The sequence below is a fragment of the Petromyzon marinus genome, unplaced genomic scaffold (assembly GCF_048934315.1).
Source record: "Petromyzon marinus isolate PM22_M1 ecotype Great Lakes invasive population unplaced genomic scaffold, UKy_Petmar_22M1.pri1.0 PM_G_Scaffold_56, whole genome shotgun sequence".
NCBI lineage: Eukaryota > Metazoa > Chordata > Hyperoartia > Petromyzontiformes > Petromyzontidae > Petromyzon > Petromyzon marinus.
In genome coordinates, this window is record NW_027423009.1 from 750,845 (window position 1) to 895,023 (window position 144,179).

Here is a 144,179-nt window from a genome sequence, read left to right on the forward strand (position 1 = left end):
CACACACTTACACACATACACACACACGTACACACACGCGTCACTATCTGCCAAATTCCGTGTCGTTAAGAATCCCTCCACCAGCCGACAAAAGGAATGAAGTGGCCTCGCTCACGATGACGTTTGGTGTCGTCTTCACCGCACCCCGCACAGGGAGAGCGCGGGGAGAGACGCGTGGAGGTGGTGGAGGTGGTGGAGGTGGTGCAGCTGGAGGAGAGAGACGAGAAGGAGGTGGAGAAGGAGGTGGAGGAGGAGGTTGAGAAGGAGGTGGAGGAGGAGGTAGAGGAGGTGGAGGAGGAGGAGGAGGAGAGAGACGAGGAGGAGGTGGAGAAGGAGGTGGAGGAGGAGGTGGAGGATGAGAGAGACGAGGAGGAGGTGGAGAAGGAGGTGGAGGAGGAGGTGGAGGAGGAGAGAGACGAGGAGGAGGTGAAGGAGGTGGAGGAGGTGGAGGTGGTGGAGCTGGAGGAGAGAAATGAGGAGGAGGAGGTGGAGAAGGAGGTGGAGAAGGAGGTGGAGGAAGAGAGAGACGAGGAGGAGGTGAAGGAGGTGGAGAAGGAGGTGGAGGTGGTGGAGGTGGAGAAGGAGGTGGAGAAGGAGGTGGAGGAGGTGGTGGTGAGGTTCCAGCAGCCAGGGCAAGGTGCGAGTCGTCGTCGCTGGAGACGGGCCTGGCTCATCCCCAAGGTGTCCGTGCCCGAGAATGACCGCGGGCCCTTCCCCAAGCTGCTGGTGCAGGTGCGCTGTGTGACGGACGTGGCGCGTTCTCATTCTTATTGTCGTATAACCTCATCCTAGCCCTAACCTACCCCTAACATAACCCTCAACTAGCCCTAACCTAACCATTAACTAACTCTAAAGTAGCCCTCAACTAACCCTAAACTAACCCTAACATGACCCTCAACTAACCCTAACCTAACCATTAACTAACTCTAACCTAACCCTAACTTAACCCTAAACTAACCCTCAACTAACCCTAACCTAACCATGAACTAACTCTTAAACTAACCCTAAACTAACCCTAACCTAACCCTAACCTACCCCTAACATAACCCTCAACTAGCCCTAACCTAACCATTAACTAACTCTAAACTAGCCCTCAACTAACCCTAAACTAACCCTAACCTAACCATGAACTAACTCTATACTAACCCTAACCTAACCCTTAACTAACCCTAAACTAACCCTAAACTAACCCTAACCTAACCATTAACTAACCTAACCCTAACTTAACCCTAAACTAACCCTCAACTAACCCTAACCTAACCATAAACTAACCCTAAACTAACCCTGAACTAGCCCTTAACTATCCTTTAACTAGCCCTAAACTAACCCTAACCTAACCATTAACTAACCTAACCCTAACTTAACCCTAAACTAACCCTCAACTAACCCTAACCTAACCATAAACTAACCCTAAACTAACCCTGAACTAGCCCTTAACTAGCCCTTAACTAGCCCTAAACTAACCCTAGCCTAAGGTTAGGACGCGTGGAGAAGGTGGAGGTGGTGGAGCTGGACCAGAGAGACGAGGAGGAGGAGGTAGAGGAGGAGGAGGGGGAGGAGGAGGAATCCGTAGAGCCGGGAAGCTCTTTTCTGCCACGCTCAGTAGGGGGCACGGTGGGGGGTGACAGAAACGCTTCTGGCGGTGGCGCAGAGTCCAGGGAAAGGTCAACGAATCGACGAGACGCGGACAGCCGAGACATCCGCACGCCGCCGTGGGAGATCTGTGGGGCATTGTCGAGAGTCGAGGGTGAGGAGAGCGTGAGAGCGCTGGAAGAAGTCCAGCGTAGGAGCGGCCGTCACAGCATCATCGCCGCCCCCACGTTCGTCATGGCACCCCAACAGGTGAAGTCCGACACCGCCGGGGTGGACATCCGCTACGCCTTGCTGGGGGACGGCGCCGACCAGCATCCCGTGGGGTTGTTCGTCATGGACACCGTGACGGGGAGAGTCTCAGTCACCAGGAGCCTGGACCGGGAGGTGATCGCTCAGTATCGGGTACGGACCACTCACGCTACACTACACTATGCACTACTACACCATATACTATACACTACACTACTACACCATACACTACACTACTACACTACACTACTACACTACACTATACACTACACTATACACTACACCATACACTACACTATACACTACACTACTATACATTACACTATACACTACACTACTATGCTACACTATACACTACACCATACACTACACTACTACACTACACTATACACTACACTATACACTACACCATACACTACACTATACACTACACTATACACTACTACACTATACACTACTACACTATACACTACACTATACCCTACACTATACACTACACTATACACTACACTATACTACACTACACTACACACTACACTATACACTACACTATACACTACACTATACACTACACTATACACTACACTATACACTACACTATACTACACTACACTACACACTACACTATACACTACTACACTACACTATACACTACACTACTACACTATACACTACACTATACACTACTACACTATACACTACACTATACACTACACTACTACACTATACACTACTCTATACACTACACTACTACACTAATACACTATACACTACTACACTATGCACTACACTATACACTACACTATACACTACTACACTATACACTACTACACTATACACTACACTATACACTACTACACTATACACTACTACACTATACACTACACTATACACTACTACACTATACACCACTACACTATACACTACTACACTATACACTACTACACTATACACTACTACACTATATACACGACTACACTATACACTACTACACTATACACTACTATACTATACACTACTACACTATACTACACTATACACTACTACACTATACACTACTACACTATACACTACTACACTATACACTACTACACTATACACTACTACACTATACACTACTACACTATACACTACTACACTATACACTACTACACTATACACTACTACACTATATACACTACACTATATACACTACACTATACACTACACTACTATACACTACTACACTATACACTACTACACTATACACTACTATACTATACACTACTACACTACACTATACTACACTATACACTACTACACTATACACTACACTATACACTACTACACTATACACTACTACACTATACACTACTACACTATACACTACTACACTATACACTACTACACTATACACTACTACACTATACACTACTACACTATACACTACTACACTATACACTACTACACTATACACTACTACACTATACACTACTACACCACAGTGTTGTGACTGCAGCTCAAGTGCTACGCTGTGGACACGAGTGGGCGTCATCTGGAGAAGCCTGTGGACCTCGTCGTTGATGTCATTGACGTCAACGACAACCGTCCCACGTTCGCCAAGAAAGTCTTTCACAGCAGCGTCGTCGAAGGATCCCCGCGAGGTGCGCTGACGATGATGACGATGATGACGATGATGACGATGATGTTGATGATGATGATGATGACGATGATGACGATGATGACGACGATCATGACGATGACGATGATGACGATGATGATGATGATGACGATGATGGTGATGACGATGATGACGATGATGACGACGATCATGACGATGACGATGATGACGATGATGATGACGACGATGATGATGATGATGACGATGATGACGATGACGATGATAACGATGATGATGACGACGATGATGATGACGATGGCGACGATGATGATGATGATGACGATGACGATGATGACGATGATAACGATGACGACGATGATGATGACGATGATGACGATGGCGATGATGATGATGATGATGACGATGATGATGACGACGACGATGGCGAGGATGATGACGATGATGTCGCCATGGCAACCACTCACTCACACACTCACTCATGCACTCACTCACACATACACTCACTAACTCATACACTCACTCATACACTCACTCATACACTCACTAACTCATACACTCACTCACACACTCACTCACTCATACACTCACTCACACACTCACTCACTCATACACTCACTTACTCATACACTCACTCATACACTCACTCATACACTCACTCACTCATACACTCACTCACACACTCACTCACACACTTACTCATACACTCACTCATACACTCACTCATACACTCACACACTCACTCATACACTCACTCATACACTCACTAACTCATACACTCACTCATACACTCATACACTCACTCATACACTCACACACTCACTCATACACTCAGTCATACACTCACTCATACACTCACTCATACACTTATACACTCACTCATACACTCACTCATACACTCACTCACTCATACACTCACACACTCACTCATACACTCACTCATACACTCACACACACACTCACTCATACACTCACTCACTCACACACTCACTCATGCACTCACTCACTCGTATACTCACTCACTCATACACTCACACACACTCACTCATACACTCACTCACACACTCACAGGTACACACACACAGACACACTCACTCACACAACAACCGCCATTCGCCACTAAGTGGCGGTGACGTCACCACGACGCTTGTGCCAGGCTATGTGCACCCTGAGGCCATGTGAAGTGTCGAACGCCCGCTGGCAGGAGGTCACGGGGCAGACCTAGATGTCACAGGTCGACTGACTGAGATGACTGGCTGATGCACCACCTGTGCCCCCTACTGTGCCAAACTGCTGTGCTTTAGCCACCCGGCGCTCTGCTCGTTGTTGTGAGTGTCGCTCCTCCGCCCTCCGTTGTTGTTGGAGGGCAACTACCTCCAACTGCCCAATAGCATCCTTCACGAGCCTCCTCCACAGAGGCCTATCTTGACACCGCTGGTACCAGTCATCGGCAAGTCCACTCAGCTCCACGTCCTCCTGTACCACATCACTCCATCTCTTCTCTAGCCCATGCCGCGTCCGCTTAACCCCCTCAATCCGGCCAAACAAAAGCTGTTTCGGCATGCGGTGGCTGGGCATGCGGGCTACATGACCCAGCCATCGTGCCCGCCGGAGGAGCTCACCGATGGGACCTTGCCCAGATCTTTCAAGGATTTGTGAGCTCCTCACACAATTCAGCCTGGTTAAACCCAGGATGGATCGTAGACAGGCTAGCCTAAATGTTTCTAACCGGCGAAGATGTTTCAATAGGGGGGTCCACGTTTCGCAAGCGTAGAGAAGGGAGGGAATGACCGTGGCCGAGAAGACCTGAAGCTTAGTGCGGAGCAACAGACCAGGTAGCTTCCACACAGCGTTACGCAACCGATGAAAAGATATTGCCGCTCGACTGATTGAGTGAGACCTCTGCTGTTAAACTGGAGCCGGTCATAAGCACACTGCCGAGGTATGGGAAACTCCGCTCGCTCCACAACTGCCCCATCACCGATTGGGAGTTGTGGGGGTGTAGTGTCCGATGGTACAAAATACCCAGGCAGGTGCTTAGTTATGGTGGGGCTGATGGTAAGGCCCCACCTCTTAGTGGCACGCTCCAGTCTCAGCAGCAGCGTCTCCAACTCCTCCTCTGAATGAGCAGCTATTACCAAATCATCAGCATACATAACGTGGTTGAGCAATAGGGAGCCATCCCTTGACCGCACCCGGGCATCGATCAGCCTCCCATTATATCTGTACCATATGGAGATTCCCCCGGTATAGCTATTGAAGGCTTCACGAACTACGTGGTCAAAATAGATGTTAAATAATGTGGGAGCCAGAGGACATCCCTGTCGCACCCCAAGGTGTACAGGGAATGGCTCTGACTCCCGGCCATGTAGTTTTACCCGGGCCCGCTCACCATCATGAAGGTCCTTAATGATTGTGAGCAGAGGGTCAGGTACTCCAAAAGCACGAAGAACAACCGAGAGCCCAGGCCTACTGATGGTATCATAGGCCTTGACCAGGTCAATAAAGCAGAGATGTAGGTCTTTTTGGAATTCCCTACACCTCTGCTGTAGCAGACGGACAGAAAATATGGCATCTGTGCAGGACCGCCCTTTCCTGAAACCGCATTTGGGCTCCGCAAGCCTCTCCTCAGCGTGCCTGGCAAGGCGATGCTGAATAATCCTTGCCAGGACCTTTCCCGGCACACTGAGGAGTGAAATGCCCCTGTAGTTGTTACAGTCTGTGCAGTCCCCCTTCTTAAAAAGGGGGACCACCAGGGCATCCTTCCAATCCTGCGGAACCCGTCCAGTGGTCCAGACTGTTGTTATGATGTCATATAGGGCAGTCTGTGCACAAACGCTCCCCTCCCTCAGCATTTCGCTTGGGAGATCATCTCTGCCCGTTGCCCTTCCTGGTCTCAGACTCCGGATCGGCCTCAGTACTTCCTCAACAGATGGCACCTCAGCCAGCCACTCACAGGGGGTGACTTCTTCCAATATTTGAGGCACCGCAGCCTCAGCAGGGTCATCCTTACTTTGTGCCACGATGTTTTTCTGGCTGAGGGATTTTCCCTCCCCCAGGACCTCACAGAAATGCTCAGCAAATCTGCAAACCTGTTCCTGGGGGTCGGAGATTGGATCACCGTTTTTTCCCCTAATGATGGTAATAGGTGTGGCGCTGCAGGTTACTTTTTTGATGGAGTTAAATAGAGATTTGTGATCACGGGCCACTGAGGCAGACTCCATCTCCTCAGCAACCCGCGACCACCACCCATCCTTGCAGCGCCTCACGGCTCTCCGAACCTCCGAGCGAAGGCTGCGGTAAGCTTCCTCATTCTCTGACGTGGGATTCTATAGCCGATGACAGTGGGCCTGTCGCTTTTTCTCAACCATCCTGAACACCTCCTCTGTCAGCCAGGGTCTCTGGGGAGGTCTGGACCGCATACCCAAAGCAGCCATTGCAGCTGCATGAGTCACAGTCCTAAACCTCACCCATTTACCCTCGACATCAGAAGGAGTCGGGGACGATGCCAATCCCAGCCGCAAGCGATGATGAAATTCTCGCTTGCAGCTTTCATCAGATAACTGAGACCAGGCCACTTTAGGTTGGAATGGGGTCCTGGGTGTACACCCACCACCGGAGTGGAAGAATGGCAGGCGCATCTTACAGATGACTAGTCGATGGTCAGAGGGCAGATCAGCTCCACTGTAGGTCCTGGTGTCAAGGACATGGGCTCGCATCCGCTGGTCCGTCACTATGTAGTCCAGCAGATGTTCTTGCGTGGACCCGGCATGCATCCATGATGTTGTGTGGATGCGCCGATGCCGGAACAGCGTGTTGGTAATTACAAGCCCATGGGCTGCACACAAATCTAGCAGCCTCCTACCGATGTTATTGAGCTGATCTGGCCCATGCCCTCCAATCACTCCAGACCAGGTGCCAGCATCATGACCAACTCGGGCATTGAAGTCACCTATCATGATGACTCTATCCCGAGGGGCCACTTTAGCCAGCACCTGTGACAGGAGGTCATAGAAGGCATCTGACTCATCGGCTTTGCCTGCATCCTTCCACGGATGTTCATCTTCGGTGGGGGCATAAGTAACCACGACCACCATTCCTCCCCTCCGGTTGATGGGAAGGCGAGCCCAAAGTAGCCTGGGGCTTACAGCTTCCCACACCTCACCGCCACGTTCCCACGCCCCCTTCATTCTTTTGTTCAAAAGAATAGCCACACCCTGTTGTTTGGCAGTCTGCTGCCCCGAGTAGAGGACTGTCCAACCCTCATGGTGGCAGAACCGGTCCACCGGACCTCCTGAATGCCACATAGATCCAGGCGGTACCGGCCCAGCTCCCGACAGAGGAGTGGCAGCCTCTCCTCCGCAGTGAGCGTTCGAACATTCCACGTGGTCACTCCTGGCTCCGCCAATTGGGGTTTGGCCAGGAGACGTCATAGACGCCTGGCCCCCCGGGGCCTCCGGCACAAGCTTATTAGTTATATTTTTCAGTTGTAGTTTAGTGGTAATTAATTGAAGGTGGAGAGGTTACCAGCCCCTCGCACCCGTCCAGAGCCCCCGTTTAGCCCCTGTGGTGGACACAGACGCCATGAGGGGAGGAGCCAATCGGAATTGGACCTCCCCCCACAGCACTGTCCACGACAGAGTTGCCCGTCCGGCACATACACACACATACACACTCACACATACACACTCACACACTCATTCACACATACACACTCACACACTCACACATACACACTCAAACACTCACACACACATACACACTCACACATACACACATACACACTTACACACTCACACACTCACATACACTCACACATACACACAGATACACAAACTCACACATACACACATACACACTCACTCACACACACTCACACTCACACACTCACTCACACACTCACACACATACACACTCACACATACACACTCAAACACTCACACACACACATACACACTCAAACACTCACACATACACACTCACACATACACACATACACACTTACACACTCACTCACACTCACTCACACACTCACATACACTCACACATACACACAGATACACACACTCACACATACACACTCACACACTCACACACACACAAAGATAAAGATCCCCCGTATAGCCTTAACAGACTGTAGGGGCAAGTGCTGTTAGCGAGCACCTATGAAGGCCGGAACGGTACACGAGGGGGTGGGTGGCCAGCACCACGCCCGACCGCCTTTGTCTCCCCAGTGGCAATGTTTACACACCGCACCAGGTACTCATTTGAGGCTGAGTCGACCTAGGGGAGGCCCGGGACCGGTTCAGATAATCGTCACTGGTGTTGGCCGTGAGCGGGAATCGAACCCGGGTCGCCAGGTTCATAGCGCAGCGCGCTAACCGCTACACTATCGCTCCTCTCACACACACACTCACACATACACACTCACACACTCACACACTCACACATACACACTCACACACTCACACACACACTCACACATACACAGACACACTCACACATACACACTCACTCACACACTCACACATACACACTCACACACTCACACACACACTCACACATACACACATACACTCACACATACACACTCACTCACATACACACACATACACACTCACACACTCACACATACACACATACACAGACACACTCACACATACACACTCACTCACATACACACACATACACACTCACACACTCACACATACACACATACACACACTCACACATACACACTCACTCACACACACTCACACACTCACTCACACACTCACACACATACACACTCACACATACACACTCAAACACTCACACACACACATACACACTCAAACACTCACACATACACACTCACACACTTACACACTCACTCACACTCACTCACACACTCACATACACTCACACATACACACAGATACACACACTCACACATACACACTCACACACTCACACACACACTCACACACTCACACATACACACTCACACACTCACACACTCACACATACACACTCACACACTCACACACACACTCACACACTCACACATACACACATACACAGACACACTCACACATACACACTCACACACTCACACATACACACTCACACACTCACACACACACTCACACACTCACACATACACACATACACAGACACACTCACACATACACACTCACTCACATACACACACATACACACTCACACACTCACACATACACACATACACACACTCACACATACACACTCACTCACACTCACACACTCACACACTCACTCACTCACACACTCAAACACACACAGACACACACACACACAGACACACACACATACACACAGATACATTCACACACACTCACTCCTTCCCCTCCCTCTCCCTCCGGCCATGTCAGGCACTTTCGTGATGAGGGTGGTGGCGAGTGACATGGATGACCCCTTGACGCTCAACGGAGCGATTCGCTACCATATAGTGTTGCAGGTTCCCATGGTGACTGCACACCGCGTGTTCACCATCGACAGATTCACAGGCATCATCACCAATACTGTCCGGCTGGACCGAGAGGTGGGTATCACGTCTGTGTGTGTCTGTGTGTGTGTGTCTGTGTGTATGTCTGTGTGTGTGTCTGTGTGTGTGTGTGTCTGTGTGTGTCTATGTCTATGTGTGTGTCTGTGTGTGTGTGTGTTTGTCTCTAGTGTGTGTTTGTCTGTGTGTGTGTGTGTGTCTGTGTGTGTGTGTCTGTGTCTACCGCGTGTTCACCATCGACAGAGTCACAGGCATCATCACCAATACTGTCCGGCTGGACCGAGAGGTGGGTATCACGTCTGTGTGTGTCTGTGTGTGTGTCTGTGTGTGTGTGTGTGTCTGTGTGTTTGTCTCTAGTGTGTGTTTATCTGTGTGAGGTGTGTGTCTGCGTGTGTGTGTGTGTGTGTCTGTGTGTGTGTCTATGTGTGTGTCTGTGTGTTTGTCTCTACTGTGTGTGTCTGTGTGTCTCTGTGAGGTGTGTGTCTGTGTGAGTCTGTGTCTATGTGTGTGTCTGTGTGTTTGTCTCTACTGTGTGTTTGTCTGTGTGTGTGTCTGTGTGTTTGTCTCTACTGTGTGTGTGTGTCTGTGTGTGTGTGTCTGTGTGTGTGTCTGTGCGTGTGTGTCTATTTAACTACAAAAAAGTAATCTGCAGCGCCACACCTATTACCATCATTAGGGGAAAAAACGGTGACCCAATCACCAACCCCCAGGAACAGGTTTGCAGATTTGCTGAGCATTTCTGTGATGTCCTGGGGGAGGGAAAATCCCTCAGCCAGGAAAACATCGTGGCACAAAGTGAGGATGACCCTGCTGAGGCTGCGGTGCCTCAAATTTTGGAAGAGGTCACCCCCTGTGAGTGGCTGGCTGAGGTGCCATCTGTCGAGGAAGTACTGAAGGCGATCCGGAGTCTGAGACCAGGAAAGGCAGCGGGCAGAGATGATCTCCCAAGCGAAATGCTGAGGGAGGGCGGCGTTTGTGCACAGACTGCCCTATATGACATCATAACAACAGTCTGGACCACTGGACGGGTTCTCACTCTTCAGTGTGCCAGGAAAGGTCCTGGCAAGGATTATTCAACATCGCCTTGCCATGCACGCTGAGGAGAGGCTTGCGGAGCCCCAATGCGGTTTCAGGAAAGGGCGGTCCTGCACAGATGCCATATTTTCTGTCCGTCTGCTACAGCAGAGGTGTAGGGAATTCCAAAAAGACCTACATCTCTGCTTTATTGACCTGGTCAAGGCCTATGATACCATCAGTAGGCCTGGGCTCTGGGTTGTTCTTCGTGCTTTTGGAGTACCTGACCCTCTGCTCACGATCATTAAGGACCTTCATGATGGTGAGCGGGCCCGGGTAAAACTACGTGGCCGGGAGTCAGAGCCAGTCCCTGTTAACCTTGGGGTGCGACAGGGATGTCCTCTGGCTCCCACATTATTTAACATCTATTTTGACCACGTAGTTCGTGAAGCCTTCAATAGCTGTACCGGAGGAATCTCCATATGGTACAGATATAATGGGAGGCTGATCGACGCTCGGGTGCGGTCAAGGGATGGCTCCCGAATGTTCAACCACGTTATGTATGCTGATGATTTGGTAATAGCTGCTCATTCAGAGGAGGAGGTGGAGACGCTGCTGCTGAGACTGGAGCATGCCACTAAGAGGTGGGGCCTACCATCAGCCCCACCAAAACTAAGCACCTGTCTGCATATTTTGTACCATCGGACACTCCACCCCCACAACTCCCAATCGGTGATGGGGCAGTTGTGGAGAGAGTGGAGAGTTTCCCATACCTGGGCAGTGTGCTTATGACTGGCTCCAGTTTAACAGCAGAGGTCTCACTCCGAATCAGTCGAGCGGCAATATATTTTCATCGGTTGCGTAACGTTGTGTGCAAGCTACCTGATCTGTCGCTCCGCACTAAGCTTCAGGTCTTCTCGGCCACGGTCATTCCCTTCCTTCTCTACGCTTGCGAAACGTGGACACCCCTAATGGAACATCTTCGCCGGTTAGAAACATTTAGGCTGGCCTGCCTACGATCCATCCTGGGTTTAACCAGACTGGATTGTGTGAGGAGCTCACAAATCCTTGAGAGATCTGGGCAAGGTTCCATCGGTGAGCTCCTCCGGCGGGGAAGGCTGCGATGGCTGGGTCATGTAGCCGCATGCCCAGCCACCGCATGCCGAAACAGCTTTTGTTCGGCCGGATCGAGGGGGCTAAGCTAGCGCGGCACGGGCTAGAGAAGAGATGGAGTGATGTGGTACAGGAGGACGTGGAGCTGAGTTGACTTGCCGATGACTGGTACCAGCGGTGTCAAGATCAGCCTCTGTGGAGGAGGCTCGTGAAGGACGCTACTGGGCAGTTGGAGGTAGTCGCCCTCCAACAACAACGGAGGGCGGAGGAGCGACGCTCAGAATAACGAGCGGAGTGCCGGGTGGCTAAAGCACAGTAGGTTGGCACAGTAGGGGGCACAGGTGGTGCATCAGCCAGTCATCTCAGTCAGTCGACCCGTGGCACCTGGGTCTGCCTCGTGACCTCCTGCCAGCGGGCGTTCGACACTTCACGTAGCCTCAGGGTGCACATAGCCTGGCACAAGCCTCGTGGTGACGTCACCGCCACTTAGTGGCGAATGGCGGTTGTTGTTGTTGTTGTGTGTGTGTTTATCTCTACTGTGTGTGTCTCTGTGAGGTGTGTGTCTGTGTGTGTGTCTGTGTGTGTGTCTGTGTGTTTGTCTCTACTGTGTGTGTGTCTGTGTGTGTGTCTGTGTGTGTCTGTGTGTGTGTCTGTGTGTTTGTCTCTACTGTGTGTGTGTCTGTGTGTGTGTGTCTGTGTGTGGCTGTGTGTCTGTGTGTTTGTCTCTACTGTGTGTGTGTGTCTGTGTGAGGTGTGTGTCTGTGTGTGTCTGTGTCTGTGTGTGTCTGTGTCTAGAACATCTGACTGTTGTTGTATCTGTAAAGCAAAACAAATACGGTACATTTTGTGCACTGATGCAGTTTTCCGCATCGTTTAATCTGGCTTCTGCCGCACATCACGGACACAACGTTCGTGTGACGATTGTCTGAACTGGTCCCGGGCCCCCCTAGGTCGACTCGGCCTCAAATGAGTACCTGGTGCGGTGTGTAAACATTGCCACTAGGGAGACAAAGGCGGTCGTGCGTGGTGCTGGCCACCCACCCCCTCGTGTACCGTTCCAGCCTTCATAGGTGCTCGCTAACAGCACTTGCCCCTACAGTCTGTTAAGGCTATATGGGGGATCTTTGTCTGTGTCTATGTGTGTGTCTGTGTGTTTGTGTCTATGTGTGTGTCTGTGTGTTTGTCTCTACTGTGTGTGTGTGTCTGTGTGAGGTGTGTGTCTGTGTGTGTCTGTGTGTTTGTCTGTGTAAGGTGTGTGTCTGTGTGTGTCTGTGTGTGTTTGTGTGTGTCTGTGTGTATGTCTCTACTGTGTGTGTCTGTGTGTGTGTGTCTGTGTGTGTCTGTGTGTGTGTGTCTGTGTGTTTGTCTCTACTGTGTGTGTCTCTGTGAGGTGTTTGTCTGTGTGTGTGTGTGTCTGTGTGAGGTGTGTGTCTGTGTGTGTCTGTGTGTTTGTCTCTACTGTGTGTGTGTCTCTGTGAGGTGTGTGTCTGTGTGTGTCTGTGTGTGTGTGTGTGTGTCTGTGTGTGTGTGTGTTTGTCTCTATTGTGTGTGTGTGTGTCTCTGTGAGGTGTTTGTCTGTGTGTGTCTATGTCTGTGTGTGTGTCTGTGTGTGTGTCTGTGTGTGTCTGTGTGTCTGTGTCTATGTGTGTGTCTGTGTGTGTGTTTGTCTCTAGTGTGTGTTTGTCTGTGTGAGGTGTGTGTCTGTGTGTGTCTGTGTGTTTGTCTGTGTAAGGTGTGTGTCTGTGTGTGTCTGTGTGTGTGTCTGTGTGTGTCTGTGTGTGTGTCTGTGTGTGTCTCTGTCTCTCTGTGCACGCCATGTATAGCGGTTACCGCTCTACACTACAAACCCACTCCGTGCGTGTGCCGGGGGGTGACGGTGTGGGAGTGTCCGCTCTGTGTAGAGAGTGGCGCACTTTTCGCTGGTGGTGATGGCTTCAGACATGGAGGGAGACGCCAACATCGGACTCTCGACCACGGCCACCGCCATCGTCACCATCACCGACATCAATGACCACGCCCCCGAGTTCACGAGTAGAACCGTACGGCACGCCGGCACCACCACCGCCACCACCACACACCACCCACACTCACACCGTCACCACCACCCAACCTCAACACTGCACCATAGACTCAACACTGCACCATAGATTCAACACTGCACCATAGACTCAACACTGCACCATAGACCAAACACTGTACCATAGACTCAACACTGCACCATAGACTCAACACTGCACTATAGACTCAACACTGCACCATAGACTCAACATTGCCCTTAGACTCAACACTGCACGATAGACTCAACACTGCACCATAGACTCAACACTGCCCATAGACTCAACACTGCACCATAGACTCAGCACTGCACCATAGACTCAACACTGCACCATAGACTCAACACTGCACCATAGACTCAACACTGCACGATAGACCAAACACTGTACCATAGACCCAACACTGCACCATGGACTCAACACTGCACCATAGACTCAACACTGCACCACAGACTCAACACTGCCCTTAGACTCAACACTGCCCATAGACTCAACACTGCACCATAGACTCAGCACTGCACCATAGACTCAACACTGCACCATAGAATCAACACTGCACCATAGACCCAACACTGCACCATAGACTCAACACTGCACCATAGACTCAACACTGCCCATAGACTCAACACTGCACCATAGACTCAACACTGCACTATAGACTCAACACTGCACCATAGACTCAACACTGCACCATAGACTCAACACTGCACCATAGACCAAACACTGTACCATAGACTCAACACTGCACCATAGACTCAACACTGCACCATAGACTCAACACTGCACCATAGACTCAACACTGCCCTTAGACTCAACACTGCACCATAGACTCAACACTGCACCATAGACTCAACACTGCCCATAGACTCAACACTGCACCATAGACTCAGCACTGCACCATAGACTCAACACTGCACCATAGACTCAACACTGCACCATAGACTCAACACTGCACCATAGACTCAACACTGCACCATAGACTCAACACTGCCCATAGACTCAACACTGCACCATAGACTCAGCACTGCTCCATAGACTAAACACTGCACCATAGACTCAACACTACACCATAGACTCAACACTGCCCTTAGACTCAACAATGCACAATAGACTCAACACTGCACCATAGACTCAACACTGCCCATAGACTCAACACTGCCCTTAGACTCAACATTGCCCTTAGACTCAACACTGCACGATAGACTCAACACTGCACCATAGACTCAACACTGCACCATAGACTCAGCACTGCACCATAGACTCAACACTGCACCATAGACTCAACACTGCACCATAGACTCAAAACTGCCCATAGACTCAACACTGCACCATAGACTCAGCACTGCTCCATAGACTAAACACTGCACCATAGACTCAACACTGCACCATAGACTCAACACTGCCCTTAGACTCAACAATGCACAATAGACTCAACACTGCACCATAGACTCAACACTGCCCATAGACTCAACACTGCCCTTAGACTCAACACTGCACAATAGACTCAACACTGCACCATAGACTCAACACTGCCCATAGACTCAACACTGCACCATAGACTCAGCACTGCACCATAGACTCAACACTGCACCATAGAATCAACACTGCACCATAGACCCAACACTGCACCATAGACTCAACACTGCACCATAGACTCAACACTGCCCATAGACTCAACACTGCACCATAGACTCAACACTGCACTATAGACTCAACACTGCACCATAGACTCAACACTGCACCATAGACTCAAAACTGCACCATAGACCAAACACTGTACCATAGACTCAACACTGCACCATAGACTCAACACTGCACCATAGACTCAACACTGCACCATAGACTCAACACTGCCCTTAGACTCAACACTGCACGATAGACTCAACACTGCACCATAGACTCAACACTGCCCATAGACTCAACACTGCACCATAGACTCAGCACTGCACCATAGACTCAACACTGCACCATAGACTCAACACTGCACCATAGACTCAACACTGCACCATAGACTCAACACTGCACCATAGACTCAACACTGCCCATAGACTCAACACTGCACCATAGACTCAGCACTGCTCCATAGACTAAACACTGCACCATAGACTCAACACTGCACCATAGACTCAACACTGCCCTTAGACTCAACAATGCACAATAGACTCAACACTGCACCATAGACTCAACACTGCCCATAGACTCAACACTGCCCTTAGACTCAACATTGCCCTTAGACTCAACACTGCACGATAGACTCAACACTGCACCATAGACTCAACACTGCCCATAGACTCAACACTGCACCATAGACTCAGCACTGCACCATAGACTCAACACTGCACCATAGACTCAACACTGCACAATAGACTCAACACTGCACCATAGACTCAACACTGCACCATAGACTCAACACTGCACCATAGACGCAACACTGCACCATAGACTCAACACTGCGCCATAGACTCAACACTGCACCATAGACTCAGCACTGCTCCATAGACTAAACACTGCACCATAGACTCAACACTGCACCATAGACTCAACACTGCACCATAGACTCAACACTGCACCATAGACTCAACACTGTTCCATAGACTCAACACTGCACCATAGACTCAGCACTGCTCCATAGACTAAACACTGCACCATAGACTCAACACTGCCCATAGACTCAACACTGCACCATAGACTCAACACTGCACCATAGACTCAACACTGCTCCATAGACTCAACACTGCACCATAGACTCAGCACTGCTCCATAGACTAAACACTGCACCATAGACTCAACACTGCACCATAGACTCAACACTGCACCATAGACTCAACACTGCACCATAGACTCAACACTGCACCATAGACTCAACACTGCCCATAGACTCAACACTGCACCATAGACTCAACACTGCACTATAGACTCAACACTGCACCATAGACTCAACACTGCACCATAGACTCAACACTGCACCATAGACCAAACACTGCACCATAGACTCAACACTGCCCTTAGACTCAACACTGCACGATAGACTCAACACTGCACCATAGACTCAACACTGCCCATAGACTCAACACTGCACCATAGACTCAGAACTGTACCATAGACTCAACACTGCACCATAGACTCAACACTGCACCATAGACTCAACACTGCACCATAGACTCAACACTGCCCATAGACTCAACACTGCACCATAGACTCAGCACTGCTCCATAGACTAAACACTGCACCATAGACTCAACACTGCACCATAGACTCAACACTGCCCTTAGACTCAACAATGCACAATAGACTCAACACTGCACCATAGACTCAACACTGCCCATAGACTCAACACTGCCCTTAGACTCAACATTGCCCTTAGACTCAACACTGCACGATAGACTCAACACTGCACCATAGACTCAACACTGCCCATAGACTCAACACTGCACCATAGACTCAGCACTGCACCATAGACTCAACACTGCACCATAGACTCAACACTGCACAATAGACTCAACACTGCACCATAGACTCAACACTGCACCATAGACTCAACACTGCACCATAGACGCAACACTGCACCATAGACTCAACACTGCGCCATAGACTCAACACTGCACCATAGACTCAGCACTGCTCCATAGACTAAACACTGCACCATAGACTCAACACTGCACCATAGACTCAACACTGCACCATAGACTCAACACTGCACCATAGACTCAACACTGTTCCATAGACTCAACACTGCACCATAGACTCAGCACTGCTCCATAGACTAAACACTGCACCATAGACTCAACACTGCCCATAGACTCAACACTGCACCATAGACTCAACACTGCACCATAGACTCAACACTGCTCCATAGACTCAACACTGCACCATAGACTCAGCACTGCTCCATAGACTAAACACTGCACCATAGACTCAACACTGCACCATAGACTCAACACTGCACCATAGACTCAACACTGCACCATAGACTCAACACTGCACCATAGACTCAACACTGCCCATAGACTCAACACTGCACCATAGACTCAACACTGCACTATAGACTCAACACTGCACCATAGACTCAACACTGCACCATAGACTCAACACTGCACCATAGACCAAACACTGCACCATAGACTCAACACTGCCCTTAGACTCAACACTGCACGATAGACTCAACACTGCACCATAGACTCAACACTGCCCATAGACTCAACACTGCACCATAGACTCAGAACTGTACCATAGACTCAACACTGCACCATAGACTCAACACTGCACCATAGACTCAACACTGCACCATAGACTCAACACTGCACCATAGACTCAACACTGCACCATAGACTCAACACTGCACCATAGACTCAACACTGCACCAAAGACTCAACACTGCACCATAGACTCAACACTGCACCATAGACTCAACACTGCACCATAGACTCAAAACTGCACCATAGACTCAACACTGCACCATAGACTCAACACTGCACAATAGACTCAACACTGCACCATAGACTCAACAATGCACCATAGACTCAAAACTGCCCATAGACTCAACACTGCACCATAGACTCAGCACTGCTCCATAGACTAAACACTGCACCATAGACTCAACACTGCACCATAGACTCAACACTGCCCTTAGACTCAACAATGCACAATAGACTCAACACTGCACCATAGACTCAACACTGCCCATAGACTCAACACTGCCCTTAGACTCAACACTGCACAATAGACTCAACACTGCACCATAGACTCAACACTGCCCATAGACTCAACACTGCACCATAGACTCAGCACTGCACCATAGACTCAACACTGCACCATAGAATCAACACTGCACCATAGACCCAACACTGCACCATAGACTCAACACTGCACCATAGACTCAACACTGCCCATAGACTCAACACTGCACCATAGACTCAACACTGCACTATAGACTCAACACTGCACCATAGACTCAACACTGCACCATAGACTCAAAACTGCACCATAGACCAAACACTGTACCATAGACTCAACACTGCACCATAGACTCAACACTGCACCATAGACTCAACACTGCACCATAGACTCAACACTGCCCTTAGACTCAACACTGCACGATAGACTCAACACTGCACCATAGACTCAACACTGCCCATAGACTCAACACTGCACCATAGACTCAGCACTGCACCATAGACTCAACACTGCACCATAGACTCAACACTGCACCATAGACTCAACACTGCACCATAGACTCAACACTGCACAATAGACTCAACACTGCACCATAGACTCAACACTGCACCATAGACTCAACACTGCACCATAGACGCAACACTGCACCATAGACTCAACACTGCGCCATAGACTCAACACTGCACCATAGACTCAGCACTGCTCCATAGACTAAACACTGCACCATAGACTCAACACTGCACCATAGACTCAACACTGCACCATAGACTCAACACTGCACCATAGACTCAACACTGTTCCATAGACTCAACACTGCACCATAGACTCAGCACTGCTCCATAGACTAAACACTGCACCATAGACTCAACACTGCCCATAGACTCAACACTGCACCATAGACTCAACACTGCACCATAGACTCAACACTGCTCCATAGACTCAACACTGCACCATAGACTCAGCACTGCTCCATAGACTAAACACTGCACCATAGACTCAACACTGCACCATAGACTCAACACTGCACCATAGACTCAACACTGCACCATAGACTCAACACTGCACCATAGACTCAACACTGCCCATAGACTCAACACTGCACCATAGACTCAACACTGCACTATAGACTCAACACTGCACCATAGACTCAACACTGCACCATAGACTCAACACTGCACCATAGACCAAACACTGCACCATAGACTCAACACTGCCCTTAGACTCAACACTGCACGATAGACTCAACACTGCACCATAGACTCAACACTGCCCATAGACTCAACACTGCACCATAGACTCAGAACTGTACCATAGACTCAACACTGCACCATAGACTCAACACTGCACCATAGACTCAACACTGCACCATAGACTCAACACTGCCCATAGACTCAACACTGCACCATAGACTCAGCACTGCTCCATAGACTAAACACTGCACCATAGACTCAACACTGCACCATAGACTCAACACTGCCCTTAGACTCAACAATGCACAATAGACTCAACACTGCACCATAGACTCAACACTGCCCATAGACTCAACACTGCCCTTAGACTCAACATTGCCCTTAGACTCAACACTGCACGATAGACTCAACACTGCACCATAGACTCAACACTGCCCATAGACTCAACACTGCACCATAGACTCAGCACTGCACCATAGACTCAACACTGCACCATAGACTCAACACTGCACAATAGACTCAACACTGCACCATAGACTCAACACTGCACCATAGACTCAACACTGCACCATAGACGCAACACTGCACCATAGACTCAACACTGTGCCATAGACTCAACACTGCACCATAGACTCAGCACTGCTCCATAGACTAAACACTGCACCATAGACTCAACACTGCACCATAGACTCAACACTGCACCATAGACTCAACACTGCACCATAGACTCAACACTGTTCCATAGACTCAACACTGCACCATAGACTCAGCACTGCTCCATAGACTAAACACTGCACCATAGACTCAACACTGCCCATAGACTCAACACTGCACCATAGACTCAACACTGCACCATAGACTCAACACTGCTCCATAGACTCAACACTGCACCATAGACTCAGCACTGCTCCATAGACTAAACACTGCACCATAGACTCAACACTGCACCATAGACTCAACACTGCACCATAGACTCAACACTGCACCATAGACTCAACACTGCACCATAGACTCAACACTGCCCATAGACTCAACACTGCACCATAGACTCAACACTGCACTATAGACTCAACACTGCACCATAGACTCAACACTGCACCATAGACTCAACACTGCACCATAGACCAAACACTGCACCATAGACTCAACACTGCCCTTAGACTCAACACTGCACGATAGACTCAACACTGCACCATAGACTCAACACTGCCCATAGACTCAACACTGCACCATAGACTCAGAACTGTACCATAGACTCAACACTGCACCATAGACTCAACACTGCACCATAGACTCAACACTGCACCATAGACTCAACACTGCACCATAGACTCAACACTGCACCATAGACTCAACACTGCACCATAGACTCAACACTGCACCAAAGACTCAACACTGCACCATAGACTCAACACTGCACCATAGACTCAACACTGCACCATAGACTCAAAACTGCACCATAGACTCAACACTGCACCATAGACTCAACACTGCACAATAGACTCAACACTGCACCATAGACTCAACAATGCACCATAGACTCAACACTGCACCATAGACGCAACACTGCACCATAGACTCAACACTGCGCCATAGACTCAACACTGCACCATAGACTCAGCACTGCTCCATAGACTAAACACTGCACCATAGACTCAACACTGCACCATAGACTCAACACTGCACCATAGACTCAACACTGCACCATAGACTCAACACTGCTCCATAGACTCAACACTGCACCATAGACTCAGCACTGCTCCATAGACTAAACACTGCACCATAGATTCAACACTGCCCATAGACTCAACACTGCACCATAGACTCAACACTGCACCATAGACTCAACACTGCTCCATAGACTCAACACTGCACCATAGACTCAGCACTGCTCCATAGACTAAACACTGCACCATAGACTCAACACTGCACCATAGACTCAACACTGCACCATAGACTCAACACTGCACCATAGACTCAACACTGCACCATAGACTCAACACTGCCCATAGACTCAAGACTGCACCATAGACTCAACACTGCACCATAGACTCAACACTGCACCATAGACTCAACACTGCACCATAGACTCAACACTGCACCATAGACCAAACACTGTACCATAGACTCAACACTGCACCATAGACTCACCACTGCACCATAGACTCAGCACTGCACCATAGACTCAACACTGCCCTTAGACTCAACACTGCACGATAGACTCAACACTGCACCATAGACTCAACACTGCCCATAGACTTAACACTGCAACATAGACTCAGCACTGCACCATAGACTCAACACTGCACCATAGACTCAACACTGCACCATAGACTCAACACTGCACCATAGACTCAACACTGCCCATAGACTCAACACTGCACCATAGACTCAACACTGCAATATAGACTCAACACTGCACCATAGACTCAACACTGCACCAAAGACTCAACACCGCACCATAGACTCAAAACCGCAACATAGACTCAACACTGCACCATAGACTCAACACTGCACCATAGACTCAACACTGCACCATAGACTCAACACTGCACAATAGACTCAACACTGCACCATAGACTCAACACTGCACCATAGACTCAACACTGCACCATAGACTCAACACTGCACCATAGACTCAACACTGCGCCATAGACTCAACACTGCACCATAGACTCAGCACTGCTCCATAGACTAAACACTGCACCATAGACTCAACACTGCACCATAGACTCAGCACTGCTCCATAGACTAAACACTGCACCATAGACTCAACACTGCACCATAGACTCAACACTGTTCCATAGACTCAACACTGCACCATAGACTCAGCACTGCTCCATAGACTAAACACTGCACCATAGACTCAACACTGCCCTTAGACTCAACACTGCCCATAGACTCAACACTGCACCATAGACTCAGCACTGCACCATAGACTCAACACTGCACCATAGAATCAACACTGCACCATAGACCCAACACTGCACCATAGACTCAACACTGCACCATAGACTCAACACTGCCCATAGACTCAACACTGCACCATAGACTCAACACTGCACTATAGACTCAACACTGCACCATAGACTCAACACTGCACCATAGACTCAACACTGCACCATAGACCAAACACTGTACCATAGACTCAACACTGCACCATAGACTCAACACTGCACCATAGACTCAACACTGCACCATAGACTCAACACTGCCCTTAGACTCAACACTGCACGATAGACTCAACACTGCACCATAGACTCAACACTGCCCATAGACTCAACACTGCACCATAGACTCAGCACTGCACCATAGACTCAACACTGCACCATAGACTCAACACTGCACCATAGACTCAACACTGCACCATAGACTCAACACTGCACCATAGACTCAACACTGCCCATAGACTCAACACTGCACCATAGACTCAGCACTGCTCCATAGACTAAACACTGCACCATAGACTCAACACTACACCATAGACTCAACACTGCCCTTAGACTCAACAATGCACAATAGACTCAACACTGCACCATAGACTCAACACTGCCCATAGACTCAACACTGCCCTTAGACTCAACATTGCCCTTAGACTCAACACTGCACGATAGACTCAACACTGCACCATAGACTCAACACTGCACCATAGACTCAGCACTGCACCATAGACTCAACACTGCACCATAGACTCAACACTGCACCATAGACTCAAAACTGCCCATAGACTCAACACTGCACCATAGACTCAGCACTGCTCCATAGACTAAACACTGCACCATAGACTCAACACTGCACCATAGACTCAACACTGCCCTTAGACTCAACAATGCACAATAGACTCAAAACTGCACCATAGACTCAACACTGCCCATAGACTCAACACTGCCCTTAGACTCAACACTGCACAATAGACTCAACACTGCACCATAGACTCAACACTGCCCATAGACTCAACACTGCACCATAGACTCAGCACTGCACCATAGACTCAACACTGCACCATAGAATCAACACTGCACCATAGACCCAACACTGCACCATAGACTCAACACTGCACCATAGACTCAACACTGCCCATAGACTCAACACTGCACCATAGACTCAACACTGCACTATAGACTCAACACTGCACCATAGACTCAACACTGCACCATAGACTCAAAACTGCACCATAGACCAAACACTGTACCATAGACTCAACACTGCACCATAGACTCAACACTGCACCATAGACTCAACACTGCACCATAGACTCAACACTGCCCTTAGACTCAACACTGCACGATAGACTCAACACTGCACCATAGACTCAACACTGCCCATAGACTCAACACTGCACCATAGACTCAGCACTGCACCATAGACTCAACACTGCACCATAGACTCAACACTGCACCATAGACTCAACACTGCACCATAGACTCAACACTGCACCATAGACTCAACACTGCCCATAGACTCAACACTGCACCATAGACTCAGCACTGCTCCATAGACTAAACACTGCACCATAGACTCAACACTGCACCATAGACTCAACACTGCCCTTAGACTCAACAATGCACAATAGACTCAACACTGCACCATAGACTCAACACTGCCCATAGACTCAACACTGCCCTTAGACTCAACATTGCCCTTAGACTCAACACTGCACGATAGACTCAACACTGCACCATAGACTCAACACTGCCCATAGACTCAACACTGCACCATAGACTCAGCACTGCACCATAGACTCAACACTGCACCAAAGACTCAACACTGCACCATAGACTCAACACTGCACCAAAGACTCAACACTGCACCATAGACTCAACACTGCTCCATAGACTCAACACTGCACCATAGACTCAACACTGCACCATAGACTCAACACTGCACAATAGACTCAACACTGCACCATAGACTCAACACTGCACCATAGACTCAACACTGCACCATAGACGCAACACTGCACCATAGACTCAACACTGCGCCATAGACTCAACACTGCACCATAGACTCAGCACTGCTCCATAGACTAAACACTGCACCATAGACTCAACACTGCACCATAGACTCAACACTGCACCATAGACTCAACACTGCACCATAGACTCAACACTGTTCCATAGACTCAACACTGCACCATAGACTCAGCACTGCTCCATAGACTAAACACTGCACCATAGACTCAACACTGCCCATAGACTCAACACTGCACCATAGACTCAACACTGCACCATAGACTCAACACTGCTCCATAGACTCAACACTGCACCATAGACTCAGCACTGCTCCATAGACTAAACACTGCACCATAGACTCAACACTGCACCATAGACTCAACACTGCACCATAGACTCAACACTGCACCATAGACTCAACACTGCACCATAGACTCAACACTGCCCATAGACTCAACACTGCACCATAGACTCAGAACTGTACCATAGACTCAACACTGCACCATAGACTCAACACTGCACCATAGACTCAACACTGCACCATAGACTCAACACTGCACCATAGACTCAACACTGCACCATAGACTCAACACTGCACCATAGACTCAACACTGCACCAAAGACTCAACACTGCACCATAGACTCAACACTGCACCATAGACTCAACACTGCACCATAGACTCAAAACTGCACCATAGACTCAACACTGCACCATAGACTCAACACTGCACAATAGACTCAACACTGCACCATAGACTCAACAATGCACCATAGACTCAACACTGCACCATAGACGCAACACTGCACCATAGACTCAACACTGCGCCATAGACTCAACACTGCACCATAGACTCAGCACTGCTCCATAGACTAAACACTGCACCATAGACTCAACACTGCACCATAGACTCAACACTGCACCATAGACTCAACACTGCACCATAGACTCAACACTGCTCCATAGACTCAACACTGCACCATAGACTCAGCACTGCTCCATAGACTAAACACTGCACCATAGATTCAACACTGCCCATAGACTCAACACTGCACCATAGACTCAACACTGCACCATAGACTCAACACTGCTCCATAGACTCAACACTGCACCATAGACTCAGCACTGCTCCATAGACTAAACACTGCACCATAGACTCAACACTGCACCATAGACTCAACACTGCACCATAGACTCAACACTGCACCATAGACTCAACACTGCACCATAGACTCAACACTGCCCATAGACTCAAGACTGCACCATAGACTCAACACTGCACTATAGACTCAACACTGCACCATAGACTCAACACTGCACCATAGACTCAACACTGCACCATAGACCAAACACTGTACCATAGACTCAACACTGCACCATAGACTCACCACTGCACCATAGACTCAGCACTGCACCATAGACTCAACACTGCCCTTAGACTCAACACTGCACGATAGACTCAACACTGCACCATAGACTCAACACTGCCCATAGACTTAACACTGCAACATAGACTCAGCACTGCACCATAGACTCAACACTGCACCATAGACTCAACACTGCACCATAGACTCAACACTGCACCATAGACTCAACACTGCCCATAGACTCAACACTGCACCATAGACTCAACACTGCAATATAGACTCAACACTGCACCATAGACTCAACACTGCACCAAAGACTCAACACCGCACCATAGACTCAAAACCGCAACATAGACTCAACACTGCACCATAGACTCAACACTGCACCATAGACTCAACACTGCACCATAGACTCAACACTGCACAATAGACTCAACACTGCACCATAGACTCAACACTGCACCATAGACTCAACACTGCACCATAGACTCAACACTGCACCATAGACTCAACACTGCGCCATAGACTCAACACTGCACCATAGACTCAGCACTGCTCCATAGACTAAACACTGCACCATAGACTCAACACTGCACCATAGACTCAGCACTGCTCCATAGACTAAACACTGCACCATAGACTCAACACTGCACCATAGACTCAACACTGTTCCATAGACTCAGCACTGCACCATAGACTCAGCACTGCTCCATAGACTAAACACTGCACCATAGACTCAACACTGCCCTTAGACTCAACACTGCACGATAGACTCAACACTGCACCATAGACTCAACACTGCCCATAGACTCAACACTGCAACATAGACTCAGCACTGCACCATAGACTCAACACTGCACCATAGACTCAACACTGCACCATAGACTCAACACTGCACCATAGACTCAACACTGCCCATAGACTCAACACTGCACCATAGACTCAACACTGCAATATAGACTCAACACTGCACCATAGACTCAACACTGCACCAAAGACTCAACACCGCACCATAGACTCAACACCGCAACATAGACTCAACACTGCACCATAGACTCAACACTGCACCATAGACTCAACACTGCACCATAGACTCAACACTGCACAATAGACTCAACACTGCACCATAGACTCAACACTGCACCATAGACTCAACACTGCACCATAGACTCAACACTGCACCATAGACTCAACACTGCGCCATAGACTCAACACTGCACCATAGACTCAGCACTGCTCCATAGACTAAACACTGCACCATAGACTCAACACTGCACCATAGACTCAACACTGCGCTTAGACTCAACACTGCACGATAGACTCAACACTGCACCATAGACTCAACACTGCCCATAGACTCAACACTGCACCATAGACTCAACACTGCACCATAGACTCAACACTGCTCCATAGACTCAACACTGCACCATAGACTCAGCACTGCTCCATAGACTAAACACTGCACCATAGACTCAACACTGCACCATAGACTCAACACTGCCCTTAGACTCAACAATGCACAATAGACTCAACACTGCACCATAGACTCAACACTGCCCATAGACTCAACACTGCACCATAGACTCAACACTGCAATATAGACTCAACACTGCAATATAGACTCAACACTGCACCATAGACTCAACACTGCACCAAAGACTCAACACTGCACCATAGACTCAACACTGCAACATAGACTCAACACTGCACCATAGACTCAACACTGCACCAAAGACTCAACACTGCACCATAGACTCAACACTGCACCATAGACTCAACACTGCACCATAGACTCAACACTGCACCATAGACTCAACACTGCACAATGGACTCAACACTGCACCATAGACTCAACACTGCACCATAGACTCAACACTGCACCATAGACTCAACACTGCACCATAGACTCAACACTGCGCCATAGACTCAACACTGCACCATAGACTCAGCACTGCTCCATAGACTGAACACTGCACCATAGACTCAACACTGCACCATAGACTCAACACTGCCCTTAGACTCAACACTGCACGATAGACTCAACACTGCACCATAGACTCAACACTGCCCATAGACTCAACACTGCACCATAGACTCAGAACTGCACCATAGACTCAACACTGCACCATAGACTCAACACTGCACCATAGACTCAACACTGCACCATAGACTCAACACTGCACCATAGACTCAACACTGCACCAAAGACTCAACACTGCACCATAGACTCAACACTGCACCATAGACTCAACACTGCACCATAGACTCAACACTGCACCATAGACTCAACACTGCACCATAGACTCAACACTGCACAATAGACTCAACACTGTACCATAGACTCAACACTGCACCATAGACTCAACACTGCACCATAGACGCAACACTGCACCATAGACTCAACACTGCGCCATAGACTCAACACTGCACCATAGACTCAGCACTGCTCCATAGACTAAACACTGCACCATAGACTCAACACTGCACCATAGACTCAACACTGCACCATAGACTCAACACTGCACCATAGACTCAACACTGCTCCATAGACTCAACACTGCACCATAGACTCAGCACTGCTCCATAGACTAAACACTGCACCATAGACTCAACACTGCCCATAGACTCAACACTGCACCATAGACTCAACACTGCACCATAGACTCAACACTGCTCCATAGACTCAACACTGCACCATAGACTCAGCACTGCTCCATAGACTAAACACTGCACCATAGACTCAACACTGCACCATAGACTCAACACTGCACCATAGACTCAACACTGCACCATAGACTCAACACTGCACCATAGACTCAACACTGCCCATAGACTCAACACTGCACCATAGACTCAACACTGCACTATAGACTCAACACTGCACCATAGACTCAACACTGCACCATAGACTCAACACTGCACCATAGACCAAACACTGTACCATAGACTCAACACTGCACCATAGACTCACCACTGCACCATAGACTCAGCACTGCACCATAGACTCAACACTGCCCTTAGACTCAACACTGCACGATAGACTCAACACTGCACCATAGACTCAACACTGCCCATAGACTCAACACTGCAACATAGACTCAGCACTGCACCATAGACTCAACACTGCACCATAGACTCAACACTGCACCATAGACTCAACACTGCACCATAGACTCAACACTGCCCATAGACTCAACACTGCACCATAGACTCAACACTGCAATATAGACTCAACACTGCACCATAGACTCAACACTGCACCAAAGACTCAACACTGCACCATAGACTCAACACTGCAACATAGACTCAACACTGCACCATAGACTCAACACTGCACCATAGACTCAACACTGCACCATAGACTCAACACTGCACAATAGACTCAACACTGCACCATAGACCCAACACTGCACCATAGACTCAACACTGCCCATAGACTCAACACTGCACCATAGACTCAACACTGCACTATAGACTCAACACTGCACCATAGACTCAACACTGCACCATAGACTCAACACTGCACCATAGACCAAACACTGCACCATAGACTCAACACTGCCCTTAGACTCAACACTGCACGATAGACTCAACACTGCACCATAGACTCAACACTGCCCATAGACTCAACACTGCACCATAGACTCAGAACTGCACCATAGACTCAACACTGCACCATAGACTCAACACTGCACCATAGACTCAACACTGCACCATAGACTCAACACTGCACCATAGACTCAACACTGCACCAAAGACTCAACACTGCACCATAGACTCAACACTGCACCATAGACTCAACACTGCACCATAGACTCAACACTGCACCATAGACTCAACACTGCACCATAGACTCAACACTGCACAATAGACTCAACACTGCACCATAGACTCAACACTGCAACATAGACTCAACACTGCACCATAGACGCAACACTGCACCATAGACTCAACACTGCGCCATAGACTCAACACTGCACCATAGACTCAGCACTGCTCCATAGACTAAACACTGCACCATAGACTCAACACTGCACCATAGACTCAACACTGCACCATAGACTCAACACTGCACCATAGACTCAACACTGCTCCATAGACTCAACACTGCACCATAGACTCAGCACTGCTCCATAGACTAAACACTGCACCATAGACTCAACACTGCCCATAGACTCAACACTGCACCATAGACTCAACACTGCACCATAGACTCAACACTGCTCCATAGACTCAACACTGCACCATAGACTCAGCACTGCTCCATAGACTAAACACTGCACCATAGACTCAACACTGCACCATAGACTCAGCACTGCTCCATAGACTAAACACTGCACCATAGACTCAACACTGCACCATAGACTCAACACTGCGCTTAGACTCAACACTGCACAATAGACTCAACACTGCACCATAGACTCAACACTGCCCATAGACTCAACACTGCACCATAGACTCAACACTGCACCATAGACTCAACACTGCTCCATAGACTCAACACTGCACCATAGACTCAGCAGTGCTCCATAGACTAAACACTGCACCATAGACTCAACACTGCACCATAGACTCAACACTGCCCTTAGACTCAACAATGCACAATAGACTCAACACTGCACCATAGACTCAACACTGCCCATAGACTCAACACTGCACCATAGACTCAACACTGCAATATAGACTCAACACTGCACCATAGACTCAACACTGCACCAAAGACTCAACACTGCACCATAGACTCAACACTGCAACATAGACTCAACACTGCACCATAGACTCAACACTGCACCAAAGACTCAACACTGCACCATAGACTCAACACTGCACCATAGACTCAACACTGCACCATAGACTCAACACTGCACCATAGACTCAACACTGCACAATAGACTCAACACTGCACCATAGACTCAACACTGCACCATAGACTCAACACTGCACCATAGACTCAACACTGCACCATAGACTCAACACTGCGCCATAGACTCAACACTGCACCATAGACTCAGCACTGCTCCATTTACTGAACACTGCACCATAGACTCAACACTGCACCATAGACTCAACACTGCGCTTAGACTCAACACTGCACAATAGACTCAATACTGCACCATAGACTCAACACTGCCCATAGACTCAACACTGCACCATAGACTCAACACTGCACCATAGACTCAACACTGCAACATAGACTCAACACTGCACCATAGACTCAACACTGCCCATAGACTCAACACTGCACCATAGACTCAACACTGCACTATAGACTCAACACTGCACCATAGACTCAACACTGCACCATAGACTCAACACTGCACCATAGACCAAACACTGTACCATAGACTCAACACTGCACCATAGACTCACCACTGCACCATAGACTCAGCACTGCACCATAGACTCAACACTGCCCTTAGACTCAACACTGCACGATAGACTCAACACTGCACCATAGACTCAACACTGCCCATAGACTCAACACTGCAACATAGACTCAGCACTGCACCATAGACTCAACACTGCACCATAGACTCAACACTGCACCATAGACAGAACACTGCACCATAGACTCAACACTGCCCATAGACTCAACACTGCACCATAGACTCAACACTGCAATATAGACTCAACACTGCACCATAGACTCAACACTGCACCAAAGACTCAACACTGCACCATAGACTCAACACTGCAACATAGACTCAACACTGCACCATAGACTCAACACTGCACCATAGACTCAACACTGCACCATAGACTCAACACTGCACAATAGACTCAACACTGCACCATAGACCCAACACTGCACCATAGACTCAACACTGCCCATAGACTCAACACTGCACCATAGACTCAACACTGCACCATAGACTCAACACTGCACCATAGACTCAACACTGCACCATAGACCAAACACTGCACCATAGACTCAACACTGCCCTTAGACTCAACACTGCACGATAGACTCAACACTGCACCATAGACTCAACACTGCCCATAGACTCAACACTGCACCATAGACTCAGAACTGCACCATAGACTCAACACTGCACCATAGACTCAACACTGCACCATAGACTCAACACTGCACCATAGACTCAACACTGCACCATAGACTCAACACTGCACCAAAGACTCAACACTGCACCATAGACTCAACACTGCACCATAGACTCAACACTGCACCGTAGACGCAACACTGCACCATAGACTCAACACTGCGCCATAGACTCAACACTGCACCATAGACTCAGCACTGCTCCATAGACTAAACACTGCACCATAGACTCAACACTGCACCATAGACTCAACACTGCACCATAGACTCAACACTGCACCATAGACTCAACACTGCTCCATAGACTCAACACTGCACCATAGACTCAGCACTGCTCCATAGACTCAACACTGCACCATAGACTCAACACTGCACCATAGACTCAACACTGCACCATAGACTCAACACTGCACAATAGACTCAACACTGCACCATAGACTCAGCACTGCTCCATAGACTAAACACTGCACCATAGACTCAACACTGCCCATAGACTCAACACTGCACCATAGACTCAACACTGCACCATAGACTCAACACTGCTCCATAGACTCAACACTGCACCATAGACTCAGCACTGCTCCATAGACTAAACACTGCACCATAGACTCAACACTGCACCATAGACTCAGCACTGCTCCCTAGACTAAACACTGCACCATAGACTCAACACTGCACCATAGACTCAACACTGCGCTTAGACTCAACACTGCACAATAGACTCAACACTGCACCATAGACTCAACACTGCCCATAGACTCAACACTGCACCATAGACTCAACACTGCACCATAGACTCAACACTGCTCCATAGACTCAACACTGCACCATAGACTCAGCAGTGCTCCATAGACTAAACACTGCACCATAGACTCAACACTGCACCATAGACTCAACACTGCCCTTAGACTCAACAATGCACAATAGACTCAACACTGCACCATAGACTCAACACTGCCCATAGACTCAACACTGCACCATAGACTCAACACTGCAATATAGACTCAACACTGCACCATAGACTCAACACTGCACCAAAGACTCAACACTGCACCATCGACTCAACACTGCAACATAGACTCAACACTGCACCATAGACTCAACACTGCACCAAAGACTCAACACTGCACCATAGACTCAACACTGCACCATAGACTCAACACTGCACCATAGACTCAACACTGCAGCATAGACTCAACACTGCACAATAGACTCAACACTGCACCATAGACTCAACACTGCACCATAGACTCAACACTGCACCATAGACTCAACACTGCACCATAGACTCAACACTGCGCCATAGACTCAACACTGCACCATAGACTCAGCACTGCTCCATAGACTGAACACCTCACCATAGACTCAACACTGCACCATAGACTCAACACTGCGCTTAGACTCAACACTGCACAATAGACTCAATACTGCACCATAGACTCAACACTGCCCATAGACTCAACACTGCACCATAGACTCAACACTGCACCATAGACTCAACACTGCTCCATAGACTCAACACTTCACCATAGACTCAGCACTGCTCCATAGACTAAACACTGCACCATAGACTCAACACTGCACCATAGACTCAACACTGCCTTTAGACTCAACAATGCACAATAGACTCAACACTGCACCATAGACTCAACACTGCACTATAGACTCAACACTGCACCATAGACTCAACACTGCACCATAGACTCAGCACTGCACCATAGACTCACCACTGCACCATAGACTCAGCACTGCACCATAGACTCAACACTGCCCTTAGACTCAACACTGCACGATAGACTCAACACTGCACCATAGACTCAACACTGCCCATAGACTCAACACTGCAACATAGACTCAGCACTACACCATAGACTCAACACTGCACCATAGACTCAACACTGCACCATAGACTCAACACTGCACCATAGACTCAACACTGCCCATAGACTCAACACTGCACCATAGACTCAACACTGCAATATAGACTCAACACTGCACCATAGACTCAACACTGCACCAAAGACTCAACACTGCACCATAGACTCAACACTGCAACATAGACTCAACACTGCACCATAGACTCAACACTGCACCATAGACTCAACACTGCACCATAGACTCAACACTGCACAATAGACTCAACACTGCACCATAGACTCAACACTGCACCATAGACTCAACACTGCACCATAGACTCAACACTGCACCATAGACTCAACACTGCGCCATAGACTCAACACTGCACCATAGACTCAGCACTGCTCCATAGACTAAACACTGCACCATAGACTCAACACTGCACCATAGACTCAACACTGCGCTTAGACTCAACACTGCACAATAAACTCAACACTGCACCATAGACTCAACACTGCCCATAGACTCAACACTGCACCATAGACTCAACACTGCACCATAGACTCAACACTGCACCATAGACTCAACACTGCACCATAGACCAAACACTGTACCATAGACTCAACACTGCACCATAGACTCAACACTGCACTATAGACTCAACACCGCACCATAGACTCAACATTGCCCTTAGACTCAACACTGCACGATAGACTCAACACTGCACCATAGACTCAACACTGCCCATAGACTCAACACTGCACCATAGACTCAGCACTGCACCATAGACTCAACACTGCACCATAGACTCAACACTGCACCATAGACTCAACACTGCACGATAGACCAAACACTGTACCATAGACCCAACACTGCACCATAGACTCAACACTGCACCATAGACTCAACACTGCACCACAGACTCAACACTGCCCTTAGACTCAACACTGCCCATAGACTCAACACTGCACCATAGACTCAGCACTGCACCATAGACTCAACACTGCACCATAGAATCAACACTGCACCATAGACCCAACACTGCACCATAGACTCAACACTGCACCATAGACTCAACACTGCCCATAGACTCAACACTGCACCATAGACTCAACACTGCACTATAGACTCAACACTGCACCATAGACTCAACACTGCACCATAGACTCAACACTGCACCATAGACCAAACACTGTACCATAGACTCAACACTGCACCATAGACTCAACACTGCACCATAGACTCAACACTGCACCATAGACTCAACACTGCCCTTAGACTCAACACTGCACGATAGACTCAACACTGCACCATAGACTCAACACTGCCCATAGACTCAACACTGCACCATAGACTCAGCACTGCACCATAGACTCAACACTGCACCATAGACTCAACACTGCACCATAGACTCAACACTGCACCATAGACTCAACACTGCACCATAGACTCAACACTGCCCATAGACTCAACACTGCACCATAGACTCAGCACTGCTCCATAGACTAAACACTGCACCATAGACTCAACACTGCACCATAGACTCAACACTGCCCTTAGACTCAACAATGCACAATAGACTCAACACTGCACCATAGACTCAACACTGCCCATAGACTCAACACTGCCCTTAGACTCAACATTGCCCTTAGACTCAACACTGCACGATAGACTCAACACTGCACCATAGACTCAACACTGCACCATAGACTCAGCACTGCACCATAGACTCAACACTGCACCATAGACTCAACACTGCACCATAGACTCAACACTGCCCATAGACTCAACACTGCACCATAGACTCAGCACTGCTCCATAGACTAAACAATGCACAATAGACTCAACACTGCACCATAGACTCAACACTGCCCATAGACTCAACACTGCCCTTAGACTCAACACTGCACAATAGACTCAACACTGCACCATAGACTCAGCACTGCACCATAGACTCAACACTGCACCATAGAATCAACACTGCACCATAGACCCAACACTGCACCATAGACTCAACACTGCACCATAGACTCAACACTGCCCATAGACTCAACACTGCACCATAGACTCAACACTGCACCATAGACTCAACACTGCTCCATAGACTCAACACTGCACCATAGACTCAACACTGCCCCATAGAATCAACACTGCGCTTAGACTCAACACTGCACCATAGACTCAACACTTCACCATAGACTCAACACTGCCCATAGACTCAACACTGCACCATAGACTCAACACTGCACCATAGACTCAACACTGCTCCATAGACTCAACACTGCACCATAGACTCAGCACTGCTCCATAGACTAAACACTACACCATAGACTCAACACTGCTCCATAGACTCAACACTGCACCATAGACTCAGCACTGCTCCATAGACTAAACACTGCACCATAGACTCAACACTGCCCATAGACTCAACACTGCACCATAGACTCAACACTGCACCATAGACTCAACACTGCTCCATAGACTCAACACTGCACCATAGACTCAGCACTGCTCCATAGACTAAACACTGCACCATAGACTCAACACTGCACCATAGACTCAACACTGCACCATAGACTCAACACTGCACCATAGACTCAACACTGCACCATAGACTCAACACTGCCCATAGACTCAACACTGCACCATAGACTCAACACTGCACTATAGACTCAACACTGCACCATAGACTCAACACTGCACCATAGACTCAACACTGCACCATAGACCAAACACTGTACCATAGACTCAACACTGCACCATAGACTCACCACTGCACCATAGACTCAGCACTGCACCATAGACTCAACACTGCCCTTAGACTCAACACTGCACGATAGACTCAACACTGCACCATAGACTCAACACTGCCCATAGACTCAACACTGCAACATAGACTCAGCACTGCACCATAGACTCAACACTGCACCATAGACTCAACACTGCACCATAGACTCCACACTGCACCATAGACTCAACACTGCACCATAGACTCAACACTGCCCATAGACTCAACACTGCACCATAGACTCAACACTGCAATATAGACTCAACACTGCACCATAGACTCAACACTGCACCAAAGACTCAACACTGCACCATAGACTCAACACTGCAACATAGACTCAACACTGCACCATAGACTCAACACTGCACCATAGACTCAACACTGCACCATAGACTCAACACTGCACAATAGACTCAACACTGCACCATAGACTCAACACTGCACCATAGACTCAACACTGCACCATAGACTCAACACTGCACCATAGACTCAACACTGCGCCATAGACTCAACACTGCACCATAGACTCAGCACTGCTCCATAGACTAAACACTGCACCATAGACTCAACACTGCACCATAGACTCAACACTGCGCTTAGACTCAACACTGCACAATAGACTCAACACTGCACCATAGACTCAACACTGCCCATAGACTCAACACTGCACCATAGACTCAACACTGCACCATAGACTCAACACTGCTCCATAGACTCAACACTGCACCATAGACTCAGCACTGCTCCATAGACTAAACACTGCACCATAGACTCAACACTGCACCATAGACTCAACACTGCCCTTAGACTCAACAATGCACAATAGACTCAACACTGCACCATAGACTCAACACTGCCCATAGACTCAACACTGCACCATAGACTCAACACTGCAATATAGACTCAACACTGCACCATAGACTCAACACTGCACCAAAGACTCAACACTGCACCATAGACTCAACACTGCAACATAGACTCAACACTGCACCATAGACTCAACACTGCATCAAAGACTCAACACTGCACCATAGACTCAACACTGCACCATAGACTCAACACTGCACCATAGACTCAACACTGCACCATAGACTCAACACTGCACAATAGACTCAACACTGCACCATAGACTCAACACTGCACCATAGACTCAACACTGCACCATAGACTCAACACTGCACCATAGACTCAACACTGCGCCATAGACTCAACACTGCACCATAGACTCAGCACTGCTCCATAGACTGAACACTGCACCATAGACTCAACACTGCACCATAGACTCAACACTGCGCTTAGACTCAACACTGCACAATAGACTCAATACTGCTCCATAGACTCAACACTGCCCATAGACTCAACACTGCACCATAGACTCAACACTGCACCATAGACTCAACACTGCTCCATAGACTCAACACTTCACCATAGACTCAGCACTGCTCCATAGACTAAACACTGCACCATAGACTCAACACTGCACCATAGACTCAACACTGCCTTTAGACTTAACAATGCACAATAGACTCAACACTGCACCATAGACTCAACACTGCCCATAGACTCAACACTGCCCTTAGACTCAACACTGCCCCATAGACTCAACACTGCGCTTAGACTCAACACTGCACAATAGACTCAACACTGCACCATAGACTCAACACTGCCCATAGACTCAACACTGCTCCATAGACTCAACACTGCACCATAGACTCAGCACTGCTCCATAGACTAAACACTGCACCATAGACTCAACACTGCACCATAGACTCAACACTGCCCTTAGACTCAACAATGCACAATAGACTCAACACTGCACCATAGACTCAACACTGCCCATAGACTCAACACTGCCCTTAGACTCAACACTGCCCCATAGACTCAACACTGCACCATAGACTCAACACTGCACCATAGACTCAACACTGCTCCATATACTCAACACTGCACCATAGACTCAACACTGCACCATAGACTCAACACTGCCCTTAGACTCAACAATGCACAATAGACTCAACACTGCACCATAGACTCAACACTGCCCATAGACTCAACACTGCCCTTAGACTCAACACTGCCCCATAGACTCAACACTGCGCTTAGACTCAACACTGCACCATAGACTCAACACTGCACCATAGACTCAACACTGCCCATAGACTCAACACTGCACCATAGACTCAACACTGCACCATAGACTCAACACTGCTCCATAGACTCAACACTGCACCATAGACTCAGCACTGCTCCATAGACTAAACACTACACCATAGACTCAACACTGCACCGTAGACTCAACACTGCCCTTAGACTCAACAATGCACAATAGACTCAACACTGCACCATAGACTCAACACTGCCCATAGACTCAACACTGCCCTTAGACTCAACACTGCCCCATAGACTCAACACTGCACCATAGACTCAACACTGCACCATAGACTCAACACTGCTCCATAGACTCAACACTGCACTATAGACTCAACACTGCACCATAGACTCAACACTGCCCTTAGACTCAACAATGCACAATAGACTCAACACTGCACCATAGACTCAACACTGCCCATAGACTCAACACTGCCCTTAGACTCAACACTGCCCCGTAGACTCAACACTGCGCTTAGACTCAACACTGCACCATAGACTCAACACTGCACCATAGACTCAACACTGCCCATAGACTCAACACTGCACCATAGACTCAACACTGCACCATAGACTCAACACTGCTCCATAGACTCAACACTGCACCATAGACTCAGCACTGCTCCATAGACTAAACACTGCACCATAGACTCAACACTGCACCATAGACTCAACACTGCCCTTAGACTCAACAATGCACAATAGACTCAACACTGCACCATAGACTCAACACTGCCCATAGACTCAACACTGCCCTTAGACTCAACACTGCCCCATAGACTCAACACTGCACCATAGACTCAACACTGCACCATAGACTCAACACTGCACCATAGACTCAACACTGCACCATAGACTCAACACTGCACCATAGGCGGTATACAACAACAACGTCACCCCCCCTATCCGCCCCCTTCTCTCGGCATCTTCATCGCCGTAGTGGTTCGGCACGGTCCGTGAGAACGCCGTGGGGGTGCCGGTGACGATGCCGCCCCTCTCAGTGATCGACTCGGACGAGGCCGGCACGGCAGCTTGGCGTGTCCGCTATTCCCTCCGCGGGGGGGGGGCAGGGGGGGGGGAGTGGGGGGCGGGAGACCCCGGCGACCTGTTTGTCGTGGAGACCGACCCCGGCACCAACAATGGCAGGATCGTCGTTGTCAAGGTAACGCGTGGGAGGGAGGGGAGGGGGTCAAAGGAGGGAGGGGAGGGGAGGGAGGGGAGGGAGGGGAGGTAGGGGAGGGATGGAAGGGGAGGGGGGGAAAGGAGGGGAGGGAGGGAGGGAGGGGAGGGATGGAAGGAGGGGAGGGATGGAGGGGGGGAGGGAGGGAGGGAAGGGAGGGAGGGGGGGATGGAAGGAGGTGGGGGAGGGAGGGGAGGATGGGGAGGGGAGGGAGGATGGCGAGGGTGGGGAGGGAGGGAGGGGAGGGATGCAAGGAGGGGAGGGGAGGGGGGGATGGAAGGAGGTGGGGGAGGGAGGGGAGGATGGGGAGGGGAGAGGGGGATGGAAGGAAGTGGGGGAGGGAAGGAAGGGGAAGGAGGGGAGGGAGGGGAGGATGGGGAGGGAGAAGATGGAGGCAGCTAGGGAGGTATTTTTTCACAGACGTCCAGTGGGGGGTGAGGGGGGGGGCACGGGGTCCGAACGTCAACGTTGCCAGCACTGGGGAGACAAAGGCGGACGGGCGTGGTGCTGGCTCCCCACCCCCACGTGTGCCATTCCAGTCTTCATAGGTGCTCGCTAACAACACTTGGCCAAACGGTCTGCTAAGGCTATACGGGGGATCTTTGCCTTTTGTACGTGTGCGTGCGTGTGTGTTAACGTGTGTCCGTGTGTACGTGCGTGTGTGCGTGTGTACGTGTGTCCGTGTGTGTACGTGTGTGCGTGTGTGTACGTGTGTGTGTGCGTGTGTACGTGTGTACGTGTGTGTACGTGTGTACGTGTGTGTACGTGTGTGTGTACGTGTGTACGTGTGTGTACATTTGTACGTGTGTGTGTACGTGCGCGTGTGTACGTGTGTGTACGTGTGTGTGTACGTGTGCGTGTGTACGTGCGTGTGTACGTGTGTACGTACGTGTGTGTGTGTACGTGTGCGTGTGTACGTGTGTGTGTACGTGTGTGTACGTGTACGTGTGTGTGTACGTGTGTACGTGTGTGTGTGTACGTGTGCACGTGTGTACGTGTGTGTGTACGTGTGTACGTGTGTGTGTACGTGTGTACGTGTGTGTGTACGTGTGTACGTGTGTGTGTGTACGTGTGTGTGTACGTGTGCGTGTACGCCGCAGCCCTTAGACTTTGAGACGTCATCGTCATACCAACTCATCGTCTTCGTGGATAACGAGGAGCCGCTCGTGAAAACCATGCGGCCCCCTCCAGAGAGTACCGCCACCGTCACGGTGAGTGACCCCCACGGCCCCCACATGGCCCACGCACGGCCCCCCCACGGTCTTCCCGTGCCACCCGCACCCGGCTCTGGACACCTGCGAGCTGCTCAAGAGCTTCACAGCTGCTGGGATTCTCCCGCCACGAAACAAAGATTCCTGCGGAAAAGCCGCCACCTCCGACCTCTCCCCGTGTCTCTCCCCGCATCTCTCCCCGCATCTCTCCCCGCATCTCTCCCTGTGTCTCTCCCCATACCTATCTCCATGTTTTTACCCGCGTCTTTCCTCGTACCTATCTCCATGTTTTTACCCATGTCTCTCCCGTACCTATCTCCATGTTCTTACCTGTGTCTCTCCCCGTACCTATCTCCATGTTTTCCCTGTGTCTCTCCCCGTGCGCGTCTCTCCCCGCATCTCTCCCCGCATCTCTCCCCGCATATCTCCCCGTGTCTCTCCCCATATCTATCTCCATGTTTTTCCCTGTGTCTCTCCCCGTACCTATCTCCATGTTTTTCCCCGTGTCTCTCCCCGTACCTATCTCCATGTTTTTCCCCGTGTCTCTCCCCATGCGCGTCTCTCCCCGCATCTCTCCCCGTGTCTCTCCCCGTACCTATCTCCATGTTTTTCCCCATGTCTCTCCCTGTACCTATCTCCATGTTTTTACCCGTGTCTCTCCCCGTACCTATCTCCATGTTTTTCCCTGTGTCTCTCCCCGTGCCTATCTCCATGTTTTTCCCCGTGTCTCTCCCCTTACCTATCTCCATGTTTTTCCCCACGTCTCTCCCCGTACCTATCTCCATGTTTTTCCCCGTGTCTCTCCCCGTTCCTATATCCATGTTTTTCCCCGTGTCTCTCCCCGTGCGTGTCTCTCCCCGCATCTCTCCCCGTGTCTCTCCCCGTACCTATCTCCATGTTTTTCCCCGTGTCTCTCCCCGTACCTATCTCCATGTTTTTCCCCGTGTCTCTCCCCGTCCCTATCTCCATGTTTTTCCCCGTGTCTCTCCCCGTACCTATCTCCATGTTTTTCCCCTCGTCTCTCCCCATACCTATCTCCATGTTTTTCCCCATGTCTCTCCCCATTCCTATCTCCATGTTTTTCCCCGTGTCTCTCCCCGTGCGCGTCTCTCCCCGCATCTCTCCCCGCATCTCTCCCCGTGTCTCTCCCCGTACCTATCTCCATGTTTTTCCCCGTGTCTCTCCCCGTACCTATCTCCATGTTTTTCCCCGTGTCTCTTCCCGTACCTATCTCTATGTTTTTCCCCGTGTCTCTCCCCGTGCGCCGCGTCTCTCCCCCCCACAGCTTGTCTCCCCGTGCGCCGTGTCTCTCCCCGGCAGGTGAGTGTTGAGGATGAGAACGAGGCTCCGCTGTTTGAGCCGCGGCTACAGCAGGTGATGCTGGCCGAAGGCCTCGCCCTGGGCAGTGCCGTCACCACCCTGGTGGCACGGGACCCGGACACCGCACAGAAGCAGAGCCTGCGGTGAGGACAACTCCCCGCCAAGCGGATAACAACCAAAACAACAACCACAACAACAACCACAACAACCACAACAACAACCACAACAACCAAAACAACAAGCAAAACAACCCCAACAACCACAACAACAACCACAACAACAACCACAACAACCTAAAAAGGACAGCGGGTCTGGGGGTACCTAGGGTCCGACCACTGTCCCACTAAGTCCCTGCCCTCACAAGGACGTCGGGTCTGGGGGTACCCAGGGTCCGACCACTGTCCCACTAAGTCCCTGCCCTCACAAGGACGTCGGGTCTGGGGGTACCCAGGGTCCGACCACTGTCCCACTAAGTCCCTGCCCTCACAAGGACGTCGGGTCTGGGGGTACCCAGGGTCCGACCACTGTCCCACTAAGTCCCTGCCCTCACAAGGACGTTGGGTCTGGGGGTACCCAGGGTCCGACCACTGTCCTACTAAGTCCCGGCCCTTACAAGGACGTGGGGTCTGGGGGTTCCCAGGGTCCGACCACTGTCCCACTAAGTCCCTGCCCTCACAAGGACGTCGGGTCTGGGGGTTCCCAGGGTCCTACTCTAAGCCCGGCGGTCTTCAGTCTTCGGCTTGGGGACGACTGCCGAACCCGTTCAAGGGTCCGGCTTTTATAACCCTCCAGGGTCTCTCCGCCCCTGGCCATGCCTCCCTTCCAGAATGTTCTGGGGGATCCTGGAATATTCCCCCAGCCCACCCCCTCTTGGGGTCTGGGGAACCCTAGCAGCCCACATACCACCCCCTGCTGATGTATGTCTGCTACTGCAGGTAAGTTACCACAGTCTGTTCATGGCGTGATACTAGACAACACTATACAATACTATACACTACACACTACACTTCACACTACACTATACACTACACTACTATACACGACACTATACACTACTATACACTATACACTACTATACACTACACTACTATACACTACACTATACACTACACTATACTCGCTAACAGCACTTGCCCCTACATCCTGTTGAGGCTACACGGTGGGGAATCTTCGTCTGTGTGTAGGTGTCTGCCTACTCGCCACTAACAGCACTCGCCGCGACAGTCCGTCGAGGCTACCTGGGGGATCTTTGTGCGTGCGTGCAGCTACCGCAAGCTGCGGGTGCCGGGCGACTGGCTTGACATCGACGCGGCCGACGGCGCGGTGAGCACGGCGGCGGAGCTCGACCGCGAGTCGCCTCTCGTGCAGCGCAACGTCTACACAGCCACGTTCCTGGCGACTGACGACGGTGCGGGGTTACAGGGGAGCGGGGCCCGCGGCCACGCCCACGCTCACAGCCACGCTCGCCGTCGCTGCGTGTGTTTGTGTGTACGTGTGTGTGTACATGTGTAGAGGTTCACTTCTGAGACGCTGGTAGTAGGAGGCACACACACACAAGTTTGTTCTACACTTTTAGACACTCTGTTCACACATGGGATCACTGCAGATGGGTCAGGACGCTCGGCATGCTGCCTGACCCACAATGCCGAGCGTGAAGAGCGAGGACCCAGGGGAAGGCGCGGCAGCGAGGACTCCACTCCAGCAGACGGCCCCGACCCGGCCTCGGGACCTCCCTTTTATGGCCCCCGGCGTGGCCTGGCCACGCCCTCGGCCACGCCCCCTTCTGAAACCTACCAGAAGGTGTCTAGGCCGTGCCCCACGTGTCCCATCTGTCACCTTTGGCCTATCACGTGCCCTGCAAGCCAGCCGGGCTGCTACGTCCTCTGACAGCCACCAGCACTACGCCCCCTAGGTCCCGTTTCATGACATTGCATGCCCTGCTGGCAGAGAGGGCTACTGCACCCACAATTCCCCTCTCTGTAACCAACGCTACGCCCCCTAGTGACCCACCTTCACTACATTTTATGTGTGTACGTGTGTGTGTGTACGTGTGCGTGCGTGTGTGTGTACGTACGTGTGTGGTGTGTGGCGTGTGTACGTGTGTACGTGTGTGTGTGTGTGCCTGTGTGTGCGTGCGTGTGTGTGTACGTACGTGTGTGGTGTGTGCATGTGCACGTGTGTTGTGCGTGCGTGTGTGTGTACGTGCGTGTGTGTGTACGTACGTGTGTGTGTGTACGTGTGTGTACGTGTGTGTACGTGCGTGTGTGTGTATACGTGTGTGTACGTGTGTGCGCGTGTGTATGTACATGTGTGTGTGTGCGTGTGTGTGTGTACGTGTGTGTACGTGTGTGTGTGTACGTGTGTGTGTGTGTGCGTGCGTGTGTGTACGTGTGTGTGTACGTGTGTGCGTACGTGTGTACGTGTGTGTGTGTGCGTGCGTGTGTGTACGTGTGTGTGTGTGCGTGCGTGCGCACGTCGCGACGGTGGAGCAGGCTCTCCCGTCGCGAGCGGCACCGCCACGCTGGAGTTGCTGCTGAGCGATGTCAACGACAACGCCCCCACGGCCGCCGTGTGGCCGCGTGTACGTGTGTGTGTGTGTGTACGTGTGTTTGTGTGTGTGCGTGTGTGTACGTGTGTGTGTACGTGTGTGTGTGTGTACTTGTGTGTGTGTACGTGTGTGTGTATGTGTGTGTGTACATGTGTGTGTACATGTGTGTGTGTACGTGTGTGTACGTGTGTGTGTGTGTACGTGTGTGTACGTGTGTATGTGTGCGTGTGTGTGAGCAGGCTCCCCCGTCACGAGCGGTACCGCCACGCTGGAGTTGCTGCTGAGCGACGTCAACGACAACGCCCCCACGGCCGCCGTGTGGCCGCGTGGGGCCGCCGCGTGCCCCCGCACCGGCGTCGCCGTCGTCGCCTCGGACGCCGACGAGGACCCCAACGGCCGCCCCTTCCGCTTCTGGCTGGCGCCCGGCGGCGACGACGACTGGACGCTCCGCCAGGTCGACGGTGAGCGCGGCCGGGGGTGGGGGGGAACGCACCGCTCGGGAGATGGCACTCGCCGTCGTCGTCATTGTCATCATCATTGTCGTCATCGTCGTCATCATCAACGTCGTCGTCATTATCATTATCGACGTCGTCATCGTCGTTATTGTTGTCGTCGTCATCGCCGTCATCATCGTCATTATGAACGTCGTCGTCATCGTCGTCATCATCATTGTCATTGTCGTCATCGTCGTCATCATCAACGTCGTCATCATTGTCGTCTTCTTTGGTTCTTTCGGTAAGTTCACGTAGAATGAGAATAAAATAATAAAATAACACAATAAAATTCTCATGACATTTCGGCCACAGGTGAAAGGTACAGACCTGTCGGGACGACAGAGCTTCAATGAACGATGTTAAGATTTGTAGCGACTTTAAGCTGGTTGGGAGAAGTGAGGCACCTTGACAAAGGTGTTTACATATTAAATAGCTGAGGGATTAGCTTGTGACTGGTCACAAGAATGGCTATGTTAAAGTTAAAACCTACACATCCACAGAAGCAACTAGTAATTTAGCATTGAAATAGCTAAGGGATTAGCTTGTGACTGGTCACAGAAATAGATGTTAAAGTAAAGGCCTACACATCCACAGAGCTTCAATGAACGCTGTTAAAATTCGTAGCGACTTTAAGCTGGTTGGGAGAAGTGAGGCACCTTGACAAAGGGGTTTACATATCAAATAGCTGAGGGATTAGCTTGTGCGTGTGTGTGTACATGTGTGTAGCTTGTGACTGGTCACGGAAATGGCTATGTTAAAGTCAACAGCATTAATTGATCAGACCAAACAGTTCTCATTGAAACCCTCTGCTGCCAGACCACCAAGATTATATGGCCTCCCAAAGATACACAAAGAAGATACACCCCTTCTTCTTTGGTTCTTTCGGTAAAGTCACGTAGAATGAGAATAAAATAATAAATTGATAAAATAAAATAACACAATAATATTCTCACGACGTTTCGGCCACAACACAAGCGGCCTTCATCAGGTGAAGGGACGAGACTGTCTGGAGGACAGCGCTGGAGTGAAAAAGCCACGCTCAGATCGCGACCTTTAAGCTGTGTGAGACGAAACAAAGCACCTTGACAAAAGAATTAGCATATAATTTATCATTGAAATGGCTGAGTGATTAGCTTGTGACTGGTCACAGAAATGGCTATGTTAAAGTTAAAGCATACACATCCGCAGAGGCACCCCTTGACAAAGGAATTAGCATAGAATTTAGCATTGAAATAGCTAAGTTAAAGCATACACATCCGCAGAGGCACCCCTTGACAAAAGAATTAGCATAGAATTTAGCATTGAAATAGCTGAGTGATTAGCTTGTAACTGGTCACAGAAATAGCTATGTTAAAGTCAGAGCATACACATTCACAGAGGCACCTAGTACAAATCAAACAGGAGAATTTAGCATTGAAATAACTAGGCGAATTTAGCATTGAAATAACTGAGTGATTAGCTTGTGACTGGTCACAGAAATGGCTATGTTGAAGTCAAGGCCTACACATCTGAGCTATTCACAGTAACTGGGTATACACTACAATATATAATGAATACTACATAGTGAACCAATAAAAAACTAAAATATAAATTACCTCAATGTTATCAATAAACTCTATATATTCTCCAATCAGCTAAGCTACCAACAATAAGTCGTTATATATCACAATGCTATATGGCGAAAAAAATGGGTGGATTCTTACCCTCAACTTTAGCAACACGGATAGCTACGGGCCCCGTTCAGATGGACGAGTTCATCTATGGTCGGAACAGAGGAGGGGGAGAGAGACAGCTGCGAGGCGCTGTTATACTCCATGTTGTAAACCATACCATTAACCGTGGTGTGAGAGGTATTAAGAGTCAATGTCAGCGAAAGAGCTGCGGTCTGAAGGTCATCGTAAAATACAATTAATTAAGAACGGAAATGGTTTAAAACATCTTTCCAATGGTTACTAAGCCAGAATCCATCTTCTCGGTTGAAATTGTCTCTGTGCTTGTATATGTGAATGGCCTCATCAACGAATCTCTCATGGTAGCCGGTTGGTTTGCAAAGAACCTCCGTCTTGGAGCAGTCAATGTCATGTGAGCCCACTGAATTATAACAATGATCTGTCACGGCAGAGGAGTTCGTTCTACCGTGTTTCAAGTCTGCTTTATGTTCGCGGATGCGGTCCGAGATATGTTGTTTGGTTTCTCCAATGTAGCTACTACCACAGAGGCACTTTAGTTTGTAAACGCCCGGGTACTGTATGTCTGGAACAGCATCTTTTACAGATGGAACTAGATCACGGATTTTATGTACTGTGTTGAATCGGACCTGGATCTTGTGTTTATTCAGGATTTTGGAGATCTTTTTAGTGACCTCTGCAATGTAGGGTAAGGTGATGGTTTTGAGTGACTCCACAAGAGGATCCTTCTTCATGACTGGAGTGATGGCTTTGCGGATTGTGTAGTCGGAGTAACCATTAGCCCTGAGAGCCTGGTGTACGTGCTTGAGTTCACTGGTAATGTGTTCCTGGTCGGAAATGCATTGGGCTCTATGGTATAGAGTCTTGATGAGGGAGTTCTTCTGGGATGGATGGTGGTGGCAATCCGGTTTCAAGTAAGCATCTGTATGGGTAGCTTTCCTGTAGACAGAGTGGCTCATTGAACCATCATGTCTCCTTTTAATTAAGACATCCAAAAAGGGTGGTTTGCCATCTTTTTCGACCTCCATGGTAAATCTGATGGCTGGGTGTATGGAATTGATGTGGTCCCCCCTATCTCCGGTTGTAGCCAACGTATTCATGGAAAAATTTGAAACTGACGCCATCTAGACTGCCACTCTACGCCCGACCTTATGGAAGAGGTACGTGGATGACACCTTTGTCATCTGGCCACATGGCCAGCCTGCTCTAGACCAATTCCGCGACCACATCAATTCCATACACCCAGCCATCAGATTTACCATGGAGGTCGAAAAAAATGGAGGTGGAGGTGACGCTTGCCATTGTTGTTGTTTTGATTTAAATCTTTCCTGACTGCAGGGATTCATATTCTTGCTTCTCTCGGTAAAGTCACCACCACGTAGAAGGGAAACAATAAAATAATAAAAATATAAAACAATAAAATTATCACGACGTTTCGACTGCAACACAAGCAATCATCGTCAGGTGTGAAAAACACAGCGAGAACATTCGAAATTTTCTTGCTGTGGTTTTTCTTGCTGTGGTTTCCACACCTGACGATGATTGCTTGTGCTGCAGTCGAAACGTCGTGAGAATTTCATCGTTTTATTTTTAAATTATTTTATTGTTTCCCTTTCTACGTGGTGACTTTACCGAAAGAACCAAGAATATTGTTTCTAGATTTGAAGCTTTTGTGACTGCAAAGATCCATGCTCTTTGGTTCTATTCGGTAAAGTCACGTAGGTAAAATTAAAAGAACAACACAAGTGGCCTTCATCAGGTGAAGGGACCATGCTGTCATGAGGACAGCGTTGGAGTGCGGTCCCTTCACCTGATGAAGGCCACTTGTGTTGTGGCCAAAACGTCGTGATTTTTGTTGTTTTATTTTTTACCTACGTGGTGACTTTACCGAATAGAACCAAGAATAATGTTGTTGTTGTTTACTTCCTCGCCCCTCCCCCCGGCACCTCCGACGGCCCCGCGTCTGTCCACGTGCTGCGTCCCCCCGGCGGCGGCGGCGGCGCAGGCAACAGCTCGCAGCTGCTGGCCAAGTCGTCGCTGGCGGAGGGGCTCCACTGGGTGGCGCTGCTCGTCGGGGACTCGGGCACGCCGCCGCTGAGCGCCGTGCGGCAGCTGCAGGTGGCGCTCTGCGCCGCGTGCGACCGCCGCGGCCGCTGCCTCCACGCCAGCGCCGCCAGCGGAGCCGCCAGCGCCGTCTCGGCCATCGTCGTGTTGGTGATCTTACTGGGTCAGCTCCTCACTCACTCCTACTACTCACTCACTCCTTCTCCTCCTCCTCCTCCTCCTCCTCCCTCACTCACTCCTCACTCACTCACTCACTCCTCCTTCTCCTTCACTCACTCACTCCTCACTCACTCACTCCTCCTTCTCCTCCTCCTCCTCCTCCTCCTCCCTCACTCACTCCTCACTCACTCACTCACTCCTCCTTCTCCTTCACTCACTCACTCCTCACTCACTCACTCCTCCTTCTCCTCCCTCCCCCTCCTCCCTCTCCTCATCCGCCCTCCTCCCGCACCTCATCCTGACCCACGACCCCCGCTCCGACCCCGTGACCCCGGCACCTCATCTTGACCCACGACCCCGCTCCGACCCCGTGACCCCGCCCTGCCCCCACACCTCATCCTGACCCACGACCCCCGCTCCGACCTCGTGACCCCGTGACCCCCGCACAGGCGTTCTAGGCTCCCTTCTCTTGGCGTTGGCGTTGAAACGGCGTCGCCATGGAGACAAAGTGGGCAGGTGGAGCCTCGCGGAGCCGCTCGTAAATGCGGCCACCGACTACACGGAGCAGGGTGGGGGGGAGGAGGATCGGGTGAGGTGGTGACATCACCCACAGTGACATCACCCACTGTGACACCACCCACAGTGACACCACCCACAGTGACACCACCCACAGTGACACCACCCACAGTGATACCACCCACGGTGACACCACCCACGGTGACACCACCCACAGTGACATCACCCACAGTGACACCACCCACAGTGACACCACCCACAGTGACACCACCCACAGTGACATCACCCACAGTGATACCGCCCACGGTGACACCACCCACGGTGACACCACCCACGGTGACACCACCCACAGTGACATCACCCACAGTGACACCACCCACAGTGACATCACCCACAGTGACACCACCCACAGTGACACCACCCACAGTGACATCACCCACAGTGACACCACCCACAGTGACACCAACAACAACAACCGCCATTCACCACTAAGTGGCGGTGACATCACCACGACGCTTGTGCCAGGCTATGTGCATCCTGAGGCCGCGTGAAGTGTCGAACGCCAGCGGGCAGGATGTCACGGGGCAGACCCAGGTGCCACGGGTCGACTGACTGTGCCAACTTGCTATGCTTTAGCCACCCAGCGCTCCGCTCATTGTTGTGAGTGTGGCTCCTCCGCCCTCCGTTGTTGTTGGAGGGCGAATGCCTCCAACTGCCCAGTAGCAGCGTCCTTCACAAGCCTCCACAGAGGCCAATCTTGACACCGCTGGTACCAGTCATCGGCAAGTCCACTCATCTCCACGTTCTCCTGTACCACATCACTCCATCCCTTCTCTAGCCCGTGCCGCACCCGTTTAACCCCCTCGATCCGGCCGAACAAAAGCTGTTTCGGCATGCGGTGGCTGGGCATGCGGGCTACATGACCCAGCCATCGCATTTCAAGGATTTTTGAGCTCCTCACACAAACCAGCCTGGTTAAACCCAGGATGGATCGTAGGCAGGCTAGCCTAAATGTTTCTAACCGGCGAAGATGTTCCATTAGGGGGGTCCACGTTTCGCAAGCGTAGAGAAGGAAGGGAATGACCGTGGCCGAGAAGACCTGAGGCTTAGTGCGGAGCGACAGACCAGGTAGCTTCCACACAGCGTTACGCAACCGATGAAAAGATATTGCCGCACAACTGTGACACAGTGACACCACCCACAGTGACACGGACGATGCGGTGTAATGAGATGGCGTGCGCTGAGACTGTGATGAGGCTGTGGTGAGGCTGTGGTGAGGCTGCGGTGAGACTGTGGTGAGGCTGTGGTGAGACTGTGGTGAGACTGCGGTGAGGCTGTGGTGAGGCCGTGGTGAGACTGTGGTGAGGCTGTGGTGAGACTGTGGTGAGACTGCGGTGAGGCTGTGGTGAGGCCGTGGTGAGACTGTGGTGAGGCTGTGGTGAGACTGTGGTGAGGCTGCGGTGTCTGCACTGCAGGACTACGATGCGACGTTGCTGCGCTTTGAACCACCGCCGTCACCGCCGTCACCGTCGTCACCGCCGTGCGGCGATTGTCCCGGATCACTCCGCCTGGAAGAGACCGTGCTGTCCAGAGACATGGCAGCCTTCATCGGCAAGGTCGGTGCCACCGCCACCATCACAACAACACTCACTTGAACAACATCACCACCATCACACACCGCTCACTTGAACATCATCACACACCACTCACTTGAACATCATCACCACCATCACCATCACACAACACTCACTTGAACCACCACCACCACCATCACACAACAACAACAACCGCCATTCGCCACTAAGTGGCGGTGACGTCACCACGACGCTTGTGCCAGAACATGAGCACCTTGAGGCCACGTGGAGTGTCGAACGCCCGCTGGCAGGAGGTCACGGGGCAGACCCAGGTGCCACGGGTCGACTGACTGAGATGACTGGCTGATGCACCACCTGTGCCTCCTACTGTGCCAACCTGCTGTGCTTTAGCCACCCGGCGCTCCGCTCGTTGTTGTGAGCGTCGCTCCTCTGCCCTCCGTTGTTGTTGGAGGGCGACTACCTCCAACTGCCCAGTAGCGTCCTTCACGAGCCTCCTCCACAGAGGCCGATCTTGACACCGCTGGTACCAGTCATCGGCAAGTCCACTCAGCTCCACGTCCTTCTGTACCACATCACTCCATCTCTTCTCTAGCCTGTGCCGCGCCCGTTTAGCCCCCTCGATCCGGCCGAACAAAAGCTGTTTCGGCATGCGGTGGCTGGGCATGCGGGCTACATGACCCAGCCATCGCAGCCTTGCCCGCCGGAGGAGCTCACCGATGGGACCTTGCCCAGATCTTTCAAGGATTTGTGAGCTCCTCACACAATCCAGTCTGGTTAAACCCAGGATGGATCGTAGGCAGGCCAGCCTAAATGTTTCTAACCGGCGAAGATGTCCCATTAGGGGGGTCCACGTTTCGCAAGCGTAGAGAAGGGAGGGAATGACCGTGGCCGAGAAGACCTGAAGCTTAGTGCGGAGCGACAGACCAGGTAGCGTCCACACAGCGTTACGCAACCGATGAATAGATAGCTGCTCGACTGATTCGGAGTGAGACCTCTGCTGTTAAACTGGAGCCGGTCATAAGCACACTTCCCAGGTATGGGAAACTCTCCACTCTCTCCACAACTGCCCCGTCACCGATTGGGAGTTGTGGGGGTGGAGTGTCTGATGGTACAAAATACCCAGGCAGGTGCTTAGTTTTGGTGGGGCTGATGGTAAGGCCCCATCTCTTAGTGGCACGCTCTAGTCTCAGCAGCAGCGTCTCCAACTCCTCCTCTGAATGAGCAGCTATTACCAAATCATCAGCATACATAACGTGGTTGAGCAATAGGGAGCCATCCCTTGACCGCACCCGGGCATCGATCAGCCTCCCATTATATCTGTACCATATGGAGATTCCCCCAGTACAGCTATTGAAGGCTTCACGAACTACGTGGTCGAAATAGATGTTAAATAATGTGGGAGCCAGAGGACATCCCTGTCGCACCCCAAGGTGTACAGGGAAAGGCTCGGACTCCCGGCCACGTAGTTTTACCCGGGCCCGCTCACCATCATGAACGTCTTTAATGATTGTGAGCAGAGGGTCAGGTACTCCAAAAGCACGAAGAACAACCCAGAGCCCAGGCCTATTGATGGTATCATAGGCCTTGACCAGGTCAATAAAGCAGAGATGTAGGTCTTGCTGGAATTCCCTACACCTCTGCTGTAGCAGACGGACAGAGAATATGGCATCTGTGCAGGACCGCCCTTTCCTGAAACCGCATTGGGGCTCCGCAAGCCTCTCCTCAGCGTACCTGGCAAGGCGATGTTGAATAATCCTTGCCAGGACCTTTCCCAGCACACTGAGGAGTGAGATGCCCCTGTAGTTGTTACAGTCTGTGCGGTCCCCCTTCTTAAAGAGGGGGACCACCAGGGCATCCTTCCAATCCTGCGGAACCCATCCAGTGGTCCAGACTGTTGTTTTGATGTCATATAGGGCAGTCTGTGCACAAACTCCACCTTCCCTCAGCATTTCGCTTGAGAGATCATCTTTGCCCGTTGCCTTTCCTGGTCTCAGACTCCGGATCGCCCTCAGTACTTCCTGAACAGATGGCACTTCAGCCAGCCACTCACAGGGGGTGACTTCCAATATTTGAGGCACCGCAGCCTCAGCAGGGTCATCCTCACTTTGTGCCACGATGTTTTCCTGGCTGAGGGATTTTCCCTCCCCCAGGACCTCACAGAAATGCTCAGCAAATCTGCAAACCTGTTCCTGGGGGTCAGAGATTGGATCACCGTTTTTTCCCGTAATGATGGTAATAGGTGTGGCACTGCAGGTTACTTTTTTGATGGAGTTAAATAGAGATTTGTGATCGCGGGCCACTGAGGCAGACTCCATCTCCTCAGCAACCCGCGACCACCACTCATCCTTGCAGCGCCTCACGGCTCTCCGAACCTCCGAGTGAAGGTTGCGTAAGCCTCATTCTCTGACGTGGGATTCTGTAGCCGATGACAGTGGGCCTGTCGTTTTTTCTCAACCATCCTGAACACCTCCTCTGTCAGCCAGGGTCTCTGGGGAGGTCCTGACCACGTACCCAAAGCAGACATTGCAGCCACATGAGTCACAGTTCTAAACCTCGCCTATTTACCCTCGACATCAGGAGGAGTGCGGGACGATGCCAACCCCAGCCGCAGGCAATGATGAAATTCTCACTTGCAACTTTCATCAGATAACCGAGACCAGGCCACTTTTGGTTGGAATGGGGTCCTGGATGTACACCCACCACCGGAGCGGAAGAATGGGCGGCGCATCTTACAGATGACAAGTCGATGGTCAGAGGGCAGATCAGCTCCACGGTAGGTCCTGGTGTCAAGGACATGGGCTCGCATCCGCTGGTCCGGCACTATGTAGTCCAGCAGATGTTCTTGCTTGGACCCGGCATGCATCCATGATGTTGTGTGGATGCGCCGATGCTGGAACAGCATGTTGGTAATTACAAGTCCATGGGCTGCACAAAAATCTAGCAGCCTCCTACCGTTGTTATTAAGCTGATCCGGCCCATGCCCTCCAATCACTCCAGGCCAGGTGACACCATCATGACCAACTCAGGCATTGAAGTCACCCAACAAGATGACTCTATCCCGAGGGGCCACTTTGGCCAGCACCTGTGACAGGAGGCCATAGAAGGCATCTGACTCATCGGCTTTGCCTGCATCCCTCCACGGATGTTCGTCTTCGGTGGGGGCATAAGTAACCACGACCACCAATCCTCGCCTCCGATTGATGGGAAGGCGAGCCCAAAGTAGCCTGGGGTTTACAGCTTCCCACACCTCACCGCCACGCTCCCACGCCCCCTTCATTTTTTTGTTCAAAATAAGAGCCACACCCTGTTTGGCAGTCTCCTGCCCCGAGTAGAGAACTGTCCACCCCTCATGGTGGCAGGAGCCAGAACCGGTACACCGGACCTCCTAAATGCCACAGAGATCCAGGCGGTACCGGTCCAGCTCCCGACAGAGGAGTGGTAGCCTCTCCTCCGCAGTGAGCATTCAAATATTCCACGTGGCCATCCGTAGTGGCTTTTCGTTGTTTCTGGAGGAGCCCCGAGGGTTGAGATTCAATCTCCTGGCTCCGCCAATTGGGGTTTGGCCAGGAAACGTCATAGACGCCTGTCCCCCCTGGGCCTCCGGCACAAGCTTATTTGTTACATATGTAGTGTTGTAAGGATGAGCAGACTTCTTTAGGAGCACACTCTGTTTATTGTATTATTTCCTTATACAATGCTTAACACATACAGAGGGATATTCGGTCCCCTCACCCGATACCCTAGGGAGGTACAGCCTCCGGACTTGGCGGGACTCACACGTCTACCGCTAACCTCCTTGATACCTAAGGAGGTACAGCCTCCGGACTTGGCGGGACTCACACATCTACCGCTAACCTCCTTGATACCTAAGGAGGTACAACCTCCGGACTTGGCGGGACTCACACGTCTACCGCTATCCTAGTCCTCCGGCTAGGACCTAGGGGAGGCTATCTGACCCACCGCTGGCCCGGTGGGTCCTGACCACTGGGTATGCCGAGCCTTAGCCCTTAGAAGGGCTGGGAGGCTGGTCCAGGGTCCTAGCTAGGCTTCAGCCCAGTCTTCGTGCAGGGAAAGAACTCCCCGAGGTCCGTTGGGTCACCCGTCTTATACTCCTTCGTGGCCAGGTAGAACCAATCATACATTCCCACGTGGAACCGTCTGATTGGTTCGTACTAAACCCTGGCTACGATCCGTTTCACCTTGACTGACCCCAACCGTTGTACCCAGGGGTAATGCTGCACTGCCCTGGTGGCAATGCAGGTTACGCAACAGCGCGTAGTTAACACCTCTACATCACCCCCTCCTTCGGAAGCTCCAGCCGTCCTGGCTGCAACAATGGGAAACTCCGAAATTACCAATGGTAGAAGAATTGTGAGTGTGCCTCACGAACAACAAGAACAAGAACAATAAAACCCCTATAAATACCCCCCTTAACAACATAACGTATGTACAAGGCACTAGACATGCCAAAGAACATGATAACAACCGGCGAGATTTCGCGCGCGTGTGTTTCGCGGGACCATCGTAGGGGATGGCAGGCTTTGTCGGCGGCACAAGGGAAGGAGGAGGATGAGCAAGAGCATCCGGTGGGCCTTTAGGCATCTCCACACGGACACCTGCTGCTCCACGGTCCATTGAGGTTGAACGTGGCCTGCCTGGAGCCGTCACTCCCGCGTCATATGCAGGAGGAATGACACGCCTGCGCTGTGGATTAGGCACCAATGGGGCAACATCTGCCTCGTCGAACGCGTCGCACACTCGGCCCCCGTGTCGTGTGTGTTGTGGAGGGACGCGTGGCGTGACGAAGGGTTTCAACCGAGAGGGGTGAACGCACCAGCGACGCCGTCCCCAGCGAATTTTAACACATTGGGGACGCAGGACTTCCACTACCTCAACCGGGCCTCGCCATGGTCTGAGGAGTTTGGCCGACGTGGACACCGGCACCTGGGGGCAGTGGAGCCATGCCCTGTCTCCCGGTGCCCACGGATGCGTGTACGTCCGAGGGTCACGCAGTCGCAAATTCGCCCATTGGCGGGAAGCAGAATTTTCAATGGCGGCCTCCCGTGCCTCGGCCAACTTACGGAGGCTGAATCGCAAGTGGTCAACGAGCTTTGACTTTTGCGGTGGCTGTTCGATTTCCAGCCGAACGTCGGCGGGAGGAAAGGCATCCCTGCCATACATTAGAAAGAACGGGGAAAATCCCGTCGCCGCGTGAGGTGCCATACGGTATGCGGCGAGGACCCCCGGAACCTGCAAGTCCCAATCGAGGTGGGATTCATCGACCTGATGGCATAACATAGCGGTGAGAGTTCTATGAAGGCGCTCCACCATGCCGTCGGTCTGGGGATGGTAGGGCGAAGTGCGCACTTTCTTAGTGTCCAACAGGCGGCACACATCATTCAGCAAGGCTCCCGAAAAATTTCTTCCCTGATCGGTCAGCAACCGTTCTGATGCGCCCTTGTCCAGAACGTAGCCCTGAACAAAGGCGTCCACAACGGCCGCCGCCGACTGGTTGGGGAGGGCCCAGGCCATAGGCCAACGCGTAAAATACTCTACCCCAACCAGAAGGTACTTATTACCCCGTGGCGTAGTAGGAAAAGGGCCCAAAATATCGAGAGCCACCAACTCATTTGTACGAGAGACCGAAATGGGTTGCAGGGGTGGACATGCCGGTTTAGCCGGCGGTTTACGTTGCGCGCAATGGGTGCATCCCAGCAAAATGTCAGTGATGTCGCGCAGCATGCTCGGCCAGAAAAGTTGCAACCGCAACAACCCAATGGTCTTATGAACACCCAGATGCAATAAACGCTCATGCGCCGCCCATACGGCTTTGCATCGCAAGGCGGACGGCACGACGATTTTATGTTGACACGAGTCAGCATCCCAATGCATCAACAAGCCGTGCTTCATGACGAATGAATTAAATTTGCCCTGTCTTGGAGCCGCATTATTCGCGTGGCGACGCAACCTCAGTAACGACATGTCATCGCTCTGGTGCCGACTCCATTCGGCCAAAGTTAGCCCCAGCAAATCGTGACTGGCCATTGGATCTGCATGATCCGATATCGGCGCTGAGGCGGCGGGAAGCGTGGCTGACACCGTTGTGAGAGGCGTGACCTGCGCAGGCAGTGGCGGCTTACAACGGCCCGAGCCCAAAAAACATGCACATTTTTGAGCCAGCGGGAGGCGAGACAACGCATCGGCATTTGTGTGTTGTGCACCCCTACGGTAAGTGACATTGAAATCGTACTCCTGAAGGACATCGAGCCACCGAGAAAGCAGCCCGGACGGTTGGTCAACCCGCAGAGCGTACTGTAAAGCCGAATGATCAAATCGCATGGTAAAATGCTGACCATACAGGTACGGCCTGTATTGTTGAATAAAAAAAACAATGGCCAGCAGCTCACGTCTGGTCACACAGTATCTTTGTTCAGCAAGAGACAAGACTCTGCTACCATAGGCAACAACCCTTTCAATGCCATCAACTTTTTGGGACAGAACACCCCCAATCCCCGTATTGCTAGTGTCGGTGTCCAACACGAATGGCACGGAAAAATCGGGGTATGCAAGGGACGGTGCCGCCACGAGCGCGTTCCGCAAGGAGTCGAACGTGGCCTGTTCTGCGTCCCCCCAATGAAACGCCACCCCTTTTGACGTAAGGGCGTGGAGCGGCTTGGCAATTGTCGCGAAGCCAGCAACAAACCGGCGGTAGTACGACGCAAAACCAATAAAACTATGAACATTGCCCGCAGATGTAGGGGTCGGCCAATGTCGAACACATTTGTTTTTTTCAGGGTCGGTAGAGATGCCCAAGCGGCTAACTATGTGGCCCAGGTAGCGCACAGACTCACGCAGAAGATGACACTTCTGCGGCTTGGATTTCAAGTTAGCGGCCCGCATTTTCAAGAAGACAGCACGCAACCGTTCGATGTGTTCGCCGAACGTGCGGCTAAAGACGATGACGTCAAGATAAATGAGACATGAGTCCCACTGGAGCCCAGCGAGGACCAGCTCCATGAGCCTCTGGAACGTCCTGGGGCCGAGACGAGACCCATGGGCAATCTATTAAACTCGAAAAGCCCCTGTGGTGTCCGAAAAGCAGTCTTAGGTTTTGACGCTTCGTCGAGGGGGAGTTGCCAAAACCCCGACAGAAGGTCCAAGGTGGAGAAATAGTGCGCCCCTGCCAAGGCATCCAATGACTCGTCCATACGAGGGAGAGGGTAGGCGTCCGCTACCGAGATTTTATTTAGGCGCCGAAAATCAACGCAAAAACGGAGACTGCCATCATGCTTTTTGACCAGCACTATTGGAGCACCCCAGGGACTAGTGGAGGGAGAAATTATATCGGCCTCCAGCATGTCATCCACAGCCGATTTAACATGCTGTTTCTCCGCCGGGCTAAGCCGAAACGGGTTTTGTCGAATCGGGGCAGCATCACCAGTATCAATGTGGTGACGCAGCAGCTTGGTACAGCCAATATCAAATTTAGATTTATTGAAGACATCGGGCATTCTCGCAGAAGAGCGCGCAATTTAATTCGCTGCGAATGAGACAGATTACCCGTGTCTGTGCAAAGCGCGTCCAACCATCTCTCATCCGATTCGGAAGGAGGTGGGACCTGCGGCGTGTCATGCACGTGTCCCACGACTCCGGTCCCCAATGGCACCGGGGTCGCGTGAGCGAGCACAGTTCCTTGCGGAATGACGGTTGTGGACAATCCGACATTCAAAACCTGCAAGAACGGCTCCCTGTCGGCTGCTACGAGGGTCTGTGCAGCCACCAAATCTAACCCCTTAGCAGCTGCGTTTGAAGGCCCCAGCAAAATGCCATGTGCCGAGGCCTCCGGGGCTAGCGGTTTTTTAAGTTGCAAGGGCACGAGCATTTGTGTCCCTGGCGGAATGCGGACTGTGCTCGCAACAAACGCCTGCACCGAGGCACTAGCCATGCGCGGATGTGAGGGTGTGGACAAGAACGCCATCCGCCGACCCGACGGGAGTTCGATGCAGCCTTGATCTACAAGAATCTTAATAGGCATTTTCGCGAGAAAATCAGTGCCTAACAAACACGGCAAGGGAAGAAGAGACCAAAATAGGCCCTGCCAATTTAATGTCTCCAATCGAAATTTGCGCCCGAATTTGCCCGATAATGCCCAGCGAACTGCCATTAGCGGCGAAACACGGGATAGAAACCCGTTTCAAGGGGCGGCATCGTACGGGCAGTATATTGTAAATCAAATCCGAAATGATCATAGCTGACGCGCCAGTATCGACTAACACGTGAAATTCCACACCCTCGATTGATCCGACAACCACGGACCAACCTGCCGTCGCCGCGACTACCCTATGGGCCAACTCAGACCACTGCCCAGGTCCGAGTGGCCGCGAACAAACACCAGAATACCCCCCATCACACGCCGAATCGCGAGCCCTTTTTATTGTGCGTTGCGGTGTGTATGGTGTGAATGAGGGCCGAGCGTGTGAGGCGTCGCGACTTGCCTGGTTTTGCCGCGATGCCGTGGACGTCCTGTAGTTCTGGCCCCGGGATGCGGAGTGGCGTTGTCGAGGCGCACGGCAGTCAGAGAAGATGTGGCCTCGTCGGCCACAGTTGAAGCACGTCACGTCGCCGCGTGGAGAAGGCCGTCCCCGCTGCTGGTCGTTGCGACGACCAGCGTGGTCGGACGATCGCACAGCCCGTTGACCTGGTCGCCATGAAGGCCCGGTCGGGGGAGAACTCGGCGTCCCTGCTGGCAGGCTCCGACGTCGAAGCCGAGGCGGCGATGGTCGATTCCGTGTGGAGCAGCAGATGTGCGTGGATGCACCGAGCGGCTCGTAGCGAGCACATACTGTCGTCATCCACCGCTTGGATGACGATGCGCAGCTCGCGCGCCAGCTCCAGCATCTTCTGGAGAATGATGGCGTCGATGGCCTCGTCGTCCATGCGAGGGTAACCCGCTCTTGCCATCGCCAGTAGAGCGGTCCGGAATGCCAACGGAGACTCTTTAGGGCGGCGTCGCCTGTCGTAAAATCGGCTGTGGACGTCGGATGGAGGCCCGTAGACGTCGGACATCCGTCGGAGGGCCGATTGAAGAGTCGCCCTTTTGTGCCTGGGGATGGTGAGGAGCGAGGCGAGAGCGTCGTCGTCCAGAGTGGCCGGTAGCGCTCGGAGCGCCTGTGCGTCCGACCAGCCCACCATCTCTTGGTGGCTCAGGAAGCGACGCTGGAACACCGCCCAGTCGCCCCCTTCAGATGTGAATTCCCGGAAGATGGGCAGGCGTTGTTGGAGGGCGGACGTCATCTCCCCCTCAGCTTGCACCGTCTCGAGCCGGAGATCGGCGATTTCCCGGCCGATAGAGTCTACTGTACCGTGTCGGTACAGTGATGACGCGGCGTCCGCTGAGGAACTTGAATTCGCAGCGTCGCGTGCTGATGACGTTGCGGGTTTTCATTGGCCCCCCGCGTTCCCAGGATGCCCCTGGCTTCCGCTTCCGGCGGGATCACGTGGTTCTCCGGCGGGAAAATCAAAATGTCCGCCCCGGCCGATAGCGGGAACGTCTGCCGGCGGTTGACTCGGCCTGCCCGCGACCTCCAAGTTGATCTCCTCGAGAATGGAGGCCGCGGCATGTAGGAGTTGAGCGAGACGGCCGTGTGCTGCCCTGAGTCCGTCCCCCATGGCAGGGGGAGCGACCGGCTGCTCAACCGGTGGCTGGGCGGCCGTCAACGCGGCAGCATTTTCAGTGGAGCTGGCGGTGCTTGCAGGTGAGACAGCGTTATCTTCGTTCTGGCTCCGCGCGTGGGCTGAACTTCTGGTTTCCATTTCCAACCACTCCTGACACCAGTTGTAGTGTTGTAAGGACGAGCAGACTTCTTAAGGAGGCACACTCTGTTTATTGTATTATTTCCTTATACAATGCTTAACACACACAGAGGGATATTCGGTCCCCTCACCCGATACCCTAGGGAGGTACAGCCTCCGGACTTGGCGGGACTCACACGTCTACTGCTAACCTCCTTGATACCTAAGGAGGTACAGCCTCCGGACTTGGCGGGACTCACACGTCTACCGCTAACCTCCTTGATACCTAAGGAGGTACAACCTCCGGACTTGGCGGGACTCACACGTCTACCGCTATCCTAGTCCTCCGGCTAGGACCTAGGGGAGGCTATCTGACCCACCGCTGGCCCGGTGGGTCCTGACCACTGGGTATGCCGAGCCTTAGCCCTTAGAAGGGCTGGGAGGCTGGTCCAGGGTCCTAGCTAGGCTTCAGCCTAGTCTTCTGTCTTCGTGCAGGGAGAGAACTCCCTGAGGTCCGTTGGGTCACCCGTCTTATACTCCTTCGTGGCCAGGTAAAACCAATCATACATTCCCACGTAGAACCGTCTGATTGGTTCGTACTAAACCCTGGCTACGATCCGTTTTACCTCGACTGACCCCAACCGTTGTACCCAGGGGTAATGCTGCACTGCCCTGGTGGAAATGCAGGTTACGCAACAGCGCGTAGTTAACACCTCTACACATATTTAAGTTTAAGTCGTAGTTTCGCGGTAATTTTTTGAAGGTGGAGGGGTTACCAGCCCCTCTACCCATCCAGAGCCCCCGTTTAGCCCCTGTGGTGGTCACAGACGCCATGAGGGGATGAACCAATCGGAATTAGCCCTCCCCCCACAGCACTGTCCACGACAGAGTTGCCCGTCCGGCACCGCGAGGAGGTAGGGGGTTGAACACCATCACCATCATCACACCACTCACTTGGAACATCACCATCACAACACTCACTTGAACATCATCACCATCACACACCACTCACTTGAACACCATCACCACCATCACACACCACTCACTTGAACACCATCACCACCGTCACACACCACTCACTTGAACATCATCACCACCATCACCACCATCACACACCACTCACTTGAACACCATCACCACCATCACACACCATTCACTTGAACCACCATCACACACCACTCACTTGAACCATCACCATCACCACCATCACAACACTCACTTGAACACCATCACACACCACTCACTTGAACATCACCACCATCACCACCATCACACACCACTCACTTGAACACCATCACCATCACACACCACTCACTTGAACATCACCACCATCACCACCATCACACACCACTCACTTGAACACCATCACCATCACACACCACTCACTTGAACATCACCACCATCACCACCATCACACACCACTTACTTGAACCACCACCGCTGCACCTGCAGAGTTTGCGTGCGGCCGATGCCGATGAGATGTCACCTCCGTACGACTCGCTGGCCGTCTTCGCGTACGAGGGCTCCGGCTCCGAGGCCGGCTCACTGAGCTCACTGAGCTCACTGAGCTCCTCACTGAGCTCCTCACTGAGCGGCTCCTCACCGTGGGACGCCGACCACAGCCACGGGGTCCTGGACACGTGGGGGCCGAACTTCTTCCACAATCTGTCGGACTTCCACAAGCTGGCGGACTTGTACGCTGGCGACTCAGACTGAGAACATCCACTACTACCACTATCACCACTACTACTACACTCACTACTACCACTGCAACTACCACTACTACCACTACAACTACACTCACCACTACTACTACCACTACCACCACTATCACCACTACTACCACTATCACCACTACCACTACTATTACACTCACCACTACTACTACCACCACTACTACCACTACAACTACACTCACCACTACTACTACCACCACTACTACCACTACTACCACTACACTCACCACTACTACTACCACTACCACCACTACTACCACTACTACTACCATCACTATCACCACTACCACCACTACCACCACACCTACCACTACCACCACACCCACCACTACCACCACACCCACCACTACCACCACACCCACCACTACAACCACTACTACCACTACCACCACTACTACCACTATTACCACCACACCCACCACTACCACCACTACTACCACTATCACAACTACTACCACTACTACTACCACTACTACCACTACCATCACTATTACCACTACTACCACCACTACCACCACTACCACCACTACCACCACACCCACCACTACCACCACTATCACCACACCCACCACTACCACCACACCCACCTCACGTCCTGCTGCTGATGTTGATGTTTCAGTTCTGTTTTTAATCCGCCCTTGAGGACAATAGCGTCGTTTGATTATCAAGGGCGTAGTTTAATTATTATAAATTAAGAACCTTAGCTTGATTGATCACTTGCGCTGGTGAGGAATGACACCACCGTGACACTCGTCACGGAACAACAACACATCGTACGGTCCACATGATGTACCGCACAAGCAGCAGAGCAATCCCGTACCGTAATGCCGTACCACCGTGCTCTCACCCTTGCGGGGTAGGCAGAGACTGCTAGTCACGGTGGCTAGGAGATGAACCCACGACCTCCTGGTACGCAGGAGGTTGTGGGTTCACTCCAGACCCTGACACGGCCTCCTGCTGCTGCTCCTGTATATTTGGAGTTTGCGCGTCTCCCCATGGCAGTGCGAGTTTTCTCATGTGCTCCGGTGTTTTCCCCCGCTCCGCATTTAGAAACAACGTCTCTACGGCATGTTTATTTTTCGTGAGCATTTAGCTGCTGCTGTAAGTGTTCCACGCGTTGAGTTATCACTTCTCTATTTTTGTTATATACATGTGTACCCGGTAAAATAAAAAAAATAAACGTTTCTCAGTATCGCGGTCACAGCGCGCGCCCCTTGTACCACGATGTTCGCGAACGTCACCTCGACTCTAAACGCCGCTTTTTTTTTCGCGCCCGTTTAAGAAGGGGGGGGTCAGGTCGTCGCGTCGAGTTTAAAATGTTTCATCTTCTTTGCTTTCGGTAAAGTCACGTAGAATGAGAATAAAATAATAAATTGATAAAATAAAATAACACAATAATATTCTCACGACGTTTCGGCCACAACACAAGTGGCCTTCATCGGGTGAAGGGACGAGACTGTCTGGAGGGCGCTCATTCTCCGTGACTTTACCGAATGAACCAAAGAAGATGAATCCTTGCAGTCACGAAAGCTTTAAATCGAAATTTAAAATGTTTGTTCACGCACCGCCCCCCCCGGTCCTTCACTCGAGGCTGAAGGCGACCTAAGGGATCGATTTTCCGGAGCTCAGCCACGTGCAGCTCCGACCTCATCGAAACCGGTGATGTCAACAACGCCGAAAGTTGCGAAGGGCCGAGTTGACACTCGCGACGGGGTTTCACGAACTCGCGACCTTTCCCAATGTATTTCCTTACGTCGAACAAGCAAAAAAAGGGCACGGAATTACTCGCAGATTTTAAGCGCTTTAATTTCGAGCGTACACTTGACGTCGCCCTTACGAGACGGCACTCGATGAACCGATATTACAACAACGAACAGAACAAAATTAACATTTACTTTACAATCGCAACGTATATAATACCACGAAAGTCCACACCCGCCAGTGATGTAATACTGCTCCTGTTCTGTCAAGCGTGTTTATTAAACAGTTTATGGCCAGTTCATTGCTACTGACGTGAACCATGTGTTGCCTATTCCGAATGACCCAGCTTGTTGTTTCACCACTTGACTGGCGTAGCCTTCAAACGTCGACCTACACAGAGTTCGCTCTTCATTGCAAGGCCCGCAGGCCACTAGCGGCCACTGATGGGCCTTTAGCGCGGCCCTCTGACGTGCGCCCCACCCCCGACAATACACAAATGTGAAAACACCCCCCCCATCATCATCATGATGCTGTCAACCCCAGCTGTGGTTTCAAATGTGTGGCCGCCCAACTCAAACTTATCGGCGAAAGTGTCCCCCCCTCCTCTCTGAAAATTGGTGAAAGACACTTTTATTATTCTTGGTTCTTTCGGTAAAGTCACCACCATGTAGAAGGGAAACAATAAAATAATAAAAATATAAAACAATAAAATTCTCACGACGTTTCGACTGCAACACAAAGCAATCATTGTCAGGTGTGAAACCCACAGCAAGAAAATTTGAAAAAAGTGGCGGTTTTTCCTTAACGTCAGCACCACGGAGAGCGATTTGGCGGTTGTTCAGATGGATGAGTCATCAGTCATGTTTCCGCACAACGGAGAGCGATTTGGCAGTTATTCAGACGAGTCCATCCAAACAAACTGCCAAATCGCTCTCCGTGGTGCTAACGTAAAAAAACGCCACTTTTTTCAAATTTTCTTGCTGTGGTTTTCACACCTGACGATGATTGCTTGTGTTGCGGTCAAAACGCCGTGATAATTTTATTGTTTTATATTTTTATTATTTTATTGTTTCCCTTCTACGTGGTGACTTTACCGAAAGAACCAAGAATATGAATCCCTGCAGTCACGAAAGCTTTAAATCAAAACAAAAACACTTACTTAAAACTGAACACCCAAAATATTTTAACCACGGTGGCTAAAAGTCTCCACCCTGGCCACCATTTCACCAAGAACATTGAACGCAAAACATAGCGTTAAAACAACGTTAAAACAACGTTAAAACAACGTCAAAACAACGTTAAAACAACGTTAAAACAACGTCGCTCAAAAAAACACTTATTATTTATTAATCCTCAGGTTCAAAAGCGTAGACATCTGGATCCTCAAACCAGTCAAAGATGTTGCCCCACTCTATTGCAGGACGCTTGCTGGGAGGTAACGCAGAGATCATCCTCCCTCGTTTGACCTTTCTTGTCGACGCAGCTTTTCTTGAGATCTCGCTCGCCTGCCACAAATGAACACATCGAAGACGCCACAACAATACCGGCATCGTCAACAGTCACAAAGATGCGGGATGCAAACGCAGAGGCGCTCACAAAGAAGTACGGCGAGATGCTCCCTTGGGATTACACTGAGAGATGGTGAAAGGAACAACGTTTTCGTCGTCCATCCGCCCGCACCTTCGATTAGCACGGTTGGCTACGCACATACACAAGCACGCACGCACGTACACACACACGCACAGACAACACGAGGGACAGATAATGTACACAGGGTTCGTGGCTACGCACGGTGGTGCGAAAGTAGTTCAACACGTACACACGCACGCACGTACAACACGAGGGACAGATAATGCACACAGGGTTCGTGGCTACGCACGGTGGTGCCAAAGAAGTTCAACACGTACACACACGCACGTACGTACGTATGTACAGACAACACGAGGGTCAGATAATGTACACAGGGTTCGTGGCTACGCACGGTGGTGCCAAAGAAGTTCAACACACGTACTGCACGGACAACACGAGGGTCAGATAATACACACGGGTGTTTCGTGACGTCGTTCAAACTGTCGAGAGAAGCCACCTTGGGCAGGAGAGGGACGATGGGGACGATGGTCAAGGAAAAAACGGACCGGAGTGGCATCCAACGGAAGATACTCGACCGAGGCGGCGCCAACCGAGGAGATGGAGCGATGAATTGAGCCCCGCGTGCACAGGCGCTAAGTCTGGATCATTATAGATCTGCAGGATCGCGAGAGATGTGGCGATTGCGCGGGGAGGCCTCCGTCCGGAAAGTGGAATGATTACGGCTGATGGGAGTCTCCATGCCACAAAAACAAGAATGTAGAAGCGTGAAAACGAGGGCACCAAACATGTGACATGAACACAATATTATTGTAAACATTAAACAGCATTTACATAAAAGGTGGGGGGGGGGGGAGCACTCAAAAGCTCCACACTGATAGATTCAAGAATCCATGGCTATGCTGCCATCTCCTGACCACCTCGTAGGCCAAGCCTGGTAGTCCCCGGCAGTCTCCCATGCAAGTATTGCACCGGCTAAACCCTGCTTAGTGTCTGTGATCTGACAAGGGTGGGCCCATTTAAATATCGGTCAAAATTGTTGGCTTGAATGGGTGGGTGACCAATCGGGTGACTGGCATTGACGCTGCTATACGCGGACTGGGAATGAGAGCGACCGCCTAGAAGCAATGCAATGAGATAAGTGGACAATAGAAGTGACGGCGCAGAGCTGCAATTGCTGACTCATGCCACACTGCAGGCAGAAGGAGTTCTACAGAGGGTGACCGCTGTCCACGACGTCTTGGAAGGAGTTCTACAGAGGGTGAGCGGCGCTGTCCATGACGTCTTGGAAGGAGTTCTACAGAGAGTGACCACTGTCCACGACGTCGTGGAAGGAGTTCTACAGAGGGTGAGCGCTGTCCACGACGTCTTGGAAGGAGTTCTACAGAGGGTGACCGCTGTCAACAACGTCTTGGAAGGAGTTCTACAGAGGGTGACCGCTGTCAACAACGTCTTGGAAGGAGTTCTACAGAGGGTGACCACTGTCCACGACGTCTTGGAAGGAGTTCTACAGAGGGTGAGCGGCGCTGTCCACGACGTCTTGGAAGATGGTGGGAGTAACCGCAACTTGACCCCACCACACACAACCAGCCGATCGATTAAATGGCACACCCATTTATCCAGAATGAGAAGATGTATTTATATTGGAGGAATCCGATGAGCTATGAAGCTGTTTTTCACAGATGTCCGGTACTATTAACTATTTTTTTTATTTTCCCAGGTAAGGCCCACTGAGCTGTATAGCTCTCGTTCAGAAGTGACCTGGCCACAAATAGCTCAACCAAGTGGCTTATCACGTGGAAATGTATAGCAGCCAAATACTCTAAAAAGCCACGTTTTTAAATGTGTAGGGAACAATCGGAGGACCTGGAGAAAAATCCACGCGACCACGTGGAGAACACGCAAGCTCCAAATATACAGCAGGCGTCAGAGTCGGCATGGAATCCACGACCTCCTGTATGCCAGGTGAGGCCGTTAACATTTCTCCACCGGTAAGAAGGCCATGTCAGACGTCACAACAGCAAACAATACAAGAACACCACAATAGGAGTGCAAAGTATAGGAAAGGTTAAAAAAATGAATAAAAAAATATAAACAAAAAAAAACTAAACCATTTTGATCTTACTCTTTGTTTTTTTCAGTAAAGTCACGTAGGTAAAAAAATCAATAAAATAAAAATAAATGAAAACCAATATTTTTTTATCTCAGCAGGTAAGGCCCATTGAACGATGAGCTTCTTTTAGAGCGGCGAACTGGCCACAGACGGCAGCTCTACGAAGCGGCTTGCTGCGTGAAACGTTGCTGGAGAGCAACAATGATCTTTTGGAGCGAGAGACAAAAGTGCGTTACGTCGTGGGCATTGTTGAAACCGCAGCGCCCAGGGAGATCAAGCCGGATTGCAAGCGAAGCGCACTCATTCTAGATTGGAAGTTGTCGTGACTGCAAAGGATCCACACACTCTGGCTCTTTCGGTAAAGTCACGTAGGTAAAGAAAATAAAAATAAAGGTTAAATATAAATTAAACCACGACGTTTCGATTGCGACACAAAGCAGTCATCATCAGGCAAAGGGGTCAGCCTCTAAAGGCAAAGTGTTTGTGAAGGTTTGGGGATGGGGGGCATAGCCCAAGTGTGCACACCAGAAGCACGGGCGGTGCACGAGTGCCAATGTAGCAACAATGTAGCAACGATGTAGCAACAATGCCAATGTAGCAACAATGCCAATGTAGCAACAATGTAGCAACAATGCCAATGTAGCTAACAATGTAGCAACAATGCCAATGTAGCAACAATGCCAATGCAGCAAAAATGCCAATGTAGCAACAATGCCAATGTAACAACAATGCTAATGCAGCAACAATGCCAATGTAACAACAATGCCAATGCAGCAACAATGCCAATGTAGCAACAATGCCAATGTAGCCAACAATGTAGCAACAATGCCAATGTAGCAACAATGCCAATGTAGCAACAATGCCAATGTAACAACAATGCCAATGTAACAACAATGCCAATGCAGTAACAATGCCAATGTAACAACAATGCCAATGCAGCAACAATGCCAATGTAGCAACAATGCCAATGCAGCAACAATGCCAATGTAGCAACAATGCCAATGTAACAACAATGCCAATGCAGCAACAACGCCAATGTAACAACAATGCCAATGTAGCAACAATGCCAATGTAGCCAACAATGTAGCAACAATGCCAATGTAGCAACAATGCCAATGCAGCAACAATGCCAATGTAGCAACAATGCCAATGTATCAACAATGCCAATGCAGCAACAATGCCAATGTAACAACAATGCCAATGCAGCAACAATGCCAATGTAACAACAATGCCAATGTAGCAACAATGCCAATGTAGCCAACAATGTAGCAACAATGCCAATGTAGCAACAATGCCAATGTAGCAACAATGCCAATGTAACAACAATGCTAATGCAGCAACAATGCCAATGTAACAACAATGCCAATGCAGCAACAATGCCAATGTAGCAACAATGCCAATGTAGCCAACAATGTAGCAACAATGCCAATGTAGCAACAATGCCAATGTAGCAACAATGGCAATGTAACAACAATGCCAATGTAACAACAATGCCAATGCAGTAACAATGCCAATGTAACAACAATGCCAATGCAGCAACAATGCCAATGTAGCAACAATGCCAATGCAGCAACAATGCCAATGTAGCAACAATGCCAATGTAACAACAATGCCAATGCAGCAACAACGCCAATGTAACAACAATGCCAATGTAGCAACAATGCCAATGTAGCCAACAATGTAGCAACAATACCAATGTAGCAACAATGCCAATGCAGCAACAATGCCAATGTAGCAACAATGCCAATGTATCAACAATGCCAATGCAGCAACAATGCCAATGTAACAACAATGCCAATGCAGCAACAATGCCAATGTAACAACAATGCCAATGTAGCAACAATGTAGCCAACAATGTAGCAACAATGCCAATGTAGCAACAATGCCAATGTAGCAACAATGCCAATGTAACAACAATGCCAATGCAGCAACAATGCCAATGTAACAACAATGCCAATGCAGCAACAATGCCAATGTAACAACAATGCCAATGCAGCAACAATGCCAATGTAACAACAATGCCAATGTATCAAACAATGCCAATGCAGCAACAATGCCAATGTAACAACAATGCCAATGCAGCAACAACGCCAATGTAACAACAATGCCAATGTAGCAACAATGCCAATGTAGCCAACAATGTAGCAACAATACCAATGTAGCAACAATGCCAATGCAGCAACAATGCCAATGTAGCAACAATGCCAATGTATCAACAATGCCAATGCAGCAACAATGCCAATGTAACAACAATGCCAATGCAGCAACAATGCCAATGTAACAACAATGCCAATGTAGCAACAATGTAGCCAACACTGTAGCAACAATGCCAATGTAGCAACAATGCCAATGTAGCAACAATGCCAATGTAACAACAATGCCAATGCAGCAACAATGCCAATGTAACAACAATGCCAATGCAGCAACAATGCCAATGTAACAACAATGCCAATGCAGCAACAATGCCAATGTAACAACAATGCCAATGTATCAAACAATGCCAATGCAGCAACAATGCCAATGTAACAACAATGCCAATGTATCAAACAATGCCAATGTAACAACAATGTAGCAACAATGCCAATGTAGCAACAATGCCAATGTAGCAACAATGCCAATGTAGCAGCAATGCCAATGTAGCAACAATGCCAATGCAGCAACAATGCCAATGTAGCAACAATGCCAATGTAACAACAATGCCAATGCAACAACAATGCCAATGTAACAACAATGCCAATGTATCAAACAATGTGAATGCAGCAACAATGCCAATGTAACAACAATGCCAATGTAGCAACAATGCCAATGTAGCAACAAAACCAATGTAGCAACAATGCCAATGTAGCAACAATGTCAATGTAGCAACAATGCCAATGTAGCAACAATGCCAGTGCAGCAACAATGCCAATGTAGCAACAATGTAGCAACAATGTAGCAACAATGTAGCAACAATGCCAATGTAGCAACAATACCAATGTAGCAACAATGTAGCAACAATGCCAATGTAGCAACAATGCCAATGTAGCAACAATGTAGCAACAATGCCAATGTAGCAACAATGCCAGTGCAGCAACAATGCCAATGTAGCAACAATGTAGCAACAATGTAGCAACAATGTAGCAACAATGCCAATGTAGCAACAATACCAATGTAGCAACAATGTAGCAACAATGCCAATGTAGCAACAATGCCAATGTAGCAACAATGTAGCAACAATGCCAATGTAGCAACAAAACCAATGTAGCAGCAATGCCAATGTAGCAACAATGTATCAAACAATGCCAATGTAGCAACAATGCCAATGCAGCAACAAAACCAAACGCTGGGGATGCGGGGGGGGGGGGGGAAATTAACTAGGAAATTAAATAGTCTAGAACCCGGCAGATATGATGGAACAACCAAAAACATCTTCTTGGTTCTTTCGGTAAAGTCACGTAGAAGGGAAATAATAAAATAATACAAATAAAACAATAATTTTCGTATTGTTTTATTTTTACCGAAAGAACCAAGATTATGAATCCAATACTATACAGGCATATCCTTGGCAACTTCATAGCAACACCTGGTATCGTTAGCAGACCCCACAAGGTATATTCAACATCTGCCACAAACAATTTTGCAAGAATTTAAAGTGTAGTGCTAAAGCCTCACTCGGATTGTGCCCGTGTCATCGTCATCGGAGTCACCTGACCCCTCGGCATCAAAAAGGTTCTGAGGAAAATGTAAACAGTGATTAGCACAAATAAACTTGGGCATCTTCAGAGGTCAAATCAATTTCTAGGTTCACCTCCTCCAACCACATCTTGCACACCGCGTGCACTGCAGCCATGACCAATTTCATTCCACAAATGCCTCAATGACGTAGCTGCTGCACTTGGCACAGCCACGTTTCAAAGCTGCCTGAGTCGTTTCAAGGCCCCGGTTATGGTTATTCAGTTGAGGAAATTGTTTCCATTGAAAATCAAGTCACTTGAAGTAATCAATCCCATTCATTAAAACAGCTCATTCAGGGGGGGGGGGGGGGGGGGGGCGACGTTTCGGCCACAACACAAGCAGCCATCCTCAGGTGAAGGAACAGAACTGTCTGGACGACAGCGCTCCAGTGAACACCGCTAAGCTTGGCAGCGTCTTTTAAGCTGGGTGGGAGGAGCAGAGCCCCTTGACAAAGGAGTTTACATATCAACAGAGGAATTTATCATTGAAGTAGCTAAGTTAATGTGAAAGATTAGCAGGATGTTAATGTGAGGAATGAGCATGTAACTGGGAGATTAGCATGATGTTAGTGTGAGGAATTAGCATGTAACTGGGAGATTAGCAGGATGTTAGTGTGAGGAATTAGCATGTAACTGGGAGATTAGCAGGATGTTAATGTGATGAATTAGCATGTAACTGGGAGATTAGCATGATGTTAATGTGAGAAATTAGCATGTAACTGGGAGATTAGCAGGATGTTAATGTGAGGAACTAGCATGTAACTGGGAGATTAGCAGGATGTTAGTGTGAGGAATTAGCATGTAACTGGGAGATTAGCAGGATGTTAATGTGATGAATTAGCATGTAACTGGGAGATTAGCATGATGTTAATGTGAGAAATTAGCATGTAACTGGGAGATTAGCAGGATGTTAATGTGAGGAACTAGCATGTAACTGGGAGATTAGCAGGATGTTAGTGTGAGGGATTAGCATGTAACTGGGAGATTAGCATGATGTTAGTGTGAGAAATTAGCATGTAACTGGGAGATTAGCATGATGTTAGTGTGAGGGATTAGCATGTAACTGGGAGATGAGCATGATGTCAATGTGAGGAATTAACATGTAACTGGGAGATTAGCATGATGTTAATGTCAGGGATTAGCATGTAACTGGGAGATTAGCAGGATGTTAATGTGAGGAATTAGCATGTAACTGGGAGATTAGCATGATGTTAGTGTGAGGGATTAGCATGTAACTAGGAGATTAGCAGGATGTTAATGTGAGGAATTAGCATGTAACTGGGAGATTAGCATGATGTTAGTGTGAGGGATTTGCATGTAACTGGGAGATTAGTGTAGTGCCGTGAATTCACTCGGACGACAACCGTCTCTTTTTCCGCCGTCACTTTTATTCCATCGTTCCGTACACACAGTAATTCTCTCCGTGCTCCGCCAACTCGGACACTCCGATTTACTTCAGCATTGTCCGTGCATCACCTTCCACACACAGTGTTTCTTCGCCTATCTCTTCACACACAGTATCTTCCCTTCCACACACAGTGGTTCGTCTTCTATCTCCTCACACACAGTATCGCCACTATTTCTTCACACGCAGTGACTTCCATCTATTCACACACAGTGACTCTATCTATCTCCGCTAACGCTGACTCTCCCCATCGCTATTTACTGTCTTTGGGGTCCGGCTCTCTATCTATTCTTCCATAACATTTCCAGCTGTCTTCTTCGTATCTCTTCACCTCTCGCCAACAACTGCCCAGCAACAACTCTCCAGCAACAACTCCCCAGCAGCAACTCTCCAACAGCAACTCTCCAACAGCAACTCTCCAACAGAAACTCTCCAACAGCAACTCCTTTCCGTTCAAACCACCTCGCGTTTTATCCCCTCTCGCATTAGCCTTAATGAATTGCCACGTGGCTCGCTGGCCGTTTCCCGCCAGCCCGCACCTGTCCCCTTCATCAGACATTCAGACACCACCACTTAACGCTAACAGCCTCTCGACCAATCACAGCCCTCGTGCCACGACTCCCTTAATTACTTGGGTTTGTTTACGCCACTCGCGACTCGACCACCTGTTCGACCTCGTGTGACCCGTTCTCCTTGTCTGTCTGTATGTACTGTATATGGCCAATTCCTATGCACATTATCTACCCCACTACATTAGCATGATGTTAATGTGAGGAATTAGCATGTAACTGGGAGATTAGCACGATGTTAATGTGAGGGATTAGCATGTAACTGGGAGATTAGCATGATGTTAGTGTGAGGGATTAGCATGTAACTGGGAGATTAGCATGATGTTAACGTGAGGAATTAGCATGTGACTGGTCCATAAACAGTTCAGGTTTAACCTGGTCGAGTGCAGGCACCATTGGTGCCGCGTCAGCGAAACCTCGACATCTACGTGAGGAAGACGTCGGAGACCCTCACCTTGCCTGCTGCCCTGGCCTTGTCACTTCGCTTGGATGGCATCGCGCCAGACGCACTTTCTAGGAGTTGTTCATCCACCTAACGTACATTCATAAATATCGATGAAGATAAATCGTGCACATGCATAGATCCTGCAATTAAACAAAAATTCTTCTTTGGTTCTTTCGGTAAAGTCACGTAGAATGAGAATAAAATAATAAATTGATAAAATAAAATAACACAATAATATTCTCACGACGTTTCGGCCACAACACAAGCGGCCTTCATCAGGTGAAGGGAGCGAGACTGTCTGGTAGGACAGCGCTGGAGTGAGAGAGCCACGTTCAGATCACGGCTTTTAAGCTGTGTGAGAGGAACAAAGAGCCTTGACGAAGGAATTAGCATAAAATTTAGCATTGAAAAGGCTGAATGATTAGCTTGTGACTGGTCACAGAAATAGCTATGTTAAAAGTTAAAGCATACACATCCGCAGAGGCACCCATTGTTAAAAGGAATTAGCATAGAATTTAGCATTGAAATAGCTAAATTAAGGCATTCGCTTGTAACCGCTACAGAAATAGTTACGTTGAAGTCAGAGCATACACATTCACCGAGGCACTTAGTACAAATCAAAACAGGAGAATTTAGCATTGACATAACTAGGCGAATTTAGCATTGAAATAACTGGGTGATTTGCTGGTGACTGGTCACAGAAATGACTACACATCTGAGCTATTCACAGTACTATATAGTGAACCAATAAAAACTAAAATATAAATTACCTTCATGTTATCAATAAACTCTATATTCTCCAATCAGCTAAGCTACCAACCATAAGTCGTTATATATCACAATGCTATATGGCGAAAAAATGGGTGGATTCTTACCCTCAAATTTCCGTACCACGGATAGCTACGGGCCCCGTTCAGACGGACGAGTTCGTCCATGGTCGGAACAGAGGAGGGGGAGAGAGACAGCTGCGAAGCCCTAGTATACTCCATGTTGTAAACCATACCATTAACCGTGGTGTGAGAGGTATTAAGAGGCAATGCTGGCGAAAGAGCTGCGGTCTGAAGGTCATCGTAAAATTACAATTAATTAAGAACAGAAATGATTTAACACATCTTTCCAGTGGTTACTAAGCCTGAATCCATCTTCTCGGTTGAAATTGTCTCTGTGCTTGTATATGTGAATGGCCTCATGAACGAATCTCTCATGGTAGCCAGTTGGTTTGCAAAGAACCTCCGTCTTGGAGAAGTCAATGTCATGTGAGCCCACTGAATTGTAACAGTGATCTGCCACGGCCGAGGAGTTCGTCTTACCGTGTTTCAAGTCTGCTTTATGTTCGCGGATGCGGTCCGAGATATGTCTTTTGGTTTCTCCAATGTAGCTACTACCACAGAGGCACTTTAGTTTGTAAACGCCCGGGTACTGTATGTCTGGAAGAGCATCTTTTACAGATGGAACTAAATCACGGATTTTGTGTACTGTGTTGAATCGGACCTGGATCTTGTGTTTATTCAGGATTTTGGAGATCTTTTTAGTGACCCCTGCAATGTAGGGTAAGGTGATGGTTTTGAGTGGCTCCACAAGAGGATCCTTCTTCATGACTGGAGTGATGGCTTTGCGGATTGTGTAGTCGGAGTAGCCATTAGCCCTGAGAGCCTGGTGTACGTGCTTGAGTTCACTGGTAATGTGTTCCTGGTCGGAAATGCATTGGGCTCTATGGTATAGAGTCTTGATGAGGCAGTTCTTCTGGGATGGATGGTGGTGGGAATCCGGTTTCAAGTAAGCATCTGTATGGGTAGCTTTCCTGTAGACAGAGTGACTCATTGAACCATCATGTCTCTTTTTAATTAAGACATCCAGAAAGGGTAGTTTGCCATCTTTTTCGACCTCCATGGTAAATCTGATGGCTGGGTGTATGGAATTGATGTGGTCGCGGAATTGGTCTAGAGCAGGCTGGCCATGTGGCCAGATGACAAAGGTGTCATCAACGTACCTCTTCCATAAGGTCGGGCGTAGAGTGGCAGTCTGGATGGCGTCAGTTTCAAATTTTTCCATGAATACGTTGGCTACAACCGGAGATAGGGGGGAGCCCATTGGGGTGCCCTCAGTTTGTTTGTAGAAAGTTCCATTCCAGGTGAAGTATGTGTTGGTTAAGCAATGTCTCACCAGGGGGGGTACATCAGTATGCAGTCCTTGATGAACCAGGTCTTCAATGATAGCGATGGTGTCAGGTACCGGGACTTTGGTGAACAAGGACACCACATCAAAACTGACAAGCAGGTCGTTTGGGGACAGGGAAATGTCTTTGATTGTCGATACCAGGTGAGTAGAATTTAGTACCGCAGAGGTGGTTTTTCCAGTGAAAGGTCGCAGTATATCAGCCAGAAAACGTGCCAGTTTGTAGGTGGGGGAGCTGATAGTAGAGACGATGGGACGAAGGGGTGTATCTTCTTTGTGTATCTTTGGAAGGCCATATAATCTTGGTGGTCTGGCAGCAGAGGGTTTCAACAAGAACTGTTTGTTCTCATCAATTAATGCTGTTGAATCAGAGATAATTTTGTTCGTTTTGGTGACCAGGCTGTTGGTGGGATCTCTTTTTATTTTTGTATAGCTGCCATCGTTGAGTAGTTCTTGAATTTTGTTGTTATATTCTGTTTTGTCCATGATGACAGTGGCATTGCCTTTGTCGGCTGAGAGAACGACAATATCATCCCTCTTTTTTAATTGAGATAATTCAAAACGTTCGTCTTTGCTGATGTTGCTAGGTGGCAACTTAGCGTTTTTGAGGGTTGCAGCGATTTCAGATCTTGCTACGTCTGCAGAGATGTGACTCAAGCTCTTGAGTGCAACGTCGACATGGGCAATGATATCATTAACCGGTAAGTGTCTCGGTGTGACAGCAAAGTTTAGACCTTTAGCTAAAACGGATTTCAGACCATCAGAAATGGAACTGTTACTGCGATTAATTACGACTTTGTTGACGTCTATCTTTTCGGTGTGTGGATCCGATTTTTTGCTGGAGAGGTGATTGAATTTGGAAATCAAATTGTCCCTACATTTGTTCGACATAGTGGCAGCCGAAGAGGTAGTCATATTGTCTACATGTTCCCAATCTGATGTAGACATTGTTGCTGTCAATTTTAAGTGTGATTTGTAGAGTGTCTTGTCTAACTGATCGAGTTCGGTGCGTGTAAGTCTGATTTTTTCCGAGATAAGAGCGAAGCTAGTTCTAGCTAGAATTCGTTTTGCATTGAGAGAAGTTGCAACAGCAGAGGTTAGTGTAAATGCGGTTGGTATTACCTTAGAGTCGCGGCATCTCTTCAGAAAGGTGAGAGACTCGATTAGTTGAGCCTTCTTATCCCAAAGTCTGTTGAATGATCTGAAGGATGTGTGGAATCCCTCCCCGTAGAGGCGGTTAAATTTCGATTTAAAGCTTTCGTGACTGCAATGATTCATCTTCTTTGGTTCTTTCGGTAAAGTCACGTAGAATGAGAATAAAATAATAAATTGATAAAATAAAATAACACAATAATATTCTCACGACGTTTCGGCCACAACACAAGCGGCCTTCATCAGGTGAAGGGAGCGAGACTGTCTGGTAGGACAGCGCTGGTAAAGTCACCACGTAGAAGGGAAACAATAAAATAATAAAAATTAAATTACATTTTATTATGTTTTATTTGTAATACTTACGTAGAAGTGAAATAATAAAAATAAAATAATATTTTATTATGTTTAAATTGTGTTACTTACATAGAAGGGAAATAATAAAAATAAAACAAAATAAAAGAATCTTTTATTATGTTTTATTTGTATTTCTTACATAGAAGGGAAATAATAAAATAATAATATTTTATTATATTTTATTTGTATTACTTATGTAGAGGGGAAATAATAAAATAATAAATAAAATACTCTTTTCTTATGTTTTATAAATTAATAAAAATAAAACAAAATAAAATATTATTTTATTTTTTATTTTTTTACTTAGAAGGGAAATAATAAAATTAAAACGAAATAAAAAAATATTTTTATTTTATAAAAAAATAAAATAATAAAACTAAATAAAATAATATTTTATTACGTTTTATAAAGTAATAAAATAACATTTTATTAAGTTGTATTTTTATTATTGTATTATTTCCCTTCAAGGTGACTGAAAGAACCCAGAAGTAGTAGTGGTCTAACAATATTCTATTGTTCACACATCCCACCTGACGCAGCAGGTCCATGACAAACACCCTCAGGACGTAGCTGCAAGCCGTAACTGGCCCCGGCGTGCGTGTTGGACAATAGAAATAGGTTTTACCCTTTTAACTGGCACAAAAAACTGACACCTTTATTCAAGGCATCATGTCTGCAATAACCACAACACAGGCAGTCAAAATGCAAACAAAAAGACAACTCTGATAATATTTGCACTGTCCTTGAATTTGATTGGTCTACACCCGAGACGGCTTTTTCTTAGAGCCTAGTCTCCACTGGTGTTGGACCAGAAGACGCCAAAAGCTGTACAACACCAGTGGAGACTAGGCTCTAAAGAAAGCCGTCTCGGGTGTGGACCAATCAAATTCAAGGACAGTGCCAATATTATTATCAGAGTTGTCTTTTTGTTTGCATTTTGACTGCTTGTGTTGTGGTTATTGCAGACATGATGCCTTGAATAAAGGTGTCAGTTTTTTGTGCCAGTTAAAAGGGTAAAACCTATTACTATATCTTGTTACTGGCAAAGGAGGTCTCATAGTGTTGGACAATCTTCCTTTCTCCTCGTTGTGCAAGCGTGCCGATGTCTCTGTCGCCAACGGCGGGACGGGGGGTGGGACAATGAGCAAGAGGCGGCGAGTTCCCACCGTCTCAACAAGAAGAGAATGTCACCCGTCGGGGAGGGGGTTTGACGCCGCCACCTCAGAGTAACAACCGTAGCTGCTCGATCTTCTTTGGTTCTTTCGGTAAAGTCACCACCACGTAGAATGAGAATAAAATAATAAATTTATCAAATAAAATAACACAATAAAAACTCTCACGACGTTTCGGCCACAACACAAGCGGCCTTCATCAGGTGAAGGGACGAGACTGTCTGGAGGACAGCGCTGGAGCGAACACAGCCAAGCTCAGATCGCGACCTTTAAGCTGTGTGAGAAGAAACAGAGCGCCTTGACAATGGAATTAGCATAGAATTTAGCATTGAAATAGCTGAGTGATTAGCTTGTGACTGGTCACAGAAATGTCTATGTTAAAGTCAGAGCATACACATCCACAGAGGCACCCCTTGACAAAGGAATTGGCATAGAATTTAGCATTGAAATAGCTGAGTGATTAGCTTGTGACTGGTCACAGAAATGTCTATGTTAAAGTCAGAGCATACACATCCACAGAGGCACCCCTTGACAAAGGAATTGGCATAGAATTTAGCATTGAAATAGCTGAGTGATTAGCTTGTGACTGGTCACAGAAATGTCTATGTTAAAGTCAGAGCATACACATCCACAGAGGCACCCCTTGACAAAGGAATTGGCATAGAATTTAGCATTGAAATAGCTGAGTGATTAGCTTGTGACTGGTCACAGAAATAGCTATGTTAAAGTCAGAGCATACACATTCACAGAGGCACCTAGTACAAATCAAACAGGAGAATTTAGCATTGAAATAGCTGAGTAATTAGCTTGTGACTGGTCACAGAAATGGCTATGTTAAAGTTAAAGCATACACATCCAATGCTAATTCCTTTGTGAAGGCGCTCTGTTTCTTCTCACACAGCTTAAAGGTCGCGGTCTGAGCTTGGCTGTGTTCGCTCCAGCGCTGTCCTCCAGACAGTCTCGTCCCTTCACCTGATGAAGGCCGCTTGTGTTGTGGCCGAAACGTCGTGAGAATTTTATTGTGTCATTTTATTTTATCAATTTATTATTTTATTCTCATTCTACGTGGTGGTGACTTTACCGAAAGAACCAAAGAAGATGAATCCTTGCAGTCACGAAAGCTTTAAATCGAAATTTAACTGTAGCTCGAGTTTCATCATCTCGCTCGCTACAAAATCAAACATGCGCTCTTTCTCATCTCTGAATGCGTCGTTTCTTGAATTGCATCATTGCTGCTGTTGCTGCTGCTTGAAATAGAATGGGCTAATGGAGGTTAAGGGGAGGCAGAGTGTGGAACGAGTCGTAATGGGGTTCATGGGAAAAGTGGCACGCTTGGGTCTCCTGTTAACGTCTTTTTCTGAAATAAATTGGTTGAAATATTTAAAAAATGACCTTTGAAAAATTGACTACACGGGTAAGAAATACACTGCTAGGTGTTTGAGTAGAGTGCAACAATGGTTATTGCTACACTGCCACCCACAAGGTCAGCCCAACAGCCTATAGCACGTCCATGTGTGGTGGACGTCTGCCCAAGATCCAGGCCGAGGCCTGCTTCACTTGCGAGATCGGGCACATTCCGGGGTGATCTAAATACCCAACTCTATGCGGTACACCGTCACACCGAAACCCTATCAGACCGTACCCACACCATGAAGCACACCGCCCCACACCATTACACAACACCGCACCAACATCGCACGACACCACAATGCCGTGCCACCGCAACGGGGCGTTTCACGACAATTTGTGAGCTCCGCCAACACTCGTTTGAGATTATTACAACGATAAGCCTTGTTAAAATTAAACATTGCGTTTTACCAACCTGTCCACGTGACGCGACCGGAACCGCTGACTTACCTGCGACCGAGGGACACGTCTTCACGTTAACGTGCGCTTACTTACAACGTTACCAACGGGCAATCTCCACGCAGTCATCGACCCCGGGAAGCCCGCAGGTTGACAAAGTGCCGTCGAAGCAACTCCATGGACGCCTGCCGCTCCCTCTGCAGCTCGTCGCGCGTCCACCAGAGTCCGGCCTGCAGTTCGGCCAGCGCGCATTTGTAGCGCAGCTCCATCTTCCCGTGCAGGGCGGCCTCCTTCAGCAAAGACTCCTGAGATTTCACTTCCTGTTCCAGCGCCCTCAGTTGCTGCCGCTGCCGCAGCCACGCCGAGTGAAGGTCCCTGCGGCACCGTGACGCCTGGCGCTGGGTTGCACTCACAACCTTCACAAGCAAACACAACCTGCATTACACTCACAACCTTGACAAGCAAACACAACCTGCGTTACACTCACAACCTTCACAAGCAAACACAACCTGCGTTACACTCACAACCTTCACAAGCAAACACAACCTGCGTTACACTCACAACATTCACAAGCAAACACAACCCGCGTTACACTCATAACCTTCACAAGCAAACACAACCTGCGTTACACTCACAACCTTCACAAGCAAACACAACCTGCGTTACACTCACAACCTTCACAAGCAAACACAACCTGCGTTACACTCACAACCTTCACAAGCAAACACAACCTGCGTTACACTCACAACCTTCACAAGCAAACACAACCTGCGTTACACTCACAACCTTCACAAGCAAACAAAACCTGCACTACACTCACAACCTTCACAAGCAAACACAACCTGCGTTACACTCACAACCTTCACAAGCAAACACAACCTGCGTTACACTCACAACATTCACAAGCAAACACAACCCACGTTACACTCATAACCTTCACAAGCAAACACAACCTGCGTTACACTCACAACCTTCACAAGCAAACACAACCTGCGTTACACTCACAACCTTCACAAGCAAACACAACCTGCGTTACACTCACAACCTTCACAAGCAAACACAACCTGCGTTACACTCACAACCTTCACAAGCAAACACAACCTGCGTTACACTCACAACCTTCACAAGCAAACACAACCTGCACTACACTCACAACCTTCACAAGCAAACACAACCTGAGTTACACTCACAACCTTCACTTGCAAACACAACCTGCGTTACACTCACAACCTTCACAAGCAAACACAACCCGCGTTACACTCACAACCTTCACAAGCAAACACAACCTGCGTTACACTCACAACCTTCACAAGCAAAAACAACCCGCGTTACACTCACAACCTTCACAAGCAAACACAACCTGCACTACACTCACAACCTTCACAAGCAAACACAACCTGCACTACACTCACAACCTTCACAAGCAAACACAACCTGCGTTACACTCACAACCTTCACAAGCAAACACAACCTGCGTTACACTCACAACCTTCACAAGCAAACACAACCTGCACTACACTCACAACCTTCACAAGCAAACACAACCTGCGTTACACTCACAACCTTCACAAGCAAACACAACCTGCGTTACACTCACAACCTTCACAAGCAAACACAACCTGTACTACACTCACAACCTTCACAAGCAAACACAACCTGCACTACACTCACAACCTTCACAAGCAAACACAACCTGCACTACACTCACAACCTTCACAAGCAAACACAACCTGCGTTACACTCACAACCTTCACAAGCAAACACAACCTGCACTACACTCACAACCTTCACAAGCAAACACAACCTGCGTTACACTCACAACATTCACAAGCAAACACAACCCGCGTTACACTCATAACCTTCACAAGCAAACACAACCTGCGTTACACTCACAACCTTCACAAGCAAACACAACCTGCGTTACACTCACAACCTTCACAAGCAAACACAACCTGCGTTACACTCACAACCTTCACAAGCAAACACAACCTGCGTTACACTCACAACCTTCACAAGCAAACACAACCTGCGTTACACTCACAACCTTCACAAGCAAACACAACCTGCACTACACTCACAACCTTCACAAGCAAACACAACCTGAGTTACACTCACAACCTTCACTTGCAAACACAACCTGCGTTACACTCACAACCTTCACAAGCAAACACAACCCGCGTTACACTCACAACCTTCACAAGCAAACACAACCTGCGTTACACTCACAACCTTCACAAGCAAAAACAACCCGCGTTACACTCACAACCTTCACAAGCAAACACAACCTGCACTACACTCACAACCTTCACAAGCAAACACAACCTGCACTACACTCACAACCTTCACAAGCAAACACAACCTGCGTTACACTCACAACCTTCACAAGCAAACACAACCTGCGTTACACTCACAACCTTCACAAGCAAACACAACCTGCGTTACACTCACAACCTTCACAAGCAAACACAACCTGCACTACACTCACAACCTTCACAAGCAAACACAACCCGCGTTACACTCACAACCTTCACAAGCAAACACAACCTGCGTTACACTCACAACCTTCACAAGCAAAAACAACCCGCGTTACACTCACAACCTTCACAAGCAAACACAACCTGCACTACACTCACAACCTTCACAAGCAAACACAACCTGCACTACACTCACAACCTTCACAAGCAAACACAACCTGCGTTACACTCACAACCTTCACAAGCAAACACAACCTGCGTTACACTCACAACCTTCACAAGCAAACACAACCTGCACTACACTCACAACCTTCACAAGCAAACACAACCTGCGTTACACTCACAACCTTCACAAGCAAACACAACCTGCGTTACACTCACAACCTTCACAAGCAAACACAACCTGTACTACACTCACAACCTTCACAAGCAAACACAACCTGCACTACACTCACAACCTTCACAAGCAAACACAACCTGCACTACACTCACAACCTTCACAAGCAAACACAACCTGCGTTACACTCACAACCTTCACAAGCAAACACAACCTGCGTTACACTCACAACCTTCACAAGCAAACACAACCTGTACTACACTCACAACCTTCACAAGCAAACACAACCTGCACTACACTCACAACCTTCACAAGCAAACACAACCTGCACTACACTCACAACCTTCACAAGCAAACACAACCTGCGTTACACTCACAACCTTCACAAGCAAACACAACCTGCACTACACTCACAACCTTCACAAGCAAACACAACCTGCGTTACACTCACAACCTTCACAAGCAAACACAACCTGCGTTACACTCACAACCTTCACAAGCAAACACAACCTGTACTACACTCACAACCTTCACAAGCAAACACAACCTGCACTACACTCACAACCTTCACAAGCAAACACAACCTGCACTACACTCACAACCTTCACAAGCAAACACAACCTGCGTTACACTCACAACCTTCACAAGCAAACACAACCTGCACTACACTCACAACCTTCACAAGCAAACACAACCTGCGTTACACTCACAACATTCACAAGCAAACACAACCCGCGTTACACTCATAACCTTCACAAGCAAACACAACCTGCGTTACACTCACAACCTTCACAAGCAAACACAACCTGCACTACACTCACAACCTTCACAAGCAAACACAACCTGAGTTACACTCACAACCTTCACTTGCAAACACAACCTGCGTTACACTCACAACCTTCACAAGCAAACACAACCCGCGTTACACTCACAACCTTCACAAGCAAACACAACCTGCGTTACACTCACAACCTTCACAAGCAAAAACAACCCGCGTTACACTCACAACCTTCACAAGCAAACACAACCTGCACTACACTCACAACCTTCACAAGCAAACACAACCTGCACTACACTCACAACCTTCACAAGCAAACACAACCTGCGTTACACTCACAACCTTCACAAGCAAACACAACCTGCGTTACACTCACAACCTTCACAAGCAAACACAACCTGCGTTACACTCACAACCTTCACAAGCAAACACAACCTGCACTACACTCACAACCTTCACAAGCAAACACAACCCGCGTTACACTCACAACCTTCACAAGCAAACACAACCTGCACTACACTCACAACCTTCACAAGCAAACACAACCTGCACTACACTCACAACCTTCACAAGCAAACACAACCTGCGTTACACTCACAACCTTCACAAGCAAACACAACCTGCGTTACACTCACAACCTTCACAAGCAAACACAACCTGCACTACACTCACAACCTTCACAAGCAAACACAACCTGAGTTACACTCACAACCTTCACTTGCAAACACAACCTGCGTTACACTCACAACCTTCACAAGCAAACACAACCCGCGTTACACTCACAACCTTCACAAGCAAACACAACCTGCGTTACACTCACAACCTTCACAAGCAAAAACAACCCGCGTTACACTCACAACCTTCACAAGCAAACACAACCTGCACTACACTCACAACCTTCACAAGCAAACACAACCTGCACTACACTCACAACCTTCACAAGCAAACACAACCTGCGTTACACTCACAACCTTCACAAGCAAACACAACCTGCGTTACACTCACAACCTTCACAAGCAAACACAACCTGCACTACACTCACAACCTTCACAAGCAAACACAACCTGCGTTACACTCACAACCTTCACAAGCAAACACAACCTGCGTTACACTCACAACCTTCACAAGCAAACACAACCTGTACTACACTCACAACCTTCACAAGCAAACACAACCTGCACTACACTCACAACCTTCACAAGCAAACACAACCTGCACTACACTCACAACCTTCACAAGCAAACACAACCTGCGTTACACTCACAACCTTCACAAGCAAACACAACCTGCACTACACTCACAACCTTCACAAGCAAACACAACCTGCGTTACACTCACAACATTCACAAGCAAACACAACCCGCGTTACACTCATAACCTTCACAAGCAAACACAACCTGCGTTACACTCACAACCTTCACAAGCAAACACAACCTGCGTTACACTCACAACCTTCACAAGCAAACACAACCTGCGTTACACTCACAACCTTCACAAGCAAACACAACCTGCGTTACACTCACAACCTTCACAAGCAAACACAACCTGCGTTACACTCACAACCTTCACAAGCAAACACAACCTGCACTACACTCACAACCTTCACAAGCAAACACAACCTGAGTTACACTCACAACCTTCACTTGCAAACACAACCTGCGTTACACTCACAACCTTCACAAGCAAACACAACCCGCGTTACACTCACAACCTTCACAAGCAAACACAACCTGCGTTACACTCACAACCTTCACAAGCAAAAACAACCCGCGTTACACTCACAACCTTCACAAGCAAACACAACCTGCACTACACTCACAACCTTCACAAGCAAACACAACCTGCACTACACTCACAACCTTCACAAGCAAACACAACCTGCGTTACACTCACAACCTTCACAAGCAAACACAACCTGCGTTACACTCACAACCTTCACAAGCAAACACAACCTGCGTTACACTCACAACCTTCACAAGCAAACACAACCTGCACTACACTCACAACCTTCACAAGCAAACACAACCCGCGTTACACTCACAACCTTCACAAGCAAACACAACCTGCGTTACACTCACAACCTTCACAAGCAAACACAACCTACGTTACACTCACAACCTTCACAAGCAAACACAACCTGCACTACACTCACAACCTTCACAAGCAAACACAACCTGCGTTACACTCACAACCTTCACAAGCAAACACAACCTGCACTACACTCACAACCTTCACAAGCAAACACAACCTGCGTTACACTCGCAACCTTCACAAGCAAGCAACCTTGCGTTACAGTTGTGAGCAGATTAACGCGAAAATTCCCCAAGCATTAACGTTTGCAAACCAACCTATGTTGATGCTTTGAGATACTAACCTTCACTAAGTATGTTTTATATTCTGATTCGCACGGTTGCCTACATACGGCGCAAAAGACGTTCAACATACTTATATATAAAATTATTTTCCCATATTTAACCTTACTTCAGTCTACAGGGCCTCTTCTACTTACACACGAGTTATATTCCAGAGGTCTGTTCGTAAGTCGATTTGTTCGAAAGTCCAACTTTACTCCTGTCGATTCCCAACGTGTTGTACGGCGTGTACACTCAACACGGGGAATGGGTTTACAAGTTGTGTAATCTCCTGTAGATGTAGATGCCAACTTGGGAGGTTGAACTTACGAATCTCGGTCCGAACAGGCCAACTGGACATACGGACAGGGGTTTGTTCTTATCGCTGAAAGTTCGTAAGTCGAATGTTTGTAAGTAGTGGAGTCCCCGGATACCACGATGTTAATTACGTGCGTGAAATAGCGCTCAACAAAGCCCCCCACACTGAGTCTGGAGACTTTTTCTGGAGTGTGCCGCTTTGCAATTCTTCTTTGCCGACACCAACAAGTGTTTGGGCTCCGTGTGGGGAAACAAAAATGACAGCACGCAGAGAAACCCCACAAGTACAAAAGTGTCACACTAAACACCACCATATTCTGAACCGCTGAAGGTTTTAGAATTCAAGTACTAACCGCGTTCGCCCCTGCTTAGCCTCTGAGATCCGTTGAGATCAGGTACATTTAGTGTGATTTGGTAACAGGCAGAATTTAAATTTTTGTTTTTTATGGAAAGGAAATGCACGCAAAGCGCTTCCTCAATCTACTGGATGGATGAGGCCCTGTCCACGCCACGGAGTTCATGGGGGTTATTTGACCATACTTCGCCAGAATGGTCAACGAGACTTTCTGAAGGCGAGGAGCATGGACGTGGGATGCAGCGAGCAGCCCCGCCGTGAGTCCTTGGCACAATCCACACTCAACCCACTTAGCTTCTTAGATATGACAAAATCGGGCGCATTATGGGCATATTCAGTCATACATCCTACATAGACCATTCAGTTCCGTCAAAACACATCGGGCGAGGAGAGAGCAAAGCGATAGATGACGTTACTGTGCTTCCTCTCACCTCCTGCAGGGCTCCAAGCGACTTCTCAAGCTGCTGCACCTCACGCTCGAGCTTCCGGCAGCGCGTCGCCCGCCCGTCCGCCTCCTGCCGAGCGGCCAAACCCACCTTCAGGTCGTTCTGCAGGCACTCGCAGCGAGCCCTCGGCTCGCCCCCGGCCGCTTCCGACGCGCTCGGCGCGGGCTTCGGCCCGCGAACCCGCACCGCGTCGTCGTCGTCCTTCCTCCTCCCTCCGCCGTCCCGCCTCAAGGCGGCCGCGTCCTCCTCGCCCCGCCAGCGCCTCGCCCCCGTCGCCAGCTCCTCGACGCCCACGCCGCCCGCGCGCCTCTCCGACTCGCGAGGGGACCCCGCGGAGTCGTCTCGCGCGGCACCGGCGGCGGCGGCGGCTCCCTCGGGGTACTCGCGGCCAACGACGACGCCGGCGCCTCGTTCCGGCCGGGCTCCACGCGCCGCCGCCGCCGCCGCCGCCACCGCCGCCTCCGCCGCCGCCTGTTCTCCGGACACGGTGCCGTCAACGTCCTTCGGGCGCCGCGCTCGGCCCTGGCGAGCCTGTTCCCCCGCCGCCGGCAAAGTAAATGGGACCTCTCGTCAGTCGGCTTGTTCGGCTCAAAGTTGACGGTGGGTCACGCCGTCCCTTAAAAGGCAAACAAAAAAAAACCACGACCATTTCATTCCCTTTAACGTGACTTTACCGAAAGAGCCAAGAATATGAATTACTGCAGTCACGAAAGCTTTAAATCAAAATAACCTAGCCGCGTTTCGTATTAAAACTGGTGGCAATGCTTTTGCGGTATTCGAGTCGCGACTTCCAGATGACGACGGCAAGCGACGCGCTCCGGACTGCGCTTCTGCGGCCGTCTGGAACGCTCTTCCCTTCCGACATCAGGAAGCCACCGGAGCTATGCCACTTGTTAATTCGTCTCGATTGAGAAACTCGTTTCTCTAGTTCTAGATTTGAAGCTTTCGTGACTGCAAGGATCCATACTCTTTGGTTCTATTCGGTAAAGTCACGTAGGTAAAAAATAAAACAACAAAAATCACGACGTTTCGGCCACAACACAAGTGGCCTTCATCAGGTGAAGGGACCAGACTGTCTCGAAGACTTTCACTCCAGCGTAGTCTTCGAGACAGCCTGGTCCCTTCACCTGATGAAGGCCGCTTGTGTTGTGGCCGAAACGTCGTGATTTTTGTTTTATTTTTTACCTACGTGACTTTACCGAATAGAACCAAAGAGTATCATTTCTTTAGAAGTGCTTCTGCTGTGTCTAGCTTGTTTGTCCTTCCCCCCACCCCCGTACCTCCGATTATCGCGGTTGGCTACGTACGGTGCAAAAGAAGTTCAACGTAGACGTGCGGTCGATCATCGATAATGATAATCCGACGGCGTCGTGGGGCGTGTGAATGCGCCGGATTTTAAATACCGACGGATAATCACTGTGCACGGACTGTACTCACTGTGCCCGGACTGGACTCACTGTGTCTGTGATGGACTCACTGTGCACGGACTGGACTCATTATTCCCGGACTGTACTCACTGTGTCTGTGATGGACTCACTGTGTCTGTGATGGACTCACTGTACCCAGACTGGACTCACTGTGCCCGGACTGGACTCACTGTGCCCGGACTGGACTCACTGTGTCTGTGATGGACTCACTGTGTCTGTGATGGACTCACTGTACCCAGACTGGACTCACTGTGCCCGGACTGGACTCACTGTGTCTGTGATGGACTCACTGTGTCTGTGATGGACTCACTGTGTCTGTGATGGACTCACTGTGCACGGACTGGACTCATTATGCCCGGACTGTACTCACTGTGTCTGTGATGGACTCACTGTACCCCGACAGGACTCACTGTGTCTGTGATGGACTCGCTGTGTCTGTGATGGAATCACTGTACCCGGACTGGACTCACTGTGTCTGTGATGGACTCACTGTGTCTGTGATGGACTCACTGTGTCTGTGATGGACTCACTGTGTCTGTGATGGACTCACTGTACCCGGAATGGACTCACTGTACACGGACTGGACTCACTGTACACGGACTGGACTCGATGTGCCCTGGACTGGACTCTCTGTACCCCGGACTGGACTCACTGTACCCAGACCACGTGGTTTCGTGGTTTTGGTTTTGCCGGGAAATGCGCTGAGCTGACGCTTGCCGTCGCAAGCCAATCGCCGCATCGATTCCTCGACATCTAAAGTCGGCGCGATTCCTCCCCGTCGAATCCTGCTTGATGAGAAATCAACCAATCGCCGAAGAGATTCTACGTCCCGCGCGCATCGATTGTCGACCGTCACGAATCGACCGTCGCGATTCGATGAGGCGACTCCGACCTCCGCCGACTCCGAGGCCCACGGACGAGGCGGCCACCGCTTTCCTGGTGGCCACGCGGAGCAGCAGGAGGGCCTGGGTGAGACACGCGCTGTGGACACGTGACACCACCTGCTGTGGACACGTGACACCTGCTGTGGACACGTGCCACCTGCTGTGGACACGTGCCACCTGCTGGTGGTGTACACACAGAGACACACACACACAGAGACACACACACACAGAGACAGACACACAGACACACACACGCACAGACACACACAGAGACACACACAGAGACACACAGACACACAGACACAGAGACACACAGAGACACACACACACAGAGACACACACACAACACACACAGACACACAGAGACACACACACAGAGACACACGCACACAGAGACACACGCACACAGACACACACACACAGACACACACAGAGACACACACAGAGACACACACAGAGACACACAGACACAGAGACACACAGAGACACACACACACAGAGACACACACACAACACACACAGACACACAGAGACACACACACAGAGACACACGCACACAGACACACACACACACAGAGACACACAGAGACACACACACACAGAGACACACGCACACACAGAGACACACACACACAGAGACACACACACAACACACACAAAAACACAGAGACACACACACACAGAGACACACACACAACACACACAGACACAACAACAACAACCGCCATTCGCCACTAAGTGGCGGTGACGTCACCACGACGCTTGTGCCAGGCTATTTGCACCCTGATGCCACGTGACGTGTCGAACGCCCCCTGGCAGGAGGTCACGGGGCAGACCCAGGTGCCACGGGTCGACTGACTGAGATGACTGGCTGATGCACCAACTGTGCCCCCTACTGTGCCAACCTGCTGTGCTTTAGCCACCCGGCGCTCCGCTCGTTGTTGTGAGCGTCGCTCCTCTGCCCTCCGTTGTTGTTGGAGGGCGACTACCTCCAACTGCCCAGTAGCATCCTTCACGAGCCTCCTCCACAGAGGCCGATCTTGACACCGCTGGTACCAGTCATCGGCAAGTCCACTCAGCTCCACGTCCTCCTGTACCACATCACTCCATCTCTTCTCTAGCCCGTGCCGCGCCCGCTTTGCCCCCTCAATCCGACCGAACAAAAGCTGTTTCAGCATGCGGTGGATGGGCATGCGGGCTACATGACCCAGACATCGCAGCCTTGCCCGCCGGAGGAGCTCACTGATGGGACCTTGCCCAGATCTTTCAAGAATTTGTGAGCTCCTCACACAATCCAGTCTGGTTAAACCCAGGATGGATTGTAGGCAGGCCAGCCTAAATGTTTCTAACCGGCGAAGATGTTCCATTAGGGGGGTCCACGTTTCGCAAGCGTAGAGAAGGGAGGGAATGACCGTGGCCGAGAAGACCTGAAGCTTAGTGCGGAGCGACAGACCAGGTAGCTTCCACACAGAGTTACGCAACCGATGAAAAGATATTGCCGCTCAACTGATTCGGAGTGAGACCTCTGCTGTTAAACTGGAGTCAGTCATAAGCACACTGCCCAGGTATGGGGAACTCTCCACTCTCTCCAGAACTGCCCCATCACCGATCGGGAGTTGTGGGGGTGGAGTGTCCGATGGTACAAAATACCCAGGCAGGTGCTTAGTTTTGGTGGGGTTGATGGTAAGGCCCCACCTCTTAGTGGCATGCTCCAGTCTCAGCAGCAGCGTCTCCATTTCCTCCTCTGACTGAGCAGCTATTACCAAATCATCAGCATACATAACGTGGTTGAGCAATAGGGAGCCATCCCGTGACCGCACCCGGGCATCGATCAGCCTACCATTATATCTGTACCATATGGAGATTCCCCCGGTACAGCTATTCAAGGCTTCACGAACTACGTGGTCAAAATAGATGTTAAATAATGTGGGAGCCAGAGGACATCCCTGTCGCACCCCAAGGTATACAGGGAATGGCTCTGACTCCCGGCCACGTAGTTTTACCTGGGCCCGCTCACCATCATGAAGGTCCTTAATGATCGTGAGCAGAGGGTTAGGTACTCCAAAAGCACGAAGAACGACCCAGAGCCCAGGCCTACTGATGGTATCATAGGCCTTGACCAGGTCAATAAAGCAGAGATGTAGGTCTTGTTGGAATTCCCTACACCTCTGCTGTAGCAGACGGACAGAAAATATGGCATCTGTGCAGGACCGCCCTATCCTGAAACCGCATTGGGGCTCCGCAAGCCTCTCCTCAGCGTGCCTGGCAAGGCGATGCTGAATAATCCATGCCAGGACCTTTCCCGGCACACTGAGGAGTGAGATGCCCCTGTAGTTGTTACAGTCTGTGCGGTCCCCCTTCTTAAAAAGGGGGACCACCAGGGCATCCTTCCAATCCTGCGGAACCCGTCCAGTGGTCCAGACTGTTGTTATGATGTCATATAGGGCAGTCTGTGCACAAACGCCACCCTCCCTCAGCATTTCGCTTGGGAGATCATCTCTGCCCGCTGCCTTTCCTGGTCTCAGACTCCAGATCACCTTCAGTACTTTCTCAACAGATGGCACCTCAGCCAGCCACTCACAGGGGGTGACTTCTTCCAATATTTGAGGCACCGCAGCCTCAGCAGGGTCATCCTCACTTTGTGCCAAGATGTTTTCCTGGCTGAGGGATTTTCCCTCCCCCAGGACCTCACAGAAATGCTCAGCAAATCTGCAAACCTGTTCCTGAGATTGGATCACCGTTTTTTCCCCTAATGATGGTAATAGGTGTGGCGCTGCAGGTTACTTTTTTGATGGAGTTAAATAGAGATTTGTGATCACGGGCCACTGAGGCAGACTCCATCTCCTCAGCAACCCGCGACCACCACCCATCCTTGCAGCGCCTCACGGCTCTCCGAACCTCCGAGCGAAGGCTGCGGTAAGCCTCCTCATTCTCTGACGTGGCATTCTGTAGCCGATGGCAGTGGGCCTATTGCTTTTTCTCAACCATCCTGAACACCTCCTCTGTCAGCCAGGGTCTCTGGGGAGGTCTGGACCGCGTACGCAAAGCAGCCATTGCAGCTGCATGAGTCACAGTCCTAAACCGCGCCCATTTACCCTCGACATCAGGAGGAGTCGAGGACGATGCCAATCCCAGCCGCAAGCGATGATGAAATTCTCGCTTGCAACTTTCATCAGATAACTGAGACCAGGCCAAATTAGGTCGGAATGGGGTCCTGGGTGTACACCCACCACCGGAGTGGAAGAATGGCAGGCGCATCTTACAGATGACTAGTCGATGGTCAGAGGGCAGATCAGCTCCACGGTAGGTCCTGGTGTCAAGGACATGGGCTCGCATCCGCTGGTCCGTCACTATGTAGTCCAGCAGATGTTCTTGCTTGGACCCGGCATGCATCCATGATGTTGTGTGGATGCGCCGATGCCGGAACAGCGTGTTGGTAATTACAAGCCCATGGGCTGCACAAAAATCTAGCAGCCTCCTACCATTGTTATTGAGCTGATCTGGCCCATGCCCTCCAATCACTCCAGACCAGGTGCCAGTATCGTGACCAACTCGGGCATTGAAGTCACAGACACAACAGACACAACACACACAGAGACACACACACACAGAGACACACACACAGAGACACACGCACACAGACACACGCACACACAAAGACACACACACACAGACACACACACACAGAGACACACAACACACACACACACACTGAGACACGCACACAGAGACAGACACAACACAAATGTCTCCCCGTGTAGTCTCCCTGACGGGCTGCGTGAGGCTTACACACACAGACACACACAGAGACACACACACAGACACACACACAGACACACACACACACAGAGACACACACAGACACACACACAGACACACAGAGACACGCACACACAGACACAACACAAATGTCTCCCCGTGTAGTCTCCCTGACGGGCTGCGTGAGGCTTACACACAGACACACACAGAGACACACACACAGAGACAGACACAACACAAATGTCTCCCCGTGTAGTCTCCCTGACGGGCTGCGTGAGGCTTACACACAGACACACACAGAGACACAGACACACACAGAGACACACACACAGAGACACACACACAGAGACACACACACAGAGACATACACAAACAGAGACACACACAGACACACAAACACAACACAAATGTCTCCCCGTGTAGTCTCCCTGACGGGCTGCGTGAGGCTTACACACACAGAGACACACACACAGAGACACACACACAGAGACTCACACAGATACACACAGACACACACACAGACACAGAGACACACACACAGACACACACAGAGACACACACACAGACACACACACAGACACACACACACAGACACAACACAAATGTCTCCCCGTGTAGTCTCCCTGACGGGCTGCGTGAGGCTTACACACAGACACACACAGAGACACACACACAGAGACACACACACAGAGACACACACACAGAGACATACACAGAGACAACAACAACAACCGCCATTCGCCACTAAGTGGCGGTGACGTCACCACGACGCTTGTGCCAGGCTATGTGCACCCTGAGGCCACGTGAAGTGTCGAACGCCCGCTGGCAGGAGGTCACGGGGCAGACCCAGGTGCCACGGGTCGACTGACTGAGATGACTGGCTGATGCACCACCTGTGCCCCCTACTGTGCCAACCTGCTGTGCTTTAGCCACCCGGCGCTCCGCTCGCTGTTGTGAGCGTCGCTCCTCCGCCCTCCGTTGTTGTTGGAGGGCGACTGCCTCCAACTGCCCAGTAGCATCCTTCACGAGCCTCCTCCACAGAGGCCGATCTTGACACCGCTGGTACCAGTCATCGGCAAGTCCACTCAGCTCCACGTCCTCCTGTACCACATCACTCCATCTCTTCTCTAGCCCGTGCCGCGCCCGCTTAGCCCCCTCAATCCGGCCAAACAAAAGCTGTTTCGGCATGCGGTGGCTGGGCATGCGGGCTACATGACCCAGCCATCGCAGCCTTGCCTGCCGGAGGAGCTCACCGATGGGACCCTGCCCAGATCTTTCAAGGATTTGTGAGCTCCTCACACAATCCAGTCTGGTTAAACCCAGGATGGATCGTAGGCAGGCCAGCCTAAATGTTTCTAACCGGCGAAGATGTTCCATTAGGGGGGTCCACGTTTCGCAAGCGTAGAGAAGGGAGGGAATGACCGTGGCCGAGAAGACCTGAAGCTTAGTGTGGAGCGACAGACCAGGTAGCTTCCACACAGCGTTACGCAACCGATGAAAAGATATTGCCGCTCGACTGATTCGGAGTGAGACCTCTGCTGTTAAACTGGAGCCAGTCATAAGCACACTGCCCAGGTATGGGAAACTCTCCACTCTCTCCACAACTGCCCCATCACCGATTGGGAGTTGTGGGGGTGGAGTGTCCGATGGTACAAAATACCCAGGCAGGTGCTTAGTTTTGGTGGGGCTGATGGTAAGGCCCCACCTCTTAGTGGCACGCTCCAGTCTCAGCAGCAGCGTCTCCAACTCCTCCTCTGACTGAGCAGCTATTACCAAGTCATCAGCATACATAACGTGGTTGAGCAATAGGGAGCCATCCCTTGACCGCACCCGGGCATCGATTAGCCTCCCATTATATCTGTACCATATGGAGATTCCCCCGGTACAGCTATTGAAGGCTTCACGAACTACGTGGTCAAAATAGATGTTAAATAATGTGGGAGCCAGAGGACATCCCTGTCGCACCCCAAGGTGTACAGGGAATGGCTCTGACTCCCGGACACGTAGTTTTACCCGGGCCCGCTCACCATCATGAAGGTCCTTAATGATCGTGAGCAGAGGGTCAGGTACTCCAAAAGCACGAAGAACGACCCAGAGCCCAGGCCTACTGATGGTATCATAGGCCTTGACCAGGTCAATAAAGCAGAGATGTAGGTCTTGTTGGAATTCCCTACACCTCTGCTGTAGCAAACGGACAGAAAATATGGCATCTGTGCAGGACTGCCCTTTCCTGAAACCGCATTGGGGCTCCGCAAGCCTCTCCTCAGCGTGCCTGGCAAGGCGATGCTGAATAATCCTTGCCAGGACCTTTCCCGGCACACTGAGGAGTGAGATGCCCCTGTAGTTGTTACAGTCTGTGCGGTCCCCCTTCTTAAAAAGGGGGACCACCAGGGCATCCTTCTAATCCTGCAGAACCCGTCCAGTGGTCCAGACTGTTGTTATGATGTCATATAGGGCAGTCTGTGCACAAACGCCACCCTCCCTCAGCATTTCGCTTGGGAGATCATCTCTGCCCGCTGCCTTTCCTGGTCTCAGACTCCGGATCGCCTTCAATACTTCCTCAGCAGATGGCACCTCAGCCAGCCACTCACAGGGGGTGACTTCATCCAATATTTGAGGCACCGCAGCCTCAGCAGGGTCATCCTCACTTTGTGCCACGATGTTTTCCTGGCTGAGGGATTTTCCCTCCCCCAGGACCTCACAGAAATGCTCAGCAAATCTGCGAACCTGTTCCTGGGGGTCGGAAATTGGATCACTGTTTTTTCCCCTAATGATGGTAATAGGTGTGGCACTGCAGGTTACTTTTTGGATGGAGTTAAATAGAGATTTGTGATCACGGGCCACTGAGGCAGACTCCATCTCCTCAGCAACCCGCGACCACCACCCATCCTTGCAGCGCCTCACGGCTCTCCGAACCTCCGAGCGAAGGCTGCGGTAAGCCTCATTCTCTGATGTGGGATTCTGTAGGCGATGACAGTGGGCCTGTCGCTTTTTCTCAACCATCCTGAACAACTCCTCTGTCATCCAGGGTGTCTGGGGAGGTCTGGACCACGTACCCAAAGCAGCCATTGCAGCTGCATGAGTCACAGTCCTAAACCTCGCCCATTTACCCTCGACATCAGGAGGAGTCGGGGACGATGCCAATCCCAGCTGCAAGCGATGATGAAATTCTCGCTTGCAACTTTCATCAGATAACTGAGACCAGGCCACTTTAGGTTGGAATGGGGTCCTGGGTGTACACCCACCACCGGAGTGGAAGAATGGCAGGCGCATCTTACAGATGACTAGTCGATGGTCAGAGGGCAGATCAGCTCCACGGTAGGTCCTGGTGTCAAGGACATGGGCTCGCATTCGCTGGTCCGTCACTATGTAGTCCAGCAAATGTTCTTGCTTGGACCCGGCATGCATCCATGATGTTGTGTGGATGCGCCGATGCCGGAACAGCGTGTTGGTAATTACAAGCCCATGGGCTGCACAAAAATCTAGCAGCCTCCTACCGTTGTTATTGAGCTGATCTGGGCCATGCCCTCCAATCACTCCAGACCAGGTGCCAGTATCATGACCAACTCGGGCATTGAAGTCACCCAACATGATGACTCTATCCCGAGGGGCCACTTTAGCCAGCACCTGTGACAGGAGGTCATAGAAGGCATCTGACTCATCGGCTTTGCCTGCATCCCTCCACGGATGTTCATCTTCGGTGGGGGCATAAGTAACCACGACCACCATTCCTCACCTCCGGTTGATGGGAAGGCGAGCCCAAAGTAGCCTGGGGCTTACAGCTTCCCACACCTCACCGCCACGCTCCCACGCCACCTTCATTCTTTTGTTCAAAAGAAGACCCACACCCTGTTGTTTGGCAGTCTGCTGCCCCGAGTAGAGGACTGTCCACCCCTCATGGTGGCAGGAGCCAGAGCCGGTCCACCAGACCTCCTGAATGCCGCATAGATCCAGGCGGTACCGGTCCAGCTCCCGACAGAGGAGTGGCAGCCTCTCCTCTGCAGTGAGCGTTCGAACATTCCACGTGGCCACCCGTAGTGGCTTTTCGTTGTTTCTGGAGTAGCCCCGAGGGTAGGTATTCAATCTCCTGGCTCCGCCAATTGGGGTTTGGCCAGGAGACGTCATAGACGCCTGGCCCCCTGGCACAAGAGACACACACAGACACACAAACACAACACAAATGTCTCCCCGTGTAGTCTCCCTGACGGGCTGCGTGAGGCTTACACACACAGAGACACACACACAGAGACTCACACAGATACACACAGACACACACACAGAGACACACACAGAGACACACACACAGACACACACACAGACACACACACAGAGACACACACAGAGACACACACACAGACACACACAGACACATACACAGACACACAGAGACACAGACACAACACAAATGTCTCCCCGTGTAGTCTCCCTGACGGGCTGCGTGAGGCTGACAGACACACACAGAGACACACACACACACATAGAGACAGACACACACAACACACACACAGAGATACACACACAGAGACACACACACAGAGACACACACACACAGACACATACACACACAGACACACACAGACACACACACAGACACAACACAAATGTCTCCCCGTGTAGTCTCCCTGACGGACTGCGTGAGGCTGACAGAGCCCGCGCGTCTTTGTGGGCCTCAGGCTGTGAGGGCGAGAGGTCGGCTCCACTCTCTCACTCACCGCCCCCGTTGTGTCGCTCGCTCTCGTTCACGTTTTTGTTTTATTATAGTCGTAGTAGTTGTTGATATTACAGTATTAGTTATTATAGCAGTTCATGTTTTTATTACTATTGTAATTGTTTATATTATTGCTGTTGTAAGTTGTTGATGTTATTATTAGTGTTATAGTTACGATTGTAGATGTTATTGCTATTATAGTAGTAGTTATACTTATGATTATAGATGTTGTGGTGATGGTGGTGCTGGTTGTTAGTCTCCTCAGAACACACAGCCGCCTTCTCCCGCCAAAACGCGACAGTTTGGTGGTGGAGGGAGAGGGTCGTGGGCGAAACCAACGCGAGCAGCGGGCGAGGGAGGGGTGAATGCCACCGGCGAACTTAAATTGTTTTAATTTAGGAGGGTACACAGCAAACCCCACCTTTCACTAACGCTAGCGAGCCCCTCTTGCTTCTTGTCGCTATGGATGAAATAATTAAACATCAAACAAATTCGCTACATTTATTCAGCGCGTCTTGAGTTTTGATGCTTTTCATCCCCCTCCCCCTCTTCCGGGCTATGCTTGGTATAGTCTAAAACGCAGCAGCGCCTTATCTACTCTATGCTATTTACCATGGGCCTTAATCCGGGCTATGAAATAAAGTTCAATGTCACGTGCAATGGAGCTGACCAATTAAAAAACACCCACAAAATATCAACACCACGTGACTCGTGGTGGGAGGGGGGTTGCCATCTTGGTAAGGGAGAAGCCACCACACACCCCCCTACCCAAGATGACCGCCCACACGTTGTTTGACTGGTTGTTGGGGAGAACCTCTGATAGCCAATAGCGACTATTAGGCGACTATTCACACTCGACTATTGCGGAGCTGTAGAAGCCCATCACGCTTTTACCCCGTCGTGGTCTTTGCGCAGGCAAAGTGAGTTCCCAGGCCCGTACGGGCATACAGCCGTTTCAATATGGGCAAACAACAATACAAATCCGTGTCGATTTGTTTGTGTTTCTTCCTTGTGATGGGACTTTGTAGGATTAACGTTGCGATTTATAAGGGGCACGGGGTGATCAGTAAGGTCTGAATTGGTCTGTAATAAGGTAGGGCACTGATAAGGGGTTGACAGCTGTGTAGTGTATAGTGTAGTATAATGTATAAGATGAACGTTGAGATTTATAAGGGGCACGGGGTGATCGACCAGGTCTGAATTGGTCTGTAATAAGGCAGAGCGCCGATAAGGGGTTGACAGCCGTGTAGTGTATAGTGTAGTATAATGTATAGGATGAACGTTGAGATTTATAAGGGCCACGGGGTGATCAGTAAGGTCTGAGTTGGTCTGTAATAAGGTAGGGCACTGATAAGTGGTTGAGAGTTATGCTACTGACACTAACGGTGTGACTATGCATACGTAGCCGTTCAGAGTGTTCAACGTCGGCCTGGGTGCTGTAGTCGTCCAGGCGGGCACCGTTCTGGCCCACGCAGTGGCCGCGTGTCGTGGGGAGGCCGGCAAGGCGACCACAGATGTCTCGTGGCCATGGTGAAGCGGAGGAGCGAGCCGGACGAATCATGGATGGACGCGCTGCGCTGCAAGAATTCCGATTTTATCCGGCGAGCAGCGGGGCGAATTTTCAAAACATTTTCAGTCAGGGTAAATATGACACTTTGGGCGCACGTCCCTGATGGCAGCACCGCATTGTCACGGGCAACGCCGCTTCCGTACGCCAGAATTCACACGGGCTCAGTCGTCAGGAAGAGGACCACGTTCGCCACTGCGGTCGACGAGGGGAGCTCTCGTTGTTCCCGTTAAGAAACACGATGGGAGTCTGCGGCTTCGCGTGGATTTCCACCAATTGAACAGGGTCTCCGTGGCAGATGCACACCTGCTCCCACGGATGGACGATTCATTGGATGCCCTGTCGGCCGTGTGGGTTTTCTACCACACTTGACTTGTCGTCGGGGTGTTGGCAGTTGCCTCTTGATGAGAGCTCTAAACCAAATCCTGCCTTCTGAACACCTCGGGCTCTGTTCCAGTTTAATTGTCTCCCGATGGGACTCCACTCGGCTCCGGTCACGTTCCAGCGACTCACGCAGCTGGTCCTAGCAGGCCTCCAATGGGACTCGTGCCTTATTTATTTGGACCACGTGATCGTCTTCGGATGCATGTTCCAGGAGCAGCTGCAGCGGTCGCGATCGGTGTTTGTTAAACGTTCGGGCGGCCAATCTTACGTATAAACCACAGGAGTGTCATCTCCTGCAGACATCGGTTCGCTACTTGGGGCACATCGTCAGCGAGTCCGGGATAGCCACGGACCCCAACAAAACTGCGTGCGTGCGCAACATGGCCAACCCCCACGTCGGTGGGTGACGTTTGCAGCTTTGTCGTAATACCGCCGCTTTGTGCCCAAATTTTGCAAAAATTGCAAAACCGCTCCACGCTCTCACCGCGGAAAGGCCAAAGATTTCGGTGGGGAGGGGGGGTGGAGGAGGAAACCGCATTTGTCGCGCTGTGGGACGGCCTCGTGACTTCTTTGTGACGTCATACACCAACGTGCATTGAGGCCCTTATAAGGACTGCTTTGTGACGTCATACACCAACGTGCATTGAGGCCCTTGTAAGGACTGCTTTGTGACGTCCTACACCAACGTGCATTGAGGCCCTTATAAGGACTGCTTTGTGACATCATACACTAACGTGCATTGAGGCCCTTATAAGGACTGCTTTGCGACATCATACACCAACGTGCATTGAGGCCCTTGTAAGGACTGCTTTGTGACGTCATACACCAACGTGCATTGAGGCCCTTATAAGGACTGCTTTGCGACATCATACACCAACGTGCATTGAGGCCCTTGTAAGGACTGCTTTGTGACGTCATACACCAACGTGCATTGAGGCCCTTATAAGGACTGCTTTGTGACGTCATACACCAACGTGCATTGAGGCCCTTGTAAGGACTGCTTTGAGACGTCACACACCAACGTGCATTGAGGCCCTTGTAAGGACTGCTTTGTGACATCATACACCATTTGCCATGACGTCCAAGCCATTAAACACCGGAACAACGAACGTGCCATTCAAGTACATCTTGAAACCCATTATCTGAAGTAGTTTGTATTAAACAATAACTAAATAATAGAAACACGTTTACAATATTGAGCAAAGTTATAGTCACGGACTTTTTACAACTTTAGCTCTACAGGACCACAAAAGCTCAAATATGTGGTTCATAATAAATGAATCAATCTGATTGCAATCATGAACTGGCCAAACACTTTTCGATTTCAACATCACTTTATAAAATAACATTTTAAATATAAGCGCACAACTTTATCTATCTGTGATGAGCGCTGCACTTTCCGTTGTTTTCATGCAGGGGGCGCTGCAAACCTACGCACCCTCTGCATGGACGACGGAGGCGCAGGGACAGACGTTCGATTACGTTGGAATCGATCTGCAGACGGCGGTCTTCTCGCACGGCCAGCAGCTCCGTGTCGCCTTATCTCGATCCCGCAATCCCAAACAGGTGAAAGTCCGCATCGAACCGAACCCCCGGCAAGGCCGTCTACTGATGTAAATTGAGACAAGCTTTTAATGAAGAAATAAAATCATCTAATTCAAAACACAACACAATTCAAAGATGTTTCATTTTAAAACTTCAAAATGGAGCATGGGGTACTTGCGTGAATGCGTCCTTCGTGTGCAAATGTTGTGACTTTCCTGGCCTGAAAGCCGTCAATGTGTTGGACCCTTATTGGTGGACAGCGTCTCAACAACAGCAGTGGGGTTTGCGTCAACCGATAGGTACGAACATCCAGACATCAATCAGCAAGGAGCACTTCTAGTCCTAGTTAGACAAAATCTATGTCTACACTTAAGACAAAACTACAATTCGTGTTATAGAGAATGTACCTCCTCCTATACGTGTAACTTTTAAGTGGTATGCCTTGTAACTGATGAATGATCCGAGCGTGCTCCCTATTTCAAAGACAATGAGTTGCTCCAGAGGCAGACGCTTCGTGGAACACAAAAATACCCTTTGACCTGTATCACAAGAACAACGGATCTCAACTGAGTTCTCTGTACAGGTTACTTCCAAAACACACACACACTTTGTCCTAACATCACTTATTCAATGTTTGACCCTCAGACAAAATGTTACATGCACGCGCACAATCAGACAAGTATTCATTCTAAATCATTGACGGGCATATTAACAAAATTGAATTTCTGCAGCGAAATTGACTGCATCACGTTACATCGTATTAACAAGAAGTTATTTTACAAATACGCACCGTCTGCTTAACCGTGTATGTACAACGTACTATTGTTGCGTCATTCAAAACGAGTAGGCCGTTGCATGCTGGCGCCTGGGTCAAAATGTAGCAAATTCAAACCATTACGCTACAAATAATAGATCACGGCACTTCGATGGCAACACAAGCAATCGTCATCAGGTGGGACAAGCACAGCAGCAAGAAGAAGAAACTGGAGTAGGCGCCTACTACTTCAGCAGTTTCTCTTGCTGTGGTTGTCCCACCTGATGACGATTGCTTGTGTTGTGATCTAAACGCCGTGATCTGTTATGTTTCTACTACGTGATGACTTTACTGAAAGAATTCAAGAGTGTGGATTCCTGCAGTCACGAAAGCTTCGAATCAAGATTGCCTACAAACTACACAAATGAGATGACGCATCAATCATCGCCCCCTACTGACAGGCTCTTGCCAGTGCAGGGCCACCACCTTGTGCCACACAGGGGCAGCTGCTACTTGGGGATGTTTCAGACGAGGTACGACAAAAAACTCTGAGTTGCTGAGGCGGTTAAGCAAGCACCGTGTAAATGCAATTATTATTATAACATAGTGAATGCTTGGGGGCTTATTGTCTCTCGCTCCTGGTTAAAGATCTACCCAACCCACAGGTCCACAAAGACTGGCCGCTCTTACCCTGTAGGTTGAACCAAGGAACTGAGTGTCCAACTTCACGGGTCTTGTCATTAAAGGCCTGTGACAAAGGTGCATCTATTGGAGCGACATTGACTCAAGCTTACACATCTACCGGGTCTCCACTTGACTTTGTATTGTCTCGGAGGAAGTCCACCCACACCTCCACTTCCACAAACTGCTGGGAGTTGCATCGCTCTACCTCACAGTCAGAATTCTCCTCCTGCTTCACGTTGCCTCCATCGATGTGAAATTCCCATTTTGGATTTGAATCTTCATCTTCACATTTCACCTTCACTTCTTCACTCTTCACCATCACTTCTTCACATTTCACCTTCACTTCTTCACATTTCACCATCACCTCTTCATATGTCACCTCGATACCTTTAAAAGTGTCCAAGCTGGGATTTTCCTCCGGTTCGTGTTTCATGAGGGATGGGCTCATTGCGGCACTTTGACTTTCACAAGCTGATTTCAGACTGCACTCCTTGTGGATCTTCTGATGCTTCTGTGTTCTCTGGTGTACTTGAAGATTTGATGAATTTGCAAATGCCTTCCCACACACACTGCACTTGAAGGGGTTCTCTCCCATGTGTGTTCTCTGGTGTTTTTTAAGAGCAGATGACCGTGAAAATGCCTTCCCACACACACTGCACTTGAAGGGTTTCTCTCCTGTGTGTGTTCTCTGGTGTCTTTGAAGATGAGATGAATCTGAAAATGCCTTCCCACACACACTGCACTTGAAGGGTTTCTCTCCCGTGTGTGTTCTCTAGTGTTTTTTAAGAGCAGATGACTGTGTAAATGCCTTCCCACACACAGTGCACTTGAAGGGTTTCTCTCCCGTGTGTGTTCTCTGGTGTGTTTTAAGAGTAGATGAATCTGAAAAAGTCTTCCCACACACAGTGCACTTGAAGGGTTTCTCTCCCGTGCGTGTTCTCTGGTGTCTTTGAAGATGAGATGAATCTGAAAATGCCTTTCCACACACACTGCACTTGAAGGGTTTCTCTCCTGTGTGTGTTCTCCGGTGTGTTTTAAGAGTAGATGAATCTGAAAAAGTCTTCCCACACACAGTGCACTTGAAGGGTTTCTCTCCCGTGCGTGTTCTCTGGTGTCTTTGAAGATGAGATGAATCTGAAAATGCCTTTCCACACACACTGCACTTGAAGGGTTTCTCTCCTGTGTGTGTTCTCCGGTGTGTTTTAAGAGTAGATGAATCTGAAAATGTCTTCCCACACACACTGCACCTGAAGGGTTTCTCTCCCGTGTGTGTTCTCTGGTGTGTTTTAAGAGTAGATGAATCTGAAAATGTCTTCCCACACACAGTGCACTTGAAGGGTTTCTCTCCCGTGTGTGTTCTCTGGTGTGTTTTAAGAGCAGATGAATCTGAAAATGTCTTCCCACACACAGTGCACTTGAAGGGTTTCTCTCCCGTGTGTGTTCTCTGGTGTATTTTAAGAGCAGATGACTGTGCAAATGCCTTCCCACACACAGTGCACTTGAAGGGTTTCTCTCCCGTGTGTGTTCTCTGGTGTTTTAAGAGCAGATGAATCTGAAAATGTCTTCCCACACACAGTGCACTTGAAGGGTTTCTCTCCCGTGTGTGTTCTCTGGTGTTTTTTTAAGAGCAGATGAATCTGAAAATGCCTTCCCACACACAGTGCACTTGAAGGGTTTCTCTCCTGTGTGTGTTCTCTGGTGGGTCTCAAGAACTGATGGCCATGCAAATGCCTTGTCACACACAGTGCACTTGAAGGGTTTCTCTCCTGTGCGAGTTCTCTGGTGCTGTGTCAAATTTCCAGTCCGATCCGTGCTGTATGCACGCTGGTCGCATTGTTGGCTTGTTGTACCAAGCTGCTGTGCTGAGGGCCTTTGCTCCATCAGACCAGCATCAGCTGCAGACAGAAAAAAAGAATATCCACACCATCTACACGTCAGTATCGAGCCATGGAGCAATTAATATATACAGTGACACGTGACTTAGACGTCTATATTCATTCATGTATTCACGACTAGCTGTACTACCCGGCTTCGCCCGGGACTTTCATCCACCACGTCCGGCCGCCTTTGTCTCCCCAGTGGCGATGTTCACACCTCAACAGTTACTCGTTTTAGGCTGAGTCGACCTAGGGGAGGCCCAGAAGCGGTTTAAATAATCGTCGCCGGTGGTGGCCGTGAGCGGGAATCGAACTCGGGTCGCCGGGTTCGTAGCGTAGCGCTAACCACTACACTACAATGCGTTACGCTTCCACACACACAAAGACACAAAAACACAAACACACAGACACACACACAGACACACACAGACACACAGACACAAAAACACAGACATACACACAGACAACGCTAACGGCTACACTACAATGCGTGACGCTTCCACATGCGAGGGTCACGTGACAGATTTGACGTCACAGCTCACTTGCTGTGCAAAAAATCTATACATTATTGAGCTCCCCCCCCCTAAAAAAACCAAAAGTGTATTTGTATAATGTTTGCACGGTGTACAGTCTGGAAAGTACCCACATGGCAAACTTCCAGTTTGTTGCATGTCGGGAAGTACGCTAAACATTTTGAACATACAACACACACAATCACAACTTTGCCTTTTATATATATTTGGAGATGCAGTGAAAAACTTTCCCAAATTCATCACGCGGTTTCAGTTTTTTGATTTTCAGTTTGATTTATTTTGGTTATAGTCCCGTGAGTCATTCGGCTCTTGAATCGGGTGCAACCACAACAAGCAACACAACAAAAACACGACCAAGAAAAACATCTTACAGTGACTATGTGTGACTGTGCAAACAGCACTGTCATGGCACGCAATGAGAGGGCAAATGTCATAAATATTCCTGTAAGCCCTCGCATCTTCAACATTAATGTTGCCATAGAAACGTGGGGTTTTTTGCTTCATTAAAAAAATTATTATCTGTTATTTTTATTTTATTTTCTATCTACGTGACTTTACCGAAAGAACCAAGAATATTAATTCCTGCAGTCACCAAAGTTTAAAGTCAAAACATTCACACACGTTGACAAAGCCTCACCTTGTGTTGTTGTGGGCAGGTGGCTTCTGATAACAAGAGCGGTATAGCAGCTCAAGCGGGCTTGGCCTGGTAACAAAAGAAAATAAAAACTGCGTGAATATTGACAATAAAACAAAGTTACAAAGTGACGAGCCGGGTGAAGACAAATTAAACTTAAGCGAGATAATTAAAGTGAACGCAATCAGGCGAGGGCAGGAGGCAAGGCCACGCGTGGCTAGGCCCCGCGTTGTAAAGTTCCAACCTGGACATCGATTCCCATGCTCGCTGCTACTCAACTGACATCCCTACGAGAGAGAGGCTCTACCTTGGTAAACAACAACAACAACCACCACCATGAGAATTTCTCACCTCGGATTTCAGTGCAAGCGCGGATCGGCAGCCTCCTGTTACCTCGCGACGTCACGCGGGTAAGCAGGTAACATGACGTCACTTCTGGGGTAAGAGACACGCCCCTCCCATAATAAGCGGCTCTGCAACTGAATAGATTATGTTAATGTGAACTGGCCATATCTCGAGGGATGGGGCGTGGCTGCTGAACTCGACGGCTTCAACGGACACATGTTAATGAACCGCCAGTCACTGGGCGTAGCTTTGCCCAAATAAGGATTGGCACTGGATTGACATCGGCAGTGACCCAAGCGGTGACATCACGCTCAAGAGCGCTGTGGACGAGGTTGGCAGAGTGTGAATACCTTGGTGACATGACGTCACTAGCGAAGTACACCTCCCGATGGCACTTCATGCCGATGAGGTCATGCTGAGTGGTGACGTCGCAGAGCGGGGATGGAGTTTAAGTTGATTTAGCTTCATTTTCCATTGCCCCCTCCCTTGGGTGCATGAACGCAGCAACAACAACGTGGACATTGTGTGTGTACATACACACACTGTGTGTGTGTATGTACACACTGTATGTGTGTACGTACACACATACAGTGTGTGTACGTACACACTGTGTGTGTGGGGGTAGTGGGGGGCAAAGGTGGTGCATTAGCCAGTCATCTGAGTCAGTCGACCCATGGCATCTTATCAATTTATTTTAAAAAATTTATTATTTTTATTTAATCGTATTTTTTAATTTTATTTTATTTTGTTTATTTTTTGTATTCTATCTACGTGACTTTACCGAAAGAACCAGGAATATGGTAGCGCATTCTCTATTTGTTGCAGAGGTTCAAAGTTCAAATCCGACAGGCACACCTGGCCACCCCAGTAACATTCACCACAATATGCGCTGTTCTGCTTCACGGCGGATGTAAAACAGAGTATTGTGTCACTCACAACGCACAGGTCATTGCATGCTGGTGTCACGGTCAAAATTGTGGTAATTCCAAACATTATCCAGAAACTCTACAACGGAAATGTTTGGCTACGTTTGGTTTGAAAGAAGTGTTAGTCAAACAGAATGTGTATTTGCGTGCGCGTTTAAACGTATCTTTGTACGAGCGGTAGGGCAGCGGTTAGCGCTACGCTGCGCTACGAACCCGGAGACCCAGGTTCGTTTCCCGCTCACGGCCAACACAGCCAGTGACGATTATCTGAACCGGTCCTGGGCCGTCCCTAGGTCGACTCAGCCTAAAAATGAGTACCCAGTGTGATGTGAGCATCGCCGCTCGGGATACAAAGGCGGCCGGGCGCGGTGCTGGCTACCCACCCCCCTCGTGTGCCGTGCCAGCCTTCATAGGTGCTCGCTAACAGCACTTGCCCCTAGAGTCTGTTAATGCTCTACCGGGGATCTTTGTTCTTGTTGTTGTGTACGAGTGGGGAGCGGTAATTTAGTGGCTATCGCACTGCACTCCGTAACCCGGTGACCCAAATTGGATTCCTGCTCATGACACACAACAGTGGCAGATATTTAAACCAGTCCTGGGTTTTCCCTACATTGATGTAGTCTTGAATTACTTCCTAGTGTGGTGTGTAAATATCAGGGGAGACAAAGGTGGCCCGGTGCGGTGTTGGCCACCCTCCCCCTCGAGTGCCGTGCGTGCCGGCGTTTATAGCTCACCAACAGCACTTGCCCCAGCAGTCTGTTGAAGGCTGTACGGGGGATCTTTGTGTGTGGGTGTGTGTGTGTGAGTGTGTGTGAGTGTGTTTGTGTGCAATAAGATCAGGCAATGACTGGCAGAGAAAATTGCTTGAGATTATTTTAAAAGCATGGGTTTAGAAAAGTGAACAAAGCATGTCTCTATTATGTGCATTACCAAAGAAGGGTGCATTGGGTTCAAAGCCATCCGCATAGCCTCAAATCTGCATTAATGCCAATTTGTCTCCGTTTCTGGTAAGATCATAGTATTACAGGAGGTCCTCTCATGCGCTAACCCAGACTGGTGTGAGTGCACGATCTCTGTATGTTTTTTTTTATTGTCCTTAACTCAAATCAAACAATATGCAGTTCAGGTCAAGACATTCCTTCCAAGGTTGAGATGTTAATGCATTAGCTCTGTTCGTTCATATCTGCCCATCTGTCTGTAGCATGGCATTTCGATAACCCTCTTAAAGATGTATGGACTGATGCTGTACAGGATGTGGAGCTGAGTGGACTTGCCGATGACCGGTACCAGCGGTGTCAAGATCGGCCTCTGTGGAGGAGGCTCGTGAAGCACGCTGCTGGGCAATTGGAGGCAGTCGCCCTCCAGTAACAACGGAGGGCGGATGAGCGACGCTCACGACGAGCGGAGCGTCAGCCACACCAAGTCGGTGCAGTGGTGCCTCTGTCAGTCATCTTATTGAGCACATGGCAACTTGGGTCTGTCCTGTGAGCTGGCAGAGAGCCTTCAACACATCACGTGGCCTCAACACGTAAGACAAAACTATAATTCGTGTTGTAGAGAATGTACCTCCTCCTATACGTGTAACTTTTAAGTGGTATGCCTTGTAACTGATGAATGATCCGAGTGTGCTACCTATTTCAAAGACAATGATTTGCTCCAGATGCTTCGTGGAACACAAAAATACCGTTTGACCTGTATCACAAGTACAACGGGTCTCACCTGAGTTCTCTGTACAGGTTACTTTCAAACACGCACACACACTTTGTCCTAACATCACTTATTCAATGTTTGACCCTTACAGATAAAATGTTACAAGTATGCACACAACCAGACAAGTATACATTCTAAATTATTGCCAGCCATATTAACAAAATTGGATTACTGCAGTGAAATATACTGCATCACATTACATCGTATTAACAAGAAGCTTTAACAAAAAAGTTGCACAGTCTGCTTCACAGTGTATGTAAAACATACTATTGTGTCATTCAAAACGAGTAGGCCATTGCATGCTGGCGTCTGAGTGAAAATGTAGCAAATTCTAAACATTACCTACAAACTACACAACTGAGATGACACATCAATCATCGCCCCCTACTGACAGGCTCTTGTCCACAAGCAGGCCGGTGCAGGGCCACCACCTTGTGCCACACAGGGGCAGCTGCTACTTGGGGATGCTCTTCGAGTGTTTCAGACGAGGTACGACACAAAACTCTGAGTTGCGGAGGCGATTAAGCAAGCACCATGTAAAAGCAATTATTATGATAAGATAGTGAATGCTTGGGAGCTTATTGGCTCTTGTTCCTGGTTAGAGATCGACCCAACCCACGGGCCCACAAAGTGTTCAACTTCACATTCTTGTCATTAAAGGCCTGTGACAAAGGTGCATCTATTGTAGTGACATCGTCTCTGGCTTACACATCTACCGGGTCTCCACTTGACTTTGTATTGTCTAGGAGGAAGTCCACCCACACCTCCACTTCCAGAAACTGCTGGGAGTTGCCTCGCTCTGCCTCACAGTCAGAATTCTCCTCCTGATTCACGATGTGAAGGTCCCATTTTGGAGTTGAATCTTCACCTTCACATTTTACCTTCACCTCTTCGCATTTCACCATCACTTCTTCACATTTCACAATCACCTCTTCATATTTCACCATCACCTCTTCATATATCACCTCGATAACTTTAAAAGTGTCCAAGCTGGGATTTTCTTCCGGTTCTTGTTTCATGAGGGATGGGCTCATTGCGGCACTTTGACTTTCACAAGCTGATTTCAGACTCCACTCCTTGCAGATCTTCTGATGCTTCTGTGTTCTCTGGTGTACTTCAAGATTTGATGAACGTGCAAATGCCTTCCCACAAACACTGCACTTGAAGGGTTTCTCTCCCGTGTGTGTTCTCTGGTGTAATACGAGATTATATGACTGTGTAAACGCCATCCCGCACATCGTGCACCTGAAGGGTTTCTCTCCCGTGTGTGTTCTCTGGTGTAATACGAGATTATATGACTGTGTAAACGCCATCCCGCACATCGTGCACCTGAAGGGTTTCTCTCCCATGTGTGTTCTCTGGTGTGTTACAAGAGCAGATGACTGTGCAAATGCCTTCATGCACACACTGCACTTGAAGGGTTTCTCTCCCGTGTGTGTTCTCTGGTGTTTTTTAAGAGCAGATGACCATGAAAATGCCATCGCACACACACTGCACTTGAAGGGTTTCTCTCCCGTGTGTGTTCTCTGGTGTGTTACAAGATTACATGACTGTTTAAATGCCATTCCGCACATCGTGCACCTGAAGGGTTTCTCTCCTGTGTGTGTTCTCTGGTGTTTTACAAGATCAGATGACTGTGCAAATCCCTTCACGCACACACTGCACTTGAAGGGTTTCTCTCCTGTGTGTGTTCTCTGGTGTTTTTTAAGAGTAGATAAATCTGAAAATGCCTTCCCACACACAGTGCACTTGAAGAGTTTCTCTCCCGTGTGTGTTCTCTGGTGTTTTTTAAGAGCAGATGACCATGAAAATGCCTTCCCACACACAGTACATTTGAAGGGTTTCTCTCCTGTGTGTCTTCTCTGGTGCCGTGTCAAATTTCCAGTCCGATCCGTGCCGTATGCATGCTGGTCGCATTGTTGACTTGTCGTACCGAGCTGCGCTGAGTGCCTTTGCTCCATCAGACCAATTCTGCAGAGGAAGCGTCAGCTGCAGACAGAAAAAAAAGAATATCCACACCATCTACACGTCAGGCACAGAGGAATGCACACGTGACTTACACGTCTATACTTATTAATATATTCATGATGTAGTGAAAAAGTTTCCCAAATTCATCAGATTTGATGAACGTGAAAACGCCTTCACGTACAGAGTGCACCTGAAGGGTTTCTCTCAACGGGCTGTTATGGCACGCATTGAGAGGGAAAATGTCATTAATATGCCTGGAAGCCTTCATATCTTCAAGATGAATGTTAACCAAAAACTCTAAGCACACAATTTCGGCTGTCTGACTACAAAAGGAATATTTATGAAAGCTAAATTCAGCTGACATAGCAAAGGGTGTTGAAAACAATACTATTTGTGTTTTGCAGAAATGCATGAATTAATGTTCAATCGCAACTTAGAGGTGTGAATCCAGGCTCAGATGTCCTTGAATGCTGGGATGAACAGTTCCGAATTCAGCTGCATGTGTGTGCTGTGTTCACCTCCTGTTTCCATTCTTAGTAAGAGTTCCAGAGGAAAACAAAAATAAACTATTGTTTTGATATAACCTCCGTGTTCAACAGAGTTAATAGACTTTACTGCAAACACAAACTTGACAGTATCACACACTGCCATGAGTAAACAGGTGGTGGTGTGACCAGAACCATGCCTGGCCACCTTCATCTGCTCAGCATTAATTCTTCCTCACTCCACCAAGTAATGAATCGAGGATCAATCAACACAGCCGAGGCTATCCGTGTCTCTGTCTCTCTCTCCCCGTGGTGAAGGTGTTCCCCTCCACACATTCAGAGTCAACAGCGGCACGCGCTTAGCGTCTTTGACCGATAGATACATTGTATTGTTGGTTTTTTCGGTAAAGTCACGTAGATAGAAAATAAAAATAACAGATTAAATTTAATAAGATAAAGACCACTTGTGTTGCGATCGAAACCTCGTGGGTTTTTGCTTAATTTAAAAAAAAGATTTTTCATTTAATTTAGTATCCGTTATTTTTATCTTATTTTCTATCTACGTGACTTTACCGAAAGAAGCAAGAATATTAATTCCTGCAGTCACCAAAGTTTTAAGTCAAAACATTCACACACGTTGACAAAGCCTCACCTTGTGTTGTTGTGGGCAGGTCGCTTCTGATAACAAGAGCGGTATAGCAGCTCAAGCGGGCTTGGCCTGCTAACAAAAGAAAATAAAAACTGCGTGAATATTTACAATAAAACAAAGTTACAAAGTGGCGAGCCGGGTGAAGACAAATTAAACTTAAGCCAGATAATTAAAGTGAATGCAATCAGGCGAGGGCAGGAGGCAAGGCCCCGCGTGGCTAGGCCCCGCGTTGTAAAGTTCCAACCTGGACATCGATTCCCATGCTCGCTGCTACTCAACTGACATCCCTACGAGAGAGAGAGGCTCTACCTTGGTAAACAACAACCACCTCCACCACCACTATGATAATTTCTCACCTCGGATTTCAGTGCAAGCGCGGATCGGCAGCCTCCTCTTACTTCGCGACGTCACGCGGGTAAACAGGTAACATGACGTCCTTCCAGGGTAAGAGACACGCCCCTCCCATGAGCAGCGCTGTAATTGAATAAATTATGTTAATGAGCCCAGCCCATATGTCGAGGGATGGGGCGTGGGTGCTGAACGCCTCGCAATCAACTCTCGACGGCTTCAACGAACACATTATGTTAATGAACCGCCAGTCACTGGGCGTAGCTTTGCCCAAATAAGGATTGCCACTGGATTAATATCGGCAGTGACCCAAGCGGAGGTGACGTCACGCTCAAGAGCGCCGTGGACGGGGTTGGGGGAGTGTGAATACCTTGGTGACATGACGTCACTAGCGAGGTACACCTCCCGCTGGCACTTCATGCCGATGAGGTCATGGGGATGGAGTTTAAGTTGATTTAGATTCATTTTCCATTGCCCCCTCTCTTGAGTGCGTGAACTCAGCAACAACAACGTGGACATTATTGTGTATACGTACACACTGTGTACACTTTGAGGCCACGTGAAGCGTCAAAGGCTCGCTGGAAGGAGGAAGTCGCGTGACAGACTCAGCAGTTGCGATGGGTTAACCGACGGATGGCTATCGATTAGAAATCACATATCCCCGAGTCTCACCTGTGAGTGGCACCACCTGACGCTGTTGTGGATCCCCACGTGGCTCGGAGCCTCAAAAGCTCCGTGACTTCCGGGTGGTAATACAAAGACAAAGGTCCCCCGTGTAGCCTTAACAGACTGTTGGGGCAAGTGCTGTTAGCAAGTAGCAGCACCACCTATGAAGGCCGGAACGGTACACGAGGGGGTGGGTGGCCAGCACCGCGCCCGACCGCCTTTGTCTCCCCAGTAATGATGTTTGCACATCACACCGGGTACTCTCTTGAGGCTGAGTCGACCTAGGGGAGGCCCAGAACCGGTTCAAATAATCGTCACTGGGTGTTGGCTGTGAGCGGGAATCAAACTCGGGTCGTTATGTTGGTAGAGCAGCGCACTAACCACACACACACACAGACATACACACACACACAGACACACACACACAGACACACACATACACACACACAGACACACATACACACACACAGACACACACACATACATACACACAGACACACACACACAGACACACAAACAAAGACAAAGATCCCCCGTATAGCCTCAACAGACTGTAGGGGCAAGTGCTGTTAGCGAGCACCTATGAAGGCCGGTAACGGTACACGAGGGGATGGGTGGCCAGCACCACGCCCGACCGCCTTTGTCTCCCTAGTGGCAATGTTTACACACCACACCAGGTACTCATTTGAGGCTGAGTCGACCTAGGGGAGGCCCGGGACCGGTTCAGATAATCGTCACTGGTGTTGGCCGTGAGCGGGAATCGAACCCGGGTCGCCGGGTTTGTAGCGTAGCGCTAACCGCTACACTACAATGCGTTACTCTTCCACACACACACACAGACACAAATCCACAGACACACACAGACACACGCACACACAGACACACACACAGACACACACACACAGACAACGCTAACCACTACAATGAGTTTCGCTTCCACGTGCGAGGGTCACGTGACAGATTTGACGTCACAGCTCACTTGCCGTGCAAAAAATCTATACATTATTGAGCTCCCCTCCCCCCCCCAACAAAAACACAAAAGTGTATTTGTATGTTTGTATGGTGTACAGTCTGGAAAGTACCCACATGGCAAATTTCCAGTTTGTTGCATGTCGGGAAGTACGTTAAACATTTTGAACAGACAACACACACAATCACAACTTTGCCTTTTATATATATTTGGAGATGCAGTGAAAAACTTTCCCAAATTCATCACGCGGTTTCAGTTTTTTGATTTTCAGTTTGATTTATTTTGGTTATAGTCCCGTGAGCCATTCGGCTCTTGAATCGGGTGCAACCACAACAAGCGACAAAAAAACACGACCAAGAAAAACATCTTACAGTGACTCTGTGTGACTGTGCAAACAGCACTGTCATGGCACGCAATGAGAGGGCAAATGTCATAAATATTCCTGTAAGCCCTCGCATCTTCAACATTAATGTTGCCATAGAAACGTTGTGGGGTGTTTTGCTTCATTGTAAAAAAGAAAAATTATTATATGTTATTTTTATTGTTATTTTCTATCTACGTGACTTTACCGAAAGAACCAAGAATATTCATTCCTGCAGTCACCAAAGTTTTAAGTCAAAACATTCACACACGTTGACAAAGCCTCACCTTGTGTTGTTGTGGGCAGGTCGCTTCTGATAACAAGAGCGGTATAGCAGCTCAAGCGGGCTTGGCCTGCTAACAAAAGAAAATAAAAAACTGCGTGAATATTGACAATAAAACAAAGTTACAAAGTGGCGAGCCGGGTGAAGACAAATTAAACTTAAGCGAGATAATTAAAGTAAACGCAATCAGGCGAGGGCAGGAGGCAAGGCCCCGCGTGGCTAGGCCCCGCGTTGTAAAGTTCCAACCTGGACATCGATTCCCATGCTCGCTGCTACTCAACTGACATCCCTACGAGAGAGCGAGCGAGGCTCTACCTTGGTAAACAACAACAACAACCACCACCACAACAACCACCACCACGATGAGAATTTCTCACCTCGGATTTCAGTGCAAGCGCGCACACGGCAGCTTCCTGTTGCCTCGCGACAGCAGGAAGTAGTATGACGTCACTTCCCTCCCACGAGCGGCTCTGTAACTGAATAAATTATGTTAATGAGGCCAGCCCATATGTGGAGGGATGGGGGCGTGGGCGCTGAACCCGTCGCAATAAACTCGCGACGGCTTTAACGGACACATTATGTTAATGAGCCACCAGTCACTGGGCGTAGCTTTGCCCAAATAAGGATTGCCACTGGAACGATATAGGCAGTGACCCTGCAGAAATTAAAATAACGCTCAAGAGCACGGTTGATTTAGATTCATTTTCCATTGGCCCCTCCCTTGGGTGCGTGAACTCAGCAACAACGTGGACATTATTGTGTACAGTGTGTGTGTACACAGTGTGTGTGTACAGTACACACTGTGTGTGTGTAGTGGAGGGCAAAGTCGACCCATGGCATCTTATCATCAATTATTTTTTTTAAATGTATTATTTTTATTTATTTGTATTAAATTTTTTAATCTTTTATTGATTATTTTTTGTTTTCTATCTACGTGACTTTACCGAAAGAACCAGGAATATGGTAGCGCATTCTCTCTTTGTTGCAGAGGTTCAAAGTTCAAATCCGACAGGCACACCTGGCTACCCCAGTAACATTCACCACAATATGCGCTGTTCTGCTTCACGGCGGATGTAAAACAGAGTATTGTGTCACTCACAACGCACAGGTCATTGCATGTTGGTGGCACGGTCAAAATTGTGGTTAATTCCAAACAGCCAGAAACTCCACAGGGAGATGACGCGTCAATGATCGCCCCCTACCGACAGACTCATGTCCACGTGCAGGCCGGTGCAGGGCCACCTTGTGCCACACAGGGGCAGCTGCCACTAGGGGCGCCCTTCGATTGTTTGAGATGAGGTTCGATACGAAACACCGAGTTGCTGAGGCAATTAGGCAAGCGACTTATGAGTGCAAATATGTTGTTTATAACGTAGTGAATGCTTGGGATCTTGTCTCTCGCTCCTGCTCACAGATTTACCCGGCCCACAGCTCCACAGATACCAGCCGCTCCTCCTGGGCAGGTTCGGTTACGTACGGTGCGAAATAAGTTCCAGATACACACACAGAGACTCACACAGATACACACACACAGAGACTCACACAGATACACACAGAGACTCACACAGAGACTCACACAGATACACACACAGATACACACACAGAGACTCACACAGATACACACACAGAGACTCACACACAGACACACACACAGAGACTCACACAGAGACCCATGGATTAACACGGTTGGCTAGGTATGGTGCGAAATAAATTACAGATAAACACTCCTTTGAGCAAGTTTGAGTCACGGGCCATGCAAGTTGACCGGGCGCGTGTTGCTACTGACAGTCGTTGAATACGGTTGGATAGACGCTGATAGAGAGACACACACACAGACAAGACAGGCAGATAGACACAGACAAGAGGAACACAGAGACGACAGAGAGACAGGCAGAGAGAAACACAGAGGCAAACAGATGACACAGACGGACAGAGACAGAGAGATGTTGAATCGAACACACTGAGCGCGCTCCATTGAAAGAGATTCCTCGATCTTCGCAATCCCCGGAAGTCGTTCTTATTTTTATTGATTTAATTGCGTGTGGTGTGTACGTGCAAGCAATGTGGGATATCGATGTACACAGATATGAACAAGATCAGCAGACAAGACGTCTTTAATTTAATCGGTCTCTCCACGAAACAAAGGAATGTTGAACACAAAATATAAATCCCACGGCCTTCGTGCGAGTCCATAATTACTGCAGCATTGATTCAGTGCAAGCCAACTGTGGACCAGTTTTGGTGGACAATGTCTCAACAGTAGTGGGGCTTGCTTCAAGCCATGGTTGTGAACATCCAGACGTGAATCAGCAAGGAGCATTTCTAGTTCAAGTTCGACAAATCTACGTCAACACGTAAGACAAAATTATAATTCGTGTTGTAGAGAATGTATCTCCTCTGCGTGTAACTTTAAGGTGGTATGCCTTGTAACTGATGAATTATCCGAGTGTGCTTCCTATGTCAAAGACAATGAGTTGCTCCAGATGCTTCCTGAAACACAAAAATACCCTTTGACCTGTATCACAAGAACATCGGGTCTCACCTGAGTTATCTGTACAGGTTGCTTCCAAAACACACACACACTTTGTCCTAACATCACTAATTCAATGTTTGACCCTTATAAAAAAAAAGTGATGCACGTACACACAAAATCAGACAAGTGTTCATTCTAAATTTCGATTTAAAGCTTTCGTGACTGCAAGGATTCATCTTAAGTCACGTAGAATGAGAATAAAATAATAAATTAATAAAATAAAACAATAAAGCAATTTCTATGACCAGTCTATTTCTATGACCAGTCACAAGCTAATCACTCAGCTATTTCAATGCTAAATTCTCTTGTTTTATATGTAAACCCCTTTGTCAAGGTGCCTCACCTCTCTAAACCAGCTTAAAAGACGCTACGAATCTTAACAGCGTTCATTGAAGCTCTGTCGTCCCGACAGGTCTGTTCCTTTCACCTGAAAGCCACTTGTGTTGTGGCCGAAACGTCGTGAGAATTTTATTGTGTTATTTGATTTTATTATTATAATCTCATTCTACGTGACTTTAACGAAAGAACCAAAATAAATGTTCATTCTAAATTATTGACTGGAATTTTAAGAAAATGTAATTACTGCAGTGAAATCTACTACATCAGATAACATCTGATTAAAAAGCTATTTGAAAAAATATGCACCGTCTGCTTAACAGTGGATGTAAAACATACTATTGTGTCATTCAAAACGAGTAGGCCATTGCATGCTGGCGAATTCTAAACATTAGCGACAAATTACACAACTGAGATGAAACATCGATCATCGCCCCCTACTGACAGCCTCTTGTTCACATACTCTTTGGTTCTTTCAGTAATGTCACGTAGGCAGAAAAAAAAATAATAGATCACGACATTTCGATCGTAACACAAGCGGCCGTCCTCAGGCGGAAAAAAATAATAAATGCAGGCCGGTGCAGGGCCACCACCCTGTGCCACACAGGGGCAGCTGCTACTTGGGGATGCTCTTCGAGTGTTTCAGATGAGATACGATACAAAACTCGGAGTTGCAAAGGTTATTAAGCAAGCACCGTGTAAATGCAATTATTTAGTGAATGCTTGGGAGCTTCTTGGCTCTCGCTCCTGGTTAAAGATCTCCCCAACCCACAGGTCCACAAAGACTGGCCGCTCGCTCTTACTCTGCAGGTTGAACCTAGGAATTGAGTGTTCAACTTCACATTCTTGTCATTAAAGGCCTGTGACAAAGATGCATATATTGTAGCGACATCGTCTCTGGCTTACACATCTACCGGGTCTCCACTTGACTTTGTATTGTCTAGGAAGTCCACCCACACCTCCACTTCCACAAACTGTTGGGAGTTGCCTCGCTCTGCCTCACAGTCAGAAATCTCCTCCTGCTTCACGTTGCCTCCATCGATGTGAAGGTCCCATTTTGGAGTTGAATCTTCATCTTCACATTTCACCTTCACTTCTTCACTCTTCACCATCACATCTTCACATTTCACCTTCACCTCTTCATATTTCACCATCACCTCTTCATATTTCACCTCGATAACTTTAAAAGTGTCCAAACTGGGAATTTCTTCTGGTTCGTGTTTCATGAGGGATGGGCTCAAGGCGGCACTTTGACTTTCACAAGCTGATTTCAGACTCCACTCCTTGTGGATCTTCTGATGCTTCTGTGTTCTCTGGTGTACTTGAAAATTTGATGAATTTGCAAACATCTGCCTACACACAGTGCACTTGAAGGGTTTCTCTCCCGTGTGTGTTCTCTGGTGTACTACAAGAGCAGATGAATGTGCAAACGCCTTCCCACACACACTGCACTTGAAGGGTTTCTCTCCCGTGTGTGTTCTCTGGTGTACTTTAAGATGTGGTGACTGTGCAAATGCCATCCCGCACAGAATGCACCTGAAGGGTTTCTCTCCCGTGTGTGTTCTCTGGTGTCTTTGAAGATGTGACACATGTACAAACGCCTTCCCGCACAAGGTGCACCTGAAGGGTTTCACTCCCGTGTGTGTTCTCTGGTGGGTCTGAAGAACTGATGGCCAGGCAAATGCCTTCCCACACACAGTGCACTTAAAGGGTTTCTCTCCAGTGTGTGTTCTCTGATGTTTTTTAACAACAGATGACTGTGCAAATGCCTCCCCATACACACTGCACTTGAAGGGTTTCTCTCCCGTGTGTGTTCTCTGGTGTTTTTTAAGAGCAGATGACCGTGAAAATGCCTTCCCACAAACACTGCACTTGAAGGGTTTCTCTCCCGTGTGTGTTCTCTGGTGTGTTTTAAGAGCAAATGAACCTGAAAATGTCTTCCGACACACACTGCACCTGAAGGGTTTCTCTCCCGTGTGTGTTCTCTGGTGTTTTTTAAGAGTAGATGAATCTGAAAATGTCTTCCCACACACACTGCACTTGAAGGGTTTCTCTCCCGTGTGTGTTCTCTGGTGTCTTTGAAGATTAGATGAATCTGGAAATGCCTTCCCACACACACTGCACTTGAAGGGTTTCTCTCCCGTGTGTGTTCTCTGGTGTTTTTTAAGAGCAGATGACTGTGAAAATGCCTTGTTACACACACTGCACTTGCAGGGTTTCTCTCCCGTGTGAGTTCTCTGGTGTATCTCAAGAACTGATGGCCATGCAAATGCCTTCCCACACACTGTGCACTTGAAGGGTTTCTCTCCCGTGCGAGTTCTCTGGTGCTGTGTCAAATTTCCAGTCCGATCCGTGCTGTATGCACGCTGGTCGCATTGTTGACTTGTCGTACCGAGCTGTGCCGACGGCCTTTGCTCCATCAGACCAGCGTCAGCTGCAGACAGAAAAAAATAATATCCACACCATCGACACGTCAGTATCGATGCACAGAGGAATGCACATATAGTCACATGTGACTTACACGTCTATACTTATTCATATATTCATGATGTAGTGAAAAAGTGTCCCAAATTTATCACACGGGCTGTGATGGCACACAATGAGAGGGCAAATGGTTATAAACATGCCTGGAAGCCCTCGTATCTTCAAAATGAATGATAACCCAAAACTCTAAGCACACAATTTCGGCTGTCTGGCTACAAAAGGAATATTTCTAAGAGCTAAATTCAGCTGACATAGCAAAGGGTGTTGAAAACAATACTATTTGTGTTATGCTGAAATGCATGAATTAATGTTCAATCACAACTCAGATGTCCTTGAATGCTGGGATGAACAGTTCCGACTTCAGCTGAATGTGTGTGCTGTGTTCACATCCTGTTTCCATTCTTATAAAGAGTTCCTGAGGAAAACAAAAATAAACTATTGTTTTGATATAACCTCCGTGTTCAACAGAGTTAATAGACTTTACTTCAAACACAAACTTGACACTGTCACACACTGCCATGAGTAAACAGGTGGTGGTGTGACCAGAACCATGCCTGGCCACCTTCATCTGCTCAGCATTAATTCTTCCTCACTCCACCAAGTAATGAATCGAGGATCAATCAACATAGCCGAGGCTATCCGTGTCTCTGTCTCTCTCTCTCCCCGTGGTGAAGGTGTTCCCCTCCACACATTCAGAGTCAACAGCGGCACGCGCTTAGCGTCTTTGACCGATAGATACATTGACGCACGTATTGTTGGTTCTTTCAGTAAAGTCACGTAGATAGAATATAAAAATAACAGATTCAATTTAATAAGATAAAGACCACTTGTGTTGCGATCGAAACGTCGTGGGTTTTTTGCTTTATTTTAATTTTTTTATTTTTCATTAATTTTTATTATTTTATTTTCTATCTACGTGACTTTACCGAAAGAAGCAATAATATTAATTCCTGCAGTCACCAAAGTTTTAATTCAAAACATTCACACACGTTGACAAAGCCTCACCTTGTGTTGTTGTGGGCAGGTCGCTTCTGATAACAAGAGCGGTATAGCAGCTCAAGCGGGCTTGGCCTGGTGAAAACAAAAGAAAATAAAAACTGCGTGAATATTTACAATAAAACAAAGTTACAAAGTGGCGAGCCGGGTGAAGACAAATTAAACTTAAGCGAGATAATTAAAGTGAATGCAATCAGGCGAGGGCAGGAGGCAAGGCCCGCGTGGCTAGGCCCCGCGTTGTAAAGTTCCAACCTGGACATCGATTCCCATGCTCGCTGCTACTCAACTGACATCCCTACAAGAGAGAGAGGCTCTACCTTGGTAAACAACAACAACAACCACCACCACGATGAGAATTTCTCACGTCGGATTTCAGTGCAAGCGCGCACACGGCAGCTTCCTGTTACCTCGCAACAGCAGGAAGTAGTATGACGTCAACTCCCTCCCACGAGCGGCTCTCTAACTGAATAAATTATGTTAATGAAGCCGGCCAATATGTTGAGAGATGGGGGCGTGGACGCTGAACCCGTCGCAATAAACTCGCGACGGCTTTAACGGTCACATTATGTTAATGAGCTACCAGTCACTGGGCGTAGCTTTGCCCAAATAAGGATTGCCACTGGAGCGATATCGGCAGTGACCCAAGCGGAGGTGACGTCACGCTCAAGAGCGCGGTGGACAGGGGAGGGATGAATACCTTGGTGACATGACGTCACTAGCGAGGTACACCTCACCCTGGCGTTTCACGCCGATGAGGTAATTAAGAGTGGTGACGTCACAGAGTTGGAGTTTAAGTTGACTTTAGATTCATTTTCCATTGCTCCCTCCCTTGGGTGTGTGAGCTCAGCAACAACAACGTGGACATTATTGTGCATACACTGTGTGTGTGTACACTGTGTGTGTATACACTGTGTGTGTCACTGTGTGTCACTGTGTCACTGTGTGTGTCACTGTGTGTGCACACTGTGTGTGTCACTGTGTGTGTCATTGTGTATATACTGTATGTACACCGTGTATACGATGTGTATGTGTACACTGTGTATACCCTGTGTGTACACTGTTTGTGTACACTGTGTATACACTGTGTGTGTACACTGTGTGTACACTGTGTGTACATTGTGTGTGTACACTGTGTGTGTACACTGTGTGTACACTGTGTGTATACACTGTGTGTGTCACTGTGTGTCGCTGTGTGTGTCACTGTGTGTCACTGTGCCTGGCACAAGCGTCGTGGTGACGTCACCGCCACTTAGTGGCGAATGGCGGTTGTTGTCACTGTGTGTGTCACTGTCACTGTGTGTACACTGTGTATATACTGTGTGTACTGTGTGTGTGTGTACACTATGTGTATACACTGTGTGTGTCACTGTGTCACTGTGTGTACACTGTGTGTGTGTACACTGTGTGTGTACACTGTATGTGTGTGTACACTGTGTGTACACTGTGTGTGTACACTGTGTACAGACACTGTGTGTGTACACTGTGTGTGCACACTGTGTGTGTACACTGTGTGTGCACATTGTGTGTGTACACTGTATGTACAAACTGTGTGTACACTGTATGTACACACACACACAGTGTACACTGTGTGTGTGTGTACACTGTGTGCTTGTGTACATTGTGTGTGTACACTGTGTGTACACTGTGTGTGTGTACACTGTGTCCGCATTGAACCGAACCCCCGGCAAGGCCATCTACTTAATGACGAGAGAACATTCACACGAAATGTCCTTTTCAATGCAGTCTTCCAGATGAAAATTGATACAAGCTTTTAATGAAGAAATAAAATCATCTAATTCAAAACACAATACAATTCAAAGATGTTTCATTTTAAAACTTCAAAACGGAGCATGGGGTACTTGCGTGAATGCGTCCTTCGTGTGCAAATGTTGTGACTTTCCTGGCCTGAAGGCCGTCACTGTGTTGGACCCTTATTGGTGCACAGCGTCTCAACAACAGCAGTGGGGTTTGCTTCAACCGATGGTTACGAACATCCAGACGTGAATCAGCAAGGAGCATTTCTAGTCCCAGTTAGACAAAATCTACGTCAACACGTAAGACAAAACTACAATTCGTGTTGTAGAGAATGTACCTCCTCCTATACGTGTAACTTTCAAGTGGTATGCCTTGTAACTGATTCATGATCCGAGCGTGCTACCTATTTCAAAGACAATGAGTTGCTCCAGATGCTTCGTGGAACACAAAAACACCGTTTGACCTGTATCACAAGAACAACGGGTCTCACCTGAGTTCTCTGTACAGGTTACTTTCAAACACACATACACTTTGTCCTAACATCACTTATTCAATGTTTGACCCTTATAGATCAAATTTTACAAGTATGCACAAAACCAGACAAGTATACATTCTAAATTATTGACAGGCATATTAACAAAATTAGATTACTGCAGTGAAATATACTGCATCACGTTACATCGTATTAACAAGAAGCTTTTTAAAAAAGTGGCATAGTCTGCTTCACAGTGTATGTAAAACATACTATTGTGTCATTCAAAATGAGTAGGCCATTGCATTCTGGCGTCTGAGTGAAAATGTAGCAAATTCTAAACATTACCTACAAACTACACAACTGAGATGACGCAACAATCATCGCCCCCTACTGACAGGCTCTTTTTTTCGATTTAAAGCTTTCGTGACTGCAAGGATTCATCTTCTTTGGTTCTTTCGGTAAAGCACGTAGAATCTTAGCAGCGTTCATTGTAGCTCTGTCGTCCCGACAGGTTTGTTCCTTTCACCTGAAGGCCACTTGTGTTGTGGTTGAAACGTCGTGAGAATTTGATTGCTTTATTTTATTATTTTATTCTCATTCTACGTGACTTTACCGAAAGAACCAAAGAAGATGACAGGCTCTTGTCCACATGCAGGCCGGTGCAGGGACACCACCATGTACCACACAGGGGCAGCTGCTACTTGGGGATGCTCTTCGAGCGTGAGATGAGATACAAAACTCCGAGTTGCTGAGGCGATTAAGCAAGCACCATGTAAAAGCAATTATTATGATAACATAGTGAATGCTTGGGAGCTTATTGGCTCTTGCTCCTGGTTAGAGATCTACCCAACCCACGGGCCCACAAAGTGTTCAACTTCACGTTCTTGTCATTAAAGGCCTGTGACAAAGGTGCATCTATTGTAGCGACATCGTCTCTGGCTTACACATCTACCGGGTCTCCACTTGACTTTGTATTGTCTAGGAGCAAGTCCACCCACACCTCCACTTCCACAAACTGCTGGGAGTTGCCTCACTCTGACTCACAGTCAGAATTCTCCTCCTGCTTCACGATGTGAAGGTCCCATTTTGGAGATGAATCTTCATCTTCAGATTTTACCTTCACTTCTTCGCTCATCACTTCTTCACATTTCACCATCACCTCTTCATATTTCACCTTGATACCTTTAAAAGTGTCCAAGCTGGGATTTTCGTCCGGTTCTTGTTTCATGAGGGATGGGCTCATTGCAGCACTTTGACTTTTGACTCCGACTCCGCTCCTTGTGGATCTTCCGATGCTTTTGTGTTCTCTGGTGTCTTCGAAGAGTTGATGAATCTGCAAACGGCTTCCAGCACAGAGTACACTTGAAGGGTTTCTCTCCTGTGTGTGTTCTCTGGTGTATTACAAGATTACATGAATCTGAAAATGTCTTCCCACACACACTGCACTTGAAGGGTTTCTCTCACGTGTGTGTTCTCTGGTGTTTTTTAAGAGATGACCGTGAAAATGCCTTCCCACAAACACTGCACTGGAAGGGTTTCTCTCCTGTGTGTGTTCTCTGGTGTGATTTAAGAGCAGATGAATGTGCAAATGCCTTCACGCACACACTGCACTTGAAGGGTTTCTCTCCCGTGTGTGTTCTCTGGTGTACTTGAAGATTTGGTGACTGTGCAAACGCCATCCCGCACAGAGTACACCTGAAGGGTTTCTCTCCCGTGTGTGTTCTCTGGTGTTTTTTAAGAGCAGATGAATCTGAAAATGTCTTCCCACACACACTGCACCTGAAGGGTTTCTCTCCTGTGTGTGTTCTCTGGTGTGATTTAAGAGCAGATGAATGTGCAAATGCCTTCACGCACACTCTGTACTTGAAGGGTTTCTCTCCCGTGTGTGTTCTCCGGTGTTTTTTAAGAGCAGATGACTGTGCAAATGCCTTCACACACACACTGCACTTGAAGGGTTTCTCTCCTGTGTGTGTTCTCTGGTGTTTTTTAAGAGTAGATAAATCTGAAAATGCCTTCCCACACACACTGCACTTGAAGGGTTTCTCTCCCGTGTGTGTTCTCTGGTGGGTCTGAAGAACTGATGGCCATGCAAATGCCTAGTTACACACAGTACATTTGAAGGGTTTCTCTCCTGTGTGACTTCTCTGGTGCCGTGTCAGATTTCCAGTTCGGTCCGTGCTGTATGCACGCTGGTCGCATTGTTGACTTGTCGTACCGAGCTGCGTTGAGTGCCTTTGCTCCATCAGACCAAATCTGCAGAGGAAGCGTCAGCTGCAGACAGAAAAAAAGAATATCCACACCATCTACACGTCAGGCATAGAGGAATGCACACGTGACTTACACGTCTATACTTATTAATATATTCATGATGTAGTGAAAAAGTTTCTCAAATTCATCAGATTTGATGAACGTGCTAACGCCTTCACGTAGAGAGTGCACCTGAAGGGTTTCTCTCCACGGGCTGTTAGGGCACACAATGAGAGGAAAAATGTCATTAATATGTCTGGAAGCCTTTGTATCTTCCAAGATGAATGTTAACCCAAAACTCTAAGCACACAAATTTGGCTGTCTGACTACAAAAGGAATATTTATGAAAGCTAAATTCAGCTGACATAGCAAAGGGTGTTGAAAACAATACTATTTGTGTTTTGCAGAAATTCACTAATTAACGTTCAACCACAACTTAGAGGTGTGAATCCAGGCTCAGATGTCCTTGAATGCTGGGATGAACAGTTCCGAATTCAGCTGCATGTGTGTGCTGTGTTCACCTCCTGTTTCCATTCTTAGTAAGAGTTCCAGAGGAAAACAAAAATAAACTATTGTTTTGATATAGCCTCCGTGTTCAACAGAGTTAATAGACTTTACTGCAAACACAAACTTGACAGTGTCACACACTGCCATGAGTAAACAGGTGGTGGTGTGACCAGAACCACGCCTGGCCACCTTCATCTGCTCAGCATTAATTCTTCCTCACTCCACCAAGTAATGAATCGAGGATCATCAACATAGCCGAGGCTATCCGTGTCTGTCTCTCTCTCCCCGTGGTGAAGGTGTTCCCCTCCACACATTCAGAGTCAACAGCGGCACGCGCTTAGCGTCTTTGACCGATAGATACATTGACACACGTATTGTTGGTTGTTTCAGAAAAGTCACGTAGATAGAAAATAAAAATAACAGATTAAATTCAATAAGATAAAGATCACTTGTGTTGCAATCGAAACCTCGTGGGTTTATTGCTGTATTTAAAAAAAACATTTATTTTATTTTATAATTTGTTATTTTATTTTCTATCTACGTGACTTTACCGAAAGAACCAAGAATATTAATTCCTACAGTCACCAAAGTTTTAAGTCGAAACATTCACACACGTTGACAAAGCCTCACCTTGTGTTGTTGTGGGCAGGTCGCTTCTGATAAGAGCGGTATAGCAGCTCAAGCGGGCTTGGCCTGCTAACAAAAGAAAATAAAAACTGCGTGAATATTGACAATAAAACAAAGTTACAAAGTGGCGAGCCGGGTGAAGACAAATTAAACTTAAGCGAGATAATTAAAGTGAACGCAATCAGGCGAGGGCAGGAGGCAAGGCCCCGCGTGGCTAGGCCCCGCGTTGTAAAGTTCCAACCTGGACATCGATTCCCATGCTCGCTGCTACTCAACTGACATCCCTACGAGAGAGAGAGGCTCTACCTTGGTAAACAACAACAACAACCACCACCACCACAACCACCACAACGATGAGAATTTCTCACCTCGGATTTCAGTGCAAGCGCGCACGCGGCAGCTTCCTGTTACCTCGCGACAGCAGGAAGTAGTATGACGTCACTTCCCTCCCACGAGCGGCTCTGTAACTGAATAAATTATGTTAATGAGACCGGCCCATACGTCGAGGGATGGGGGCGTCGGCGCTGAACTCGTCGAAACTCGCGACGGCTTTAACGGAAACATTATGTTAATGAGCCACCAGTCACTGGGCGTAGCTGTGGCCAAATAAGGATTGCCACTGGACCGATATCGGCAGTGACCAATGCGGAGGTGACGTCACGCTCAAGAGCGCGGTGGACGGGGGAGGGGTGAATACCTTGGTGACATGACGTCACTAGCGAGGTACACCTCACCCTGGCGTTTCACGCCGATGAGGTAATGCAGAGTGGTGACGTCCCAGAGTTGGAGTTTAAGTTGATTTAGATTAATTTTCCATTGCTCCCTCCCTTGGATGTGTGAGCTCAGCAATAACGTGGACATTATTGTGTATACACTGTGTGTGTGTACACTGTATGTACACACTGTGTGTGTGTACCCTGTGTGTGTGTACACTGTGTGTGTGTACACTGTGTGTACACTGTGTACACTGTGTGTGTGTACACTGTTTGTGTCCACATTGAATCGAACCCCCTGCAAGGCCATCTACTTAACGTTGAGAGAAAATTCACACGAAATGTCCTTTGCAATGAAGTCTTCCAGATGTAAATTGATACAAGCTTTTAATGAAGAAATAAAATAATCTAATTCAAAACACAACACAATTGAAAGATGTTTCATTTTAAAACTTCAAAACGGAGCATGGGGTACTTGCGTGAATGCGTCCTTCGTGTGCAAATGTTGTGACTCTCCTGGCCTGAAGGCCGTCAATGTGTTGGACCCTTAAATGGTGCACAGCGTCTCAACAACAGCAGTGGGGTTTGCTTCAACCGATAGGTACGAACATCCAGACGTGAATCAGCAAGGTGCATTTCTAGTCCCAGTTAGACAAAATCTACGTCAACACGTAAGACAAAACTACAATTCGTGTTGTAGAATGTACCTCCTCCTATACGTGTAACCTTTAAGTGGTATACCTTGTAACTGATGAATGATCCGAGCGTACTACCTATTTCAAAGACAATGAGTTGCTCCAGATGCTTCGTGGAACACAAAAACACCGTTTGACCTGTATCACAAGAACAACGGGTCTCACCTGAGAACTCTGTACAGGTTACTTTCAAACACACACACACACTTTGTCCTAACATCACTTGTTCAATGTTTGACCCTTATAGATCAAATGTTACAAGTATGCACAACACCAGACAAGTATTCATTCTAAATTATTGACAGGCATATTAACAAAATTGGATTACTGCAGTGAAATATACTGCATCACGTTACATCGTATTAACAAGAAGCTTTTAAAAAAGTGGCACAGTCTGCTTCACAGTGTATGTAAAACATACTATTGTGTCATTCAAAACGAGTAGGCCATTGCATGCTGGCGTCTGAGTGAAAATGTAGCAAATTCTAAACATTACCTACAAACTACACAACTGAGATGACACAACAATCATCGCCCCCTACTGACAGGCTCTTTTTTCGATTTAAAGCTTTCGTGACTGCAAGGATTCATCTTCTTTGGTTCTTTCGGTGAAGTCACGTAGAATCTTAGCAGCGTTCATTGTAGCTCTGTCGTCCCGACAGGTTTGTTCCTTTCACCTGAAGGCCACTTGTGTTGTGGCCGAAACGTCGTGAGAATTTTATTGTTTTATTTTATTATTTTATTCTCATTCTACATTACTTTACCAAAAGAACCAAAGAAGATGACAGGCTCTTGTCCACATGCAGGCCGGTGCAGGGACACCACCTTGTACCACACAGGGGCAGCTGCTACTTGGGGATGCTCTTTGAGTGTTTGAGATGAGATACAAAACTCCGAGTTGCTGAGGCGATTAAGCAAGCACCATGTAAAAGCAATTATTATGATAACATAGTGAATGCTTTGGAGCTTATTGGCTTTGGCTCCTGGTTAGAGATCTACCCAACCCACGGGCCCACAAAGTGTTCAACTTCACGTTCTTGTCATTAAAGGCCTGTGACAAAGGTGCATCTATTGTAGAGACATCGTCTCTGGCTTACACATCTACCGGGTCTCCGCTTGACTTTGTATTGTCTAGGAGCAAGTCCACCCACACCTCCACTTCCACAAACTGCTGGGAGTTGCCTCACTCTGACTCACAGTCAGAATTCTCCTCCTGCTTCACGATGTGAAGGTCCCATTCTGGAGTTGAATCTTTATCTTCACATTTTACTTTCACTTCTTCGCTCATCACTTCTTCACATTTCACCATCACCTCTTCATATTTCACCTTTATACCTTTAAAAGTGTCCAAGCTGGGATTTTCGTCCGGGTCTTGTTTCATGAGGGATGGGCTCATTGCGGCATTTTGACTTTCACAAGCTGATTTCAGACTCCGACTCCGCTCCTTGTGGATCTTCCGATGCTTTTGTGTTCTCTGGTGTCTTCGAAGAGTTGATGAATCTGCAAACGGCTTCCCGGACAGAGTACACTTGAAGGGTTTCTCTCCTGTGTGTGTTATCTGGTGTTTTACAAGATCAGATGACTATGCAAACGCCTTCACGCACACACTGCACTTGAAGGGTTTCTCTCCCGTGTGTGTTCTCTGGTGTATTACAAGATTACATGAATCTGAAAATGTCTTCCCACACACACTGCACTTGAAGGGTTTCTCTCACGTGTGTGTTCTCTGGTGTTTTTTTAAGAGAAGATGACCGTGAAAATGCCTTCCCACAAACACTGCACTGGAAGGGTTTCTCTCCCATGTGTGTTCTCTGGTGTAATACAAGATGTGATGACTGTGTAAACGCCATCCCGCAGATCTTGCACCCGAAGGGTTTCTCTCCCGTGTGTGTTCTCTGGTGTTTTTTAAGAGCAGATGAATCTGAAATGTCTTCCCACACACACTGCACTTGAAGGGTTTCTCTCCCGTGTGTGTTCTCTGGTGTAATACGAGATGATATGACTGTGTAAACGCCATCCCGCAGATCGTGCACCTGAAGGGTTTCTCTCCCGTGTGTGTTCTCTGGTGTTTTTTAAGAGCAGATGACCATGAAAATGCCTTCCCACACACAGTGCACTTGAAGGGTTTCTCTCCTGTGTGTGTTCTCTGTTGGGTCTCAAGAACTGATGGCCATGCAAATGCCTTCCCACACACAGAACATTTGAAGGGTTTCTCTCCTGTGTGAGTTCTGTGGTGCCGTGTCAAGTTTCCAGTCCGGTCCGAGCTGTATGCACGCTGGTCGCATGGTTGACTTGTCGTACCGAGCTGCTGCCTTTGCTCCATGAAACCAATTCTGCATAGGAAGCATCAGAGGAAGCGTCAGCTGCAGACAGAAAATAAGAATATCCACGCCATTTACAAGTCAGTTTCGAGGCACAGAGGAATGCATATATACACAGTGACTTACACATCTATACTTATTACTATATTCATGATGTAGTGAAAACGTTTCCCAAATTCATCACAATGAGAGGGGAAATGTCATAAATATGCCTGGAAGCCCTCATATCTGCAAAATGAATGTTAACCCAAAACTCCGAGCACACAATTTCGGCTGTCTGACTACAAAATGAATATCTATGAAAGCTAAATTCAGCTGACAAAGCAAAGGGTGTTGAAAACAATACTATTTGTGTTATGCAGAATAGCATAAATCAATGTTCAATCGCATCTTAGAGGTGTGAATCCAGGCTCAGATGTCCTTGAACGCTGGGATGAACAGATCCGACTTCAGCTGCATGTGTGTGCTGTGTTCACCTGTTTCCATTCTTATAAAGATTTCCAGAGGAAAAAAATATATAAACTATTGTTTTGATATAACCTCCGTGTTCAACAGAGTTCATAGACTTTACTTCAAACACAAACTTGACACTGTCACACACTGCCATGAGTAAACAGGTGGTGGTGTGACCACAACCATGCCTGCCACCTTCATCTGCTCAGCATTAATTCTTCCTCACTCCACCAAGTAATGAATGGAGGATCAATCAACATAGCCGAGGCTATCCGTGTCTCTGTCTCTCTCTCCCCGTGGTGAAGGTGTTCCCCTCCACACATTCAGAGTCAACAGCGGCACGCGCTTAGCGTCTTTGACCGATAGATACACTGACGCACGTATTGTTGGTTCTTTCAGTAAAGTCACGTAGATAGAAAATAAAAATAACAGATTAAATTCAATAAGATAAAGACCACTTGTGTTGCAATCGAAACGTCGTGGGTTTATTGTTTTATTTTTATTTTTCATTTTATTATTATTTTATTTTCTATCTACGTGACTTTATCGATTAAACCAAGAATATTAATTCCTGCAGTCACCAAAGTTTTAAGTCAAAACATTCACACACGTTGACAAAGCCTCACCTTGTGTTGTTGTGGGCAGGTCGCTTCTGATAAGAGCGGTATAGCAGCTCAAGCGGGCTTGGCCTGCTAACAAAAGAAAATAAAAACTGCGTGAATATTGACAATAAAACAAAGTTACAAAGTGGCGAGCCGGGTGAAGACAAATTAAACTTAAGCGAGATAATTAAAGTGAACGCAATCAGGCGAGGGCAGGAGGCAAGGCCCCGCGTGGCTAGGCCCCGCGTTGTAAAGTTCCAACCTGGACATCGATTCCCATGCTCGCTGCTACTCAACTGACATCCCTACGAGAGAGAGAGCGAGGCTCTACCTTGGTAAACAACAACAACAACAAACTCCACCACAACGACCACCACCACCACAACGATGAGAATTTCTCACCTCGGATTTCAGTGCAAGCGCGCACTCGGCAGCTTCCTGTTACCTCGCGACAGCAGGAAGTAGTATGACGTCACTTCCCTCCCACGAACGACTCTAACTGAATAAATTATGTTAATGATGCCGGCCCATATGTCGAGGTATGGGGGCGTGGTCGCTGAACCCGTCGCAATAAACTCGCGACGGCTTTAACGGTTACATTATGTTAATGAGCCTTCAGTCACTGGGCGTTGCTTTGCCCTAATAAGGATTGCCACTGGAATGATATCGGCAGTGACACAAGCGGAGGTGACGTCACGCTCAAGAGCGCGGTGGACGAGGGAGGGTTGCATACTTTGGTGACATGACGTCACTAGCGAGGTACACCTCCCCCTGGCGTTTCACGCCGATGAGGTACTGCAGAGTGGTGACGTCACAGAGTTGAAGTCTAAGTTGATTTAGATTCATTTTCCATTGCTCCCGCCCTTGGGTGTGTGAGCTCAGCAATAACAACGTGGACATTATTGTGTATACACTGTGTGTGTCTACACTGTGTGTGTATACACTGTGTATATACACTGTGTGTGTACACTGTGTATGTACACTGTGTTACTGTGTGTGTCACTGTGTGTGTGTGTGTCACTGTGCCTGGCACAAACGTCGTGGTGACGTCACCGCCACTTAGTGGCGAATGGCGTTTGCTGTTGTGTCACTGTGTGTGTGCGTACACTGTGTGTGTCACTGTCACTGTGTGTATACTGTGTGTACACTGTGTGTGTGTACACAGTGTACCCTGTGTGTACACTGTGTACACTGTATGTGTGTACAGTGTGTACACTGTGTGTACACTGTGTGTATACACTGTGTGTGCACTGTGTGTGTGTACACTGTGTGTACACTGTGTGTGTACACTGTCTGTGTACAGTGTGTACATTGTGTGTACACTGTGTGTATAAACTGTGTGTACATTGTGTGTGTACACTGTGTGTGTACACTGTGTGTACACTGTGTGTGTGTGTGTACACTGTGTGTGTGTACACTGTGTATAAACTGTGTGTGTACACAGTGTGTATACACTGTGTATGTGTACACTGTGTGTGTACACTGTGTATGTGTGTACACTGTGTGTGTACACAGTGTGTGTCCGCATTGAACCGAACCCCGGGCAAGGCCATCTACTTAATGACGAGAGAAAATTCACACGAAATGTCCTTTTCAATGAAGTCTTCCAGATGTAAATTGATACAAGCTTTTAATGAAGAAATTAAATCATCTAATTCAAAACAACACAATTCAAAGATGTTTCATTTTAAAACTTCAAAACGGAGCATGGGGTGCTTGCGTGAATGCGTCCTTCGTGTGCAAATGTTGTGACTTTCCTGGCCTGAAGGCCGTCAATGTGTTGGACCATTAAATGGTGCACAGCGTCTCAACAACAGCAGTGGGGTTTGCTTCAACCGATAGGTAACGAACATCCAGACGTTAATCAGCAAGGAGCATTTATAGTCTTAGACAAAATCTACGTCAACACGTAAGACAAAACTACAATTCGTGTTGTAGAGAATGTACCTCCTCCTATACGTGTAACTTTTAAGTGGTATGCCTTGTAACTGATGAATGATCCGAGCGTGCTCCCTATTTCAAAGACGATGAGTTGCTCCAGAGGCAGACGCTTCGTGAAACACAAAAGTACCCTTTGACCTGTATCACAAGAACAACGGGTCTCACCTGAGTTCTCTGTACAGGTTACTTCCAAACACACACACACACTTTGTCCTAACATCACTTATTCAATGTTTGTTCCTCATACAAAATGTTACATGCACGCGCACAATCAGACAAGTATTAATTCTAAATCATTGACGGGCATATTAACATTGAATTACTGCAGCGAAATTGACTGCATCACGTTACATCGTATTAAGAAGACGTTATTTTACAAATACGCACCATCTGCTTCACAGTGTATGTAAAACATACTATTGCGTCATTCAAAACGAGTAGGCCGTTGCATGCTGGCGCCTGGGTCAAAATGTAGCAAATTCTAAACATTACGCTACAAATAATAGATGAGGGCGCTTCGATGGCAACACAAGCAATCGTCATCAGGTGCGACAAGCACAGCTGCAATAAGAAACTGCTGGAGTAGGCGCCTACTACTTCAGCAGTTTCTCTTGCTGTGGTTGTCCCACCTGATGACGATTGCTTGTGTTGCGATCTAAACGCCGTGATCTGTCATGTTTCTACCCACGTGGTGACTTTACCGAAAGAACTCAAGAGTGTGGATTCCTGCAGTCACGAAAGCTTCGAATCAAGATTACCTACAAACTACACAACTGAGATGATGCATCAATCATCGCCCCCTACTGACAGGCTCTTGTTCACATGCAGGCTGGTGCAGGGCCACCACCTTGTGCCACACAGGGGCAGCTGCTACTTGGGGATGCTCTTCGAGTGTTTCAGACGAGGTACGACACAAATCTCCATGTTGCTGAGGCGGTTAAGCAAGCACGGTGTAAATGCAAATATTATAACATAGTGAATGCTTGGGAGCTTATTGTCTCTCGCTCCTGGTGAGAGATTGACCCAACCCACAGGTCCACAAAGACTGGCCGCTCTTACTCTGCAGGATGAACCAAGGAGCTGAGTGTTCAACTTCACATTCTTGTCATTAAAGGCCTATCACAAAGGTGCATCTATTGTAGCGACATTGTCTCTGGATTACACATCTACCGGGTCTCCACTTGACTTTGTATTGTCTAGGAAGTCCGCCCACACCTCCACTTCCACAAACTGCTGGGAGTTGCCTCGCTCTGCCTCACAGTCAGAATTCTCCTCCTGCTTCACGTTGCCCCCATCGATGTGAAGGTCCCATTTTGGAGTTTCATCTTCATCTTCACATTTCACCTTCACTTCTTCACTCTTCACCATCACCTCTTCCCTCTTCACCATCACTTCTTCCCTCTTCACCATCACTTCTTCCCTCTTCACCATCACCTCTTCATATTTCACCTCGATACCTTTAAAAGTGTCCAAGCTGGGATTTTCGTCCGGTTCTTGTTTCATGAGGGATGGGCTCATTGCGGCACTTTGACTTTCACAAGCTGATTTCAGACTCCACTCCTTGTGGATCTTGTGATGCTTCTGTGTTCTCTGGTGTACTTGAAGATTTAATGAATGTGCAAATGCCTTCCCACACACAGTGCACTTGAAGGGTTTCTCACCCGTGTGTGTTCTCTGGTGTTTTTTAAGAGCAGATGACTGTGCAAATGCCTTCCCACACACAGTGCACTTGAAGGGTTTCTCTCCCGTGTGTGTTCTCTGGTGTGTTTTAAGAGCAGATGAATTTGAAAATGCCTTTCCACACACACTGCACTTGAAGGGTTTCTCTCCTGTGTGTGTTCTCTGGTGTGTTTTAAGAGCAAATGAATCTGAAAATGTCTTCCCACACACACTGCACTTGAAGGGTTTCTCTCCCGTGTGTGTTCTCTGGTGTCTTTAAAGATGAGATGAATCTGAAAATGCCTTTCCACACACACTGCACTTGAAGGGTTTCTCTCCTGTGTGTGTTCTCTGGTGTGTTTTAAGAGCAAATGAACCTGAAAATGTTTTCCGACACACACTGCACCTGAAGGGTTTCTCTCCCGTGTGTGTTCTCTGGTGTTTTACAAGATCAGATGACTGTGCAAATGCCTTCACGCACACACTGCACTTGAAGGGTTTCTCTCCTGTGTGTGTTCCCTGGTGTTTTTTAAGAGCAGATGACTGTGCAAATGCCTTCCCACACACAGTGCACTTGAAGGGTTTCTCTCCCGTGTGTGTTCTCTGGTGTGTTTTAAGAGCAGATGAATTTGAAAATGCCTTTCCACACACACTGCACTTGAAGGGTTTCTCTCCTGTGTGTGTTCTCTGGTGTGTTTTAAGAGCAAATGAATCTGAAAATGTCTTCCCACACACACTGCACTTGAAGGGTTTCTCTCCCGTGTGTTCTCTGGTGTCTTTGAAGATGAGATGAATCTGAAAATGCCTTTCCACACACACTGCACTTGAAGGGTTTCTCTCCTGTGTGTGTTCTCTGGTGTGTTTTAAGAGCAAATGAACCTGAAAATGTCTTCCGACACACACTGCACCTGAAGGGTTTCTCTCCCGTGTGTGTTCTCTGGTGTTTTACAAGATCAGATGACTGTGCAAATGCCTTCACGCACACACTGCACTTGAAGGGTTTCTCTCCTGTGTGTGTTCTCTGGTGTTTTTTAAGAGTAGATAAATCTGAAAATGTCTTCCCACACACACTGCACTTGAAGGGTTTCTCTCCTGTGTGTGTTCTCTGGTGTTTTTTAAGAGTAGATAAATGTGAAAATGCCTTTCCACACACACTGCACTTGAAGGGTTTCTCTCCTGTGTGTGTTCTCTGGTGTGTTTTAAGAGCAAATGAATCTGCAAATGTCTTCCCACACACACTGCACTTGAAGGGTTTCTCTCCCGTGTGTGTTCTCTGGTGTCTTTGAAGATGAGATGAATATGAAAATGTCTTCCCACACACAGTGCAATTGAAGGGTTTCTCTCCTGTGTGTGTTCTCTGGTGTGTTACAAGATTACATGACTGTGCAAATGCCTTCCCACACACAGTGCACTTGAAGGGTTTCTCGCCCGTGTGTGTTCTCTGGTGTTTTTTAAGAGCGGATGACTGTGCAAATGCCTTCCCACACACAGTGCACTTGAAGGGTTTCTCTCCTGTGTGTGTTCTCTGGTGTGTTTTAAGAGCAGATGAATTTGAAAATGCCTTTCCACACACATTGCACTTGAAGGGTTTCTCTCCTGTGTGTGTGTTCTCTGGTGTGTTTTAAGAGCAAATTAATCTGAAAATGTCTTCCCACACACACTGCACTTGAAGGGTTTCTCTCCCGTGCGTGTTCTCTGGTGTCTTTGAAGATGAGATGAATTTGAAAATGCCTTTCCACACACACTGCACTTGAAGGGTTTCTCTCCTGTGTGTGTTCTCTGGTGTGTTTTAAGAGCAAATGAACCTGAAAATGTCTTCCGACACACACGGCACCTGAAGGGTTTCTCTCCCGTGTGTGTTCTCTGGTGTGTTACAAGATTACATGACTGTGCAAATGCCTTCACGCACACACTGCACTTGAAGGGTTTCTCTCCCGTGTGTGTTCTCTGGTGTGTTTTAAGAACAAATGAACCAGAAAATGTCTTCCCACAAACACTGCACTTGAAGGGTTTCTCTCCCATGTGTGTTCTCTGGTGTGTTACAAGATTACATGACTGTGTAAACGCCATCCCGCACATCGTGCACATGAAGGGTTTCTCTCCCGTGTGTGTTCTCTGGTGTGTTTTAAGAACAAATGAACCAGAAAATGTCTTCCCACAAACACTGCACTTGAAGGGTTTCTCTCCCATGTGTGTTCTCTGGTGTGTTACAAGATTACATGACTGTGTAAACGCCATCCCGCACATCGTGCACATGAAGGGTTTCTCTCCCGTGTGTGTTCTCTGGTGGTTCTGAAAAACTGATGGCCATGCAAATGCCTTGTTACACACAGTACATTTGAAGGGTTTCTCTCCCGTGTGAGTTATCTGGTGCCGTGTCAAATTTCCAGTCCGGTCCGTGCTGTATGCACGCTGGTCGCATTGTTGACTTGTCGTACCGAGCTGCGCTGAGTGTCTTTGCTCCATCAGACCAATTCTGCAGAGGAAGCGTCAGCTGCAGACAGAAAAAAATAATATCCACACCATCTACACGTCAGGCACAGAGGAATGCACACGTGACTTACACGTCTATACTTGTTAATATATTCATGATGTAGTGAAAAAGTTTCCCAAATTAATCAGATTTGATGAACGTGCAAATGCCTTCACGCACACCCTGCAACTTGAAGGGTTTATCTCCCGTGTGTATTCTCTGGTGTACTTTTAGATGTGGTGACTGTGCAAACGCCTTCACGTACAGAGTGCACCTGAAGGGTTTCTCTCCACGGGCTGTTATGGCACACAATGAGAGGGAAAATGTCATTAATATGCCTGGAAGCCTTCATATCTTCAAGATGAATGTTAACCCAAAACTCTAAGCACACAATTTCGGCTGTCTGACTACAAAATGAATATCTATGAAAGCTAAATTCAGCTGACAAAGCAAAGGGTGTTGAAAACAATACTATTTGTGTTATGCAGAAATGCATAAATCAATGTTCAATCGCAACTTAGAGGTGTGAATCCAGGCTCTGATGTCCTTGAATGCTGGGATGAACAGATCCGACTTCAGCTGCATGTGTGTGCTGTGTTCACCTCCTGTTTCCATTCGTATAAAGAGTTCCAGAGGAAAACAAAAATAAACTATTGTTTTGATATAACCTCCGTGTTCAACAGAGTTAATAGACTTTACTGCAAACACAAACTTGACACTGTCACACACTGCCATGGGTAAACAGGTGGTGGTGTGACCAGAACCATGCCTGGCCACCTTCATCTGCTCAGCATTAATTCTTCCTCACTCCACCAAGTAATGAATCGAGGATCAATCAACATAGCTATCCATGTCTCTGTCTCTCTCTCCCCGTGGTGAAGGTGTTCCCCTCCACACATTCAGAGTCAACAGCGGCACGCGCTTAGCGTCTTTGACCGATAGATATATTGACACACGTATTGTTGGTTCTTTCAGTAAAGTCACGTAGATAGAAAATAAAAATAACAGATTAAATTCAATATGATAAAGACCACTTGTGTTGCGATCGAAACCTCGTGGGTTTTTGCTTTATTTAAAAAATATATTTTTCATTTATTTTTATTATTTTATTTTCTATCTACGTGACTTTACCGAATAAACCAAGAATATAAATTCCTACAGTCACCAAAGTTTTAAGTCAAAACATTCACACACGTTGACAAAGCCTCACCTTGTGTTGTTGTGGGCAGGTCGCTTCTGATAACAAGACCGGTATAGCAGCTCAAGCGGGCTTGGCCTGCTAACAAAAGAAAATAAAAACTGCGTGAATATTGACAATAAAACAAAGTTACAAAGTGGCGAGCCGGGTGAAGACAAATTAAACTTAAGCGAGATAATTAAAGTGAATGCAATCAGGCGAGGGCAGGAGGCAAGGCCCCGCGTGGCTAGGCCCCGCGTTGTAAAGTTCCAACCTGGACATCGATTCCCATGCTCGCTGCTACTCAACTGACATCCCTACGAGAGAGAGAGGCTCTACCTTGGTAAACAACAACAACAACCACCACCACCACAACCACCACAACGATGAGAATTTCTCACCTCGGATTTCAGTGCTAGCGCGCACGCGGCAGCTTCCTGTTACCTCGCGACAGCAGGAAGTAGTACGACGTCACTTCCCTCCCACGAGCGGCTCTGTAACTGAATAAATTATGTTAATGAGGCCGGCCCATACGTCGAGGGATGGGGGCGTCGGCGCTGAACTCGTCGAAACTCGCGACGGCTTTAACGGAAACATTATGTTAATGAGCCACCAGTCACTGGGCGTAGCTTTGCCCAAATAAGGATTGCCACTGGAACGATATCGGCAGTGACCCAAGCGGAGGGCACGTCACGCTCAAGCGCGCGGTGGACGGGCGAGGGGTAAAAACCTTGGTGACCTGACGTCACTAGGGAGGTACACCTCACCCTGGCGTTTCACGCCGATGAGGTAATGCAGAGTGGTGACGTCACAGAGTTGGAGTTTAAGTTGATTTAGATTCATTTTCCATTGCTCCCTCCCTTGGGTGTGTGAGCTCAGCAACAACGTGGACATTATTGTGTATACACTGTGTGTGTGTACACTGTGTGTGTACACTGTGTGTGTCACTGTGTGTCGCTGTGTGTGTCACTGTGTCACTGTGTGTGTCACTGTGCCTGGCACAAGCGTCGTGACGTCACCGCCACTTAGTGGCGAATGGCGGTTGTTGTTGTGTCACTATGTCATTGTGTGTGTCACTGTGTCACTGTGTGTACACTGTGTGTGTACCCTGTGTGTACACTGTGTGTGTACAGTGTGTATACACTGTGTGCAAACTGTGTGTGTACAGTGCATACACTGTGTGTGCACACTGTGTGTGTGCACACACTGTGTGTCTACACTGTGTGTGTGTACATTGTGTGTGTACACTGTGTGTACACTGTGTGTGTACACTGTGTGTCTACACTGTGTGTACACTGTGTGTCTACACTGTGTGTACACTGTGTGTGTGTGTACACTGTGTGTCCGCATTGAACCGAACCCCCGGCAAGGCCATCCACTTAATGACGAGAGAAAATTCACACGAAATGTCCTTTTCAATGAAGTCTTCCAGATGTAAATTGATACAAGCTTTTAATGAGGAAATAAAATAATCTAATTCAAAACACAACACAATTCAAAGATGTTTCATTTTAAAGCTTCAAAATGGAGCATGGGGTACTTGCGTGAATGCGTCCTTCGTGTGCAAATGTTGTGACTTTCCTGGCCTGAAGGCCGTCAATGTGTTGGACCATTATTGGTGCACAGCGTCTCAACAACAGCAGTGGGGTTTGCTTCAACCGATAGGTAACGAACATCCAGACGTCAATCAGCAAGGAGCATTTCTAGTCCTAGCTAGACAAAATCTACGTCAACACGTAAGACAAAACTACAATTCGTGTTGTAGAGAATGTACCTCCTCCTATACGTGTAACTTTCAAGTGGTATGCCTTGTAACTGATGAATGATCCGAGCGTGCTCCCTATTGCAAAGACGATGAGTTGCTTCAGAGGCAGACGCTTCGTGAAACACAAAAGTACCCTTTGACCTGTATCACAACAACGGATGTCACCCGAGTTATGTGTACAGGTTACTTCCAAAACACACACGCACTTTGTCCTAACATCACTTATTCAATGTGTGACCCTCAGACAAAATGTTACATGCACGCGCACAATCAGACAAGTATTCATTCTAAATCATTGACGGGCATATTAACAACATTGAATTACTGCAGCGAAATTGACTGCATCACGTTACATCGTATTAACAAGAAGTAATTTTACAAATACGCACCGTCTGCTTAACAGTGTATGTACACCGTACTATTGTTGCGTCATTCAAAACGAGTAAGCCGTTGCATGTTGGCGTCTGGGTCAAAATGTAGCAAATTCAAAACATTACGCTACAAATAATAGATCACGGCACTTCGATGGCAACACAAGCAATCGTCATCAGGTGGGACCACAGCAGCAAGAAGAAGAAACTGCTGGAGTAGGTGCCTACTACTTCAGCAGTTTCTCTTGCTGTGGTTGTCCCACCTGATGACGATTGTGCGTGTTGCGATCTAAACGCCGTGATCTGTTATGTTTCTACCCACGTGGTGACTTTACCGAAAGAACTCAAGAGTGTGGATTCCTGCAGTCACGAAAGCTTCGAATCAAGATTGCCTACAAACTACACAACTGAGATGACGCATCAATCATCGCCCCCTACTGACAGGCTCTTGTCCACATGCAGGCCGGTGCAGGGCCACCACCTTGTGCCACACAGGGGCAGCTGCTACTTGGGGATGCTCTTCGAGTGTTTCAGACGAGGTACAACACAAAAATCCGAGTTGCTGAGGCGGTTAAGCAAGCAACGTGTAAATACAATTATCATAACATAGTGAATGCTTGGGGGCTTATTGTATCTCGCTCCTGGTTAGAGATCTACCCAACCCACAGGTCCACAAAGACTGGCCGCCCTTACTCTGCAGGTTGAACCTAGGAACAGAGTGTTCAACTTCACGTTCTTGTCATTAAAGGCCTGTGACAAAGGTGCATCTATTGGAGCGACATCGTCTCAAGCTTACACATCTACCGGGTCTCCACTTGACTTTGGATTGTCTCGGAGGAAGTCCACCCACACCTCCACTTGCACAAACTGCTGGGAGTTGCCTCGCTCTGCCTCACAGTCAGAATTCTCTCCTGCTTCACGATGTAAAGGTCCCATTTTGGAGTTGAATCTTCATCTTCACATTTTACCTTCACTTCTTCCCTCTTCACCATCACTTCTTCACTCTTCACCATCACTTCTTCCCTCTTCACCATCACCTCTTCATATTTCACCTCGATAACTTTAAAAGTTTCCAAGCTGGGATTTTTTTCCGGTTCGTGTTTCATGAAGGATGGGCTCATGGTGGCACTTTCACTTTCACAAGCTGATTTCAGACTCCACTCCTTGTGGATCTTCTGATGCTTCTGTGTTCTCTGGTGTACTTTAAGATGTGGTGACTGTGCAAACGCCTTCCTGCACAGAGTGCACTTGAAGGGTTTCTCTCCTGTGTGTGTTCTCTGGTGTATTACAAGAGCAGGTGACCGTGACAAAGGTTTCCCACAAACACTGCACTTGAAGGGTTTCTCTCCCGTGTGTTCTCTGGTGTTTTTTAAGAGCAGATGACTGTGAAAATGCCTTCCCACAAACACTGCATTTGAAGGGTTTATCTCGCGTGTGTGTTCTCTGGTGTTTTACAAGATCAGATGACTGTGCAAATGCCTTCACGCACACACTGCACTTGTAGGGTTTCTCTCCCGTGTGTGTTCTCTGGTGTTTTACAAGATTACATGACTGTGTAAACGCCATCCCGCACATCGTGCACCTGAAGGGTTTCTCTCCCGTGTGTGTTCTCTGGTGTAGTTTAAGATGTGGTGACTGTGCAAACGCCATCCCGCACAGGGTGCACCTAAAAGGTTTCTCTCCCGTGTGTGTTCTCTGGTGTTCTACAAGATTAGATGAATGTGCAAACGCCTTCCCACACACACTGCACTTGAAGGGTTTCTCTCCCGTGTGAGTTCTCTTGTGCCGTGTGAAATCTCCAGTACGATCCGTGCTGTATGCACACCGGT

At 48.5% G+C, this 144,179-nt stretch overlaps 1 protein-coding gene across 1 annotated transcript; it reads left to right on the top strand.

The window, feature by feature from the left end:
• Positions 1–472: 472 nt before the first annotated feature.
• On the top strand, positions 473–65,507 carry LOC142918184 (cadherin-2-like). The gene is made up of 15 exons (XM_076062310.1): positions 473–486; positions 525–732; positions 1,843–1,995; positions 3,341–3,485; positions 9,853–10,022; positions 14,012–14,149; positions 40,140–40,361; positions 41,480–41,590; positions 42,911–43,053; positions 44,176–44,318; positions 45,698–45,919; positions 49,646–49,867; positions 50,313–50,452; positions 51,855–51,995; positions 63,219–65,507. Exons 1-15 carry the CDS (start codon positions 473–475, stop codon positions 63,480–63,482), a joined length of 2,436 nt encoding a protein of 811 aa, XP_075918425.1. The 3' UTR covers positions 63,483–65,507.
• The last annotated feature ends 78,672 nt before the right edge of the window (positions 65,508–144,179 follow it).

Bases quoted from the DNA above. Each gene is read 5' to 3' on its own strand.
- LOC142918184 (XM_076062310.1), top strand. The intron at 1,996-3,340 runs GTACGGACCACT...TTGTGACTGCAG, and splicing joins AGGTGATCGCTCAGTATCGG to CTCAAGTGCTACGCTGTGGA. The intron at 3,486-9,852 runs GTGCGCTGACGA...CGGCCATGTCAG, and splicing joins CGTCGAAGGATCCCCGCGAG to GCACTTTCGTGATGAGGGTG.